The following is a 122239-nucleotide window of genomic DNA, read 5'->3' as shown; positions in this document are numbered from 1 at the left end:
GATGTTAATAAAAACATGTACGCGCTTCATAACCACAATGGGTCTCGCCCACTGATAGCCAAATCATGAAGTCAACTTTAAGCACGCTTTACCTTTACAAACAGATATATGAATGGTAAGAGACTACTGGTGACTATAATTACAAACACACTACATGACCAAGGGTATGTGGACACCTGCTCGTCGAACATCTCATTCCAATATCATGGGCATTAATATGGAGCTGGTCCCCCCTTGCTGCTATAACAGCCTCCACACTTCTGGGAAGGCTTTCCACTAGATGTTGGAACATTGTTGCGGGGACTTTCTTCCATTCAGCCACAAGAGAATTAGTGAGTTCGTGCACTGATGTTGGGCAATTAGACCTGGCTCGTAGTCGGCATTCCAATTCATCCCAAAGGTGATCGGTGGGGTTGAGGTCAGGGCTCTGTGTAGGCCAGTCAATTTCTTAGATACCGATCTCGACAAAGCATTTCTGTAAGGACCTTGCTTTGTGCACGGGGGCATTGGCATGCTAAAACATGAAGGGCCTACTCCAAACTGTTGCCACAAATTTAGAAGCACAGGATTGTCTACAATATCATTATATGCTGTAGTGTTAGGCTTTCCCTTCACTGGAACTAAGGGGCCTACTGTAGCCCGAACCATGAAAAACAGACCCAGACTATTATGCATTGGGGCAGGTAGCATTCTCCTGGCATCCGCCAGGTGTGGTTGAAATAGCCAAATCCACTCATTGGAAGGGATGTCCACATACTTTTGTGTGTATAGTGTATCTTGGCAGGGGCATTTCTAGACAATAAATCTTTGATAGAAACGTGGATGGCTCATGTATATTTCAATACAGCCATGATGATGATGATACTGATGAAGAATAAATCTTGAAATCGAAAGTATCGACAATAGTGATGAGGTAGTAGTCAGCAGGACGCTGCATGCTGTACTTTATTTTGAACTGCTGTAACTCGGCAACCTACTGTATACTGTCCAGTAACCATTGGCTTCGATATACTGTATATATATATATATATATATACATACAGTATATATACACAGTATATATACACCTTATACTGTATAGACCCAGTTTGAATGTAAGACTTGTTACTTACATTCTAGAGGAGCCTAAATACAACTGAAAGCATTGAAGGGAGGTGCCTGGAGTTTATGTTGCATTGTATTGGATGTGAATTTTGGATCACTACAAAAAGCTTGTTGTAAAGTTTTTCTGCTAAACTGTCTGATCTGTTTCATCTGTACTTGTCCATACAAACGCTTGTATTTTACAGTAGAGCAATGAAAATATAGTTCTGATAGTTATTTTTGATAAGAATCATTTTTAATAATATTGAAATATTAATCCAAATGTCCAAAATCTTGGTAAAAGCATGCTTACAGCATGGTTTCAGTCAGAATTGGTCCCCGTTGCATTGCACAACAGTAAAATAGTTCAAGTTACATGGTCACCCCCTAAAGTGGAGCCTGTTAAGTAGACAGCGGCTAGTTCAAATTGGGATTATTAGGTGTTGGGGTGTGTAGTCATCCTCCATTAAGTGACCAATCAGGCTGCAGTAAAATAGGGTGCTGCAGGATTAACACTGGTCAATGATATCACAAGCAGAGTAGCAACCATCCCGTCTACAATGTCAGGGATTCCTTTGATCACAGTTTCATATTGTGACAGCACCAACATGTATCACATCACATTAATCACATCAGTAGTATAATCATCCCCCTCCCATCACATTCTCTCCCATGCAGAACAAGAACAGCATGAGTCTACAGTACTGAACTACAGGGCCCAGCATGCACCATGGAGGTCGACCTACCTACACACTGGGAGCATGGAGGCCCTCTCGTCACTTTCCCACCGAGATCACACCTTGTTCAGACACACCATGGGACTGGTGCTACCCTTTGAAACATGCTGACACTTTGTAGCCTGCATGGCTTCTCACAAGAGGAGCACCTTGGGGAGTGATTTGCTGTCTTTAAGAATGCCTGTCTGTCTCCTGGTCTGTTGAGAGGTGTTACACCACAGCTACTGTGTCAACATGGGGTCAAGCAGCGTTCCACATGTCTACTGTACTCCTGGAGGGAGGCAGAGCAGCACAGCAGAGAGCAGGCAGGCAGCTACAGCAATAACCTCCTTCTGGGTTACAAATACCCCCAGTCAGCGTGAAGCGCTAGCTACCAACACATCATTGCACCTGCCATTCACATCAGTTTGGCTGTAGCTCCATAAAGACAGTCCCAGCTATAAAAAGACAGGCAGCTTCTAAAATGCTGCTAGCAGATGCTGGACACCTTGCTCCTGTGTGGGAGGACTCTGCCACGGTCTTAAAGGACCCAAAATAGAGCATTTGACACATGGGCCTCTGATTGTTTGAACATGGAATCTTCTGGACTTCTGCCACTCGGCAGTAATCCTTTGATACCCCCGCCCCCAAACCCACTCATCATCTTTCACCCTGCCCAGATGAGGTCATTCACTCAGTTGCCAAGAGGCAATTTCCATTGGCTTGAACAATCACCAAATGTGGGGTTTACAGAGGAGAAACACTACAGTGCAACAGGTGAGTGGTGCGTCCATTGCCAGGACACACACTCACACACAAATGGGAGGGCATGGTCTTCTAGCGACAGACAGACAGACTGACAGACAGACAGACAGACAGACAGACAGACAGACAGACAGACAGCAGCGTAGTGAAGCAGATGATATAGGAGGTTTAACATGACTTGTCCACGGCACGGCTCCCTTTATTGCTGAGTTACTACAGAATAAGACGACTGACTACCTGGCTACTCTAGTTTGGTTAAACATGTCATGTGACCAGTTTATCTTCTTCCTGTCTGAGACCAATCCACATCACACAGCTCACTGCTCCGAAGAGGTATATTCAAGGACATTTAGATCAGTAAAGCTCACATTTAGGTAACACTTTCTGTTCTTTCCATTTTTTTTCAAAGAAGGAGAAAGAGAGAAAAATGGCCGTCGGCTTCACCAGACATAACTGTACACTCAGTCAATCATTATTAATAAATATATACATGTCCTGGTCAAGTCCAGGAGGTGAAACAACTGTCTAACAAGTGAGTCATAGTGGTTGACTCAACTGTATATTCTGACTAGAAATAAAACCATGTTAATTAAGAGCCTGCAATTATTCCTTCTGAAGATATAGAGAGGGGGAGATCCTTCACATACAGTATGACCACAGACCATAAACAAAACAAAATTATTACTGTACATAGTATTTCTAATATATTTTAAATTAATCTGCATCATTTTACATTTATACTTTTAACCAAGTTTTGCATTTGTTCTTCTTTATTTTTGTATTTTGTTTTTTAAATGTCTTGGGTTCGGGGGGGGGCAAAGCACGAGAGGTCAGTCACAGTCACAGGTCAGTCACAGTCTCCTGTCACAGTCAGCAGGGTGTTCCTCTCCTGTCCTGAGTCCCCTCTCTCCATGTCCTTCTGTCTGCATCACCTGCTCCTCCATCAGACCTTGGCTTCCAGCATCTCCAGGAAGAGTTTGTGCATGGGCACCTTGCCCTGAACCTTGATGCTGTAAAAGTGCTGCACGGCCTTGGTGGCAGTCTGACGCAGCAGGGGCAGGGTCATGAGCAGCTTGCCTGCCCGCCGGGGGTCCTCCTGATGCTGGCTGCTCTCATAGTCCTGCAGGGCCTCATGGAGCGCATCCTGGAGCTTCTGCACTGCCTCCACGTCCTCTATATGCATGGAGTCTGGAGAGGAGAGGGAAAGAAACGGTCAGTGAGAGGGGGCTCTTCAACATGAGTCATGTTAACATCTTCAGGGATACAATGACAACACAAACCAGTGCTTGATTTAATGCAATGTAAAATAGTTCTGTAAATAGTAACACATCAAAAAATTTGCAGAATACAGTGCACATTTCCAATGCAATGAGAGCTGAACGAGGCTGATGAACACAGCACGAATTCCATTTTTGCTAAAGTAAAACATGGCTGGGTGTGTACTAGTGATCTAGTGATCAGCTATTAGACACGTTATCGGCATAATTCACACTGCGACAAGATAAACAATAGAACGTAAAGAAAAACACAAAAGCTTAATGTATTTTTTTTGCCAGGTGGCCTTGGTTTGATTTTCGTATGGCCTTTGACCAATGAGACTGAAAATCCATATAATGCAGCAGTCTCCTGCAGCACACAATGGAATGAATAGCAGCCAACCCCCAGTGAATGAATACATATTAAACACCTCACTGTTCCAAAAGACAGCTCTGGAATAGATTGTTTTCTTATAAACACTCCATCAGGGAATTGGATGGTGTAAACTAGCTTCAATAAAGAAATAATACTTCCTTCACATTTTCATTCATTTCCTCCCTCTTCTCTCACAGACACATGTGGTACAACAAATGAGTGGAATGAAAGTAAACACTATTGTACATTTGATTAAATAATCAATGGAATGTTAGTGCTTTAGCTTGCTGGAAAACATATTTTGACTGATGATTGATCAAACTAAACAAATTATATTAACTCCAATTGAACTAATGTAACTACATGTATGTACTGTAGGTCTACTGTAACAGTGTAAATACATGCATGTACTGTAGGTCTACTGTAACAGTGTAAATACATGTATGTACTGTAGGTCTACTGTAACAGTGTAACTACATGTATGTACTGTAGGTCTACTGTAACAGTGTAAATACATGTATGTACTGTAGGTCTACTGTAACAGTGTAAATACATGTATGCACTGTAGGTCTACTGTAACAGTGTAAATACATGTATGTACTGTAGGTCTACTGTAACAGTGTAACTACATGTATGTACTGTAGGTCTACTGTAACAGTGTAAATACATGTATGCACTGTAGGTCTACTGTAACAGTGTAAATACATGTATGTACTGTAGGTTTACTGTAACAGTGTAAATACATGGATGTACTGTAGGTCTACTGTAACAGTGTAACTACATGTATGTACTGTAGGTCTACTGTAACAGTGTAACTACATGTATGCACTGTAGGTCTACTGTAACAGTGTAAATACCTGTATGCACTGTAGGTCTACTGTAAGAGTGTAACTACATGTATGCACTGTAGGTCTACTGTAACAGTGTAAATACATGTATGTACTGTAGGTCTACTGTAACAGTGTAAATACATGTATGTACTGTAGGTCTACTGTAACAGTGTAAATACATGTATGTACTGTAGGTCTACTGTAACAGTGTAACTACATGTATGTACTGTAGGTCTACTGTAACAGTGTAACTACATGTATGTACTGTAGGTCTACTGTAACAGTGTAACTACATGTATGTACTCTAGGTCTACTGTAACAGTGTAAATACATGTATGTACTGTAGGTCTACTGTAACAGTGTAAATACATGTATGTACTGTAGGTCTACTGTAACAGTGTAACTACATGTATGTACTGTAGGTCTACTGTAACAGTGTAAATACATGTATGTACTGTAGGTCTACTGTAACAGTGAAACTACATCAACAACAACCATGTGTACAGTATCATACTGACTCTGTAGCCCATATCCTCCCTGACCTTTCAGTCTCAGAAGAGGGTTCTCTCTCTGACTCATTGCAGTCTCTCCCTGTCTGATGTGCTGTGGTGTATTGCATTGTTCAAGGATACTCTTACGGTATGTACAGAATGCTGTAACACTCCCTTTTCACCTTTTCATTCTCTCTCTCTCTCTCTCTCTCTCTCTCTCTCTCTCTCTCTCTCTCTCTCTCTCTCTCTCTCTCTCTCTCTCTCTGTCTCTCTCTCTCTCTCTCTCTTTCTCTCTCTCTCTCTCTCTCTCTCTCAAGGATGCACTGGGCTTGTGGTTAACCAGTGTCTGGCACTTATGAGACGGTGTGTCATTGCTTGACTCATATCACCTTGGCAGTGCATATTTCACCACGCGGGACAATAAAAGGCAAAACAGATTTCAGACTTCGTCCCAAATTCATTGACTGGAACAACTATATTCCCAAGACCTTGAGACATTTCTCACCCTGACGCTTTCCAATCCACAGCGGTAAAATGAAGTAGGTCGTTTTGGAAAGTGAATGAGCAGTTGAGCAGGGGAGGTGGGGGGATATGAGCAGATGGGGGGGGGGGGGGGGGCAGTATAGAAGAACAAAAGGGAAATTCACCAGGAAGTCAGAGAGTATCGTATCTCCTCTTTGCTTCATACAGGATTAGTCAATGATAAAGAGCATATTAGGTAATATGTACAAGTCAATGCCCAGACAAATTATTAGCAATTAAATGCATTTTAATTACTGTGATAAAATAATACAACCACTAAACGTATCAAAAACATAAGTGAGTATATGTGTGTGGGTACATGTGTGCTTCAGCACATGCATGACATTTTTGCCATTAAACTCATCTAATGCCAAGAATGAGTGAGCAGTGGACAAAGGTCTCGGGGTGAAGTGCAGGCAAGAAGGAAGGAATGAAAGAAAGAGCTAGAGACCAGATGAGAAAGAAAAGAGAGCAATAGACAAAGAGAGAGATGGAGATATGGAGAGAGAGACAGAGAGGGAGAAGGAGATGGAGATATGGAGCGAGAGAGACAGATAGGGAGAAGGAGATGGAGATATGGAGCAAGAGAGACAGATAGGGAGAAGGAGATGGAGATATGGAGAGAGAGAGACAGAGAGAGGGAGATATGGAGCGAGAGAGACAGAGAGGGAGAAGAAGATGGAGATATGGAGAGCGAGAGACAGAGAGAGGGAGATATGGAGCGAGAGAGATAGAGAGGGAGAAGGAGATATGGAGAGCGAGAGAGAGAGAGAGAAGGAGATGGAGATATGGAGAGAGAGACAGAGAGGGAGAAGGAGATGGAGATATGGAGAGAGAGAGACAGAGAGGGAGAAGGAGATGGAGATATGGAGAGAGAGAGACAGAGAGAGGGAGATATGGAGCGAGAGAGACAGAGAGGGAGAAGGAGATGGAGATATGGAGAGCGAGAGACAGAGAGAGGGAGATATGGAGCGAGAGAGATAGAGAGGGAGAAGGAGATATGGAGAGCGAGAGAGAGAGAGAAGGAGATGGAGATATGGAGAGAGAGACAGAGAGGGAGAAGGAGATGGAGATATGGAGCGAGAGAGACAGAGAGGGAGAAGGAGATGGAGATATGGAGAGAGAGAGACAGAGAGAGGGAGAAGGAGATGGAGATATGGAGAGAGAGAGACAGAGAGAGGGAGATATGGAGCGAGAGAGACAGAGAGGGAGAAGGAGATGGAGATATGGAGAGCGAGAGACAGAGAGAGGGAGATATGGAGCGAGAGAGATAGAGAGGGAGAAGGAGATATGGAGAGCGAGAGAGAGAGAGAGAAGGAGATGGAGATATGGAGAGAGAGACAGAGAGGGAGAAGGAGATGGAGATATGGAGCGAGAGAGAGAGAGGGAGAAGGAGATGGAGATATGGAGAGAGAGACAGAGAGGGAGAAGGAGATGGAGATATGGAGCGAGAGAGACAGAGAGGGAGAAGGAGATGGAGATATGGAGCGAGAGAGACAGAGAGAGGGAGATATGGAGCGAGAGAGACAGAGAGAGGGAGACGGAGATACAGAGAGAGACAGAGAGAGGGAGATATGGAGCGAGAGAGACAGAGGGGGAGATGGAGATACAGAGAGAGACAGAGAGAGGGAGATATGGAGCGAGAGAGACAGAGAGAGGGAGACGGAGATACAGAGAGAGACAGAGAGAGGGAGATATGGAGCGAGAGAGACAGAGAGAGGGAGATATGGAGCGAGAGAGACAGAGAGAGGGAGATATGGAGCGAGAGAGACAGAGAGGGAGAAGGAGATGGAGATATGGAGCGAGAGAGACAGAGAGGGAGATGGAGATATGGAGCGAGAGAGACAGAGAGAGGGAGATATGGAGCGAGAGAGACAGAGAGAGGGAGACGGAGATACAGAGAGAGACAGAGAGAGGGAGATATGGAGCGAGAGAGACAGAGGGGGAGATGGAGATACAGAGAGAGAGCGAGATGGAGATATGGAGAGAGAAAGAGCGAGGGAGAGCATGCAGCATGTAGGCTCTGGAGGAGGGGATAGGCTTAAAAAAACTACTTTGAAGAAACAATTTCCTTGCAATCCATCAGAGAGCCCAAGTCGATCCGATTGATAAACTGCTAATTACAAAATCAATCGCTATGAATTTTCACAGCTGTCAGACAGAGGGGCTCCCGGGAGAGTGATCTCACAGAGACCTTGTTCAAACGTTCCGGACGCCTCCTCCCTACCCCGACACCCGGCCTCCTTCCCTCCCTCCCTCACCCGCACCCACCCCCCAACAAAGCTCTGTTGTCTGAAAGCAAAGCAAAGCAAAGCCCACCGTCAGCGTTTTCATTTTTCAGCCAGACAAAAGAAGAGAAAGCGTGCCCGTGGCCCAGCCAGGCATTGATCAGAGAGGGACAGGCCCTGCCTACTCAAAAGCAGCCTGTCGATAGAGTACCGTCTTCGCATTGGAACAAACAAGCCCCATCACTCCCTGATACTCATTCCATTCGACTTAACACATTGTATTGACAGGCCCTGTGCTCCTAATGAAATGCTACATTTATCTCCCATGGTTGGCGTGCCCTGCAGCTACTGTTATGGAGACTTAACCAACATAAATTATGAACAATTGTTATTATGAATAAGATAATATAAATGGAAAATGTTTTGGTTTTGGCAAATTAATGAGTGTTTAAAAATATTCCAAACAAATTTGATACAGTATATGACAGTTTTTGAGATTAATGAAATGTGTCCTAAAATGTATAAATACTACCTTTATTCATAAAATTACAACGAAAAGTTAAAAAGTCCCAAAAGTATTATTTCTGTCCACATGGATATATTGCTTGTGATTGCCCATTTTACAATATCATATTGTCCATAAAATATTGAAAAATCAGACTCTGATCTTCAAAACATACATTTTCAGCAAAAAAACAATATTACCTTAAATAATACATTGTTGTTCTCATCATATTGCATAAATAAAAAATAAAAAAAATATCCAAATATTCATGTATTATCCCTGACTGCCAACTTATTTATGCTTCATACGGAGTAGGTGTATATTGTCCTACCTGAGTTGGCGAGAGCGATGGCCTTGAGGGTGACAAACTCCTCCTTCTCCACCTTCAGCTTCTTGTACTTGCGTACGAGCTGCAGGATGGACACGTAGAGGTCGAGCAGGCCCGTGAGCCGCGAGTGCTCTTCGTCCATGATGTAGTCCTCTGCATACACCAGCTCGTCCTCGTAGGGCAGCGAGCGGAACACAATGCTAAGGATCAGGATCTCCATCCAGGCGCTCTGCAGTAGACTCATCTGGTCTCCCAGCGACAGCGTGGAGAAGCCTGGGGAGACAGAGGAAAACACTCGGAGAATCTCTCACCTGCAGTTATCTGCACTACAATGCAGACACTTCAAATATATTTGTTTGGTTGTGTGTGTGTGTGTGTGTGTGAGTGTGGGTGTTTCCAGCTCATGCTCTGCCCTCAAGATGAAATAGAAAACAGTGAAAATACTCTAATAGGCTCTTTATATTTTCTCTTTGTTGATGATCAATGCAATTATCATCGGTAAATTATTAAAATGGGGTGAACTAGTTAAGGGTGAACAATTAAATGAACATTACCACCCTGATTGTTTTAATGAAAACACTATGAAGCCAAACATGCACTGTCCACCTTCAAGGTCTTTCTCATGGACAGATCTGATCAGTAACCCAAACATGAGTTCAAAGTCTCAACCCCGACTGACTAGAGTACATGCCACGGTATGTTAGCAGCAGAGGTGTTTAATTTGAAATGCACTCTGGAAGGTCCTCTCTGAAACGGTTGTCACAGCACTCCAGTGGGCTTTACTGTAAGTGAAGACAGTAAATCGGTGCAAAGGTCTTTGAGACACAAAGCCGTCTGGTCAGCCCTTGTTTCCTGTCACACTGCTATTGGTGGGATTAGCACTGAGACAGATCCTCATTGGAGGGGTCGAGGACGTGACACACACTCAGTACCACGCTGGGTGAGTTGTTAAAAACACACACACAACGCACTCATGCATGCTAGCACGCAGGCATGCATACACACTCACACTAACAGACACACACGAGTGTGCGCACACACTCACACAGCGAGGGGTCGCGTGGGTCAACACAGCCCTAAAGGCTTAAATCCTGTCCCCGTTCCTGACAAACAGCAACTGGATGAGCTGAAATGGTCTGGGTCATATAAAACTATTGTAATTTCCCCCTTCAAACACACAGGCTGCTACTTGTACATATGGATAGAATTAAACCTTTTAAAAACAACCATCCCCACAAATCCTCTGAAGATGAGGTGAGAGAATTCAGACAACTGAAAAGGAGGAAAGGGAATCTGGTGAGAAGGAACAGATCGCCATATCACCCCCCTTTCTCCGTACTACCCTTTCCCCCGTACTACCCTTTCCCCCGTACTACCCTTTCCCCCGTACCACCCTTTCCCCCGTACCACCCTTTCCCCCGTACCACCCTTTCCCCCGTACCACCCTTTCCCCCGTACCACCCTTCCCCCGTACCACCCTTTCCCCCGTACTACCCTTTCCCCCTACTACCCTTTCCCCGTACTACCCTTTCCCCCTACTACCCTTTCCCCCTACTACCCTTTCCCCGTACTACCCTTTCCCCTACTACCCTTTCCCCCTACTACCCTTTCCCCCGTACTACCCTTTCCCCATACTACCCTTTCCCCCTACTACCCTTTCCCCTGTACTACCCTTTCCCCCTACTACCCTTTCCCCCGTACTACCCTTTCCCCATACTACCCTTTCCCCCTACTACCCTTTCCCCTGTACTACCCTTTCCCCCTACTACCCTTTCCCCCTACTACCCTTTCCCCGTACTACCCTTTCCCCGTACTACCCTTTCCCCGTACTACCCTTTCCCCGTACTACCCTTTCCCCGTACTACCTTTTCCCCTACTACTTGGAGCATCCCTCTCCTTACCTCCTGTCCTGGTCTAGCGTTCCCACGGGCGCCCCCATTCTGACAGCATATTAGCCCGTCGCCTGATTAAAATGATTGCTTTTACAAGTTTGCTGTTGCAATACTATCTGCTCCCAGGTTATTAGGAGGCGATAGATTACAGTATTGACACACACACAGAGAGAGAGAGAGATACACTGAAGGGGGTAGAAACAGAAAGAAAAAGGTAGCGAGGGAAAGAGAGAGAAAAGGGGGTAGCGGAGAGTTTCATTTCCCTTATCGTAGTGATGACCACAGGAGGGAAGAGCTGGAGGATACATTCATTAACAGATTGCGATCGGAATGTGAGGGCCTTCACAATGTGAAGGGGAATCAATAGTCAGTCGAATGGAGGGTCTGATCAAACAGAGACAGAGACAGGTGCAGGGCCCAGGACAGGCAGGGCAGGCCCACCCCACCCGGGTGGCCAGGGGGTCTGTGAACCACAGACAGGACCAGCACAATACAGACACTAACCAAAACTGCTAGGAGGCACATACTAATATAATTGTAGGAGGAAGCCATGAGTGCCTTAGTGCAGGTGCCTGTGCTACTATACATCAAAATGCATTTTAAATCCTTTTTAAAGCTCTGACGAAGGCCTTCAGGCCGATACGTAAAGCTAAATAAAGAGCAGTGTGCCGGTTTCTTAATTTTTCTCATCTATTCAATTGTTACCATTCACCTGCAACAAAGATAGCTCAGATGAGCGAGTGCCTTTTGAATTTTAAATCCTTTGCTGTGAAATGTCCCTGTCAGCACTGGAAAAGCCGTACCTTGCCATTAGCGAGATAATCTGGACTGGCCGCAAGGAAATTGTCATGCAAGTGTAGACAAGGTACAGCCTGATTTCTGTGTCAGGTTGGCATGCAATCACAGCCTAGGCTTTGTGCACCCTTTTAATGCCAAGGAGCACTCAACCGGAACACCTTGCCCTCAATGTGACAGCACATAGAAAGCACTTGTTCTAGATTTGTACAAGAGAATGCAAAATCCCTCTGTTATACCAGACACCTCTCAGCAATATGCACACACTGAACACAGCAGCCTGCAATTACGTTTGACGCTAAAAGTCCTTGAATTGAATCCGGTGTTGTGAGATGGAGAGGAGGGGTTTTCCCCCTGCTCTGTCTCTCTTCAGGGCCTAAATTATGGCTCCAAATGGGATCTTGTGTCGTTGACTTGCCGTTTTCCACTCAATTTAATCGAGTAATGAAGTGACTTCCAGACTCCATAGGTCACACAGCGCTCTGGCCGCCATGCTGTGAAGGCAGCCCGGTTAAGTGCTGTCGGAGTGGGTGATTTCCTCTAATGAAATATCAATATTTACATCTTAATTTCCACACCACTGCCTTGGTGGGGTTTGAGGAAACACGGCACAATATTGACCAAAACTTAGAGACCTGTCTGTGTGGTTGAAGGCCCTTTTCCACAAGGCTACCCTGGGTAAGTAGGCTCAAATAGCAGAGGGCAAGAAAAACATCTCTGAAATCTCTGTTGTTCATTTTGAATAAGCATGCTTTCATATTCGGTATTGTGATGTTAGGGGACGATTGTGTTTTAAAGGCATCTACTTTATCAATTTAAAAATGACATTACATGACAGTATATTTATTTTATCCAGTAAACACAATGGAACTTCAACACACAGTAGGTTACAGTGAATCATCTCTACTGTATCACAGTTTAACCACAATATACCTCCTCGTTACATGTGGACAAGCTGTCCTCAGGAGAAATGTCATGTTGACATAGCATACTACTGTGGTCCATACTACCACACAATCACAGCCATGCGGGGGGAGACTCTCGGCCCCTGCGATTTCAGAGGGTGACAGACAGACATGTGGTGGCTGTGGACAGGGAACCTGCTCTCTTCCTCGCCTCTTAACCAGACGCTGAAGACCATGACTGGGTTCAACAGTAGACTAATTCACTTCGTGCTTCAGCTGGTTCTCTCAATGATCCCTGTCCCTGGCTAGGCACAGTATAAAATTACACCAGTTTTGTTTGAGTTTACAATAAACATAGCCACTTGAAATGGGTTCGAAAACATTGACAAGCTTGGCTGGTCTCTCTGGTTGATAAAGGCAAATCTTGAATAGGATTTCACTGCAATATTTTGTATAATACACATATGAAAGTTATAACACAGGAATAAATGTTTTCTTTGACAGATGATTTCCCTCAGCTTTTCCTGCTCTGCTCCCTGACTTACCTATACTGGATTTAAATACAACAATATCCCTGTCCAAACAGCCCTGCTACACTCTTACCTCTGTCCTCTAAGGTGAGAATCCTATAGATGCACACATGTAGAAATATATTTAAGTTCATCTTCGGATTCTTAGCTTGTTATTCTGGATACAACTGTAAAAAGCCAATTGGGGAGAGCCAAAATCCCCATCCTCCTTATCTCCGACAGACCCCTTCACCGAGGGAGGGGGGTGAGATGGTGGCAGACCAGGCAGGCCTCTGGGTCCACCCCTCGTCAGTTTAATCAGGGTGCCATTTCATCTGCCAGAGCAGAGGACGGCCCAAAATGAAATGCTGGAGATTTCTGTTGAGCGGGAGTTCATATTCTATTAATTTATTATTGTTTCCCTCTCCCCGAGGGCCATTAGCACGGGTCATAAAAAGAGAAGTAATTACGAGGCATGGTGGCCCCCTCCAGCTGCAGCCCCCTCGTATTTCATCCTCAATCAGACTACGGAACAGACAGAGAGAGCGAGAGAGAGGGATAGAGAGAGAGAGATGAAGCGAGGGAGAGAGACGGAAAGAGAGAGTGAAAGGGGTGGAGGGAATGAAAGAGAGATAGGGAGAAGATAGAGGAAGTGAGAGATAAGGAGAAGAGAGAGGAAGAGAAACAGAGAGATATACAGAGATACAGGGAGAGAGAGAGAGAGAGAGAGAGAGAGAGAGAGAACGAGAGAGAGAGAGAGAGGAAGCGATAGGGGGAAAAGAGAGTCATTCTCGCTAGACAGGGGCTGCTACACTATATACAGTTGAAGTCGGAAGTTTACATACACCTTATACAAGTACATTTAAACTCAGTTTTTCACAATTCCTGACATTTCATCCTAGTAAAAATTCCCTGTCTTAGGTCAGATAGGATCACTACTTTATATTAAGAATGTGAACTGTCAGAATAATAGTAGAGAGAATGATTTATTTCAGCTTTTATTTCTTTCATCACATTCCCATTGGGTCATAAGTTTACATACACTCAAATAATATTTGGTAGCATTGCCTTTAAATTGTTTAACTTGGGTCAAACAGTTTGGGTAGCCTTCCACAAGCTTCTCACAATAAGTTGGGTGAATTTTGGCCCATTCCTCCTGACAGAGCTGGTGTAACTGAGTCAGGTTTGTAGGCCTCCTTGCCTCCACGCTTTTTCAGTTCTGCCCACAAATTGTCTATGGGATTGAGGTCAGAGCTTTGTGATGGCCACAACTTTGGAAGTATGCTTGGAGTCATTGTCCATTTGGAAGACCCATTTGCAACCAAGCTTTAACTTCCTGACTGATGTCTTGAGATGTTGCTTCAATATATCCATATAATTTTCATCCTCATGATGCAATATATTTTGTGAAGTGCACCAGTCCCTCCTGCAGCAAAGCACCCCCACAACATGATGCTGCCACCCCCATGCTTCACGGTTGGGATGGTGTCTTCGGCTTGCAAGCTTGCACTCTTTTTCCTCCAAACATAACGATGGTCATTATGGCCAAACAGTTCTATTTTTGTTTCATCAGACCAGAGGACATTTCTCCAAAAAGTATGATCTTTGTCCCCATGTGCAGTTGCAAACCACAGTCTGGCTTTTTTTATGGCGGTTGTGAAGCAGTGGCTTCTTCCTTGCTGAGTGGCCTTTCAGGTTATCTCGATATAGGACTCGATTTCCTCTTGATATAGATACTTTGTACCTGTTTCCTCCAGCATCTTCACAGGATCCTTTGCTGTTGTTCTGGGGTTGATTTGCACTTTTCGCACCAAAGTACGTTCATCTCTAGGAGACAGAATGCGTCTTCTTCCTGAGCGGTATGACGACTGCGTGGTCCCATGGTGTTTATACTTGCATACTATTGTTTGTACAGATGAACGTGGTACCTTCAAACATTTGGAAATTGCTCCCAGGGATGAACCAGACTTGCTCCCAGGGATGAACCAGAGGTCTACAATTTTCTCTGAGATCTTGGCTGATTTCTTTTGATTTTCCCATGATGTCAAGCAAAGAGGCACTTAAGGTATGCCTTGAAATACATCCACAAGTACACCTCCAATTTAGTCATATGATGTCAATTAGCCAAACAGAAGCTTCTAAAGCCATGACATAATTTTATGGAATTTTCCAAGCTTAAGGGCACAGTCAAATTAGTGTATGTAAACCTCTGACCCACTGGAATTGAGATACAGTGAATTATAAGTGAAATAATCTGACTGTAAACAATTGTTGGAAAAATTACTTTGATGTCCTAACTGACTTGTTAAAACTATAGTTTATTAACAAGATATTTGTGGAGTGGTTGAAAAACGAGTTTTAATGACTCCAACCTAAGTGTATGTAAACTTCCGACTTCAACTGTATATGAAGGTATGTGGACACCCATTCAAATTAGTGGATTTGGCTATTTCTGCCACACCTGTTGCTGACAGGTGTATAAAATCGAGCACACAGCCATGCAATATCCATAAATAAACATTGGCAGTAGAATGGCCTTATTGAAGAGCTCAGTGACTTTCAACGTGGCACCGTCATAGGAGCAACAACGGCTCAACCGTGAGTGCTGAAGCGCTTAGGCCATAAAGAACGTCTGTCCTCAGTTGCACCACTCCCTACCGAGTTCCAAACTGCCTCTGGAAGCATCGTCGGCACAGTAACTGTTCGTCAGGAGCTTCATGAAATGGGTTTCCATGGCCGAGCAGCCGCACACAAGCCTAAGATCACCATGCACAATGCCAAAAGTCGGCTGGAGTGGTGTAAAGCTCGCCACCATTGGTCTCTGGAGCAGTGTAAAAGTGTTCTCTGTGGTGATGAATCACGCTTCACACAGACAAATCTGGATTTGGCATATGCCAGGACAACACTACCTGCTCCAATGCATAGTGCCAACTGTAAAGTTTGGTGGAGGAGGAATTATGGTCTGGGGCTGTTTTTCATCAGTTGGGCTAGGCCCCTTAGTTACAGTGAAGGGAAATCTTAACTCTACAGCATACAATGACATTCTAGACAATTCTTTGCTTCCAACTTTGTGGCAACAGTTTGGGGAAGATCCTTTTCTGTTTCAACATACCAATGCCCCCGTGCACAAAGCAAGGTCCATACAGAAATGGATTGTCGAGATCGGTGTGGAAGAACTTGACTGGCCTACACAGAGCCCTGACCTCAACCCCATCAAACAACTTTGGGATGAATTGGAACGCCGACTGTAAGCCAGGCGCTCCCAACAGCAGTGCCCGACGTCACTAATGCGCTTGTGGCTGAATGGAAGCAAGTCCCCGCTGCAATGTTCCAACCTTTAGTGGAAAGTCTTCCCAGAAGAGTGGAGGCTGTTAAGCAGCAAAGGGGGACCAACTCCACATTAATGCCCATGATTTTGGAATGAGATGCTCGACTAGCAGGTGTCCACATACTTTTGGTCATGTAGTGTACAGTATATCATGGCTGGCTATCAGAAGGACAAGCGAGCCCTGAATAATTTTGCCCAACGGCATTCTCACCTCAGCCAGTCAAGTGCCTGCCATCTACTTTTAGCAATACTGCCCTTAAAAGAGACCCAGAGGTTCAGCTCATCTTATTCTGCACCTGTACATAGCCCACCTATATTTTAGCCCAAACAACTACCTCTTTCCCTACTGTATTTAATTAATTAATTAATTATGCTCCTTTGCACCCCATTATTTTTATTTCTAATTTGCACATTCTTCCATTGTAAATCTACCATTCCAGTGTTTTACTTGCTATATTGTATTTACTTTGCCACCATGGCCTTTTTTGCCTTTACCTCCCTTATCTCACCTCATTTGCTCACACCGTATATAGACTTGTTTATACTGTATTATGGACTGTATGTTTGTTTTACTCCATGTGTAACTCTGTGTCGTTGTATGTGTCGAACTGCTTTGCTTTATCCTGGCCAGGTCGCAATTGTAAATGAGAACTTGTTCTCAACTTGCCTACCTGGTTAAATAAAGGTGAAATAAAATAAAATAAATAAAAAATTCAGCTCGGTACTAAACTGACTGCTCATCTACCTAAATCAAAGCTTTTATTTCAAAAACATTTCTCTTTTAAAACATCCCCAAATCTACTACTTTTATTTCAGAGACAGATACATTCTTATTTTTTTAAACCACATTTAGTGTTTATTACAAGAAGCTGTAATGTGTATGATATGTGCTCCTGATCAGTTATACAGTACTGTTTTAAGGTTGATTAAATACATCTGTTTGATACAAACAGACTGGAGCAGATGCAATGCTGTCTGATCATTTTGGTTGGAATGTGCGTGTGCAAGCTTGTGTGTGTGTGTGTGTCCCAGTGTGTGTGCCCGTGTGTTTTGTGCCTGGCCATGTGTGTTTGTGCGTGTTTCTGCGTGTGTGTGTGAGTAAGCTGCAGCTGCCGGCCATGATTCTTCCTGAATTTACATGAAAGCGTCAGGAGGACCCAATCAATAGCTTCTTGGTAATAAATTGCTGTGCTTGACATCAATCATTTGACCTGAACCTCAGCCACACGTACAGCATACAGCTCAAGTCAGGCCGCCACAAGCCTTCACTTGTAACATATTACATAACACATTACCCAAACTACCCTGTCATAAACGCTTTTACAGATACAATTCAGTACACCTTCAATTTCAGTGATATATCCATTTCAGTACATCTTGAATTTCAACAGTGGAAAATCTATTATTTTTTAGATACTACTGCATTGTTAGATACCTCTGCACCATTGGAGCTAGGTACACAAGCATTTCGCTATACCCGCAATAACACCTGCTAAATATGTGTATGTGACCAATACCATTTGATTTGATAGTCACATATAGCTAGATGATAGATAATTAATAGATTTCATCCTGTTTTGTTACTAAATGGTTCAGTAATCCTCTTTTCAGGAGTGCCAGCTATCTCTACTTTTAAAATGAACACCAGACCATTGTCCAATCATAAGTAGCTGGGAATGGGTGATTTGACCAGCGGCCTGTGAAAGTTATGAGGTTGTATAACGTTAAATACAGTAATCCCCTTGTCTTAATCTGCACCCCCCCCGACCCTGTGACCCCAGCTCGGGAGTATTTAGCCGTCTCAAGGGTCCCACAGCCCTCGTTTGGTGTTATATATATCTCTGTTTAGCCCAAAGACCAGGAGGATTCTGACTTTAATCATTCACATAATTACACATCATTTATCTCTGCTGCCAACCAGCAACACGCCTTAATGAGGGAGGGACAGCTATTGTGCGGTTGACAATGTCTAAAGGCAAATCTCTCAGCTCTCTGAAAGACTTCCTCACTGCAAATTAGTAATACTATTGAAACCGTGCTGATGTTGAGCCTTTTGTACGTCATCTTACATCAAAATGTAAAATGCATTCAGACAGATTTGATGCCTGGCTTGCTGGTAACTGCTTATTTAAAATTGTAACAATTTGTAGCATTGTAACAAAACCAAATACTCCCCCTTCTCTGTTCCTGGCAGATGCCCCTTTCCTAACCATCTCCCTCCCTGCTCCTCTCCCGCTGTCTCTCTCCCTGCTTGCCTCCCTGCCTCTCTCCCAGTCTCCCTGTCTCTGTCCCAGTCTCACTGCCTGCCTCCTTGCCTGCCTCTCTCCCTACCTGCCTCTCTCTATCCCTGCCTCTCTCTCTCCCTCCCTGCCCTCTCTCTCCCTCCCTCCCTGCCTTGCTCTTTCCCTCCCTGCCTCATGCACTCACCCTCCCTGTGTCTCCCTCTCTCTTTCCCTCCCTGCTTCTCTATCTCTCTCCCTCCCTGCCTCTCCCTCTCTCCCTCCCTGCCTCTCCCTCTCACCCTTCCTGCCTCTCTCTCTCCCTCCCTGCCTCTCTCTCTCTCCCCCCCTGCCTCTCTCTCTCTCCCTCCCTGCCTTTCTCTCTCTCCCTGCCTCTCTCCCTCCCTGCCTCTCTCTCTCTCTCCCTCCCTGCCTCTCTCTCTCTCCATCCCTGCCTTTCTTTCTCTCCCTACCTGCCTCTCTCTATCCCTGCCTCTCTCTCTCCCTCCCTGCCCTCTCTCTCCCTCCCTCCCTGCCTTGCTCTTTCCCTCCCTGCCTCATGCACTCTCACCCTCCCTGTGTCTCCCTCTCTCTTTCCCTCCCTGCTTCTCTATCTCTCTCCCTCCCTGCCTCTCCCTCCCTGCCTCTCTCTCTCACCCTTCCTGCCCCTCTCTCTCTCCCTCCCTGCCTCTCTCTCTCTCCCCCTGCCTCTCTCTCTCTCCCTCCCTGCCTTTCTCTCTCTCCCTGCCTCTCTCCCTCCCTCTCTCTCTCCCTCCCTGCCTCTCTCTCTCTCCATCCCTGCCTTTCTTTCTCTCCCTGCCTGCCTCTCTCCCTCCCTGCCACTCTCCCTAACCATGTCTCTCTCTCCCTCCCTGCCTCTCTCTCTCCCTCCCTGCCCTTCTCTCTCCCTCCCTGCCCTTCTCTCTCTCTCTCCCTCCCTGCCTCTCTCTATCCCTGCCTCCCTCCCTCCCTGCCTCTCTCCCTACCTATGTCTCTCTATCCCTGCCTCTCTCTCTCCCTCCCTGCCTTTCTCTCTCTCTCTCCCTCCCTGCCTCTCTCTCTCCCTGCCTGCCTGCCTGCCTGCCTGCCTCCCTCCCTACCGGTGTCTCGCTATCCCTACCTCTCTCTACCTCCCTGCCTCTCTCTCCCTCCCTGCCTCTCTCTCTCTGTCTCCCTCCTGCCTCCTGTCTCCCTCCTCTTCATCCCTGCCTGGCCATCTGATACTCCCCGCATCTCAATCTCCCAGAAACCCACTCTGCCTGCCTGTCTGCCTCCCTGGGTTCAGCATCCACCTGATTGCTCAATCTATCTTTATCTGGTGTGTTGAAGTCTACGTCAGAGCGTAAAGTGAATATACTAAGCGCTGTCTGTTGGTGTCTATATTTAATAAAGTACACTGATGAGGTGCTGATGAATTGCCCGGCAGTATTCGCACTCTATTACAAGGATATTAAGCAGCTTGAGTGGGATCAGCCCGACAACACAGTAAGTAGATTTCACAATTTAATGACAAAAAGAAAACAGGAACCCGAAGGGGGCTGTGGGAAGGAGGGGGGTGTAGGGAGCTGACACAGATACGACAACATACAAGAGGCGTGATCTCTCCTAAACATCACCGCCTTGTTCCCCGCTAACAACTAAACATAAGCTTAATGACCAACGTAGTCTGTACACTGAGCTAACAGGCTGCAATTAAATCAAGTAGATCACTAATAAATAACAACAAGAATAAGGACAATTCATTAGGTTGGTTGGGTCGAACTGCAATGCTAGACTTTGCTATTTCAAAAACTAAATCAGCCATTCTGGGTTTTATCAATTTGGAGAAAAAAATATATTGTACCATGAAATGTCTTACAAAACATACGAGGATATGTAGTGTGTTTCACCTATTGAAATACACTATCAATCATAGCAGAGCAGGTTTAGGTCTGTGGACTAGAAACAAACAGCAGGAGGAGAACATCCAGCACTCAGTGAACCCACAGAATCATGCCACAGAATTCCCGTCAGAAAACATTCCGACCCTGGAAGCAGAATGGGAGGTCTGACAGCAGGTGACAAACGTCTGCCTCCTCTAACAATGAGACCCTCTTATAAAAGCGGCATGCATGGCAGATTCCACGTTGGGGCACATGACGTTCACACTGTGCCTGGGTTAAGTGCTGAGGGGGTAGTTTTGGAGGGGTTGGGGGTTCAGCAGCGCACCCGCCCTCTGTGACCATCACCACTCTAATGAAGGGGAACACACAGGTTATAGCCATGTGGAGACTGGCAGTATACTGAGTTTGATCCTAAACCGCGTGGACAGTGAAATGCAGCTGGGGTGGGTGGGTGCATTTCACTGGGGGGGGGGGGGCAGTGGGCAGCTATGTGTGTCAAAGTTTGTTAGCACCTTACGAGCAACAAGCCATCTGTCATCGTCCCCCTAACACTGACCTTAATGACCGGGGCCCCAGCCCCAGTCCCAGTTAGCCCACAGCCATATTAGTCTCCTCCCTCTGGCTCTATCTGGAGCATAGAGAGATGCTGGTATTCAAAGCTTCATCACGATTACTAATTAATCAAAAGTAAAGGCTGTCATTAGAGAACCTTATACTCAGAGATGGGAACAGCAACACCAACTTACTTCCTGATACGTAAACTCAATGTACTGACTGTACTGTCTGATTACAGTGTGTGGACTATTGACTAACAATTATTATGTCTATCTAGCTATTGTGTTAGTTAGTCCTGTGGTTGAGATCACAGGAGCCTGGTGAGGGGAGGACGACTCATAGTAATGGCTGGAATGGAGTGAATGGAACGCTATTGTCACCCCTTGATCTGTTTCACCTGTCTTTGAGCTTGTCTCCACCCCCCTCCAGGTGTCGCCCATCTTACCCATTATCCCCTGTGTATTTATACCTGTGTTCTCTGTTTGTCTGTTGCCAGTTCGTTTTGTTTGTGACACCTACCAGCATTTGTTCCCCTGCTCCTGCCTGTATCTTGCTCCTGTTTTCTAGTCCTTCCCGATTTTGGCCGTTCTGCCTTCCCTGACCCTGAGACTGCCTGCCGTTCTGTACTTTACCCCACCTTACTGGATTATTGACCCTTGACACTGACCCTGAGACTGCCTGCCGTTCTGTACTTTACCCCACCTTACTGGATTATTGACCCTTGACACTGACCCTGAGACTGCCTGCCGTTCTGTACTTTACCCCACCTTACTGGATTATTGACCCCTGACACTGACCCTGAGACTGCCTGCCGTTCTGTACTTTGCCACACCTTACTGGATTATTGACCCCTGACACGGACCCTGAGACTGCCTGCCGTTCCGTACCTTACTGGATTATTGACCCCTGACACTGACCCTGAGACTGCCTGCCGTTCTGTACTTTACCCCACCTTACTGGATTATTGACCCTTGACACTGACCCTGAGACTGCCTGCCGTTCTGTACTTTACCCCACCTTACTGGATTATTGACCCCTGACACTGACCCTGAAACTGCCTGCCGTTCTGTACTTTGCCCCACCTTACTGGATTATTGACCCCTGACACTGACCCTGAGACTGCCTGCCGTTCCGTACCTTACTGGATTATTGACCCCTGACACTGACCCTGAGACTGCCTGCCGTTCCATACCTTACTGGATTATTGACCCCTGACACTGACCCTGAGACTGCCTGCTGTTCCGTACCTTACTGGATTATTGACCCCTGCCTGCTCTGACCCTGAGACTGCCTGCCGTTCTGTACCTTACTGGATTATTGACCCCTGCCTGCTCTGACCCTGCGACTGCCTGCCGTTCTGTACCTTACTGGATTATTGACCCCTGCCTGCCCTGACCCTGAGACTGCCTGCCGTTCCGTACCTTACTGGATTATTGACCCCTGCCTGCCCTGACCCTGAGACTGCCTGCCGTTCCGTACCTTACTGGATTATTGACCCCTGACACTGACCCTGAGACTGCCTGCTGTTCCGTACCTTACTGGATTATTGACCCCTGACACTGACCCTGAGACTGCCTGCTGTTCCGTACCTTACTGGATTATTGACCCCTGCCTGCCCTGACCCTGAGACTGCCTGCCGTTCTGTACCTTACTGGATTATTGACCCCTGCCTGCCCTGACCCTGAGACTGCCTGCCGTTCTGTACCTTACTGGATTATTGACCCCTGACACTGACCCTGAGACTGCCTGCTGTTCCGTACCTTACTGGATTATTGACCTCTGCCTGCCCTGACCCTGAGATTGCCTGATGTTCTGTACCTTACTGGATTATTGACCCCTGCCTGCCCTGACCCTGAGACTGCCTGCCGTTCCGTACCTTACTGGATTATTGACCCCTGACACTGACCCTGAGACTGCCTGCCGTTCCATACCTTACTGGATTATTGACCCCTGACACTGACCCTGAGACTGCCTGCTGTTCCGTACCTTACTGGATTATTGACCTCTGCCTGCCCTGACCCTGAGATTGCCTGACGTTCTGTACCTTACTGGATTATTGACCCCTGCCTGCCCTGACCCTGAGACTGCCTGCCGTTCCGTACCTTACTGGATTATTGACCCCTGCCTGCCCTGACCCTGAGACTGCCTGCCGTTCTGTACCTTACTGGATTATTGACCCCTGACACTGACCCTGAGACTGCCTGCTGTTCCGTACCTTACTGGATTATTGACCTCTGCCTGCCCTGACCCTGAGATTGCCTGATGTTCTGTACCTTACTGGATTATTGACCCCTGCCTGCCCTGACCCTGAGACTGCCTGCCGTTCCGTACCTTACTGGATTATTGACCCCTGACACTGACCCTGAGACTGCCTGCCGTTCCATACCTTACTGGATTATTGACCCCTGACACTGACCCTGAGACTGCCTGCTGTTCCGTACCTTACTGGATTATTGACCTCTGCCTGCCCTGACCCTGAGATTGCCTGACGTTCTGTACCTTACTGGATTATTGACCCCTGCCTGCCCTGACCCTGAGACTGCCTGCCGTTCCGTACCTTACTGGATTATTGACCCCTGCCTGCCCTGACCCTGAGACTGCCTGCCGTTCTGTACCTTACTGGATTATTGACCCCTGACACTGACCCTGAGACTGCCTGCTGTTCCGTACCTTACTGGATTATTGACCTCTGCCTGCCCTGACCCTGAGATTGCCTGACGTTCCGTACCTTACTGGATTATTGACCCCTGACACTGACCCTGAGACTGCCTGCCGTTCCGTACCTTACTGGATTATTGACCCCTGACACTGACCCCTGAGACTGCCTGCCGTTCCATACCTTACTGGATTATTGACCCCTGACACTGACCCTGAGACTGCCTGCCGTTCTGTACCTTACTGGATTATTGACCCCTGCCTGCCCTGACCCTGAGACTGCCTGCCGTTCTGTACCTTACTGGATTATTGACCCCTGACACTGACCCTGAGACTGCCTGCTGTTCCGTACCTTACTGGATTATTGACCTCTGCCTGCCCTGACCCTGAGATTGCCGGACGTTCTGTACCTTACTGGATTATTGACCCCTGCCTGCCCTGACCCTGAGACTGCCTGCTGTTCCGTACCTTACTGGATTATTGACCCCTGCCTGCTCTGACCCTGAGACTGCCTGCCGTTCTGTACCTTACTGGATTATTGACCCCTGCCTGCCCTGACCCTGAGACTGCCTGCCGTTCCGTACCTTACTGGATTATTGACCCCTGCCTGCCCTGACCCTGAGACTGCCTGCCGTTCCGTACCTTACTGGATTATTGACCCCTGCCTGCCCTGACCCCGAGACTGCCTGCCGTTCTGTACCTTACTGGATTATTGACCCCTGACACTGACCCTGAGACTGCCTGCTGTTCCGTACCTTACTGGATTATTGACCTCTGCCTGCCCTGACCCTGAGATTGCCTGATGTTCTGTACCTTACTGGATTATTGACCCCTGCCTGCCCTGACCCTGAGATTGCCTGCCGTTCCGTACCTTACTGGATTATTGACCCCTGCCTGCCCTGACCCTGAGACTGCCTGCCGTTCCATACCTTACTGGATTATTGACCCCTGCCTGCCCTGACCCTGAGACTGCCTGCCGTTCTGTACCTTACTGGATTATTGACCCCTGCCTGCCCTGACCCTGAGACTGCCTGCCGTTCTGTACCTTACTGGATTATTGACCCCTGACACTGACCCTGAGACTGCCTGCTGTTCCGTACCTTACTGGATTATTGACCTCTGCCTGCCCTGACCCTGAGATTGCCTGATGTTCTGTACCTTACTGGATTATTGACCCCTGCCTGCCCTGACCCTGAGACTGCCTGCCGTTCCGTACCTTACTGGATTATTGACCCCTGACACTGACCCTGAGACTGCCTGCCGTTCCATACCTTACTGGATTATTGACCCCTGACACTGACCCTGAGACTGCCTGCTGTTCCGTACCTTACTGGATTATTGACCTCTGCCTGCCCTGACCCTGAGATTGCCTGACGTTCTGTACCTTACTGGATTATTGACCCCTGCCTGCCCTGACCCTGAGACTGCCTGCCGTTCCGTACCTTACTGGATTATTGACCCCTGCCTGCCCTGACCCTGAGACTGCCTGCCGTTCTGTACCTTACTGGATTATTGACCCCTGACACTGACCCTGAGACTGCCTGCTGTTCCGTACCTTACTGGATTATTGACCTCTGCCTGCCCTGACCCTGAGATTGCCTGATGTTCTGTACCTTACTGGATTATTGACCCCTGCCTGCCCTGACCCTGAGACTGCCTGCCGTTCCGTACCTTACTGGATTATTGACCCCTGACACTGACCCTGAGACTGCCTGCCGTTCCATACCTTACTGGATTATTGACCCCTGACACTGACCCTGAGACTGCCTGCTGTTCCGTACCTTACTGGATTATTGACCTCTGCCTGCCCTGACCCTGAGATTGCCTGACGTTCTGTACCTTACTGGATTATTGACCCCTGCCTGCCCTGACCCTGAGACTGCCTGCCGTTCCGTACCTTACTGGATTATTGACCCCTGCCTGCCCTGACCCTGAGACTGCCTGCCGTTCTGTACCTTACTGGATTATTGACCCCTGACACTGACCCTGAGACTGCCTGCTGTTCCGTACCTTACTGGATTATTGACCTCTGCCTGCCCTGACCCTGAGATTGCCTGACGTTCCGTACCTTACTGGATTATTGACCCCTGACACTGACCCTGAGACTGCCTGCCGTTCCGTACCTTACTGGATTATTGACCCCTGACACTGACCCCTGAGACTGCCTGCCGTTCCATACCTTACTGGATTATTGACCCCTGACACTGACCCTGAGACTGCCTGCCGTTCTGTACCTTACTGGATTATTGACCCCTGCCTGCCCTGACCCTGAGACTGCCTGCCGTTCTGTACCTTACTGGATTATTGACCCCTGACACTGACCCTGAGACTGCCTGCTGTTCCGTACCTTACTGGATTATTGACCTCTGCCTGCCCTGACCCTGAGATTGCCGGACGTTCTGTACCTTACTGGATTATTGACCCCTGCCTGCCCTGACCCTGAGACTGCCTGCTGTTCCGTACCTTACTGGATTATTGACCCCTGCCTGCTCTGACCCTGAGACTGCCTGCCGTTCTGTACCTTACTGGATTATTGACCCCTGCCTGCCCTGACCCTGAGACTGCCTGCCGTTCCGTACCTTACTGGATTATTGACCCCTGCCTGCCCTGACCCTGAGACTGCCTGCCGTTCCGTACCTTACTGGATTATTGACCCCTGCCTGCCCTGACCCTGAGACTGCCTGCCGTTCTGTACCTTACTGGATTATTGACCCCTGACACTGACCCTGAGACTGCCTGCTGTTCCGTACCTTACTGGATTATTGACCTCTGCCTGCCCTGACCCTGAGATTGCCTGATGTTCTGTACCTTACTGGATTATTGACCCCTGCCTGCCCTGACCCTGAGATTGCCTGCCGTTCCGTACCTTACTGGATTATTGACCCCTGCCTGCCCTGACCCTGAGACTGCCTGCCGTTCCATACCTTACTGGATTATTGAACCCTGACCCTGAGACTGCCTGCCGTTCTGTACCTTACTGGATTATTGACCTCTGACCCTGAGACTGCCTGCCGTTCTGGACCCTTTGCACCCACTCTGGGTTATTGACCACTGCCTGCCTTTGACTGCCGTTTGCCTGCCCCTGTTTTAAAAATACAATTTTGTTTCTTCGACACTGTCTACATCTGGGTTTTACCTGAAACGTGATAGGTATCAACCATGTGTGTGTGTCTGATACAATTCCATCCATTTCAGCCAATACTATGAGCCTGTCCTCCCCAATTCCGGTGCCACCAGCCGTCTAGGGTTGAGATCCTCAGCTACAGTATAACTGTACAATTATACTATAATGTAGTATGGTAATGTAATGTATTTCTAGCCCATAAATTAGAGAATAGATAACACACTAAATTGATATGGGATCTTGTGAGAGAATGATACCGTTTACAGAAGCTAATAGAACCGCTTTGCTGTTCCTTAATCATCCTCCAATTAGACTCGGTTAGATCTACTCCATGTCAAATTACAGCACTTTTAAAACACTTTTTCAAATGTTAGCCAAGAAAAGGGGCAATGAAAAATATATTGGGAGGACTTAAGTGCCAATTCTCTTGACGTATAAATTGTTACCTTTGGAATCTGGTCATTGCCCATCTGTCAATGTCCTAATCAATGTGGCCCACTTCATAATGAACTGTTAATCTTTTTAATTCCATTGCCAAAGGCCAAAAAAATCTATCAGAATGCAATCAGCAGTTTTCTCCCTCTCCTTTCCTCAGAGAGAGCGTGGATGGGGGGAGAAATATGGTCCTCTGTGCTCTGTGGCTGTGCTAGACTGCCCTGGGGTGCCATTGGTGCATAGAGTATTAGTGCATGGAGTCTGGGTCAGCCAGTGAACCATCTCTGATCAGGTTCAGCCATGTACAACTCAATTATGCAGCCATTTCATGGCTGGTGTAGAGGGAATGACCTGATACAGAGCTCACCACAGGGAGAACAGTGGAGCTTTGGAGTTACAGTTTCAGTCTCCCTTTTCATTCTAATTTGACCATTTTATTACCACTTTTGGGGTAGGTAAAGAATCATAAAGGTTGAAAATTAGATTATAGTCCTGACACTGTGTTATCATTTTTAGAAGTTAAAAATAGAATATTGACTCTGTAATTGAAATGTATAGCCCCTGAATGCAGTAAGTCGCTGTTGTTTATATTTACCTGACTCCTATGAGTCGTCGTGTAAATATAAACAATAGGTAAGAGATGCAAATGTTTGTGTGTGGGTATACAGGCAGATCAGAATGCTAATTCATCCTGCTGCAGCTTGTACAGTACAGCAGTAACACTATGCAAAGCCAAGCGTTTCCACACATTTACAAATGTCAGACAGTCTGGCTTCCGGTTGGATTTTGGGTTAAACCATCATTATGGAGTGATGAGCATTCTCAGGCCTTCCATGGCAAATCCAATTAAGATTAGTCAACTATCCACTGTACAATGCAGGTTATGATAAATCGGATTAACGCAGCACTTAAAAGCTTTGCCATACAGAGCATTCCAGTTAGCACACCATATTTACTGTCATGTATGTCAACACAGGAAGACAAAGGCCCTGACAACATGACAGTTTAATAGCCTATCGGTAATCAAACCAATTCAACTCTCATATACTTTTAAAGTTATTCAATCATTTGAAGAGAATTCTATAATATTCTCTGTATAATACTACAATCCTGCACATTGCCAGAGGTGAACAGTGATGTTTTCTCTGTATATTCTGGCCAGAGGTAGTGTACCTGGCTGGCTTGTTTTGGCAAGGTAAATGGGATAGGACTGTATTACTGGGTCAGTCTGATCCAGTCCTGGGTAAGCTCCTTGGTTAAACTCTCCCTCTGCTGACAATGGGCTGTACAGAACAGTCTGGTTGGGAAAGTCCTAATCTCTAGATCTGTAGCTGACAACTACACTTCTTCTCTTCTAAGATATACCGACCACCTGTCTGTCCAGGTACAGTTGTCACACCTACATGTCCTGCACACAACCAGGAGAGGCCCAGCTGAAACTACAGCAGGCGTTCTGCAGCTGATGTCAGCGCAGACACGTCTACTATGCTGATGAGAAGACGAGGGTACAGAGAGGCTATACAACAGAGGCTGGACTGAGGAACACAGTCTTTCAGTGGGTTACCTCTATGCCCAGTGTGCTATAATGTTCTAGAGTTATCAGGGTCAACCTCAAGATCAGACAGACTCTGCTCTGGTTGCTAAAAGAGTCCCTAAACAATATGTTGACTGTCAGATTCAGGAGAAAACTCTAGAAGGGAGCAGAATGTCTGCTGACATAGAATGTGGTATTCTTAATTTAACAGCATCTCATTACCTAACACCTTGTCTATCATGATGTCTATGGAGCAGAGAAGAAACATGATTATGCCTATCAATAATTCAATTGAAGTGTGTGTGTGTGTGTGTGTGTGTGTGTGTGTGTGTGTGTGAGTGAGTGAGTGAGTGAGTGAGTGAGCTGTCTTGTTTCAGAGGGAGGGTCCTGTGCTCTGCTCTAAATCTCCCCTGTGGTTATGGCATATATTGACACCGGGGCTGTAGTCCCTACCCATTCAGAGTAGGGATTTTAGCTGGACTCGATTGATTTGATTATTTTAAAGCTGTCTCCATTTTGCCCCTAGGTCCATGTGAGCTGCTGACTTTAATTATATGTGTTTGCATTTGTGCGCGTGCATGTGCGTGTGTGTGTGTGAGTGTGTGTGTGCATGCGCACCCATCGGAAGCAAAGGCCGGGAAATGGATGGTGGGATAGAGGGTTCATTAGGGTGACTTGGTGTTGAAATACTCTAAATGGAACTAACAAGGACTAATCATGATGTCAGATTCTACCAGTTGAAATGAATGGCTAGTTCTGTATCTAAACTTCTATCATGTGTTGTTTTTTCACTACACAGTATGTTACAGCTGATCATGAGTGAATGGTGTTCTATATCTTTCTATGGTGCTCAACTAGTGCAGTGGGCTGTAGATGGGTGGGCATACCTGGGATATGCTTTGCCCAGCCAATGATGACAACCAGCTCCCGGTCAGCCAGGTCACACAGCGTGGTGAGGGCCTTGATGTCACTCTCAGGCATGGTGGGGTCAGGCATGGCGTAGATCTTCTCTGGCTCGGCCACCAGCAGGTGGGACACTATCTTTGTGACTGACAAGGAAGCAGAGATGGTCAAAACAACAGTCAAAAGTCACATTACTGTGATGCAAATACAGGTACTCTCAGATACAAACGTACATGCCAGGATATACAATCATTCACTCTCTCTTTCTCCCTCTAACAAGTAAACGAATGAATGGTTTAATATGGTTGATAATAAAAATTCTCCTCACATTACTCAACATTATGTGAGAGGATATTCCTAGGACTGCTATCCCTGAGAAGCCAGTCACTGTTTAATATCGGTCATCTGCTCTGAGATTTGTCATAACTCAGCTGTTACCAGAACAATGCCTGTCTGGCCTAATATATATTCTCTAGAAGTGCTCTCCTATGGAAATACATCTATCCAGACAACAGGAGAATCTGGTCTGAATAAAATGCATTTGTCTTTAACTGAACCTGGTCTGGGGAACGCTGCGGGAAGGGGGATGGGTCGTGCGGTAACAGAGCACTACTCACGGGGTTTTTTGGCAGGAGGGGGGAGGGTGAGGCCCAGGTACGCTGTGTTCTCTGCATCCATCCTCCTCTTGTACTTCTGTCTCCCACCTCGCACGCGGTCCAGACGCACACCTGACACATGACAAGATGCAAGGAGACCTTTGAGTAGGAAATACAATTTCACCATTCTGACAAATAAAATGAATCAATCAATTCTACAACATAGGAATGTTATCAATAAAAATAACAATTTAACACAGTTTTAAGTAGTTCCACAATTAGTACATTGTTATTGGTAGAGAGTTACACAACACACATTTACGTCTAATTCCCCAATCACACACTCAGATTCACTCATCAGATTCCCAAATGATCAAAAACCAATACTAAACTATTCCTCTTGTTATATGAGGGGGCATTACGTCTGAAAGCCTGACCAAGCTGAGGTGTGTGTGTCTGCCCAGAGGAATGGCTCTGTTCTGTTGTCTGCATGGTGAGAGAGAGAGTAAAGGGAGTGCCAGTGTGTCAGAGAGACTGCCGGCTGGCTCTGCCTTCCTATATGCGGTCCATGCCTGGCTGGTCTACTGTGACACTGCCGAGCCTGACGGAGCTCTAAACATATGAATATTTAATGCAGGGTCAATGATCTCACAGACTGGTCCTCTAATTATTTCGTTTTTTTGGGGTGAGGTGGACGGCATACTAATGAACAACAAGGTACCGGTGAGCTCAGTGTCTAGAGGCCTCTGTGTCCAGCCATGTAGCTCCTGTAGGAGGAATGAACACACAACCACATCCACACACTGTCTGGTGTACAGTCTTATAGAATTATGACACAGATAGATAGAGGTTAGCTTTCCAATAAAGGCTCCTTCTTTCACCCCTCTTTCACGGGACAGGAGTGAGGTCTTATCACTCTCTGCCACTCACAGGGGACCCGCACCGATACTGTAAATGTCACCAACCTCATCGTAACATAAGTTATTTATTATTTCATTATTTGATAAGAGTGTTTCCATTTGGATTGTCCTTTCTATTCTATTATTTTTCAACGGAGTAAAAATATTTCATCTGCAGTGTTCCATTTATGTGATACAGGATGGTGTTTGGTGATTTCATTTAATCGTATGCAAAACATTTATGTGATACAGGATGATGTTTGGTGATTTCATTTAATCGTATGCAAAACATTTATGTGATACAGGATGGTGTTTGGTGATTTCATTTAATCGTATGCAAAACATTTATGTGATACAGGATGATGTTTGGTGATTTCATTTAATCGTATGCAAAACATTTATGTTTCACGTGCATCATCCTGTTGGGGCTGCACAGAGACACGGTCCTGCACAGAGACACGGTCCTGCACAGAGACACGGTCCTGCACAGAGACACGGTCCTGCACAGAGACACGGTCCTGCACAGAGACACGGTCCTGCACAGAGACACGGTCCTGCACAGGGACACGGTCCTGCACAGAGACACGGTCCTGCACAGGGACACGGTCCTGCACAGGGACACGGTCCTGCACAGAGACACGGTCCTGCACAGAGACACGGTCCTGCACAGAGACACGGTCCTGCACAGAGACACGGTCCTGCACAGAGACACGGTCCTGCACAGAGACACGGTCCTGCACAGAGACACGGTCTTGCACAGAGACACGGTCCTGCACAGAGACACGGTCCTGCACAGAGACACGGTCCTGCACAGAGACACAGTCCTGCACACTGCTGAATGTGCCTGATGGATCTTTACTCTGTATAGCAAATGTCTATCTATTTCCCCATTATGTATAACCTAAACACCCCGAAACAAATGGATGCTAAACCAGATTTGATCAGAGGTATTATCCTGTAGTGTATGTATGGTCTAGCTGGTGGAGGAGATTTATTTGTCAGCACACCAAGTGCCCTCTGCTAAAATCACTGACAGGGAGAGGACTTGCTTGATGATTTCATCACTTTATAACTACAAAGACAGTGTCATAGCTGGGTATTGTGTGACCACTGCAAATGAGGCTAATACAATTTCCCCCTCAGCCTGTACTCTCTTGGAGGATGGGTTTGGATGTCCCTATGTACAGTGATTAGAGGTCGATGGAGGGAACAGACAGTGGGGATGGATGGGGAGCAAAAAGGAGATGATTTAGTACGTAAATAATAGCCTTCATTCAATAGAAAGGACTGAAACGATGGATTATGAAAACGGTCATTTTCACCCCTTCCATTGAGTGAACCATACCCCCTTCTCCCAAACTAGACTCTATGCATGGGTAGCTATAGCAAACAGGATTATCGTGTAGGAATAGAATAAGGAGATTTTATTCGACTTATATAAATTATTTGATTCCCTAGAAACACATCTGATTAGGATTGTCTTTAAATTTCCTGACACTGTCAACCTACTAACCTAATTACACACAATTCCCAGAAGAGACCCATCCTTCTCAGCAAACACTGGGGGATCATCTGACGGCTGCCACATTAGCGAACATCACAAATTCCTCATTCCCCAATTTACATCTTTCATATGTAGCATGTAAAAATCGTGTCAAGGAATATTTGACCAGTAAATCTATTCAGGGACGAGGCCTCGAGTATGAACCCATGACAAGACGGACTCCTATGTCACAAGTTGGTGCTTGCTAGGTTTAAGTGCTTAGGAGGGTTACAATTCAGATTCATCTGGTTGTACTATAGGAGTGGAAAATACCAGCGATAATTGTGATGTCACCATATTCTAGAGTTTCTCTGGGCTCTCCTGAGGAGCTCAGATACAGCCAGGTGGTATGAATGTACCGTAGCCTATGAGCTGTCCCGTGGTGTTGGGCTGGGCTGGCTGGTGAGTCATGTGGCTGTACGTGTTAGCCAGCGTAAAGCCACAGTGACGAGGAGTCCCAGGTACATGGGTGCCTCTTGTAATTACAGCTTTCCCGGTCATAATTACCAGATGCTGACAGGAATTAAAGCTTGGCACTAACCTGTCTCATTTTACAGTCAAACAGGACCATACAGGGAGGGCGGACAGGGAGAGAATGAGACAGAGAGCAAGGGATTGTGTCAGAGAGAGAGAGAGAGAGAGAGAAGTAGACCAGTTCTTTCCATGTGTCTGACTCCTCTTGGAGAAACTCACAGAGGCCTTGGTCAAGCCTATGTGTCACTTCGGTGAGCCATGGACCAAGCTTTGGATTGTTTGTTTGTGTCCGGTGCATCGGTACTGCATGTATTTGTGTGTATGTGTCTGTGTGTATGTAAATGTGTCTGTGTGTATGTGAATGTGTGCGTGAAGAGGGGTGAGTTCTGCCTCATCACCTCCGTGTTTAATGGCCTGCACCATCACCCTGTGTTTGGGTAAAGGGAGGGTGATTGTGGCTGGTTATCTCGGGTGTCAGCTCAAAGCAGGGTGCAGGGGTAAAGGGGTAAAGGGCTTTTGGCCAAGGCGGCTGGCATTTGTGCACAGATTAGCGGCGGGCTAGGGGCGGGGGCTGGGGCCAGCTGACCTAGGGCTCCTCTTTCTCTCCAAAAACAATAATAATCCCACTCAGAGCACACTCCTACAAAAGGGCCTGTCTTCCCTCACTTTGTGTGGCCGGCCGTAGTAGGGGCCCTTATTTTGAGCCCGTCACCTGTTCTGGATGTCTCTCCGTAGGGAAAGTGTCAGGATGTCTGGGATGGTTGGCAGTGCCAAGGGGGGCTTAGGCGGACCCTATTTTAGCTGGGAAAATCAGAAGGCCACATGGCGAGGCATGGTGAACCCTGCCTTTCAAGGCAGCCACCCTGCTAAACCCCCGTCAGCACTATTTCAAAGAGCCCCTGTTGCCAGCTTTGCATGCTTGTAAGCGTGTTGCAGCATTTTTAATCACGAGTGGTGATGAGCAAGGGCAGCGGAAAAATGGTCACACGATGGCCCTCCTACCCCTATCTGCTGATTGGGCCCCCAGTCTGCTCTCATCACATGCTCTGTCCACCTGCCCATAGAGTAGTGGAACTATCTAACCCTATTGCAGTAACATCAAACTGGGTTCACTCCCCACTCAAGATGCAGGCTTCATATGAAGGCCAAGTTACACTTGGGCTGTTTGAAACATCTCACATTGCATGTTCATTCTTTTAATAGGTTCTTATGGAACCAAACAATTGAATCCCCATTTCCTGAAGCACACATTCAGTGGCTGTCTGTGTACATGTCTTACTTATATGTTGGTGTGAATCCATTTTTATGTGTATGCATGTATGTGGCTTGTGTGTACGTACTTTATGATGTAGTAAGGATGGTAGGGGTGCTCTTGTGGGATGTGGTTGTTCTGTCGCGTGTCTTCTAATCAGAGTGATATACAGGAAGGTTTATTGTGTATCAGCCTCTTTCACCCTCCTTTAAAACATGTCTGTTGTGCTCTCACCTGTCAGCCCAGGGAACATAACAAGATAGAGCCTATTACTGAGAGGTAGCACAGCGGTACTGTAGTGTGGGAGTGTGTGTCGTGTGTGTATGTGTCTGTTTGTGTGTGTGTGTCTGCATGTGTGTGTATCAGTGTGTACGGGGGCATCTGCCACTGAATTATGTCAATGTAATCTCTCAATAGTATCTGTTCCTCTTTCTCTCTCTCTCTCAGCTCTGATCCCCCTCCATTGATCAGAGGAGAAACCTGTAGCCCCTGACATTTGATTCTTCTATTGATCACTTCCTCTTTTATACAGTCGGGGGAAAGTAGAGCGATTCAACTCAAGTCTCTGGCAGATCCCCTTTAAGCAGACTGCTGATCTTTGGAGATCACTTCCCTTACACTTCCCTTAAGACGTCTACAGAGATAAACTGGAGCCTTTTCCAATGGACTAAAAACATGCACTAATTCCTTACCATGTACTCGCTTAATCAGTAGGGGAGGTAAAGCCTTGAAATCCCTTGCTTTGAAAGGTATTAACTATTAACCTTAACATGGGCACTGAGGGAAAAAAGTAATTCCTTTGCACTTCCAAGATCTCCCTGAATGTCTTGAAATGCAGTTATATCATGGCCCGCGTGGCTAAGATGTTAGAGCATGGGGCTTGCAACGCCAGGGTTCAATCCAATGGGGGACCAGCATGAAAAAGTATGACAAATGCATGTAGTCACTACTGTAAGTCACTTTGGATAAGAGCGCTAAATGACTAAAATGTGAACATTTAAAAAGAGATGTTAGGTGTGTTGTGATGCATTAAAATGTACTGTAGTTCCATAGAGTGCCTGATGTTAGGAAACTACTCTACATAGCTATAAAGTTATAATTAGTATTTTCTTTTTTCTTGAGTGAATGACCTTTCTGCAGTAATGAACTCCAGAGGGTTTGCTTTAGTCACATGAGCATTGACCATCTCCAGCCCCTGAGCCTGGACATGGCGTTGAGCCGATGGCTTCGTAGAGCTTAGACTAGCATCTCCTCCAGTCCCTAGTTCCCGTGACCAGATTCATTGGTTTCACACTCACGCACGCCGCCGTAAGACGCCTGACCTTGATCTAAGGAGAAGATAGCGTGCGGCGTGCATTAAGATGCATTTCACATCTTTCTGTTAATTTGGGAAATGTATTTACTTCTTTTGATTGTGTTTGAAAAGCGTCGCTGAAGGTGGGAGAGAGGAGGGTGACCTGATTCCTGAAGGACTTCACAGAGCCAGTGGTAATCTCTACCTCCATTCTAATATGTGGCGAAACCCACTCTGTAAAAATTAGCGTAGTTTTCAATCTGTGGATATGCTGAATATACAGAAGTATGCATTAGAACGCTGGACTAAGTCTCTCTCTGCATATTTGATCTCTACACTCTCTCTATACTATCTCCTACTTTGACCCGACACTGGCCAGGCATTTATGACCATCACTACATATTTTGTAGTCTCTTATTCCCCCAGATGATATATTGGCATTAATTTTTCATCAGATAGTAAAGCGCTGAACCTGTCTTTCTGGCCCAGTCTCTTTATCTTGCTTCATGCAGTACGGAGATTATGTTACAAACCAGAGATCTATATAGACTAATATGCCACTGGAGTTGGAGATGGGATAGGATGTACTATACATTCCATTCTCTGGTGAATTAAGGGAGAAGGGGGGTGGGGAAGCAGTTGGGTATACTGCATGTCATGTTGATCAGTAAGGATGCCAAAAACAACATGAAAATGGTTGTACTTAGTTAACAACATATTTTAAGGGATTGTAATTAGGCTACTGCTATGGAGTATAAAATGACTAATCATGTTGTGTTCTTCTGCCACTGTAATAGAGAATATCTCCCTCTGAGTCCTTTCTTCACGTCTAGCCTGTAGTACAGTGGCAGTGGAGGGATAATCATGCTTAGTCAAACATAAGCACCACTTGACCTATTCTCACCAGCGCTCGCGGAAAGTAAGACATAAAGAGCATGTTTCCTTAAAGAGCTCTTCCCAGCGGGCAGCTAAATAAATATGACAGCACCTCCCCATTCCCCAGCCACACTGCTCTCATTATTCATGTGTTGGGGCTGTTTGGAGAGACCAACAAGTGAGGAGGGGAGGGGGATAAAGTGGCAGTAATGCAAGGGAAGGGGGCCAGGTTGGTAGGGGGCTAGGGCCTCCCCTGGAAGGAGCAGCCCAGCCTGGGGTCTCAGGGGGCCTGGCAGTGGTAAGAAACCTGGCCGGAGAAATCCATCGGCAGCATTTTTAATTGTCACTGAATTCCCAGTTGGGGTGACTTTATAAAATCATCCACAAGAAGAGAGCTGAGATGTTCGGAAAACATTTAGTGGATCAATATGCTGGGGAGAGCTGAGACTGGCCGGAGTGTGTGCTCAGGGACCCAGCAGAAGCCTTTCCAGTCGGAATACTGTTACATTTCTATTACTCAGACAGCAGGATCGACCTATTCAGCATATTTCTGTCCCCAGCTCAGCTGCCCATGATTTACTGCTGTGTTGGTAGGGGGAGGACAGAACAGACCAGGGACTCAGATCAGTTGTCTGGCCACTGCTGCGAATTTTGAGATTATTTCAATTAACATAAAGAGAGTGATACCAAGACAAACAGACAGATGGACAGACAGACAGACAGACAGACAGACAGACAGACAGACACTTGCAGAGATCTCCTTACCTTCCTTGAGCATCCCCACTTTGAGACACTTCATAAAGCGGCAGGCTTGACATGACTTGCGTCTCCGTTTTGTGATCTCACACTCGTTTGTGGCGGGACAGCTGTATTCTATGTTGCCTGAGAAGGACAAGACATATGGGTCAGCCTTAACCTGATCCCTCTTTATAACGCAGTGTATCTTCCTATTGAGTTATAGGCAAAGGAAAAGCAAAAGGTTAAATGTTTTTACCTTTTTTCTCTCCTTTTTTACATGTAGAATAAAAGTAAGCATAAAAGTAAGGATACAATACACATTTTAGGACATTGTCATTTACATTGTACGATGCAGTGTGTACTCTAGGTTAAATCCCCAAAACAGTTACTGTATATCACACAGGATTCTATGGTCTATAAAAATCAGTTTGTGCAGACCAGACATTGGGCATCAGCATTTGTTAATCATCTCCTGGGCAACAATCCATTACAGTAGTGTGTCTGAGGTGAGATGAGGTGACCTCCAGGGAACAAGGTAACTTCCAGAGGTGGGGGTGAAGGAGGAGGGAGGGAGAGGAGACCTCCAGTACTCCTCATGGACCCCTTCATAAATGCACCCTTGCCCCTTGCTAAATTGTTCTCATTAATTCTGAGCATGTCTCCTTCAGGCCTCTGGAGCAGCCAACCATCCAGCCTGCATCCCGCTTCCCTTCAGAGTGGCTGGCCGCCCTGCCGCCTCAATAGCAGGGGGGAGAGCTGGACACACGGCCCCCAGCCACTTTACATAATGCTCCAGGAGCCCCAACCCTGTTGTCACCGCTGTTGCCATTGTTGACTATTTACATAGTGTACAGGCAAGACGCCTTATGCATTATTCACATCCAGTACGACAGCGTCTGATACCGGGACAACACAATGAAAAAGAGTTTAACTTCTACTCAATAAAAGAGATGTTTCTGCCTGTGCAATAGAAAGGAAGGACAGGATAAACGATGGCATTCTCCTTGTGTCCGATTCCCTACATTTTTACTGTCGTCAAGGTTTTCAATGAAGGCTTTCAAAATAATATCAAGCTACTCGAGGTCCTGAATTAGAATCATTCCTTGTCCACCATGAATGGAAGAACAGAGAAGCGCATTCTGAGGCACACTGGAGACACAATACTTGTTTTGTCATTCTTAAGCTTGGATTCTTTATTTATCTACCACAAAGCCATGTTATCTACTCAACTATTATCTATTCAATGCTGTGTACAGTTTCTTTTCCATTTAGAAGGATTAACCTTGATGACTTCAATATAGACTGACATAGGCCTATATACCGTATTATCCTGTCTAACTGCACACAGACTTGCTCCAGCAGCTCTCCTGCCTCTAGATAAACAGCCATACACAGGCACATTGGGATTCCATCTCAACACAGCCAACCTGCTTTTCTCTCCACACTGACCCTCGCTCAGAGTTTTCTAAAGAGAGAGAGAGAGTAAGAGCTGTATAACATTCCAGTGGGGTTCCCCCTTCAACCCTCCAACCCCCTTTAACAACTTATGCAATTATGTTAATGATATTGGATAGATCAAGTGGAGGGTCCCAAGATGTATTAAATAATTAGAAATTCTTCTGTATCTGGGTTAGAAATCATCATGCTAATTCCTCTCATCTCTTTGGAATTGAGGTAAATAAATGTGTGAGAAAAGGGAGATGATGCGGTATGTCTCTCTTCCTGTTGTGTCTGTTGTCACAGCACAACCATACCATAATAATAAGCCCATCTATTTCCCATCTGTTGCCAGGAGGCAATTATCAGAGTAGCCGACTCTGGAATCTGTATATAGCCTCGTTGTATATAGCCTCGTTGTATATAGCCTCGTTATATATAGCCTCGTTGTATATAGCCTCGTTATTGTTTATTCTTATTGTGTTATTTTTTATTATTACTTTTCATTTTAGTCTACTTGGTAAATACTTTCTTCTTCTTGAACTGCACTGTTGGTTAAGGGCTTGTAAGTAAGCATTTCACGGCAAAGTCTACACTTGTTGTATTTGGCACATGTGGCAAATCATTTTTGATTTGATTTGAAACAGAGACCATGCACAAACAACCATATTCATTAAACCCAAACACACACACAGGCATAGTCATTAAACCCAAACACACACACAGGCATACTCTCTCATATACACTAAAATGACAGTGTGCATAGACCAATATACACTGAGTGTACAAAGCAGTTGTACAAAGATCTTTCCATGACAGACTGACCAGGTGAATCCAGGCTATGACCCCTTATTGATGTCACTTGTTAAATCCACTTCAATCAGTGTAGATGAAGGGAAGGGGACAGGTTAAATAATTATTTTTAAGCCTTGTGAGATTGAATGGGAAGACGAAATATTTAAGTGCCTTTGAACATGGCATGGTAGTAGGTGCCAGGCACACCGGTTTGAGTGTGTCAAGAACTGCAAAGCTGCTGGGTTTTTCACCCTCAACAGTTTCCAGTGTGTATCAAGAATGGTCCACCACCCAAAGGACATCCAGCCAACTTGACACAACTGTGGGAAGCATTGGCGTCAACATGGGCCAGCATCCCTGTGGAATGCTTTCGACACCTTGTAGAGTCCCTTCTCCGACGAATTGAGGCTGTTCTGAGGGCAAAATAGGGGGTGCAACTAAATATTAGGATGTTTTGTATTTATATATAAAAATACATGATTGGTTCACCTTTATTGGCGTTTATAGCTCAAGGACTGATCCTCAGACAAATGTCTATTTATACAGCCAGTCAGTCAAGCATTGGAGGAGTTAATATATACCCTGAACTAGAATGCAGGGTTCATCTCTGGTTTCAAAGGTTACAGTATTAAACAAATAACATAAAAATCTGAGAAGGAAAGAAGAAAAAAATGATTTTCTTCTCGATATTTATCTGTCTCAATTTATTTTATGGCTTTTCAGGACCTGTGCCAGGGCAGTGAGGGAAAGTCAGGTCCTGTAAGTAAATTATAGTAAAATCGCAGGTATTTCTCATCAAAATCTAAACTGACTTTTACAGGCTTACTGTCAAGGTCTATTACTTCATATAAAAAAGAGGGCCACTGAGTTCAGTTGGTTTTCAAGCAATTTTATACTTGGGTTCAAAATGAGAGAAAAATAAGGTTCAATAAGAGATCGATGCTTTTGATTGGCAGGGCACGCGAGGTGCGGCATGGGCCTGTGATTAGGGAGCTATGAGAATAGGAGTTTGTCCGGGATGGATGGTGATCTAGGTTGACATTAATTTGGGCCTCGAGAATGACTAATGTAACTATCTCCATGTAAGAGTTCAGGGGCGCTTTTCACTGAATGACTAGGTGATAGAAGATGGATTTGCCATTCTGTCCTGTTGAAGAGGTAGGGGCAGCAGGTCTCTTTTACAGCAGTGGAACATCAGGAAGTAAAGGAGAGAAGAAGAGTTAAGAGTAGGAAATACTAAATGAATCCAGGAATCCCAAGTAGAAAAACCGAGACTTCTGGAAAATATTCAACACGGACAGTTAACCGTGTGGTCACTATCGTCTCAAATTTCATTATGTGCTAAAAATGTAATGGAAAAAAGTCCATTAGCTTTAGTGTCATTGCTTAAAAACAATGTGATGAATGTGTGTAAAAGACACATCTTCTGTGTTGTTGTCATTGAGGGACATCATCTCACACCCTCCACCCTGGATAGACAGCCTCGTTATTTCTTTAATTAATCAGGTCTCATCTACTGCAACCTCTTCTTCATCCAAGGGCTTTATGTCCCACTGTTTACTGCTCCCTCTATTCCTCCTTCAGTCATCCTGTGTGGTTTTTATTAATTCAGAAGCTTTCACCCCCTCCTCATCCCCCTCCTAAAATGTCCCATGGTCCTCGTCCCTGTCCTCTTCTGCCTGGACTGGTACCCCTGTCTGATTATTATGCCATTAAGCTTTTCCTCTCCTCCTCTGAAAGAGCGCTCGGGTCCCTCTCCAATCTAAAGAAATCCTAGGTTTTTTTTCTCCCTCCTTTCCCTGAAATTACCCAGCGTGCGACGCGTGCCTGAGTTTCTAATTGGCCCTGCAGTCCCTGGAGACAGCCCCCTCCCTTCCTCCTAATGAAAAGCCTCGGCCTTAATTACACTTTCCAAACGCTGATTGTTATTGACAAAACTCCTGTGGCTCGGACAAACGACGGCAGATTAGTTCCATTACAGGCAGCCCTCCAAGAGGAGAAAGAGAGGAATTTCAAATCGACAATGTAAAGTGAGGGAGGGAAAAAAGGGAACTCTTTCCATTTTCCTTTTCATGTACCAGGCTATTGCTCCACTTAAGACTTCTCTTTCTTTCCAGATCTTTTCTGTTCTATTGTGTGTCACTGTCAATGGTTTGTAGCGAGGGGACAAAAGCACAGTTATGTTACTTGAGAGAAAATGATCATCTTATATCAATCGACAGGATAGCTGATGGCAACATGGGTAAACAGCAGGATTTGGCCTAATGCTTTTGTTTGACTGCAAAGATACATAGACTGTTTAAAGCTGATAGGATTTGGGGTGTTCAAAATCAACACCTACTAGACAGCCTGCACTCGATAACCTGGGCACAATAATGGCATTTTGTCGACAATTCTGTGGACAATTTGTAGACAAGGACGTAAATTGAGACATACAGACTATTATTTTTACAAAACATATTTGAGGTATAAAACAATTATACAAAATAAATTATTTATTTTATATTTAAATAAAAGTTCAAATTAATTTGTCTCCTTTGCAAGATAAATATGTTTACTTTACTGCATGCCATTACTATAGCTGAATATTTCAATATTTGCCTCCTGCATTCTTCCTTTTAATTTCTCAGATTCTTAAGTAGACTTAAGCAGGGGCAGCTGTGCATGTTCAGCAGTGATTTTCCCTGGCTCAATAATATCTCCCTCCGTATCGTAGGTCCCAATGATTAATGTAGGACAGAGCACACAGAGAGACACACAGTGGGGGGCCTGTCATTGCCTCTCTAATGGGAACCTGTGATACATCATACCATGCAGATCTGCACCACTCACACCCTATTCCCTAGGTGCACGCACACACGCACGCACGCACACACGCCAGCACGCATGCACGCACACACACACATATAGTCAATCTCCTGCTTTGGACCCCCCACAGGCATCTGGGCACACAACACAACCACTCTCCACCAAACCTGATCCCTGATGATGATGTCACCACCACTGCCCCCTACCTAGCCTGACCCCAGCTGATGATGTCATTGCGAGCGGCTCTGGCTAGTGGCCTGTCCTGTGTGTGGCTGTCCATTGTGTATGCAGCGCCCGAGAAAATGTGTTGCCTCATACTGTGCTGCATTGCATGTAATTTCCCTCACTATTAAGTTACCCTGGGTGTTTTACCAATGCTGGCGATCCATAGCAGCACAACTGGAGTCACCGGCCTTGAAAAATATACCTTTTCCCAGGGAGATAAATGGAAAATAATGTAGATGAACACAGCTCCATGCAACAACTCAGCATGTTCTGTCTAACAACAAGATAGTGGTTTAGGGCAGTAGGTGATTGTGTTAGGAGGAGGGGGGGGGTAAAACGCTGTATGGAGTGTCTGTATGTGTAGTAGGGCAGATCCCTTGTGTGTCTGCAGGGAGCGGGAGGGAAATACCTTGTATTGTCCTTTTAAAGAAGGCTTTGCAGGCCTCACAGGAGGCCACGCCATAGTGATACCCAGAGGCTATATCTCCACAGACCAGGCACAGCCTCTTGGGGATGGAGTTCAACATGTATTCACACTTAATGGGTGAGTCCTCCATGATGGTGCTGGAGCAGTCGTCGTAGCGCTTGCGGCAGGGGCCGGCGCCCAGCCCGCCGGGCGTAAACATGGGCGGAGAGTCCAGGCCGTTGGAGTGGCTGTTCATGGCACTGACATAGCCGCCGCTGGCGTCCGAGTTGCCGCTTGGGCTGTGGTGGCTGACCGTGTCGATGACTGAGGAGGGGCTGGACGGCTCCGTCTTGATGTAGGACCCGCAGCTGGAGGGAAGGTGCCGGTCATCAACAGCCATTCTATTCAGCAGCCTGGAGAAGGGGAGAGAGGGGAGGGGAGAGAGGGGAGGGGAGAGAGGTGAGAGAAACATGACCATTAGCATGGCCTTTTAGACTACAGACATTAAAAGTTTCAGCTATAGTGAGAAAACACATCTTTGCACAATTTGACTACGTGTGAAAACTCTGTAGGCTACTGTTCACACAGAGCAATTCACTTCACACTCCCACACTCCCACACTCCAAAGAGAAGGACTTCTTCCATATCAGCACACATTCAGTGACACTTCTGCTGCTCTCTTTTATTCTGATCTCTCTCTCTCCCCCTCTGTCTCATCCTCACCACGGTGTTTCCTAACCCTCATCAAGAACCAGCCAACCAGGTGGGATGATACTAAGAGCTTCATTAGCTCCACATGCCACCAGCCATGAGAGAGAGAGAACACACAGGTGAAATAAACACACTCAACACCGACCCCACTTGTTAACACAGGAACACAGTCAACGCTAACACAGGGAGGACTGCATTCCTGGGACCCATATTTTAGACTGGAGCCAGAGTACAGAGAACATACCGGGAGCAGTCTCCTTGAGTCAGCAGGCAGGCAACAAAAAAAAGAAGGATATTGACTTTGTTCACTGTCTGGTTAATAACAGCATCTCATCTGATGTATTGCCTGCCGTGACTGAAATAAATTGCAACCTCTAGCTGTGTCGATACAATGCAACTAACCCTCAAACAGCTCTTTGTCCATACAAATGTATTTCTGTCGCCACCACATTTAAAGCGGATTCTTCTAACCTGGTCTTTTCCTGGACAAACAGAGGGAATTGAGGAGATAGAGCGCTATGAGAGATGGACAACCTCTATGCTTTCTAAAGGTCGTGTGGACACAGTGACCCATCAGGGTCGTGGCAGGGTCACACACACACACCTCTGCATTAGGCACCACTGACAAGGTGAAAGGTCATCTGCACTCGCCCACATTAATGAAATTGAGCCTTGCGAGGCCTATGCAAATGCAGACATCAACGTTCATGGTTGATGGCAGCTAGACAGCCTAAGTTCTGCTTTAGTACATTAGTTATATTAATATGTTGCCAACTAATGGTAATGTTTCCATAGTTGACATGTCAGTTTCCCATCAGCAGCGCAGGAAGAGAGGGGATACTCTCTACCAGTATGTCTAACGTCACCATCAGGATCTATCCGACACATAGTCGGCCATCTCAGAATGCAGAGAGGGTGAGACAGAAACCTTTTCCATATCCCCATCGGACAGCGAGAGAAGGGCCGGGCCAGCCGGGATAGCTGTCTCTCTCTCTCTGGTTGATTTAATTGTAAGGGTGGGTGACAGTAGGGTTCAGGCCCAGAGGTCAGAGGGTCAACCTTATTTTCTCACCCTGGCTTCATGGGCCCGTGGAGATGGGGGTCAGCATGTCAAATTAAATCTAATTCCCGGGTTCCCCTCCCTCCTGTCATGTATATTCATTGGAGGTCCAGATGCCCACCACCTCTGGAAATTCACAAAAAGGTTAACTGCTAAAATAAATCATAAAAAATGCCCCCTGTTAAAACCGTTGACCTTGTAGAATAAGTCCTTCGGCTGAACACTCCAGGAATTTCTTTCACTATAGAGCGTACATAATATAAAACCCAGAACCACACTTTTTACTAGGTATCATGCGACTCTATTTACAGTATTTCTCACAGTAACTATAAAGTCAAGTTGGACAATGCCTACAAAAAACGAGGTAAAAGTAAAGCCAAAGACGTTTGAAGGTTTTTTTCTCTCCGTGTTTTAAGGAATATTTATATCTCAAACAGATGACTCTATGTACTCTTACAAAGTGAGAGCAAAACAAGAAAATAACAAGATAATGAAATAAAAAAGCTCCATTCCCTTGTTGCTTTTTAACGTAATGTCGCTGTTTAAATAACTCATGTGGATTGCATCCACATAAATGAATGAAAGGAGCCTCTACTCATCTGCTTTAAGTTCTCTGTTTTAGATAGCTCTGTGCACCTGTATAATAGGTCACATGCACTCGGCTTATTAAAGGCAATATATTTAAAATGGCAGCATGCGGGATGGTTCCATTTAGCTTTTATTTCACAAATTCAGAGTAAGCTTAACCCCAGTTCAAAGGTCACCTCCAGGGTGACACTTAGCATAATTGCATAAGTGTCTTAACTGTTTCCCCTCAAGCTCTATGTGGTCATTTATAATACATGTGCTGGCTAGAATCTCCTTAACTCATTCCGCATTGACACATTATGCTACCGCTGTGCTTATATTTTTAACAAGGCTGCTTATATTGATTAATGACATTGAATGAATACCAAACATTTGAACCTAGTGTACATTCATCAAATATTTTCTTACATTTCTATTAATATTCTATTAATCTTATTCTCAAATGGGACAAGTTCAAATTAAATCTATAAATACTATTATTAATATGGCAAATAAAATATGAACATGAATAATTTGACAGCAGGAACTGTGTTAATAAAAATACAACATATGGACCAGGTGCTAATTAGGATGTATCCCAGACAGGACATAAAATAAAAAGGTCTACGGAACTGATGAAGACCCAGGTATGTTGTGAAATCCATAGTTGTCTTCTTCTCAGGTTCAGTAAATGTCTTTCCCATTATGCTGCTTGGCTGAAAGATATCTCTCTTTCTCTCCATTTTCCTTCTCCTTTTGTTCCCTTTGTATGGATCAACATTCATGCTGAGTGGTGGGTTATGGGCCCACAAAAGCACACTGAGCAGTTTGGTTTTAATCAGATTCCAGCTGGTCCTCCTAACAGTATTTCAGATCCCTAATATCATTCCAGTGCTGCTGCCGTGACCAGGATTAGCTGCCCTAATGATCTCCTCTCCCGCTTTCTGCTCCTCTCCCGCTCTCCGCTCCTCTTCTTCAGAAGGAGAGGGAACTAAAGAGCACTCATCCCCATGTCTCAGCGCTTCCCTTCCCTGGCTGGGCCGCCAGAAGCATTCTGAACACGGCCTGAACATTCTGCACACTGTCACAGGAACACGACAGAGCCTGGAGAAACTAATTGGGCCAATTTGTAAGTATTCCTGCTGTGAGCTCTATGCTGACTTCTGTAGGGTGCTAATGCCCGTACTGAAGTGTTAAACACAGACACAGACACTCAGACATTCTCTATCTCTTATTCACATTAGCATTGACTTTGTATATGAGCACATCACACACCCTGAGTGTTTATAATAAAAATGGGGAGAGATGTAAAATGGGGAGAGATGTACAATGGGGAGAGATGTAAAATGTGGAGAGATGTAAAATGGGGAGAGATGTAAAATGGGGAGAGATGTAAAATGGGGAGAGATGTACAATGGGGAGAGATAAAATGGGGAGAGATGTACAATGGGGAGAGATGTACAATGGGGAGAGATATAAAATGTTGAGAGATGTAAAATGGGGAGATGTGTAAAATGGGGAGAGATGTACAATGTGGAGAGATGTAAAATGGGGAGAGATGTAAAATGGGGAGAGATGTAAAATGGGGAGAGATGTACAATGGGGAGAGATGTACAATGTGGAGAGATGTAAAATGGGGAGAGATGTAAAATGTGGAGAGATGTAAAATGGGGAGAGATGTAAAATGTGGAGAGATGTAAAATGGGGAGAGATGTAAAATGGGGAGAGATGTAAAATGTGGAGAGATGTAAAATGGGGAGAGATGTAAAATGGGGAGAGATGTAAAATGGGGAGAGATGTACAATGGGGAGAGATGTACAATGGGGAGAGATGTAAAATGGGGAGAGATGTAAAATGGGGAGAGATGTAAAATGGGGAGAGATATAAAATGGGGAGATGTGTCAAATGGGGAGAGATATACAATGGGGAGAGATGTACAATGGGGAGAGATATACAATGGGGAGAGATATAAAATGGTGAGAGATGTAAAATGGGGAGATGTGTCAAATGGGGAGAGATATAAAATGGGGAGAGATGTAAAATGGGGAGAGATATAAAATGGGGAGAGATATAAAATGGGGAGAGATATACAATGGGGAGAGATATAAAATGGTGAGAGATGTAAAATGGGGAGATGTGTCAAATGGGGAGAGATATAAAATGGGGAGAGATGTAAAATGGGGAGAGATATAAAATGGGGAGAGATATAAAATGGTGAGAGATATAAAATGGTGAGAGATGTAAAATGGGGAGATGTGTCAAATGGGGAGAGATATACAATGGGGAGAGATGTACAATGGGGAGAGATATAAAATGGTGAGAGATGTAAAATGGGGAGATGTGTCAAATGGGGAGAGATATAAAATGGGGAGAGATGTAAAATGGGGAGATATAAAATGGGGAGAGATGTAAAATGGGGAGATATAAAATGGGGAGAGATGTAAAATGGGGAGAGATGTAAAATGTGGAGAGATATAAAATGGGGAGAGATGTAAAATGGGGAGAGATGTAAAATGGGGAGAGATGTAAAATGGGGCGAGATGAAAAATGGGGAGTGATTTAAAATGTGTACTCAAATGATTCTTCCTTTGACAGAGTTTTACAATGGCATGAGATCATTTTAGAATGTACTGTTCACTCTCTGGCTGTGGGCTGTGGGATGCCAAAATCATGGTTTGATAGCGTTGGCTAACCTCACCCCAGCCCCCCTCTCTGCTCCTACTGGGGGGGTGGGGGGTGACATCTCCACAGGCGGGGTGATGGTGATATCAGATGCCCCAGTAGGGGCAGATCTGCCTGGAGGCCCCTTGGCGATGTCCCTGATAAGCCACTGGCCCAGAGTCAGCGCAGGAGGAGGAACTCAATTAGCTCCTGACAGACCATCTCAGTCTCGCTCAGCCTCCCGCCACCTCCAGAGCCCACTGGCAGCTGCCATGGTGACCTCACCTCCAGGGGCCACCGTCACCTCTTACTTCTCGGCTGCATGGAGGACGACTCATTGAGGGAGAGAGGCCTGACTGACTGGAACCAGGACCAGGCTGACTGGCTACAATCACTGGAATACTTACTACAAAGGAGACGTTTCCTTAGGAGACGTTTCTGGAGGGTGTCTGTATTCACATGGGGCCATGTAAATGAAATGAGATGGGGGGGATCAGAGCTTGGGGGGAGGATGTTTTGCTATATAACTGGGTCCAGGTTAATGAAATGAGATGGGGGGATCAGAGCTTGGGGGGAGGATGTTTTGCTATATAACTGGGTCCAGGTTAATGAAATGAGATGGGGGGATCAGAGCTTGGGGGGAGGATGTTTTGCTATATAACTGGGTCCAGGTTAATGAAATGAGATGAGGGGGATCAGAGCTTGGGGGAGGATGTTTTGCTATATAACTGGGTCCAGGTTAATGAAATGAGATGGGGGGGGATCAGAGCTTGGGGGGAGGATGTTTTGCTATATAACTGGGTCCAGGTTAATGAAATGAGATGGGGGGGGATCAGAGCTTGGGGGAGGATGTTTTGCTATATAACTGGGTCCAGGTTAATGAAATGAGATGGGGGGATCAGAGCTTGGGGGGAGGATGTTTTGCTATATAACTGGGTCCAGGTTAATGAAATGAGATGGGGGGATCAGAGCTTGGGGGAGGATGTTTTGCTATATAACTGGGTCCAGGTTAATGAAATGAGATGGGGGGATCAGAGCTTGGGGGAGGATGTTTTGCTATATAACTGGGTCCAGGTTAATGAAATGAGATGGGGGGATCAGAGCTTGGGGGAGGATGTTTTGCTATATAACTGGGTGCAGGTTAATGAAATGAGATGGGGGGATCAGAGCTTGGGGGGAGGATGTTTTGCTATATAACTGGGTCCAGGTTAATGAAATGAGATGGGGGGATCAGAGCTTGGGGGAGGATGTTTTGCTATATAACTGGGTCCAGGTTAATGAAATGAGATGGGGGGATCAGAGCTTGGGGGGAGGATGTTTTGCTATATAACTGGGTCCAGGTTAATGAAATGAGATGGGGGGATCAGAGCTTGGTGGGAGGATGTTTTGCTATATAACTGGGTCCAGGTTAATGAAATGAGATGGGGGGATCAGAGCTTGGGGGAGGATGTTTTGCTATATAACTGGGTCCAGGTTAATGAAATGAGATGGGGGGGGATCAGAGCTTGGGGGGAGGATGTTTTGCTATGTAACTGGGTCCAGGTTAATGAAATGAGATGGGGGGATCAGAGCTTGGGGGAGGATGTTTTGCTATATAACTGGGTCCAGGTTAATGAAATGAGATGGGGGGATCAGAGCTTGGGGGGAGGATGTTTTGCTATATAACTGGGTCCAGGTTAATGAAATGAGATGGGGGGATCAGAGCTTGGGGGAGGATGTTTTGCTATATAACTGGGTCCAGGTTAATGAAATGAGATGGGGGGATCAGAGCTTGGGGGAGGATGTTTTGCTATATAACTGGGTCCAGGTTAATGAAATGAGATGGGGGATCAGAGCTTGGGGGAGGATGTTTTGCTATATAACTGGGTCCAGGTTAATGAAATGAGATGGGGGGATCAGAGCTTGGGGGAGGATGTTTTGCTATATAACTGGGTCCAGGTTAATGAAATGAGATGGGGGGATCAGAGCTTGGGGGAGGATGTTTTGCTATATAACTGGGTCCAGGTTAATGAAATGAGATGGGGGATCAGAGCTTGGGGGAGGATGTTTTGCTATATAACTGGGTCCAGGTTAATGAAATGAGATGGGGGGGATCAGAGCTTGGGGGGAGGATGTTTTTCTATATAACTGGGTCCAGGTTAATGAAATGAGATGGGGGGATCAGAGCTTGGGGGGAGGATGTTTTGCTATATAACTGGGTCCAGGTTAATGAAATGAGATGGGGGGATCAGAGCATGGGGGGAGGATGTTTTGCTATATAACTGGGTCCAGGTTAATGAAATGAGATGGGGGGATCAGAGCTTGGGGGAGGATGTTTTGCTATATAACTGGGTCCAGGTTAATGAAATGAGATGGGGGGATCAGAGCTTGGGGGGAGGATGTTTTGCTATATAACTGGGTCCAGGTTAATGAAATGAGATGGGGGGGATCAGAGCTTTGGGGGAGGATGTTTTGCTATATAACTGGGTCCAGGTTAATGAAATGAGATGGGGGGGATCAGAGCTTGGGGGGAGGATGTTTTGCTATATAACTGGGTCCAGGTTAATGAAATGAGATGGGGGGGATCAGAGCTTGGGGGGAGGATGTTTTGCTATGTAACTGGGTCCAGGTTAATGAAATGAGATGGGGGGGATCAGAGCTTGGGATGAGGATGTTTTGCTATATAACTGGGTCCAGGTTAATGACCATCAGGGGAATGGGGAGGTGTGTGTGTAAGTAGGGAGGAGGAGACGCATCGTAGTAAATGTTAAAGGAGGCAGTGGTTGGTATAGAGGTAGAGGCACTCCCTGCACCCAATAGAGACCCATTTTATTCTTAGTTTGGGAAAACCTCCTAATTTGGGATTTTCTCATTCATTAGGCCTGCTCTAAACAGATAGAGGAAGGGGAAGGGTATGTGTAAAGGGGGTGGGATGGGTGGGCCCTCTTTGTTAACGGACACGTCAGCTGACAGATATGTATAATGAGCTGATCTATAGAACAACACAATAGAGGAGTAAGAGAGACAGACAAACAGAAAGCAAAAAAGAGGGTGTGATAGAGAGAGAGAGAGAGAGAGAGAGAGAGAGCGGAAGGGAGACAGGGCTGTTTATGCGTGCTTATGGAGAGCGGCGTGGGCCCCAAATCAATAGTCCGTAGGCCAGGGGATGGGGCTGGATGGAGCTGGGTGGTGCAGGGTTACCACTGCGGGGACCATGCAGCTCCGTGGCCCCGGCCAATTCAGTTTTTCAGTCTCCAACAGAGGATTAAATTTAGCTGCTCCACAGCGATGTCACTGTAGTCTTTATAAAGCCATGAGCTCACCCACTACGACAACATGAGCCCCATGCTCCACCAGGCCAGCCACAAGACAGTGCTGGCTGCCCAGACACAGATCACATCTATTGATCCCCCCTCTGTTCTTCCTGTTGAAACGATGCTGGCAGGAAAAACAGGCCCTCTTATGATACAGGCACTGCTGTTTGTCTGACGTAAACTGTCTGAGTGACACTGGAGTGATCCTATTCTGAAAAGGGCTAAGAATCCTCGGAAAACAAATGACGGTAGGAAAGATCAGATGAAGATGCCAGAACTCTGTTAGGGAGTGGGTTACCAGTTCAGACATGGTTCTACGGCAATAAAAGAGTGAGCATACTACTCTGCATACACAGCAGATATGCTCCCTGTAGAGTAGAATAGCTCAGGGAGCTATTCTGTATCATCACAGCTCACTATAGGAAGAAAGTCTAATGGTGCTCTTTCAGCAAAATAATTAGCCACCATTAAATGTGTCATCGAGAGCATTAATTGTTGGCAGTGGATGCCTAATGCCTAATCATAAATAGTCTTGTGTAATTCAGATCCCATACACTTCACCATGTCTAACCGAAGACGTGGATGTCGATTATGGCAGCCCCCTGCACCTCTCTGAGTCAGAGGGGTTGGGTTAAATGCAGAAGACACATTTCAGTTGAACGCATTCAGTCGTACAACTGACTAGGTATCCCCCTTTCCCTTTCCTATCTGAGCCTTACCAGCCGTTCTATTCCCTGGCCTAAACCACAAGCACAGAGATCTGGCTCCAGCTGTATACCACACGACACTGTTCTGGAAGCAGAACAGACACAACCCTGTGAACCAAGGAGAACTAGTGTATAACCAGCAAGGGAAAACTATACATGTATGTCAAATCTAACTAGAACACACATATATATCTTGAAATATGGATCATACACAGAGGGTGTGTAGTCATTGCATGCACTCTGCAGTGTGTGCGTACAACCAGAGGAAATATTATTGTAAAGGGTTAAGCCTATTTAAGGCAGACCAATGTAAATCACAGGTTGAGACACAGTGACTCCGAGTACAGGGGGACAGAGGCAAGGAGCCATGCATGAAATTACTTCATTAATCTTCCTCTGATAGGCTGTCCTTGTTTAGGGGGGAACTCTACCTGCTTTAAACAAAGAGCCCGTCCTGCCACTACCATAAATTACCCTCTTCATCAGAGGAAGGGCCAAACACACACACACACAATATATATACACACACACACAAGGCAAGACTAACAGGTTTATCAGGTGTCCAGAATAATTTAACTGCAATCAAATGTGTCAATGTTTACACAGGCTCACACATAAACATAGCACATGGATGAGTTCCACATTTTGTTGTGGAATATGGAACACTGAAATAATGTTCAATGTTGAACATACAGTATGCTGATAAAAATGTGAGGACAAAATTAATTAGATTTTGTTTGTTTGTTTTCATCATCTTTGAGGCGATAACACAATCTCTTTTGATGCAGACGACACCAATGATCTCTAGTTATTCCACTGTATGGAACCGTGCCCCAGGCCTTTATTTCACGGCTATGGGGTGGTGTGTTAAAGCCCTTCAAATCGCCCCAGAGACACTCAGGGCCCCTCCCCTAGTCTCTCCCTGGTCTCTCCCTAGTCTCTCCCTGGTCTCTCCCTGGTCTCTCCCTGGTCTCTCCCAGGTCTCTCCCTGGTCTCTCCCTGGTCTCTCCCTAGTCTCTCCCTAGTCTCTCCCTGGTCTCTCCCTAGTCTCCCCCTAGTCTCTCCCTGGTCTCTCCCTGGTCTCTCCCTAGTCTCTCCCTAGTCTCTCCCTGGTCCCCAGCTCTTTACAGGCTCATGTCCCAGACCCTCCCCTCACTCCCCATAAATAGTGGTGATTATAAAAAAGTGGGTGGGGTGGATGATTTATATGCTGACATCCAACACCATGCCATTCAGGAATAATTACACTTTGGGGATATTTTTTGAATTAATGAGTCTCCTTCAGGGGGCAATCTAAACATACATCTCAGCAGCCGACACCGTCTGGTGTCATAGCAGTGTTAGTGAAAGAGGAATCCTACCTGCCAGTTTATACTACTCAGCTCAACTAAACCATTTCACTGTGTTTTGTGTGCATTTGGGGGTACAGGGTATACAAATATGAAATGATAAAAAGGTCAAACACAAACATGTAAAAACACAACATGACTAGCTTCCACCTTCCATAACACATGCAGTTCCCCCTGCCAAGCCTCAATGTACCCTCTACGGCATCATGTATGTCCATGCCCCTGCTATGACATTCCAGAAATGAAAGCCGAGAGGCTTCTCTCAGGCAGAGAGAATGATGAATAAAGATTGACATTGTAATGCAGTCTGGTTTACTGAGACAGCCACGGGTCAGCACAGCACTGAGAGAGGGACTAAACGGACGTCTAATCGACTTTGATTTACGCAGAGAAGATAGAACTTTGACATTGAATTAAAACAAGAAATGAAATGGACGTTGTAACCTTCCTAAAAGACAAACCCCAGAAAAAGATCACAGCGGACGACTGTCAGTGACACATTTCTAACTCACGGGTGAACCCCCCAGAAATCTGTCATTGACCCGCTAATATTCAAAAAATATTCAAACATTTTCAATTTACCGAAAACCCCAAACAACAAGATTCCCATCCATTTTGTAATGTGACTACAAACCCTATTGACAAGGTCCCTAGGAAATAAACACATTAATAAATATTCCCAGTCACCACTGTGAAACTAGCCCTGCACACTGAGGCAGAGGGTGGGTAGCAGTTAGCCTGCATACTAGGATGTTAATGGTTGGTGATTCAGAAGTTCTGGCCCCAGGGCAGGCAAACCTAACCAGGAGAACGTGCTCATGTTCTCCCTCTCTGGGAGAGACACATGCACACAACAACAGCGAGGGTCCAATGAGTATGTACACACCCGACAATATCACAACCTTTACATCAAGACTGGGTTGCATTAACTCCAGTATTAATGTAAACTCTTGAACTTGTAGCTTTAGTGTCGATTCTTATCCAAGCTCATCAATGCTGTCATTCAGACTGTCCTACAATATGTCTTCAGAACCTCCTAGAATGCTCCATGCCATCAGTCTGCCTGGGTGGCCAGGACAGAACAGGACAGAGTAGAGCAGTGTAGGGCAGGGCAGAGCAAGGAGGCAAATGGCTCTCAGGCTAACAGCTGTTATGGCTGGGAGGCCTGGAAGGGCTGCAGAGGCTGTGTACAGTCAGTCCATCCGTACTTAAGCTGTCAGTAAGAATCAGAGCTGCTATTGTGACGGACGGTTTCAATATTGATTTCATAAATAAACAGAGCTAACCATCGATCCTAATGTTATTTTGCATTTCAATTACTGCTCAGAAACATAACCTTCAAACGACTGGCCGCTCAATACCAATAACATTCACTGATAAACGCCCGCATCGTCCACTCCACGTCACGCTTTTTACCAAGTGTAAATTAGCGGACTTAGCATGTTCCCTCCATTACATTTACGACAGAGCGTATCTAAAAGCTGCAGAATTATCATTCAGTCTGGCGTCTATCGGGCGGCAAAGCAGACGCAAATACAGACAGAGAGAGGAATGAATGAAAACAAACCGATGACGAGATGAGTAACACACCAAACCAAAGAAAGATCTTCAATGATTAAACTATAACTGGATAATCACACTCTAACCACATATTCACTGTGCAGTGAATATTAGTAATACATATGTAATTACAGCTGTTTGTCCCAATGTGTTAGAAAAACAAATCTTGGACTCTGAAATCGTATATTCTCATGATAATACCTCATGACTAATAATGTATTATAATATTCAGAATGCAGTTATTATGTTTTTACACAACTTCTCTGACAGTCATCCATTTGAGCCTCCTTATGTGTGTGTGTGTGCGCGCGTGTGTGAATCAAGGGGAGCCTTTCAGTGTTGGAGCAACAGAAAGAAGTGCTGACGCACCGTGTCAGTGATAGCACTTCGCTGCCACAAGGGCGTGAAAGTAGCCCACGTAGCCAGGCTAGCATTATCCTCCTTGACTAATGGACCTGGTTATTTTTAAACACATTCGCACACTGCAGTAAAGGTGTCCAAGGTTACCGTGGTCAAAATCAGGAGGGACGACTGGTGAAGTTTGGTGGTTTCAGTGCGGTTGGATGTCGTGAAATGGTCAAAGTGACGTGGCTCATCACAGAAAAGACTAGAAAGACCAAACACTGCATGAGCTCGTATGAGTCATGGTATCCAAAATAAATCTGTCATTTTAGAGTGTTAACAATGGGTGTTACAAACAATTATCGAGGTCTTCTGAGATAAACTATATCAGTGCACACACTTCACATAAACAGTCTGTAATCAAAAGCAAAATGATCAAAGAAACATCAAACAAACAGAAGTTGAAGTCCACCTAGTTCAGTAAAAACTATGCTCTATACCATATGTCTAGGAATGTATCATCTTTATTATGTATTCTACAAGAAATAAGTAAGCATCTCAATGAGGCCCTAGTTAAATGGGACCCCGGGATGCTATGTTCAGGGAAGGTGAAGTAGATGTGTGCAGTTTGAATCTCAATACTCTGTCCTTATATTCTGTCCTGCCTAGTTAACTGGGGGATAAGGATGCATGAAGGGCCAGAGTGGGGAAGAGTGGAGGGTAACACTGTATGTGACGGTGTACGTGAAGTGCTGTGAAGAGCTTCCCTTAAATAGCAGATGCAAGTAGCCAACAATTACAAACACACAAAAATGGAGAGCAGGGAGGGTCAATCCACTCTGCATCCCTTAACGCCCTGGGGACCGGGGACAGCACCCCCCCCCCCCCCGAACAGCCTGGTCTGAGTGACATGTTTTCAGTGAAAGAAATGATACTTATTATACTTATATGCAGGGCTTACCAGAAATGTGAGGGCTCCAGTGTGGCCAGTGGACTGAGTAATCGCCCTAATGAATTGGACAACGAAGCCCTGTTGGTACAAGGAGATGCATTTAGAATTGGGTGACAAATTGAATTTCAAACATTAGGTTTTTCTTAAAAGGCACGTATCCCGACACCTCCCCTTAAGTGCAGAGGGAGAGAAGCAAGAGGAGGGTTGGAATGGGCCGGGGAACAGCGGTGGTCACCTGGGCCGGCTGGAGCTGGCTGTCTGCAGTGGCCACAGCGACCACAGACTCCTAGCTCTTAGCGGGGTGGCCGTTCTCGGCCAGGAGCCTCTTCTGGTAATGTATTCTGAAACCAAATTACCGTAAGCTGATCCCATCTGGATGGTGTCTGTGCAGGACTGCTTTGGTTACCCGCCACTACCTGTACCCTGCGATAGCATCTCCATGAAGACAGCAAAAATCAGATTAACCCAATAACACTGAAACACTTGGTCAAAGAGCAAAGAGCTTTTAACTTAAGATACACTAATGTAATTCCCTCGCCTTGTTCTCTGAAACCTAATAAGAATAAAGAGAGAAGGGACAAGAATGTTAGAAATGGGCATTTTACAGAGCCTAATGCAGCAACCTGGAAATGAAGTCAAACAAATTGAAATGTAATTCATTGCTGTGTTCTAACTACTACTTTTTTATGAAAATGCATCAGAAAGCATTTACTAAATGGAAAATTGACATGTAGAGTATGGCTGGGAGGAGCAGTGAGGGTGTTGATGGAACATTTAGGGAGGGAGAGGAGTCCCGTCTCAATCAGCTGCCTGCCGCTCAGCGTGTGTTTGCTCGAGAGCCCAGATGAACTCAAACTGACAATCCTCAGCACTGGTTGATTTCTGAGTTGCGCTGAAACAGCCGGAGCAATAGGAGAGAAACAATAAGCCTGTCTGACTGCCATATGTTACCTGCTGCTGCCTGAAACAAGAGTGACTTCAACTTAAACAAATCAAGTTCTGTGAATTTCAGCTTACTATCCATCCCAATCTTACAATACGTAGCTTACTATCACCACAATCTTACAATACGTAGCTTACTATCCATCCCAATCTTACAATACGTAGCTTACTATCCATCCCAATCTTACAATACGTAGCTTACTATCCACCCCAATCTTACAATACGTAGCTTACTATCCATCCCAATCTTACAATACGTAGCTTACTATCCATCCCAATCTTACTATACGTAGCTTACTATCCACCCCAATCTTACAATACGTAGCTTACTATCCACCCCAATCTTACTATACGTAGCTTACTATCCACCCCAATCTTACTATACGTAGCTTACTATCCACCCCAATCTTACAATACGTAGCTTACTATCCACCCCAATCTTACTATACGTAGTTTACTATCCATCCCAATCTTACAATACGTAGCTTACTATCCACCCCAATCTTACAATACGTAGCTTACTATCCATCCCAATCTTACAATACGTAGCTTACTATCCATCATCCCAATCTTTCTATACGTAGCTTACTATCCACCCCAATCTTACAATACGTAGCTTACTATCCACCCCAATCTTACTATACGTAGCTTACTATCCATCCCAATCTTACAATACCTAGCTTACTATCCATCCCAATCTTACAATACGTAGCTTACTATCCATCATCCCAATCTTTCTATACGTAGCTTACTATCCACCCCAATCTTACTATATGTAGCTTACTATCCACCCCAATCTTACAATACGTAGCTTACTATCCACCCCAATCTTACAATACGTAGCTTACTATCCACCCCAATCTTACAATACGTAGCTTACTATACACCCCAATCTTACAATACGTAGCTTACTATCCACCCCAATCTTACTATACGTAGCTTACTATCCACCCCAATCTTAAAATACGTAGCTTACTATCCACCCCAATCTTACAATACGTAGCTTATTATCATCCCAATCTTACTATACGTAGCTTACTATCCACCCCAATCTTACTATACGTAGCTTACTATCCACCCCAATCTTACTATACGTAGCTACTATCCATCCCAATCTTACTATACGTAGCTTACTATCCACCCCAATCTTACAATACGTAGCTTACTATCCACCCCAATCTTACAATATGTAGCTTACTAACCACCCCAATCTTACTATACGTAGCTTACTATCCATCATCCCAATCTTACAATACGTAGCTTACTATCCACCCCAATCTTACAATACGTAGCCTACTATCCATCCCAATCTTACTATACGTAGCTTACTATCCATCATCCCAATCTTACTATACGTAGCTTACTATCCATCATCCCAATCTTTCTATACGTAGCTTACTATCCACCCCAATCTTACAATACGTAGCTTACTATCCATCCCAATCTTACAATACATAGCTTACTATCCACCCCAATCTTACAATACGTAGCCTACTATCCACCCCAATCTTACAATACGTAGCTTACTATCCCATCATCCCAATCTTACTATACGTAGCTTACTATCCATCCCAATCTTACAATACGTAGCTTACTATCCACCCCAATCTTACAATACGTAGCCTACTATCCACCCCAATCTTACAATACGTAGCTTACTATCCCATCATCCCAATCTTACTATACGTAGCTTACTATCCATCCCAATCTTACAATACGTAGCTTACTATCCACCCCAATCTTACAATACGTAGCTTACTATCCCATCATCCCAACCTTACTATACGTAGCTTACTATCCATCCCAATCGAGAAGGGAGAATAAATATAGAGCAAGCTTGAAGCTGTGGAGAGAGACATGCCACTTCATACCTACTATTGCTCTTTTTTAGGGCAAATGTATTTGAGTGATCAGTTCAAACAAGCAGTAATAGGCTATACATACCTCTCCATATTGTCTGAAATAAAAAACGATTTCTGATTCAATCTGATTCCTACAGTCGTTGGCAGTGTCACTCAGGCCCCCAGGTCAATCTATAGAGCAACATACTACACAGCTTCTACATCACTGCTCTGCTAATTACATGGTGTACATACGTCCCAGTAATCCCAGCAACTAAGCACCGGAGACACACACCACCACACAACACCGAGGGGCTGGAAATACTGCTGTCCACGGACCAAGCAGAGGGACTAGACACTGTAAACTCAACGCAAACGAACAACACTGCATTAGCTGGAAGTAAAGACTTGAATTTGTTGTCCAATGTTATTTTCATTATAAAGTATTTAATCCTTTGCGTAATGATTTTACTTTTGGATGAACTGCTTTGTAAAGATTTTTATATTTTTTTTTTATAGTTGGACATTTTATTTTAAATCAATTCAAATACATCTTAAGTGTATACTAGAGTGTTACTGTACATAAATATCTAAACTATTTCAATGCAATTTATGAAAAGATCACAGCTGATCTTAAACTGATTTATGTTTGAGATATTGCCAGCCATTGCATGTCAAAACATCTACTGTATGTAATTCCTGCTATCCATGGCTAAAGCAGTAATAAGTGTTCAATTGACTCATTTCATTTTACATGCACAAACATCTAATACCTATATCATAGAACACCACAATTATGTCAAACCTATATTTAATATGGCGTTATATGTTACATTTACAGATATGATCTGTTCTATATCACAGAAGAGAAGGAAATGCACGCTGTCTCCACATCGTATGTGATAGAAAATAAAACATGTAAAACACAGTATTTTGAGTGCCAACCACCCCTTGTAGTTGTATTTTTTTGTATTAGAATTGCTTGTCTTATAAATGTTACATGAATGGGGTGAAACACAACATTGGGACACAAAATGATTTGTATCTAATAATCGTATTCCACTGCATGATATATATGTTATATTAAATGATGCAAAATAAAATAAATAAATCATTCTGCATCACCTAGTGTACATGTATCATTAAAGCCACCAAAGAAAAGCTTTGCTTAATTTAACACAAACATTATTAGTATTGTGCACTGTGCCCACCTTTCCAATGAAATCCAAAATCATTATATTGCACATTTCTGTTGAAACACTTCCCTATCGGAAATATAATGTCAGTCAATCTAAAATAAAAACCGGTTTTATAGACTGCAATTTAATGATTTAATTTATGCACCCCATATTGGCTAGAGTGTTTACAGTGAATAACCACCAAAGTAGGTTAGAATGTTGTTAACAACATTGCACCAAAAAACATGATTTGGAGGAAAATCATAAACATGAATACATGAGTCACATTGAGGTGGAAGATTGCATTTGAAAGGTTTGAGCGTTAAAAACAATGTTCTCCTCATAAATCAGTATACTATGTAAACGTTAATACTATTAAAGGTATCTTAAATATGCCTCAGTAGTTATTGTATAGTTATTGGATATTATGATGAGCAAGTTTGTTATTTTGACCCTTTACCACTGAAGTGTATCTAAAAGGCAGAGTTGTATAGAACCTCTGTAAAACAAAGGAGATTATAACAGTCCGTCTAAGGAGTAACGAGTCCACTAGGTTGTCTTCTCTCTCTGAGCGGGATATGGTTCCTGCCCAAACTAGAGTTCCTGAAAACAAGTGAGTGAATCCTTAGGCTGTCAGAACAATTCAACCCGTTCCCTCTTTTGCATGACATCCCATTGAGAATTCCTCTGGTTGTATTGCTTTCAAACACTATACATGAAAATCTATTCTGCTCAACTACTTTCATTTATTATTTTCTATCATATCATAGGACGGCGGGTAGCTTAGTGGTTAAGAATGTTGGGCCAGTAACTGAAAGGCCGCTGGTTTGAATCCAAAAAGCCGACTAGGTGAACAATCTGTTGATGTGCCCTTAAGCAAGGCACTTATCCCTAATTGCTCCAGTAAGTTGCTCTGGATAAGAGCATCTGCTAAATGACAAAAATAAATAAATATATCTCAATCTTTCAGCAGATATGCCTTTTAATCATAATCCAGCTACAACGACAGACAGACACATTTGGCTGATTAGATTTTTGCGTGGAAAGAGTTATGGGTTGAAATAATGACTATCTGGAATACTACATGAGGATGTGACAGCAAGAATAAAGAATTTCATCAAAAGCACATGATAATACTTACAGACCCTGCAAATTAAAAGATTGTCACTGCTGAGTGGAATATTGGGCCTAAAATATATAGCTGTACTGTAAAATGTTTTTAAAACATACATGTATAGATATCTAGCTGTTGTATTTTTAGAACACTTTCTAAAGTAGATTACTAAAATAGGATTGGAGATACTTTTCCAATTTTATTCAAGCAATCATACAAGTCTGCTATAAAATAAAAAATACATCTCCTACATGCCAACAAGATATGAATGTATAAAAGCAGAAGTGCATATACAATTACCAGGTAACTTTAAGCAAGCCCACAGTTAGCGAGGGCTTCTCAGACAGGCAGCCTGGCTGATGTGCTACTAGCTGGGATGGATCTGACTGACCACTGGGATTACACAGTTCTTTCATACGTCTATCCCCAGACATACAAATATTGCAGCGTGCAATTCATCCTCCCCAATTCCATGAATTCAATCTATCTAATTTAATCTAATCTTTTTAAATGTATTTTGATTCTGTCAGGGTGGCAGTCCGGCCAGGACACAAACAGAGAACAAAGCCATCCCAGAACAAGCTCCTAACCCAACAGGACACATTCCCTCTATTCTTTAGGAAAAACACACTTGCACGTTGCAATGAGCTACTCCTAATTGATCGGCCATGCTCTTAATGAAATGTGCACAGTGACACACATGGCTGACAATGTGCTAAAGGGCTAAGGATCCTCTCTCCCTATTGAACACAACCAAAGACACACCACAGTACACCTCTCTTGTTGCTTTTAGGGTATCACTGGCAGCAGACAGTCCTGTATGAATTAACAGCCCTCCATAACATATATAGAGAGAAAGAGTCAGATAGTGCACGTGTGTGTGTGTGTGTGTGGGTGTGTGTGTGTTTGTGTGTGTGTGAGAGAGAGAGAGAGCAAGAGAGCCAGGAAAAGCACAGTGCACCATAACAATAGCAGTAAAAAGTTCAGCGTCGAGATCGGCAGGTCCTTTGTCAAGGAAACAAATGCAAGCACTTCTACAAGAAAACATGAAGAGAAAGGAGAGAGGAGGAAAAATAAAGAAAGATTGCAAGAGGGGAACAAAGCTATATCCAACATCACAAAAGACGGGTATGTTAAAAGAAAGGTTGAAAGAAAGACGTGCACCTACTGGTTATGATAGCTGAGAGGGTCTGGCAGACAAAGTTCTGAAATGTCCATCAGTCCAGTTTTAGCATTCCAGGAATGAGAAGAGGAAGAGGAAATAGGAAACAATTGAGACCCGCTTCTCCCCCAAAATGACAGCAGAGCACCCTCAGAAAGAACGGTGAAAAGCCCCTCCAGAACTGCTTCCCCCAGCCTGCACAGGTATGCTGTATCTGACTGTGTTCGAGAGTGTGTGCGCAAGAGAGTTGAAGAGTGTTTGTGTCTGTTTCTATGGTTGTGGGTGTATGTGTGTGTCTGTGTGTATATGAGAGATCGAGAGAGGGGAGTGGGAGAGAGAGAGAGGTAAAGGGGGGGCGAGAGACAGTGCGATCGAGATGAGCGCAGGCAGCGGCGGATGAGCGCTAAGATGCAGAGAGCTTGAGAGAGCGAGAGAGAGGAATGACTCTTTCCATGGTCAGGATAGGGCTCTTTAAGACTCAGTGGCTTGATGAATATGGAACAGCTGCTGTTGTCTCCGAGGGGTAGGACTTAAAGGGACAGAGCACGGAGGAGGAGGGAACCAAACACTCAATAGAGCTCTCTGCTGCACAGAAATACACACACACATACACAACGCCGCAGTCATTAGAACAGACAGATGCATATACTTTACAACATGCCCTTAAAAGAGTTCACACGACACACTAAAACATGTTGAAAAGCACACAAATAAAAATATGACAGCTAAAAACTCACATGCAGCCATTCACACTGCTAATTTCCAATATGAATACATGCACGAGTTGCTGGACATGTATGCCCTATTGATGTTGAAAGAAAGCACAAATCTATAAAAAATAAAATAATATGATTTCCCACTTGAGACCACTTAATCACAATTAGTCCGGGAAAACAGGAAAACATTTATAGTAAAACAATATTATTAATTCAATTCAAGCTTTATTTTCAGATTCACAAAAATAAAGCTTTTATACCAATTGAAATAGCACAAGGAATATTTATATATATAAAAAAAGTTTTTTTACACAACATACTGTAGTGTGTACAAGAATAACAACAGTTCATTACAAAAACAAGTATTTGTTTCAGCAGGTTATGACAGACAACCACAACAAAGCAATGTAACCAAGCAATGCTTTACTGTTGATCCTTCAAATGAGCTTAATTTAAAACTGCTAACAGCAGTAGTGGTTTTTCAGTACCCCAGAGACATTTCAGCCTGTCTGACTGTCCCGTCAATAAATCTTTCAGATCTATGCAGATCTATGCAGAAACAGAGTGCTCCATTTTTCTAGATAGTCACCCGTTGAAGTCATGGGGTAAGGAATGTTTCTGGGATTTCTGCTGAAGTAACAACAAATCTGACATGTCAGGATTCAGAACAAGTCAAAAAGCGCAGAAAACTGAAACCCAACAACACAGAGACAACTGGGAACACACATTTACTTGCAAAAGACAACAACTTTGCATCCGTTGAGGAAAGTAAATCCATGTATTGAGTTGTGCGTGGCCATTTGCGCTTGGTGATACATGTGAAGGACTATTGTGGACCTTTCACCAGCTGTGAGAGATGATCTAAAGCCATAACTCAAACTCTGGGAGCCCATCAGCTTCTAAAGCAGCGGAAAATCCAGCCCTGTCTTCTCTGACCTCGGTTTAAAACCGCCTGTGTTTCACTGTTGATCAAGCCTAGGAAGCATGTGGAGAACGCAGATAGCATTTCACAGTCAATGAGGGGCTCCATGTTACTGTATCCCTATATTATAAGAACACAGCTTAACATGGCATCTTAAAGTAGAAAAGAGCAGTCGAACAATGGCTGACAATTCTGGGATAAGTCAAATAGCATGACTTTACTGTTTTTTTATCTAATTAGCTCTACTTGAATAAAGCAAGTTCAGAGATGGTGGCTAGTGGCTTACTTTTCATAGTTGATTTAATCATTTCATAATTGAAGAGTCGACAACTTGGGGAACTGAATACAATGTCTTCCAATAATAGGAGGTTGGCAAATTGTCCCTCCTTACTGTAATACAGTAACAGTATGTCTCTGGTAAAATAGGACTGCCCCATAACTGCATGTTGGTATTCCAGTTGAAAAAATAATCCAGGTATTAATCAGCTCACGTTTCCATAATCGACACAAAACCATCACTCAATCCCTCTTGATCATCACAGGCCTATTGATGTCCAGCAACATCCCCATCAGAGCTGCTTTAAAGTAGCTCACATTAAAACATCTAGTCCTTCTTAAAAAATACAAAAAATGACTTACAGTACACCAAAGAACTATATTTCCACATCTAAGCCATTGATTGACATGGCTGCTACTGTATATAAAACACAATATACAATCCAAAATCAAACTAGTGTGAATCAATTATAAAATCTTAAACATCTGTTATAATAACCCTGACTGAATATTCCAATGAAATAATGAGAAATAGCCAGACAAAATCCATGACAAATCAAGACTGTGTGTTTTCTTAAAAACAAAGTGCTACCCAATTTCCTTGACCTAGATACAACCCTAAAGACACGTGGTGGAGATTTCAGGCAACGCTGACAAGGGATTTCATGAATCAGCATACAGTATGAATAAAACTACTATCAACCTGCTGTAGAATACAACAGACAGTGACCTGCGACCTCACGGCATAGGGCTTTGGCATGTGCCAAAGGCACATATAAAATAGATGATTGATGTCTGAAGATATTTTGGAACAGACTGTAATTTCATTGAAAAACAATGGATTAAAGGTCGTTCATTCTAATTTGTAATCCATCTGACTTGGTTAAGGGGATGGGTGCAATCCCTTTGGAATGCTTATCAAGAAGGCTCGTTCACTGCTGGAATCCTCCATTGAAAAAATCCTGTCTCATTCATTATGCAGCTACAGTACATAACTATACACGCACGCACACACACACACACACACACACACACACACAGGTTTTTATATAGCGAATTAGATTACTTACAGGGTTACATATTCAAGTTCGTATTTGGATGCGATGTCTCTTTCAGCAAATTTGCTAAATTCATCCTTGTCCTTTATGAGCCTACCAGAGTTGATACTGCCCCACATTTACAACCTGCCTGAATATCAGAGAATGAGATGACGGAATATCATTTAGAAATATTACACTTCACTTCTGGTGCTTACTAGATGACATTGGCCAGATTGTTGTAGCGTGACATTGGCCAGATTGTTGTAGCGTAGGCTCAGTTCTGAAAAAAGTGATGTTGTTTATAATGCCCTCGTATCAGGTGTGTTATGAAATCTTCCCTTACCACTATAGTGTAAAATGATTTGACAGGGAGAAATTGGGTACAAGACAAGAGACTGCTCTATGCATTGAACACTATTGATCACTATTTGGTGAGCAAATGTGGAAGCAGGGTTATGACAGAAAGTAATACAGCACGCACAATTCATGTCATATAAGAATGTGGACTAATTGTTGGATTCACAGACCTCCCTTATTTCATAGCACATAGATAACTAAAAATACATTTGCACCCTGCAGATCTGATATGGAGGCTTCAATTTAGACAATAGACACAACACATATTCTATACGAATAGCAACATGTTGAAGCAGTGAGTGTGTGTCACCACAATATTATGAAGTACTAAAACATGCATTCCTGTGTCTTAATTTCCTGTTAGACAAATACAGCACTAATACTCCCGAGTTCCATTACACCCCACATGACCTGTTTTTGATCCAAGAAGTAGGCTAGGCTGCTGGTTGCGAAGTGGCTAGAATTTGGGGTTCTCAACGACTTCAGTTGTCTCAAAATGATAACAAATGTCTGTCACGCACTTTCAGTTTCTTACAGGGACTGTTATGCGAATTAACAATAGGCCAAATTGCACAGGCCCAATTGTTTTTCGAACAGGCAATAGCAATAGTAGGCCCCAGTCTCTGGCGTTAGAAGCCCCGACTCGAAGTCCTATTAGACAGCGCTGCAAGTGTTACAACGTCAAAATACGTTTGTTACTCTGCAAATGTGGAGTTTCGCTGAGCAACTATCTTCCCGTTATGTACTTCCTCAAAATGTCTAAATAAAAACCTCTACTGTATTGAGCTATTGTCGACTTCCGACCTGTGCGTGGCAGTAATGAGTGATTGGAGGTGCCGAATCACAATTTAACTCACTCAAACTCTGAAGGTAAAATAACACATGAATACGACGTGGGCTGGCAATTGTGTTGACCGTTTGGCTTTAGGGGATGTCCTCCTCTTTCGCTCCCTCTAATCATGTTCTTGTTTTTCATTATGCCCACGACGCAGTTCAAGTTGATTTAAATTTCAGCTCCATTGATTAACAGTCCTTCATAAAAATCATGACTCTGATTCAGCGCCACAATCAATACAAAAATAAAATCAGAAAGAAAAAAAAGAAACTGAAAAAAGAGTGCACACTGTCCAGTTATAAAACATTGAATAGCTGGGTTATTAAAAATGTGCACTGTTTCAGGGTACTGTTTCACAAGTTGGTAGGCTAGGTAGCCTACATGCATATGAGCTGCCAATGGGGTCAACAGTAGGCTATAGCGTTATCATTATTAACAGCAGGCAACATTAAATATTAACTTTTAAAAAGTTGCATGAAATGAAAAGTAAAGTTGCTAAAAATAAGTTGCTAATAAATGAAGTGATAGTGGACGTGCCAACAACTTGTAAGTAGCCTTCAGAAAAGTAGTCCAATGATAATAAATGGAAGAGAAAAGTAAGGTGGAGAATACTCTACCTTTACAGACAGGTTATATCAAATCCCTCAGGTGCTACTGTGTAGGGTTGGTGTCTTCAGGTTGTAGGAGCGGCTACCTATGTGATTGTGAATGCGCCGTTTTAGTCATACGACAGTAGGCTACATCTATCAACTCCTCCTCCAGCCTTCGCCCTTTTACAGTATATTCTCCATCCCCTGCGGCGACACCAAACATCCGTCGCAGAGATCAAGATGCCTATGCAGCTGAGAAGCCATTACTGACCTTTACTGTTATAGTTACTGAGAAAAAGTCCGAGATAATTTGGATAACTGCCACTGAATATTCGCTCTCTTTCCCCTCCCTCTCGGGGTCCATAACAGCAACGTGTGCCTGGATTAGTGTAAATCTTCACCAAGAAAACAACAGTGACAGTTGACATGCGGTACAAATCTTAAATACCACGGCAGTTCTCGAAAAGGTCGGTTGGATTCCACTGTTGATAAATAGATAACAAGACAATAGTAGCGTCGCGTCTGTAAGCAGAGTGAGATCAGGGCGTTGCAAAAGTATCACATAGCTAACATTGTGACAGATCCCCAGGAAGTTTTGAGACGGAGAGAGTGGGGTCCAGATGTGTATGCAAATGGTTAGAAACCCCTTTCTTCATTACGGATGACCTCATTTCAGTTATTGTCTGAAAACTTGTAATTAGTTGTTCCTCTTGGAAATATCCCACTGCGCAGAAACCGGTTGATCCAATGTTGTTTCACGTAATTTCAACAAAAACAATCAATGTGACGCGTTGAAGCAACGTGGAAAACTGATTGGATTTGCAAAAAGTCATCAACATAAGCGAATTTCGTATGAACCACCCAACCTTTAACCCAAATCCAATGACCTTTTTTTTTATTTCGAATGTAATTCACGTTAGTTGACAACACAACCGAATGTAAATAAACAGTTGAACTGACTGACATCTGTGCCCAGTGGGATGCACCAGGAGTTGCTGAAATTAGTCTAAACTATGGACAGTAAGCCACTGTTGGTGTGTCAGCATTGAATTTAATCAACATAAAAGTAATTTTCAATGTTTGATATGCTTGTTATCAAATCTATTGTTTCATAGGTTTCGTAGGCAATTGTGTAAAATAAAAATACATTAAAAAAATGTAATGAGTTGGCTAACATAAAATAGCCTACATTTAAAGACAACAGTATGGGATGATCATGAAATCTTCCATTTGATGCTGGCCTTAAACTGAGAAAACCCCTAATTCCTGAATACACCTTCCTTGAAGGCTTGTAGGTTATAGTTGAGGGACTACCAGGCACGTCATCTTCTCCGCTAGAGGGAGTGGTATTTCACCAGACCACCTAGGACGGGGGAGGCACTTTTATTTATTTATAACACATTGCAATTCATGAACTGAAGGAATGACAGGAACCTGCCAGCAACAAAATGCAATTTGTTTCTATAATTTGCCCACTCTAGATCAATAAAAACATAAACCTTTCTATTATGGAAATCATGAAGTAATCATTATTATAAATGAATACATTAAAACGCTAAAGATAAAAGACTGGGGTCCATATTGATAGGCTAGTGATAAAGTCATTTGAAAGAGAACATTAGGCTAAGTTACATTAAAATGATAATATAGTCACTTTTAAAATATCAATATATTTAAATGCAATTAAGTGCATGTGAAAATGTATTCCAATTGAGGTGCACCAGGGGTTTCAGAAGATCACTTGATGTTTGAGTTTCATGGTAGAAATATAAATTAAAAGATCAGATTATCCCTTCAAAGGGAAAATCTATAAATGCAATTTGTTAAACGCACAGAATCCATCAGGCTGGAGAAATTACAACAGTGGCTTGTTTAGTTCACAATAAAAAAATGCTTCCTTAGGTGGTTACATTTCAAGGTGATTATTGGCTCAGCTTTCAGCAACTCACTCACTTACTAGGCAGGTCAATGAAACCAGTGAGTTTCCATCCTGCATGGAGTTATTATCAGTGCCTTGGTGGGAGCAGTGGTGTCAGAGATTCCAGCCACCCAAGCCCCATGGCAAGCGGTACCAATGCACCAAGTCTGGAACCAACAGGATCCTGAACAGCTTTTACATCCAAGCTATGAGACTGCTAAATAACGAATAAAATGGTTACCCGAACTATCTACCTTGACCATTTTTTGAAGTAATTCTACCCACACACTCACACATACTAACAATGACATCAAACAAACACACACACACACACACACACACACACACACACACACACACACACACACACACACACACACACACACACACACACACACACACACATACTAAACATACGCTGCTGCTAATGTCTATTATCTATCCTGTTGCCTAGTCACTTTAACCCTACGTATATGTACAGAGCTACCTGAAGGACCTTGTACCCCTGCACATCAACTTGGTACTGTATAGCCATGTTATTTGTACTTGTTGTTCGTTATTCGCTGTGCATTTATTCCTTGTGTCACAATTTGTTTTAAATAGAAGTTTATTTTTTTAGAGTTTTCTTTAACTGCATTGTTGGAAAATTACCCGTAAGTAAGCATTTCACTGTTAGTCTGCACCTGCTATTTACGAAGCATGTGACAAATAACATTTGATTTTATTTGATGAATGAATGAATAGACTGATTTCTTTTCAAACTACTGTGCACTCGTGCTTTTCCGTGTAGGCCACTATTATAATTGTCTTATTTACTTAATATTGTGTATTTTTTCTCCTATTTCTATAGGTCTGTAGGAGAGAGCTGGATAGAGACTATAAGGTAAGCTCCGTGCATGGTTGCTTTCCTCTACACTTTATACTAACTTAATCATGATGATGTTGTAAACCCAGTGAAGTAACTCCCATGTCAAACAGGCAGAGAGGAGCTAAGAAACATCAACCATCAGACAGAATCACCATTAGTGATGTCCCGGGATCAAACAAACCAGGCATTAATCTCAACTCCCTCTCAAAATATTTGCATAATTCAAAAAAAGACATTTTTCTTTCCATGGTTCGAACCAAATCAGAGTGCAGCTTCTCTCCCAACAACTGCTGTCAGCTCGCCTCTATCCCCCATCCCCTAAATTTCATTTGGAAGACATCTCCCCTCTCTTCCCCTTTCTATGAATTCAGTGCACCTCATCCCTTAGATTTACTTGCTTAACAAATATGGACAGGAGACCTAAGTGGTTTTTGAAATCTTTGAATGGACTTTGGAGTGCCTGTGTTGTGCTGTGCTGGGTGGCTGCAGGGATGTTTTTTTCTGCTCCCCCAGACTCCCTGGCTGGGAGATGGCAGTGCTGGGTGGAGAGGCAGTCTGGAAATGAGATAAGGATGTCTGATTCATAGGATCTGACAGGAAATCTATACTCTGCAATGTTTATAATCCAGCCATTACTACACGGCCAAATGAAAGAACAATAATCCAATCATTTACTCCATATTTACCTGAGGCAGATTCTCGGCTTTAAAAGTGAAGTGCTCACTGTGGCGGTGCGGTGGGGGCTGTAAAGCGGCTGATGGAGAGTTGACAGACATGCTCCAGACTAGCAGAGAGTAGCAGAGCATGGACCTCCATGATGGAGAGCAGAGGGGGTCCAGAGAGCAGCAGAGCATGGACCTCCATGATGGAGGGCAGAGAGGCTCCAGAGAGCAGCAGAGCATGGACCTCCATGATGGAGAGCAGACAGGCTCCAGAGAGCAGCTGAGCATGGACCTCCATGCTCCCCAGACTGCAGTGGTGTGGACTGTCCTCTGGGGGCAGCGTTCTGAGCAGTGGGGGTCACAGTGCCTGATGATCTACCTGTATGCTCCTCAGGGTCAGAGGTCAGGGGTCAGTCACCACTGGTTATTAAGATACCATATATGTGACTTGTTTCTGGAAACTAGACATATGTCGCAGGTCACTACTTCACAGGAGACACATTTGAACGTAAACGTTTTTTTTGGCAGAAATGCCTTTTGGAAAATGTGAACTTTAATGTGCCTTAAATCAGACCTGTATGCCATCTGTAAATACAAATAAACATGTTAAATTATGAGCCTAGTTGGTTTAGCCACAGAAAAAGACAGCAACCTTACCGCTAGCCATGATTGGCTGAGATAATGAGTGGTCTGACATGCTGAGAGATGAGTTTGGATTGGTCTGCCATATACTGTAGCAGATTTCTGTCTATTTGAGCAGGTCAGTATGTGTAGGAAATCTTGTCTAACGTGGCTTTAAAAGAATATATAGAGTAGAACAAGGGCATAAGTGTTGCTCTCCGCTTTCTGAAGGACCAAGTTTTGAAATCAGTGGAATTAGAGTACGATAGCTAAGGAGATGGAGAAAACACCTGTCTCCACATTACATCTTCAAACTAAGGGCAACCATGACATCTGTGACAGGGAGGGGCATCCATCCATAATGTATACTGGTAAGATACTCCAGCTAGCTACATTTTCAGATATTACACATTTCTAATTTTGACAGAAATCATTTTCATTTCAAATTAAAGTGTACTGTTAGCTAGCTATCTAACGTTAGCTGGCTGGCTCGCAAGCTAACGTTATGTGTATGATCTTATTATTTGTATCTAAGAGCCATTTGCTTTGCTATTTATAGCCTAATGTTAGCTAGCGAACATTGAACCTGGTTGGTTAACTACCTGCAGATTCATGCAGGGCAGTAACGTCATGTGTTGTGATTATGTTTCATTGTTTAGCTAGCTAGCTACATGTCTTAACAAAAGACCACTATGCAGGTAACCATTTCAATAGAATGTCACTGCGACAACTGTTGATAGAAGAAGCTGGTAAATTAGCTGGAAAACTACTCCGATTTCAGAGCACTCTTGTCTGAGTGTGCCAGAGTGCAGAATAACTGACAAATTTACGAATGCTCAACACCCATTGAATATGGTCATTGTCAGTAAACATTGTCAAAAAAGCGTACATTTTTGCCAGCAGCCCAGTTGCAGTCACCAACTCTCTGGATAACATAAAAGCATCCTAACCAGCTCAGTTAGTGAGCTGTTCCTGAATTTGTGTCTGGAAGTAGCTAGCCAACGTTAGCCAGTTAGCTTGGGTGCTTGACTGTTGTTGTTAGGACAGGATGCTCGGATCAACCCTTAAAGAGATGGGTGGGGCTAAAGCTTAAGAGGGTGTGAACGATGCTGAATGGGTGTAGACAAAGAAGAGCTCTTCACCAGATACCAAAATGTTCAAAGGCCATTTTCTCAAAAGTGAGGTTACAAGTTTATTAACTTTCAAAGCAGAATTACTTTCCCATTGTTCCTCAAATGCAGTGTATGATATACCATGTTGTAGATCTGTGTCTCTGCTTTTATGCGATGTAAAAAACACAATTTCAAATAAGACAGAATCAAGGCGGTCAGTCACATATTAAGGTGGAACTGACAGCAGAACTATAGAAGACACTTGAAATAATGTACCAACACTGGCAACACTTGAACATAATGTTAGGAGAGATTAATGGTTGCCCAAATAAAGACCTGTCTCGTTTGTCTTCACTGTGTTGTCCAATTATGTGTAAAATTACTGGTCCTAATTCAGATTCCTGTTGTTTCTGGATACATGAGATGGAATGTCTTCAGCTCCATAGATAACTTGACAAAGAATACCATATAATACTTGGGGGATTACCTGTCTCCATAAGCATACATTGATTCCTAAGTGGAGAATTACTTATAATAAAGTATTTCATGGACAGTTGGAGCAGGGCCTCTTTGTGTTAGGGGTGGGGTGGAGGAGGTTTATCTTATTTGGGAAAGTGAAGGGGGCCTGGCCTTATCTGTCAATAAACAGTAATTAGATTTTGTGGCCGATAGCGTCGATTGGTTTCTAATCTAGCTGTCGCTCTGGATGTGTGTAATTAAAATCTTGATTGATAAAGGGGCAGAAACCCGCCCACGCCACCACTTACCTGACCCTACCCCCGACCCCTCCCCAGCACACACAGGGGGAGAGATATGAAGGAAGGCCTGGGGAAAAAATGGCACTTCTTATTGATCAGCCCTATCTACTTTCCTATCAATGCCCTCTTCTCACAGTAGAGGGGACAGTACAAAGGTTTCATTTGCACATGTCATACGTGGAACTTCATAGCTTATCTTAAACTAAGAGATTTATCTTACAAGCAAAAATATAGCTACTCTATGTGATTTGGTCAGCTAAATCTAATCATAACCCCTTTTTATCTTCCATGTCTATTGTGACTTAAGTCTAAGACAAAATATGGACATGTGTAGCCTACAAAACTACCCTACAAAACACACTAGATCCTTTGTTGTAATTGTGTGTGTGTTTGAGTGCCTGCCTGCGTGTGTGTGCGTGTGCATGTGTGTGTCCATTTGTGTGTGTGTGCGTGCATGCAGAGAGGTGTCTAGCCTCAGATCAACCAAGTGAAATAAGGAGTTAAAACATGGTTGCCACTAATGAGGGGAAGGTTGCTGTGAATGTAATGCAATCAACGGAAGACACCCCTGAGGCCGTGGAGAGGATGAAACAAGAGCCATACACCTTCATCTAGTCCACCGACAGGCCTGTGAACCTGTGAAAACCGTCTGGACACACACACACACACACACCCAGATACACTTATACACCTACACATTCACTCTCACCTACACACGCACATTCACAAAGGCTGAATGTCTGGTGCATAACACATGAGATAAATAACAGTTACCTTAAACTCAGTGGAATCCTACAGAGAATAGCTGGCAGAGAGGCAGTTCAAAAACACAGCCTCCAGACTTCACCGTCATCAGACTCATGCAGACACACCAGTGAAGAAGAAAGGATTTGTGCCGACTAAGTTCTGGAGAGAGAGAGAGAGAGAAGAGGGGAAAGAGAGAGAAAAAGAAAGAGAGAAAACACATCAAGCTGAAAGGGATCCAACGAAGGCAGTGGTTCCCAAACTGCTGGGTGCGCCCCCCAGGAATGGAGCAAGGGGTCGGCAGTGGGGTGTCCCCCCCCCAGAAAATATATCATATAGATAGAGAGATTTATTTTAAGCAACTCAGTCCAGCTTTAAACTTACTCTTGAAAGTTGTAATAGTAGAATGCACAAAGTGTAATTTCATATATAATTGGGTAGTGCATCATCAATTCTTGTCATGTTAGTCATTGCATACCTTAGAGAGCTAGATTATTCATAATTTGTCAGAAATGTCCAGATCAACTAGCCCATTATTTTTGTTAGATTTTTTAGGCCAAAGATTTGTTGTTTTAACGTATGCTGGAAGGGGGACCGCAGTGAAAAAGTTTGGGAACTGCTGAACTAAGTCAGCATAGTGAAACCTGTACACCCAGGTGTTGCTTCTCTTGCCTCCAACCTGGCAACATGCTTTGGACGCTCAGTATGTCATGTGAGGATATGAGATGTGCATAACGTGCATATTGAGTCAAACTAACCTCACCTGTGTCTATGCTTTTCCTCATCAGTAAATAGTTAGAGAGCATAGACTGCAGGGTTGTGACCTTTCCTGTCTGACACTGGTCACCTGCCACCATAAGCTACAAGGGCAGACCCACAGCAATGAATAATAGCTGCCCCCCGACAGACAATTGTGCGCACACGCACAAAAATGCACAAACACACTCACCATTGTGATAAACCACCTCTCACTCAACATCATTCCAATTTGGGCTACCTCTACGAGAACATAATAAATAAAACATTTAAGGCATGTGCGTGCATGCTATTGTGCACATCGTGGTGGTGTTGGGGGGAGCAGTTAAAAGCCACTCTCAGAAAGCAGTGGTCCAACACTAAATTTGATTCTTAATGGAAGGCAAAATTTCCACAGGAAAACTTCCATTGAGCACAAAATGAATTTCCTTAGTTTTCAATTTGGGAGGCTGTGAGTGGGATTGAGATTGATAAATGCTGGCAGAAGCAGCCCATGCGTGCTCTACCTCATTTAGTTGAGCAACGTAATTTCCACACTAAACAATGTGATTTATATGTGATCATCTAAACAAATTAAACATAGACTGTGTAATAAATCTCACTCTAAAAAGTATTTCACTCATTGACCATAAACAAAACACTTATCTTACAAAACATCACATTTTGTATCATGACTTTATTACTTTGTAGAAATGTGTTTGAATTTAGTTCCATTCCAATTACTGTTTAGACTTAGACTTGTTTCCAACAAAGCAGTGATTCACTCTTATGTTCTGGTTGAGAATTTTTCCTCTCCCCATCTCCACCAGTGGGAGTGGCAGAGCGTCCATTAGGGCGTTAGGAGTGGTGCCCCATTTGAAACAAATACAAATCAAAAATCAAAAAATGTGTATGTATTTTTTTACAACAAAATATATATATTATAGAATTCAAGGACTATGTTTAAAATGTACATAATAGTGTGGTTAATTTGTGTACCTTTTACTGTTTCAAATATACAGTATAGTGTTCAAAACAAGCTGTTTATTTACCTACTGCTCTGCCATTAGCAGCTCCGGATGTTCGACCTGCTGCCCAGCGCTCGCAAGCTTCTACATGACTTGCTATTGGGGGGGACTGCAGCAATGAGATTGCAAGATTTCATCACATGATTTTCACAGCAGAAATGAAATGGACAGTCCTGGGGCATTGAAATGAATGCCCACGCCTTCTGGGTCTGCTCTATCAGGTACTGAACAGATGGCTCTAAATTGCAATGAACATGTGAGTAAATAATCATGACAGTCAGTGGGAGCCTGGGACATCCACATCCATCAACAGTTGAAGGATAGAGGGATGCTCTAGCTAGAACCTTCTCGCAGATCTGGTATGACAAAAAAAACATGCCTCTGTCACCAATTTGCAACACTGTTTTTTGTTTCTCCAGACGTTAGATGCTCGCTAGTGGACACTAGCTACCAGCAAGCTAGCATACCGGTAGCTTGCTAGCTCGCATACCAATCAAGTCTAACTAAAGTTGCTGGCAAGCTCATCATACTTGTGACATTAAACTAGCTAACTATCCCCAGTTAAATCATTTGTGGCAACATGGGCAGCAGGAGATTCTGTTTCTACTTGCAAAAGTGAAATAGGTGCATTTATGCTGTTGTTCAAATGCACAGACCACTTTATATATCTTCCCAAACAAACCACCGGTAATTTGAAAACTGCCACCGCCCTGGGTATTCAGCCAATCAGCGGCTGATCAGTGGTATCACACTGGCGTTTTGGGAGGCACAGTGGTAGACCCAGGGAGGGGTGATCAAGGTATCTCCCTGCCCACATGCTGCCCGCTCTGCCTACATTGCAACATTAAGAACGCCTGCAGAACCAGGGACAGGGGAAGCTCCAGGGAGATAGGCAGACCAGGGAGACGGGCAGCTCCAGGGAGACGGGCAGCTCCGGGGAGATGGGCAGTACCAGGGAGACGGGCAGTACCAGGGAGACGGGCAGCTCCAGGGAGACGGGCAGCTCCAGGGAGACGGGCAGTACCAGGGAGAGGGGCAGCTCCAGGGAGACGGGCAGTACCAGGGAGACGGGCAGCTCCAGGGAGACGGGCAGCTCCAGGGAGACGGGCAGCTCCAGGGAGAGGGGCAGCTCCAGGGAGACGGGCAGCTCCAGGGAGACGGGCAGCACTAGAGAGAGGGGCAGACCAGAGAGACAGGCAGCTCCAGGGAGACGGGCAGCTCCAGGGAGACGGGCAGCACCAGGGAGAGGGGAAGCTCCAGGGAGAGGGGCAGACCAGGGAGACGGGCAGCTCCAGGGAGACGGGCAGCTCCAGGGAGAGGGGAAGCTCCAGGGAGACGGGCAGCACCAGGGAGAGGGGAAGCTCCAGGGAGAGGGGCAGACCAGGGAGACGGTCAGCTCCAGGGAGACGGGCAGCTCCAGGGAGAGAGGCAGGCCAGTTAGAGGCGAAGCTCCAGGGACAGGGGCAGACCAGGGAGACAGGCAGCTCCAGGGAGACGGGCAGCTCCAGGGAGAGAGGCAGGCCAGGGAGAGGCCCAGCAGTCTTACTGTACGAATAGAGTAGACTGTGGCCTAGGAGCTGATGGAGCTAGGAGACAGGAGATAGAGAGCCATAGAGTGAGAGAGGCAAATCATGGCTCAGGAACAGATATCCCTCATGGAGGTAAAGAACCCAAATGGAATGTCAATTCATGATAAATTGGTAACCAAGGTTGGCTATGCCTGCAGAAATTTAAATTTGAATAGTGTGGATATGGGGACAACAATAGCATAAAAGCATGTGATATTGTAAGATCAGTACAATAATACAAAACTTTCACTCTTGCTTTTGTCCTTATCATATTGATGCCTTTATTGATATCTTTCTAAAAATGTGCACAGAAAGTGCTATATAAGTTCATTCATGTTTACTGTTATGAGAGTCCTGGACTATTCGCGGAGTGGTAAACACACAGTAATAGATGAGTGTGAAGAGAAGCCCTCGTTTCCCCCCTGTGATTAAAAATGTATGTTGCCACACGCAGGCTCTGGTGTGGAACTCCCTGGCAAAGGAGCTTGTTAATATTCCAGACCATGTCTGGCTAATGTCTTAAAGTGATGGATAGGAGGGGGAGCTGCTGTTTGATTGTTCTTCACAGGCAGTCAGGGAGCTGGCTGCGCAGTGCGTGGGGATTTAAGGTGGAGGAATCCTCTTAAAGCTCCTCATTCATTCTCTCAGAAAACTCTGGGCCATTAATTGGCCCTGTCTACATGACTTCAGTGTTCTGAGGGCCAGTGGTAGCCAGCTACAGCACTGGATGTGGACTTTTAGATATTTCAAAGAGCCCTTGTCCCGTAAAAGCCATTCAAGTGACATGAAATGACATTCATGTCAAGCCTGGGAGGCACATACACACTGCAGAAGAACGTCTTGATTCATGCACTGCCTATCTGCATTGCTGTATAAACCTCTTCTTTAGAAAAAATGTATGATTTACACTGTTCAACACGTAAGGAGGTTTATTTCGAGAAAACATGGATTGGACAAAAGCGAGTGACAAAATATACGTAGAGGAAATAAATGATTGGCTTCATTGTTTTGAGGAGACAGTATTCTCTCCGATTCAGTGGTGTAATACACCCAGGAGTAACTTTGACGATTACAGTGGATAATTAATATTTCCAAGGCATTCATATTTTGCTCCATGTAGCAGAGGATGTAATAACCCTTAGAAACATTTAGGAATATCAGTATTAATACAGCAAATGAAGAGTGAATAAACCAAGGGGCTGCATGAGTTAGCACCATATAGAACATCAAATACACTGAGTGTACAAAACATTAAGAACACCTTCCTATTATGGAGTTGCACTTCAATAGAGATCATAGCTTTCACTTGGATTCCCCAGGTCAGTCTTCAGTGCCTTCAGAAAGTATTCACAACCCTTGATTATTCCACATTTGGATAATGGATAACATAAAAAAAAACATTCTCACCCATCTGCACAAAATACCACATAATGACAAAGTGAACACGTGTTTTTAGAAAGGTTTGCAAATGTATTGTAAATTAAATAAAGAAATACCCCTGAGTCAATACTTTGTAGAAGCACCTTTGGCAGTGAATACAGCTGTGCGTCTCTCAGGGTAAGTGTCTAAGAGCTTTCCACACCTGGATTGTGCAACATTTGCCCATTATTATTATTATTATTTCAATCTATGTCAAATTGGTTGTCTTGCCATACATTGTATTATGTCAAAACTGTAACTCGACCACTCAGGAACATTCACTGTCTTCTTGGGAAGCAACTTTGGCCTTGTGTTTTAGGTTATTGCCCTGCTGAAAGGTGAATTCATCTCCCAGTGTCTGGTGGAAAGCAGTCTGAACCAGGTTTTCCTCCAAGATATTGTCTGTGCTTAGCTCCATTCCGTTTATTTTTTATCCTGACAAACTCCCCAGTCCTTAACAATTACAAGCATACCCATGACATGATACAGCCACCACTACGCTTGAAAATATGGATAGTGGTACTCAGTAATGTGTTTTATTGGATATGTCCCAAACAAAACATTTTGTATTCAGGACAAAAAGTGAATTGCTTTGCCACATTTTTTGCAGTATTACTTTAGTGCCTTGTAGAAAACAGGATGCATGTTTCGAAATATTTATATTCTCTACAGGCTTTCCTTCTTTTCCCTCAGTCAATTAGGTTAGTATTGTGGAGTAACTACAATGTTGTTGATCCTTCCTCAGTTTTCTCCTATCACAGCCATTAAACTCAGTAACGGTTTTAAAGTCACCATTGCCCTCATGGTGAAATCCATGATCGGTTACCTTCCTCTCCAGAAATTGAGTTAGGAAGGATGCCTGTTGTAACGGCAGATTTCCTCTTTGTCTGAAGAGGAGTAAGGATCGGACCAAGATGCAGCGTGGTAAGTGTTCATGACGATTTATTAAAAACGAACTGAACACTGAAATACAAAACAATAAACGATGTGATGAAAACCGAAACAGTACCGTGTGGCGACAAACACTCACACGGAAACAAAACACCCACAAACCAACAGTGAAACCCAGGCTATCTAAGTATGATTCTCAATCAGAGACAACTAACGACACCTGCCTCTGATTGAAACCATACTAGGCCGAGACAGAAACCAAACATAGAAAAACAAACATAGACTGCCCACCCCAACTCACGCCCTGACCATACTAAATAAAGACAAAACAAAGGAAATAAAGGTCAGAACGTGACACCTGTATCTTTGATAAACCATCCAAAGACTAATTCATAACTTCACCATGCTCAAAGGGATATTCAATATCTGCTTTTTCTATTTTAACCCATCTAGCAATAGGTGCCCTTCTTTACGAGGCATTGAAAAACCTCCCTGCTCTTTGTGGTTGAATCTGTGGTGGAAATTCACTGCTTCACTGAAGGACCTTACAGATAATTGCATGTGTGGGGTACAGAGATGAAGTAATCATTCATAAATCGTTTTTAACACTATTATTGCACTCCAAGTGAGTCCATGCAACTTATTGTGTGACTTGTTAAGCACATTTTGTCTCCTTAACTTATTTAGGCTTGCCATAACAAAAGGGTTTACTCAATACATACTGTACACTTCAGCTTTTCATTTAATACGTTTTTACACATTTCTAATAACTTAATTCCACTTTGACATTATGGGGTATTGTGTGTAGCCCAGTGACAAAATATCTCAATTTAATCCATTTTAAATTCAGGTTGTAAAACAACAAAATTGGTCAAAAGTCATGGGGTGTGTGTGTAACGTAGACGCAGGGAGTCAGGAAGCAAGTGCAGTTAGTGAGTTTAATGATAACAAACAAGGAACGATACAAAACAAGAGAAGCGTCTGCCATGGAAACACAAACAATTCTACCTGATGACTGACAAAACAGAGTGCTAGATAAATGGTAATTCATGAAGGTAGTAATGAAGTCCAGGTGTGACTAATAATAGGGCGCAGGTGTGCATAATGATGGTTGCCAGGTGTGCGTAAAGATGCGTTGCCAGGACCGGTGGTTAGTAGACCTGTGACGTTGAGTGCTGGAGCGGGAAAGAGGGAGTAGACGTAACAGTACCCCCCCCGACGAGCGACTCCAGCCCCAGGACCACCTCTGTCCAACAGAGGTGGAGGGGTGTCGTGGGGAACGGCATCAGCCAGGGGACCAGGAACCACTGGCCTGTGGGAAACATGAAAAGATGGTGAGATCCGGTAGTTAGTGGGGAGTTGTAATCTGTAAGTTACCTCGTTGACCCTCCGGAGGACCTTGAATGGCCCCACAAACCGGGGACTCAGCTTCTTACAGGGCAGGCAGAGCAGAAGGTTCCTGGTGGAGAGCCAGACGTGATCACCAGGATGGAACACTGGGGCCTCACTGCGGTGGCGATCCGCCTGCTCTTTCAAATTAAAATAAAATCTATTTTTATTAGTCACATGCGTCGAATACAACAGGTATAGACTTTACAGTGAAATGCTTACTTACGAGCCCCTAACAGACAGTGCAGTCTTAAGAAATATGGATAAGAACAAGAGATAAAAGCAACAAGTAATTAAAGAGCATTGGTATAAAATAACAATATATACAGGGGGGTTCTGGTATAGAGTCAATGTGCGGGGGCAGCGGTTAGTTGAGGTAGTATGTACATGTAGGTAGAGTTATTAAAGTGACTATGCCTCTGACAATAGAGAGTGGCGGTGGTGTGGAGAGGGGAGGGGGGAGGGCAATGCGAATAGTCTGGGTATCCATTTGGCTAGATGTTCAAGAGTCTTATGGCTTAGGGGTAGAAGCTGTTTAGAAGCCTCTTGGATCTAGACTTGGCGCTCTGGTACCGCTTTCCGTGTGGTAGCAGAGAGAACAGTCTATGACTAGGGTGGCTGGAGTCTTTGACAATTTTTAGGGCCTTCCTCTGACTGGTGTAGAGGTCCTGGATGGCAGGAAGCTTGGCCACGGTGATGTAGTGAGCTGTTCGCACCAGTCTCTGTAGTGCCTGGCAGTTGAGCAGTTGCCATACCAGGCAACGATGCTCTTGATGGTGCAACTGTAGAACCTTTTGATGATCTGAGGACCCATGCAAAATCTTTTCAGTCTCCTGAGGGGGAATAGGTTTTGTCGTGCCCGCTTCACAACTGTCATGGTGTGTTTGGACCATGTTAGTTTGTTGGTGATGTGGACGCCAAGGAACTTGAAGCTCTCAACCTGCTCCACTGTAGACCCGTCGATGAGAATGGGAGTGTGCTCGGTCCTCCTTTTCCTGTAGTCCACAATCATCTCCTTTGTCTTGAGAGAGGTTGTTGTCCTGGCACCACACGGCCAGGTCTCTGACTACAAAATATCTAATAAGTTACCTGTAATCTTTGTCCAAACATTTCAAACAACTTTCCTAACACAACTTTAGGTATTTTTTAACGTAAATAATCGATAAAATTTAAACCGGGATAAACTGCGTTCAATACCTGATAAAAACAAAGTGGAGCGAGCTTTCAGGTCATGCTCCCCAACCACAACAGTACACTAGACTCGACCCTCGTTCTGAACAGCCCTACTTCTTCATTACACAAAGGAAAAACATCAACCAATTTCTAAAGACTGTTGGAATCTAGTGAAAGCGATATGAACTGCAAGCAAGTGCCTTAGAAATCTAGATCCACATAGAAAACCAATTGAAAAGAGAGCAACCTCAAAATAAATGTCCTGGATTGTTTGTCCTCGGGTTTCGCCTGCCAAATAAGTTTTGTTTTACTCACAGACATCATTCAAACAGTTTCAGAAACTTCAGAGTGTTTTCTATCCAAATCTACTAATAACATGCATGTCCTAGCTTCTGGGCCTGAGTAGCAGGCAGTTTATCTTGGGAACACTTTTCATCTGGACGTGAAAATACCGCCCCCTAGCCTAGAGAGGTTAACGTGACCCCCAGCTTCTCCATGAGGGCCTTCCATATAGGTTCCGGAAGGCCAGCTGGAACAGTGCCTTAGTGACCTGTATAGCCGTATGGAGACCAGAGAGCGGGATTAAAAAGCATTATTTAGAGATTCTGTCCACTATCACAAAAATGGTGGTAAAAACATCAGAAGAGTGGAGTTCAGTGACAAAATCAATGGAAATATGAGACAAAGGATACTGAGGCACTGGAAAGGGAAGGAGTTTCCCTGATGGAACATTCCAGGGTAATTTGGATTGGGCACAAGAAACAGGAGTTGACATAAGGAGTGATGTCCTGTCCCAAGGTGGACCACTCTACTCTCCAGAGAAAAACAGTTTTGCTTCCGGGTTGGAGCGAGCGGTCGCATCTACACTTCGGTCCGCAGGTAGTATAACTTTTCATTACATTTCATTATAGTACAACGGTTTGATTTGTCTAATCTTAGCAATTTCTTCTTAGCTAGCTACATAGCCGTCTTTGTATCAAAGATAATTGCGTAATTATCGTATTTCGTCGTCCTAACGTAGTCTACACTGCTATCTGCCCAGCAGCTAGCTAACGTCCACCGTCTACCGAATACCAGCACTGTAGAAACTATTACACTCAACTGAACGACTTGATTAGTGTAGTGTTAGCTAGCTACATAGTTGTCTTTGCTGTCTTCGTATCCAAGATAATTGTGTAGTTTAGAGTGTGTAGACTTAGAGTGATTATCTTAATTTACCGAGGTTAGCTAGCCAGCTATTTGTCGTCCTTAACGTAGGAGATACTGCTAGCTAGCTAGCCAACAGCTAGCCAACGTCTACCGAATAGAACTTCAACAACCCGGTCAACATTCCACTTCGCTCCACAGGTAGTATCACATTTTCATTTCACTTCATTACAGTACAACGGTTTGATTTGTTTGATCGTAGCTAGCTAGCTACATAGCCGTCTTTGTATCAAAGACAATTGTGTAGTCTAGAGCGATTTTCTAGGTTAGCTAGCCAGCTATTGTCGTTCTTTTAACGTAACGTAACGTAATCAACACTGCTAGCTAGCCAGCTAGCCCCCGAATAGCAGCACTGTAGAAACTATTACACTCAATGGAACGACTTGATTAGTGTAGTGTCAACAACGCAGCCACTGCCAGCTAGCCTACAAAGTCAACAACGCAGCCACTGCCAGCTAGCCTACTCCAGCAGTACTGTATCATTTCAATCATTTTAGTCAATAAGATTCTTGCTACGTAAGCTTAACTTTCTGAACATTCGAGACGTGTAGTCCACTTGTCATTCCAATCTCCTCTGCATTAGCGTAGCCTCTTCTGTAGCCTGTCAACTATGTGTCTATCTATCCCTGTTCTCTCCTCTCTGCACAGACCATACAAACGCTCCACACCGCGTGGCCGCCGCCACCCTAATCTGGTGGTCCCAGCGCGCACGACCCACGTGGAGTTTCAGGTCTCCGGTAGCCTCTGGAACTGCCGATCTGCGGCCAACAAGGCAGAGTTCATCTCAGCCTATGCCTCCCTCCAGTCCCTCGACTTCTTGGCACTGACGGAAACATGGATCACCACAGATAACACTGCTACTCCTACTGCTCTCTCTTCGTCCGCCCACGTGTTCTCGCACACCCCGAGAGCTTCTGGTCAGCGGGGTGGTGGCACCGGGATCCTCATCTCTCCCAAGTGGTCATTCTCTCTTTCTCCCCTTACCCATCTGTCTATCGCCTCCTTTGAATTCCATGCTGTCACAGTTACCAGCCCTTTCAAGCTTAACATCCTTATCATTTATCGCCCTCCAGGTTCCCTCGGAGAGTTCATCAATGAGCTTGATGCCTTGATAAGCTCCTTTCCTGAGGACGGCTCACCTCTCACAGTCCTGGGCGACTTTAACCTCCCCACGTCTACCTTTGACTCATTCCTCTCTGCCTCCTTCTTTCCACTCCTCTCCTCTTTTGACCTCACCCTCTCACCTTCCCCCCCTACTCACAAGGCAGGCAATACGCTCGACCTCATCTTTAATTGATGCTGTTCTTCCACTAACCTCATTGCAACTCCCCTCCAAGTCTCCGACCACTACCTTGTATCCTTTTCCCTCTCGCTCTCATCCAACACTTCCCACACTGCCTATACTCGGATGGTATCGCGCCGTCCCAACCTTCGCTCTCTCTCCCCCGCTACTCTCTCCTCTTCCATCCTATCATCTCTTCCCTCTGCTCAAACCTTCTCCAACCTATCTCCTGATTCTGCCTCCTCAACCCTCCTCTCTTCCCTTTCTGCATCCTTCGACTCTCTATGTCCCCTATCCTCCAGGCCGGCTCGGTCCTCCCCTCCCGCTCCGTGGCTCGACGACTCATTGCGAGCTCACAGAACAGGGCTCCGGGCAGCCGAGCGGAAATGGAGGAAAACTCGCCTCCCTGGGGACCTGGCATCCTTTCACTCCCTCCTCTCTACATTTTCCTCCTCTGTCTCTGCTGCTAAAGCCACTTTCTACCACTCCAAATTCCAAGCATCTGCCTCTAACCCTAGAAAGCTCTTTGCCACCTTCTCCTCCCTCCTGAATCCTCCTCCCCCCCCCTCCTCCCTCTCCGCAGATGACTTCGTCAACCATTTTGAAAAGAAGGTCGACGACATCCGATCCTCGTTTGCTAAGTCAAACGACACCGCTGGTTCTGCTCACACTGCCCTACCCTGTGCTCTGACCTCTTTCTCCCCTCTCTCTCCAGATGAAATCTCGCTTCTTGTGACGGCCGGCCGCCCAACAACCTGCCTGCTTGACCCTATCCCCTCCTCTCTTCTCCAGACCATTTCCGGGGACCTTCTCCCTTACCTCACCTCGCTCATCAACTCATCCCTGACCGCTGGCTACGTCCCTTCCGTCTTCAAGAGAGCGAGAGTTGCACCCCTTCTGAAAAAACCTACACTCGATCCCTCCGATGTCAACAACTACAGACCAGTATCCCTTCTTTCTTTTCTCTCCAAAACTCTTGAACGTGCCGTCCTTGGCCAGCTCTCCCGCTATCTCTCTCAGAATGACCTTCTTGATCCAAATCAGTCAGGTTTCAAGACTAGTCATTCAACTGAGACTGCTCTTCTCTGTATCACGGAGGCGCTCCGCACTGCTAAAGCTAACTCTCTCTCCTCTGCTCTCATCCTTCTAGACCTATCGGCTGCCTTCGATACTGTGAACCATCAGATCCCCCTCTCCACCCTCTCCGAGTTGGGCATCTCCGGCGCGGCCCACGCTTGGATTGCGTCCTACCTGACAGGTCGCTCCTACCAGGTGGCGTGGCGAGAATCTGTCTCCTCACCACGCGCTCTCACCACTGGTGTCCCCCAGGGCTCTGTTCTAGGCCCTCTCCTATTCTCGCTATACACCAAGTCACTTGGCTCTGTCATAACCTCACATGGTCTCTCCTATCATTGCTATGCAGACGACACACAATTAATCTTCTCCTTTCCCCCTTCTGATGACCAGGTGGCGAATCGCATCTCTGCATGTCTGGCAGACATATCAGTGTGGATGACGGATCACCACCTCAAGCTGAACCTCGGCAAGACGGAGCTGCTCTTCCTCCCGGGGAAGGACTGCCCGTTCAATGATCTCGCCATCACGGTTGACAACTCCATTGTGTCCTCCTCCCAGAGCGCTAAGAACCTTGGCGTGATCCTGGACAACACCCTGTCGTTCTCAACTAACATCAAGGCGGTTGCCCGTTCCTGTAGGTTCATGCTCTACAACATCCGCAGAGTACGACCCTGCCTCACACAGGAAGCGGCGCAGGTCCTAATCCAGGCACTTGTCATCTCCCGTCTGGATTACTGCAACTCGCTGTTGGCTGGGCTCCCTGCCTGTGCCATTAAACCCCTACAACTCATCCAGAACGCCGCAGCCCGTCTGGTGTTCAACCTTCCCAAGTTCTCTCACGTCACCCCGCTCCTCCGCTCTCTCCACTGGCTTCCAGTTGAAGCTCGCATCCGCTACAAGACCATGGTGCTTGCCTACGGAGCTGTGAGGGGAACGGCACCGCAGTACCACCAGGCTCTGATCAGGCCCTACACCCAAACAAGGGCACTGCGTTCATCCACCTCTGGCCTGCTCGCCTCCCTACCACTGAGGAAGTACAGTTCCCGCTCAGCCCAGTCAAAACTGTTCGCTGCTCTGGCCCCCCAATGGTGGAACAAACTCCCTCACGACGCCAGGACAGCGGAGTCAATCACCACCTTCCGGAGACACCTGAAACCCCACCTCTTTAAGGAATACCTAGGATAGGATAAAGCAATCCTTCTCCCCCCCCCTTAAATGATTTAGATGCACTATTGTAAAGTGGCTGTTCCACTGGATGTCATAAGGTGAATTCACCAATTTGTAAGTCGCTCTGGATAAGAGCGTCTGCCAAATGACTTAAATGTAATGTAAATGTAATGGTGCTGGTGATACCTGGATATCCAGCAACAACAGCTGTGTGTGCCATGATCAACAGCCGATCCCTTATCCCCGTGGGAATGTAGGTGCACTCAGGAGGACAGGTAGCAGGTGCGGGTTCCTTCTCCAGGGCCTGGCAAATATCCACATCTACATCCCAGAGCACGGGGGCTACGCCTCGAGACGGCGGAATTATGGGTGCACTCAAGACAGGAACCTCTCCCGAATTGTAGAGACGGGACAGGGCATCGGCTTTGATGTTTTTTTAACCTGCGTGATATGTCAGTGTGATATAGAATCTGGTGTAGGACCCACCTGGCATGTCGCGGGTTCAGTTGCCTCGCTGTTTGTATGTCCTCCAGGTTCCGATGGTCGGTAAGGATGAGAAATGGGTCCTGGGCGCCCTCCAGCCAGTGTCTCCACTCCTCTAATGCCAACTTCACAGTCAGGAGCTCCTGATCGCCAACATCGTAGTTCCTTTCTGAAGGAGAGCTTTTTAGAATAATATGCACATCAAAACAATTTCTGTGGATTGCCTTGACGTTGGGATAGGACAGCCCCCACACTTACTTCTGAAGCGTCCACCTCCACAAGGAGGGGTAGCGTAAGATCTGGATGTTTGAGCATCGGGCGAAGTTGAAACATCCCTTCAGTAGGTGGAAGGCTTTATCAGCTGCACTCCAACTTCCAGGGACCACACTTGAAGAGGAAAGTGAGAGGAGAGGCGATGGAGCTAACGTTCTTAATGAATCAGCGGTAGAAGTTGGAAAATCCCAAGAAACGTTGTAACCCCTTTATGGTGGTTGGGACTGGCCATGACCTGACAGCATCCATCTTCTTCTCCTTCATCCTGACCCGTTGCTGGCCAATCTGGTAACCCAAAAATGAGTCATCCTCCTGATGGAATTGGCTCTTCTCCGCTTTGAAGTACAGGTGGTTGGCCAGGAGGCATTCCACTGACTTCTCGGACGTGAGAGATGTGATCCTCCAAGATAGCCGAGGATACCAGGATGTCGTCGATATACACGACCACCTGGCGTCCAAGCATGTCCCGGAACACCTTGTTGACGAATTCCTGAAACATTGACGGAGCACTGACAGAGCCTTGGCTAATCCAAAAGGCATCACCAAGTACTCGTAGTGACCAGACATCGTGCTGAAGACGGTCTTCCATTCATCCCCCTTCCAGATGCGGATCAAATTGTAGCCACTCTGCAGGTCCAACTTGGTAAAAATAGTTGTTCGATCGTGGCTGGTAGAGAGTAGTGGTACTTCGTGGTGATGGAATTCAGATTTCTGTAATTGATGCATGGGCGCAACCCTGTACTCCTCCATAACCTTGGTTTCAGACACTGGCAGAGAGCCTGCAAGCAGGTCGATGACACAGTCCCATGGGTAATGAGGAAGGAAACAGGTGGCTCGGTTCTTGGAAAAAACTCCCGAAGGTCCTGGTATACATCCAAGATGTTGAGCTGAAGGTCAACCACATGACTCTCAACCGACATGGAACCACAGGGAAAGGAAAAGCCGGTATTCGGGTTTCCGGTATTCGGATGCCCATTATTATTTTCATCCTCAGCCATGAGATGGTGGTGTTATGACGTTGAAAACATGGGAGGATGATCTTTTGTATCGGTGCACTGATGATGAGGATGGGAAGGCTTTCGTGATGGTGATGTGATTGTCCCAGATCCTAATGGTTGACTATCCAGAGCTTGAACCGGACAAGGAGAGGAGAGGGCCAAGTCAATCAAATTCCCTGCGGTACCGGAGTCCACTAGAGCTGTAGAAACAAAGCATGAAGGACAGCCAGCCAGTGAAATCGAAACTAGGAAAGGTTTTGATGGAGTCCTGTCAGATTTGTCCGGGAGGGACAAACGGGCATCACTGACCAGGACGGACTGCTGGATGGGATGGGGTACTGGCTCGCTGAATCGACTTGTGGTAGAGAATCCTCTGCTGTTTGGAGAAGCCGCCCCTTAAGTAATTTTAACTCGTTGAAGAACGGGGAGGCCCTCATCCATAGCTGTTCCCAAATGAGCCAGCTGGTCATGGTGTTAGCCAACCATCTGGGAGATGTCTTGATTAACTGCTACTTCCGTTTGTGGAGGTAGTATTCTGTAAAGTAGACGCAGGGAGTCAGGAAGCAGGTGCCGTTAGTGAGTTTAATGATAACACCATGGAACGATACAAAACAAGAGAAGCGTCTGACATCTGACATGGAAACACAAACAATACTACCAGATGACTGACAAAACAGAGTAATTAATGAAGGTAGTAATGAAGTCCAGGTGTGACTGAAAGTAGGCTGTACAGATGGGTTGTCAGGAGTGATGGTTAGTAGAACGGTGACGTTGAGCGCCAGAGTGGGAGAGCGGGAGTAGACATAACAGTGGGAATACTGTGCGTCATGGAAAGAGCAGGTGTTCATAATGTTTTGTACGCTCAGTGTATTAACGACCAGTGGCGTTATCTGCATGTCTACAGTAGACCAGCAGAGTTATCTGCACAGCTACAGTAAACCAGTAGAGTTATCTGCATGTCTACAGTAGACCAGTAGAGTTATCTGCATGTCTACAGTAGACCAGTAGAGTTATCTGCACAGCTACAGTAGGCCAGTAGAGTTATCTGCATGTCTACAGTAGACCAGTAGAGTTATCTGCACAGCTACAGTAGACCAGTAGAGTTATCTGCATGTCTACAGTAGACCAGTAGAGTTATCTGCATACCTACAGTAGACCAGCAGAGTTATCTGCATAACTACAGTAGACCAGCAGAGTTATCTGCATACCTACAGTAGACCAGCAGAGTTATCTGCATACCTACAGTAGACCAGCAGAGATATCTGCATACCTACAGTAGACCAGCAGAGTTATCTGCATACCTACAGTAGACCAGCAGAGATATCTGCATACCTACAGTAGACCAGCAGAGATATCTGCATACCTACAGTAGACCAGTCGCCCAAATGTCAGTAATTTAAGAGATAACGTTTGCCTCCTTATTGGAGTTCATACAAAATCTAAATGTGGTGCAGTTTTAGCTTTGTTAGCCATCCATTTTGGCATAGTTTCCAGGTTTGACAAAATATTGCTATACTGTATAGCTATACAGGACAAGGTGAGTCCACTCTTCAAAACTTTCTGATTCCTACTGATGTGTAGTTGGAAGGGAAGCAGTAGGTGGCCAGATTTGGTTCATGGTGTCAAGCATGTGATACTTTACTATTTATAACCATTAAGATGTGTGTATACTGTTTGTCATAAAGTACAGCAGGACTCTTTTTCAGTGTTTCCATTGCCCTACTTCACTTGTCACCCATCCTTGCCCGACTTTCTCTCTTTATAAGCCAGAACTGATGGCCCACTCACCTTCAGGAGAGAAGATAGATTTAACCGAGAGAACGGAGAGGGTCTGTCCCCAATCTACACTATGAGCGTATTTGCACCATATAGCCAGCCAATAACTGAGTGTAAGGCCTGGAATAAAGGTATTCTCCTTCGTAACACCAAAATGTAAGGGAGTAGGAAAGGCCTTTGTGATATCCGTAAACATCTCAGTCCCAGTGTCAGTGTTAATGTCAGACTCAGACTGCTCCTTCACAGTGCCCGTTTTGCATCACTGGTTGCATCACTGCCTAGTACGGCAATTGCTTGGCCTCCGAACGCAAGGCACAACAGAGGGTAGTGGGTACGGCCCAGTACATCACTGGGGCTAAGCTGCCTGCCATACAGGACCTCTACACCAGGCTGTGTCAGAGGAAGGCCCTACAAATTGTTAATGACCCCAGCCACCCCATTGCCAAGTCTAGGACAAAAAGGCTTCTCAACAGTTTTTACCCCCAAGCCATAAGACTCTTGAACAGGTAATCAAATGGCTACCCGGACTATTTGCATTGTGTACCCCCCCCCCCCCCTCGTCCGTCCGTCCCGTCCCATCCCAACCCCTCTTTTACGCTGCTGCTACTCTGTTTATCATATATGCATAGTCACTTTAACTATACATTCATGTACATACTACCTCAATTGGCTCGACCAACCAGTGCCCCTGCACATTGTCTACCCGGACTATCTGCATTGTGTCCTGCCACCCACCACCCACCAACCCCTCTTTTACGCTACTGCTACTCTGTTTATCATATATGCATAGACACTTTAACCCTACCTACATGTACATACTACCTCAATCAGCCCGACTAACCGGTGCCTGTATGTAGCCTCCCTACTTTATATAGCTTTGCTACTGTTATTTTTCACTGTCCTACCTATTGTTCTTCTAATATGCACTGTTGGCTAGAGCCTGTAAGTCAGCATTTCACTGTAAGGTTTACAACATCTGTTGTATTCGGCGCGCGTGACAAATAAACTTTGATTTGACAGTATAAAGCATGTCAAGCACACAGTGGAGAGCAGGGTTGAGCTGTTAGAGGATGGCTATGTAGTCCAGGCAGGCCACACAAACACACACGCTCCCCCACAGCTCTGCCCAGCAGAGAGTACAGCCCTGGGCTCTGGCTGGGATTGGCTTGCCTCTGTTTGTTTCCACAGGGGTCTCTCATTCAAAGCTTACAATCAGGGCCACCATGGCTGTCTGCTCTCTCTCTCTCTGCTATTTTCTAGTCTGCTGTCTTTCTCTATGCTCTCTCCTAAACCCTTCCATCTTTCTTTCTTTTCTTCCTACTGTCTTCCTTAGCTAATTTCCCCCCCTGCTTTCCTCTTTCTCTCTCTCTCTCTCTCTCTCTCTCTCTCTCTCTCTCTCTCTCTCTCTATCCCCTTCTCTCTCTTCTGTACTAGTAGTGGAAGTAGTGTTGTGGCTGTGGGAAAGCTACCCGCAGCGGGAGAGATCCTAATTAACAGCCTATTCATTTACGTGGAGCGGAGGGCTCCTGCTTTCTGAGCACTTGTTTTATCGTGGCGCAGGGGAGCCCTGTCCAGGGATTTGGAGAGGGATAATTGCCTTTGCCGCAGGCTGCAGTAATCTGGTTGGCTAATTCATTATTTTAATAAGTTAGCTTCTCCTCGGGGGTGAGCTAGCTGCGTCGCTCCTCAAACCTTGGTGGTGCACCTCGTTATTGTGGCGCTCTTTTACGCAGCTGCCCGCGCGGGGTTAACAACTGTTATTAGCCTCTCTCCTCAGCCTGTAATTTCTCGTTTAACTGGGGCGATTCGAACGAAACCTTTGCGAGCGTCTAATAATCAACCTCTCCCGAACTAGGGGTAATCCCTGTGAAGGGGTCTGTATAGTGGAGAGGGGTAATGAATTCAATCACCTGAGTGCCTCTGCCTCTGCTCCATTTCATTATGGGCCCTGATGTTGTTTTGGTTGTTGTTGTTGTTTTTATTCAATGCGTCCAAATTCATTTGAGGAAATACATATTTGCCTGAAGCAGGGGAAATGGATCATATTTATATACACAAATAGGATGATCATTTGGTTTGCGTAACTAATGACTTAATTTAGAACATAATCTTCCATCTCTCTAATAGGCTGGACAGACTGTGTGTGTGTGTGTGTGTGTGTACAATTCAGTAAGACATTTTGCACATTGGCTGATTAAAAAGCCTGACATTTAAACAGGATGAGAATACAGAGAGGACTCAGCGAATAAAAGTATTCGAAAAATCCAATATTGGAGATTGGTGACTGCTGGATGTACGATTGGATCTGCAGTTAAAATCCAATTATGAATACAGCTCAAAGTGGTTAAATGGTTTTCAATGCGTCCCTTAGATACATTATTTCACTTTGTGGGAGACAAAGATATTCTAATTCTCATTTGAATCATATCAAATGAAAATACAATGTAGCAATTGTCTATCCTATAATGTCTGTCTAGATATTCCTCCTTAGCATCTGACAATGACCCTCACAGCCCGTCCCTGTGTCTGTGACTGTGAAATCCTAAATGGAATGGATATGGCTGCATTTGTCAAACAAACAAAAGGTTGTGGATGGTGTCCACCCACAGCCATAGCCTGTCTGAATGAGAATCATGTTGCCTTAGTTTGACACAAAATGCTGTATCAAGAAGAGCAGTATCAATACAAAAATAAATACAAATACTTAGACAATATGTCTTAGCATATCACAAGACAGCATATACTGAAGCAACTCAGTATAACCCCTCCATGCAGCAGGTGTAGTAGTTGCTTATACACTGACCTCCATTGAGTTGGAGAATGTAAGAGCTGGGCATTCTCAGGTTGAGCAGACTCATGTGTGGGGGTCAGATATGATCATCAGATACAGAATATGTGTTAATGATTCAGCAATCAAGGGGGCGGAAAGGTGCAGTAAAAACAGGTGAAGCACATCGACCCCAGTAGATTTTTAAGCAAGGCAGTTGGCACATCACAGGTAGTAACTTGTTTAAATGAAAACACAGATTCAATAGTAGTTGGCGAGTTTTTAAGTCAATGAAAGGCTGTGAGCAGCAAACTGACTGATCAGGGTTATTTAAACCACCAGTCATCTCAAACAGAACGTCTGTTAAGATAAAATGTTGATTAAATTCATCACTTATCTCATTTTCTTTCAGTAGTGATGCCTGTCTGACAGAACTAATTAACAGTTTTACAGAATTTAGAAGAATCACCAGCAGAGTCAGAGATAGAGCTTAAAAAGTAGCTAGATTTAGTTTTCTTAATAATCATTCTCTTAATCAAATGACCAACAGAATAATATTATGCTAATATTATGCTAAAATAGTTTTCTACTGAGAATTTCATCAATCATAGCCACAGCCATTAAGCACCTACTGCATTGCACAATGTTTATCCAAGTCTTTTAGAGTCTGTAATAAGTTATAGTCTGTAATAATATATTATTGGCAGTGATCATGTGCAATGTAAAAGTTAAACCTGCGGATACCGGCCACAGCCCATTGTGTACACAGGCAGGCTGGTGGATGTGGCCCATAAAGTTACACGTGATGCTAATGACCTGGTTCACTATTAACTACTATTACCACATAATATCATTCCTGACTGGCCACATGTGGAGAGGAGGCTCAGTGCTGGCCTCTAGGGCTGCCTGGGGCTCGTTCAGGGCGATCGCTTTTCAAACCCTACCATGCCATCTGTTAGTGCAGCCGATACCCCTTCACAGGACGGCCATTGGTGGGGCCGCGGCAGCCTGGCTTCATGCATATGGATGCTTGAATATTGGAATATCTAAATTGTTCCTGTCCATATCTGTGAGCTGAGTGCACAAGTTTCCTTATAAGTGCAGTTGGACAAGTGGACATCTCTAAAGGGGAACTACATGCATTTGAATTGTAACATAGGCCTATTGTAGCTCCATGAAATAAAATAAAATAAATGCTATTGTTCGCATACACATATTTTGCAGATGTTTTTGCTGGTGTAGCGAAATGCTTGTGTTCCTAGCTCCAACAGTGCATTAATATCGAACAATAAACAACAATGCACACTAATCTAAAAAGTAAAATAATGGATTTAAGAAATATATAAATATTAGGCCGAGCAATGTCAGAGTCCAGAGTATAAAGATGTGTGATGGGATGTATAGACAATATGGACAGTATAAGGATCAAATATGTTGTATATCTGAAGAATAGTATATGTACAGCAATAGTTAAATAGGATAGGTCTTGACTAGAATATAGTATATGCAAGGTGCGCCACAGTACGCTGCAACTTTTAAAGGATGAACCCCTGTATGAAGTGGGTAAAACTATATGTAAACATTATTAAAGTGACCAGTGTTCCATGACTATGTACATAGGGCAGCTGCCTCTAAGGTCCATGGTAGAGTAACTGGGTGGTAGCCGGCTAGTGACTACATTTCAGGGAAGGGAACTGGGTGGAGGCCGGCTAGTGGTGACTATTTAATATTCTGATAGCCTTGAGATAGAAGCTGTTTTTCAGTCTCTCGATCCCAGCTTTGATGCACCTGTACTGACCTCGCCTTCTGGATTGTAGTGGGGTGAACAGGCTGTGACTCAGTTGGCTGGGGTGCTGTGACACCAGGTGCTGTAGATGTCCTGGAGGGCAGGCAGGGTGCCCCCGGTGATGCTTTGGGCATACTGTACCAACCTCTCTAGAGCCCTGCGGTTGCGGATGGTGCAGTTGCCGTACCAGGCGGTGATACAGCCCGACAGGATGTTCTCAATGGTGCAAAGTTTGTGAGGGTCTTAGTTGTCAAGACACATTTCTTCAGCCTTCTGATGTTGAAGAGGCGCTGTTGCGCCTTCTTCACCACACTATCTGTGTGGGTGGACCATTTCAGATTGTCAGTGCCGAGAAACTTGAAACATTTCACCTCCTCAACTGCGGCCCTTTTGATGTGGATGGGGGTGTGCTCCCTTTGCTGTTTCCTGAAGTCCACGATCAGCTCCTTTGTTTTGTTGTCGCTGAGGGAGAGGTTATCCTCCTTGCACCACTCTGCCAGGGCCCTCACCTCCTCCCTGTAGGCTGTCTTGTCATTGTTGGTAATAAGCCAACCACTGTTGGGTCGTCTGTAAACTTGATGATTGAGTTGGAGACGTGCGTTGCCACGCAGTCCTGGGTGAACAGGGAGTACAGGAGGGGACTGAGCACGCACCCTTGTGTCTAATGTGTCTACATATGGTGCAAATGGTCTCTGATAGGAAAGGAGACTTCTTTATTGATTTGGCCTTTTTAAGGCATCAGATGGCTTCCAAAGAGTCCCACATATAGAGTAGCTTTCATCTCTGAAATGACTAGTGGGATTGAAACAAAGTGGTTGATCCTTCCCATCTAATGCGGGCCTAGCCCAGTTGAGCCCAGCTCAGCTTAGCCTGACTGGATGCTAATGAGTGGTCTCTCCTCTCATCACACTCTCCCCAGTCCTGCATGCTTTCATCAATTCTCATTAGGGAAAATCATTATGTGTAATGCAAACTTTTGGCCAAATATTCATCACTGTCAGCCCTGATCCACGCAGGCCCAATGGCAGATGTAGGCATTGTGAGAGGCATTGTGAGTGCCTGAGCACTGACTGAGCTCTTATATTCCCTAATCTTGTCTCTTAAAGCGGAACCCAAGCACTGCACTGCACTGCACACACTCCCTGACAGCAATTACTTTATGCAAAAAGAGTGGAGCGGAGTTCACAGAGTGGCATGAGTGAGAATAAGACGAGTGGAAACACTGGCTGTTGGCGCTGCTCTGGTCACAGCATGCCAACAATCGCCTCCCATGAGCACCACAGGGCAGAGGGGAATGTTTCCCAAAAACACTGACATCACCGTTGTGTGAGTGCCAACATGCCATTTGCTTGTTGTCTGTTTAATGTAACGTAGAGAACTGTGGCCATTACATATTTGGAGGCTCGTCCAGGAACAAGAGTGACTATAAGGGTGTGCAGGTGGACATCATCAGTAACCACTCAGTCCCCAGGTCCAGTACAGACTATGGGAGGCACACAGTACTACAAAGAGCCATGACTACATGGAACTCCATTCCACATCAGGTAACTGATGCAAGCAGTAGAATCAGATTTAATAAACGGATAAAAAGACACCTTCTGGAACAGCAGAGACTGTGAAGAGACACACACACAGGCACAGACATACATACACATACACATGCTAGCACGCGCACTCTACACACATGTACACATGGATTTTGTATTGTAGACATGTGGTAGTAGAGTAGTTGCCTGAAGGAACACACTTAATGTGTTGTGAAAAGTATTATGAAATGTAATGTAATGTCATGTAATATTTAAAATGGTATATAACTGGCTTAATGTTGCTGTATGAGATGCTGTATGTTGCTGTATGTGAGGCGTTTGTTTCTCAAACTAGACACTCTAATGTACTTGTCCTCTTGCTCAGTTGTGCACTGGGGCCTCCCATTCCTCTTTATATTCTGGTTAGAGCCAGTTTGCGCTGTACTGTGAAGGGAGTAGTACGCAGAGTTGTACGAGATCTTCAGTTTCTTGGCAATTTCTCGCATGGAATAGCCTTCATTTCTCAGAACAAAAATAGACCGATGAGTTTCAGAAGAAAGTTCTTTGCCATTTTGAGCCTGTAATCGAACCCACAAGTGCTGATGCTCCAGATACTCAACTAGTCTAAAGAAGGCCAGTTTTATTGCAGTTTTCAGCTGTGCTAACATAATTGCTAAAGGGTTTTCTGATGATCAATTATCCTTTCAAAATGATAAACTTGGGTTACATAACTCAACGTGCCCCTGGAACACAGGAGTTATGGTTGCTGATAATGGGCCTCTGTACACCTATGTAGATATTCCATAAAGAGTCTGCCGTTTCCAGCTACAATAGTTATATACAACATTAACAATGACTACACTGTATTTCTGATCAATTTGATGTTATTTTAATGGACAAAAAATGTGACCCCAAACATTTGAACGGTAGTATATGTGGACTCGACATAGGAGGGAGCCCACTTGCCCTGTAAATATGATGTAGACACTGCTTGGCATTGTCAATGAAAGGGATTTGAAATAATCCCTTTTTATTTAATTATTACTCCTAATGTTGCCGAAATGTCATCAACACACTGGCTCTCTGTCCAACAATGATATCTTCACCAGAACCAGTCAGCAAAGGATCCACTGGCATCACTGTTACATAGTGTACCTTACTTACAATGTGTGATGGATGTTCCATGGAGCCTTTATGACATGTGTTTATGCATCATTTAATAAAGTTAATATCTTCTGTAGCTACTCCTCATAGACCATGTGTCCCATCCACTTTTTGAAGAGCTTATCTACGTCACAGCCATAATGCATAGTGTGTTCCCCCATACAGAAATAGCTTGTGCGTGTCATTCTCATAAAGGCCGTGGAATCAATACCTTCATTCCCATTTGAGCTCACCTGCCCCCATCTGCCCACCCACACCCAAGAATAGACCAGCTTGCAAAACGAAGCAGCAATGTCAGCTAATCACAGCCCTATTGCTTCAGTCATCCATGCCCCACCGCCGTCTCGCGCAGGCTACATGGACCTCCAACCACGGAAAGATTTACCCAGAGGTCAATGGGATGGCTGCTCCGCCTCCCTCCTGCCAACCCGATCACAAGGAGCGTACCAACTCACCCCTTTGCAGAGAAAATGAGATCACAAGAGAACCATGGGAGGGCTACCTTTGAGGACCTTCATTCCAGGCCGGAAGATAATAGTAAAAAATAACATTTTCATCAACCAGGGAAAAATTATAATAAATCAGACTCAGTCATAAATTATCTTAATGCTTACCACTAACAGGTGCTAACAACTGACTCTCAGCTATTGTCGTTCAGCCCTCGCTACAGAGCTGTGTGAGACTTTTGTGTGTTTTTGAGTGCTTTTGCCTCTAATTGACTTCAATGAAGGCCAATTTTAGATGCAGGGAGGTTATCAAGTGGTCTGTTCTCTTTCAAGAGCGACCTATTCAGATAGCTCTTCAACAGTCAGATGCATTCTAACACACAAGTCTTGCATTTCCTGTTGATTTGTATTAACTTTTGGAGACGAAGACCTTTCCACATATTTGAATTCACTGGCTTATCACCATGTGGTGCAACACCACATTCTTAGTGGTTTACCGTGCTTGTATATGTGTCCTTCCTATGTCTTCACATACATGCAGGTGCTATCATTGTTCTACTGTATACAGTGCCTTCAGAAAGTATTCACATCCCTTGACTTTTTGCACATTTTGCTGTGTTATAGCCTGAATTTAAAATTGATTAAATTTAGATTTCTGTCACTGTCCTACACACAATATCACATAATGTCAAATTGGAATGATTTAAAAATATACATTTCTTACAAATTAATAAAACATGCCAAGCTGAAATGTCTTGGGTCAATAAGTATTCAACCCCTTTGCTTTTAGCAAGCCTAAATAAGTTCAGGAGTAAAAATGTGCTTCACAAGTCACATAATAAGTTGCATGGACTCCCTCTGTGTGCAATAATATTGTTTCCTCATCTCTGTACACCACACATACAATTATATGTAAGGTCCCTCAGTTGAGCTGTGAATTTAAAACACAGGGAGGTATTCCAAAACATGCATCATTTTTGCTATAAGGCAATAAAGTAACACTGCAATAGATGTAGCAAAGCAATTCCATTTTTGACCCAAATACAAAATGTTATGTTTGGTATAAATCCAATAAAATACATTATTGATTACTCATCTCCATATTTTCAAGCATAGTGGTGGCTGCATCATGTCGTGGGTATGCTTGTAATCCTTTTTTAGGAATAAAATAAACGGAATGTTGCTAAGCACAGGAAAATCCTAGAGGAAAACTTGGTTCAGTCTGCTTTCCACCAGACACTAGGAGATGAATTTACCTTACAACAGGACAATAACTAAAAGTTGCTGGATTGAATCCCCGAGCTGACAAGGTAAAAATCTGTCGTTCTGCCCCTGAGCAAGGCAGTTAACCCACTGTTCCCCAGTCGCTGAAGACGTGGATGTTGATTAAGGCAGCCCTCCGCACCTCTCTGACTCAGAAGGGTTGGGTTAAATGCGGAAGACACATTTCAGTTCACAAGGCCAAATAAACACTGAAGTTGCTTACAAAGAAGACAGAGACAGTTTTAACTTAAATCTGCTTGAAAATCTATGGCAAGACTTGAAAATGGTTGTCTAACACACAAGGTTGCTGAGGGGAGAATGGCTCATAATAATGTCCAGAATGGTGCAAATGGAATGGCATCAAACACCTGGAAACCATGTGTTTGATGTATTTGATACCATTCCACCTATTCCGCTTCAGTCATTACCACGACCCCGTTCGCACCAACTAAGGTACGACAAACCTCCTGTGTTGTCTAGCAATAATCAACAACCAATTTGACAGAGCTTGAAGAATTTTGATAAAAATAATGGGCAAATATTGTACAGTCCAGGTGTGCAAAGCTCTTAGAGACTTACCCAGAAAGACTCACAGCTGTAATCGCTGCCAGTGGTGATTCTAGCATGTATTGATTCATGGGTGTGAAAACGTATGTAAATTAGATATTTCTGTATTTCTTTTTCAATACATTCTAAAAACATGTTTTTTACTTTCTCATTATGGGGTATTGTGTGTAGATGGGTGAGAGAGAAACAATACATTTAATCAATTTTGAATTCAGGCTGTAACACAACTAAATGTGGAATAAGTCAAGGCGTACGAACACTTTCTGATGGCACTGTATCTACAGTCAGTTGTTCGGTAACTGCCATAAAATGATGAACTCTATTGACAATCCATCCAGTCTTATCCCCTCTGGCAGATATCATTTAACTGTGGCTGTCTTGTCATTGTGAATCATCAGGGGTATACACATACATGTAGTCTCCTGCATCTACTGAGGAGAGGCTGAGTAATGACACATCAGTGCTGAGATGAAAAGCCAGGGAGACAGGTGTATGACCCCTGAGCAGCACTCTTCCAGATAGCAGGGAGCCTCATCTCAGTATCCCCAGCCTGTTGGGATGCTGTTGTGACACACACACCACCACCACCACCACACCACACCACATAAGCTATTGGATGCAGATTGGAGAGGAGAGGGAGCTTTGAAGGGCAACATATGATGGCCTGAAGCTGTGGCTCTGTGGTAGAGGCATCCCTTACTCCCTGAAGGCTGCCACTGAAAACATAAACAAACTGAATTTCCACTCTGGGAGGATGGGAGTGCAAAGGTGCAGACTACTGCTATAGACTACAGTATGTATGCATGTCGTTATTTAACAGTGATTTAATGTATGTGAAAACACGTATGATAATCATCTAAAAAAAATAGGTGACGTGGTGAAACTCAAATCAGTTTGAAGGTGAAGGCCGGCTGGCCGTTTACATTCTTAGATCCCTGAAATATAGGGTGTGCCATTTATGAGCGGCCAGGAATGAGAAATGGGTCCAGCATAATTCTGAACAAACATTCATAAACAGAGTGAAGTATCATGGAGCAGTTTGTGGTGATCAATAAGAACTACCCAGCCTCCCAGTCCTCCTCAAACCTGAGCCTTCAGCCCAGGTGTAAGGCCTTGCAGGAACTCAGTGAGGCGACCATAAAGCGATGGGGGAATAAATCCAAAATCCCGGGATGGTGGGAGCTCAGCAGGGTTTCTCTCTCTCTTATTCACACTCTCTCCCTGTGTGGATTTCTGTAGTGGTGGCTGTTATAACACAGCCCATGACATACTCTCTCACACATGGCACATTTCCTTTGTCTCCCAGTGATATAGAGCACATAAACTTTTTCTCCGGCTGATTCATGGGGGAAGTCCCTCAGGGCCCAGTGATTAAACAGGAAGTAGAGTGCGTCAGTCCAGAGTGCCAGTTATACCATGACCCTCCCCCTTCCTCCCTCACTCACTGATCTGCTCGGATAGAGTGAGCGAAAGAGAGAGGTGTAGAGGGAAGGGAAGAAGGAGACATGGATTATCAGTTGAGTCAATATGTAGTTGAATTACGTCTAACCTCTGACCTAAGCATGGTATCTGAGTCTAACACTCATATCTCACATTACGCAATGATGCAGCAAGTGCCACTATTAGAGAGGAGCTTTGTAATTCATCTGTATTCAACAGCTGGATGATTTGATTTTATCTGGGTCCTTATCATAATCATGGATTAAATAATGTTATGATTAAAAGGGTTGAAATGCATAAAGTGCCTCTAAACTATAGGCCTACGGATGGTAGAATCATCATTTACAAGCTTCTAGAATTATTGTAATAAAGAATAAAATTGCTTTAATTAAAGTTACTTCATTCATTAAATAATTTTTAATACTTTTTTCGTAACACACAATTATAATAATCAGTGTTTCCTTGATTTAAAGTTTGAAATTGTAACACGACTAGAACATGTAGCAGAAACGCAAATTAGCTTTTTTATCAAAGGACTTTTTTTCTTTTTGCAAAATGATGATTCAAGTCACTAAGTACTTTTCAATATATACCACTATCATGTACGTACAGAACCATTTCAGAACTGGAACCCCATCTGTCTGTCTCTGAATTGACACTTTAATTCATCTTAAGCATTCCACGTTTAGCCTAGCTTCCCCACAGGGACTCTAACTCTTTCTGCTGTCTAATTTTAATCTGAGGCTTTTTTGTTAAATGTTTAACTTAAATTGGGACCCTCATAAATATTCCAAATCACTCACTCTGTTTGATGAGGAAATGAGACTCCTATCCGCTGCGATTCCCCAGGCTACACATCCCTACAACTTAACTCTTAGAACTAGACCTATGCGGCTCCCTGACAGCCTACATTAGTGCGCAGCAAATTGTTTTAACAATGCCAAGGCTGCCTTTGTGCAACCAGCGATAATGATGATATCTCATTTCTGTAGGTAATACTAAAAGCAATAGGGCTAATCATTACTGGGTCGTTTCACGAAAAGAGTCCCTTTTGATATTTTAAGTATAAATTGTGCACCAATATTGAATTTTAAAAGCCTGTTATATTAAATAAAGTCCCTTTTAATATAGACCACACAGAGAATTAAATCAATCAGATAGACTTCCGTACATCCTCTGTGACTTCTAGGAAGATGTTTACCCACTTGACCCCAACATTTCTTCAAGTTTTCACTATCATTGTAAAACATTAGTTATTTTGTTGCTTTGATAAAGTAATTTCGGAAAATGGTTATTTATTTAATGTGATTAGTGATTAATTTATGACTGTCCCACATTTTAAAGTCAACCCTGTTACGTGAACTGAACTCTCATTTTAAAGTCTATTCCTTTTTATATATTTATTTTTAAAAGAAACATTGAACATCTAATTGTCAAATCATAGTGCAAAAGCAGGTGAGCTTGTTCTACACTTTTTGGCAATTTTCTGGTGTTTTGTTATGGAAAACTAAGCGGGTCGGGCATAACACATCAACCCTGTTAACCATAAATAGACAGGCAAGAAATGTTTTAACAATTACACTTTTTTTTTTTTTTTTACCTTGCATTCAATTGCCACCCTGTTGCACACCATTCCCCCTGTCACAAGCAGATTTATGGCTGATTTAAGATGAAATCGTCAACCCTGTTACGGTCAACCCTGTTACGGTCAACCTTGTTACTTTATATGGAACTTAATAGGCACTTACTATAGTATTATTTTAGAAATGTATTTAACCTCATAACCTCATAACATATTTCAACCCCTAAAAGCACCAACAGGCATCATTTGTGACCCCAAATTGGAAATACTGACAAAATGACAAACAGTCAAACTGTCCAACAGTATATATATTTTAACATATTTATAGACACATTTGTTGTTTTGAATGTTTTAAACAGTTATTTTGATACATGTTCATGAAGAGTTGCTATGGATTAAATGTATCTGTTTTTCATTCTAAGTGGTGTGTTTCTGTGATACTTATCTGTGATAAGTGTTGTGTTTCTAGAAATGGATGATTGCGCTAATCTGGCATACCGGTACGACCTAAAATAGCCACTAATATGAATGTTATAGGCGATATCGGGGTTATAGGTGATATGGGGGCAATAGGTGATATGGATGTTGTAGGTGATATGGGTGTTATAGGTGATATGGGGGCTATAGGTGATGTGGGGGCTATAGGTGATATGGGGGCTGTAGGTGATATGGCGGCTATAGGTGATATGAGGCAACAGGTGATATGGGGGCTATAGGTGATATGGGGGCTATAGGGGATATGGGTGTTTTCTGTGATATGGGGGTTATAGGTGATATGGGGGTTATAGGTGATATGGGGGTAATAGGTGATATGGGGGCTGTAGGTGATATGGGTGTTATAGGTGATATGGGGGCTATAGTTTATATGGGTGTTATAGGTTATATGGGTGTTATAGGTGATATGGGTGTTATAGGTGATATGGGTGTTATAGGTGATATGGGTGTTGTAGGTGATATGGGGGTTATAGGTGATATGGAGGCTATAGGTGAGGTGGTATGGGGTTTATAGGTAATATGGGGACAATAGGTGATATGGGTGTTATAGGTGATATGGGTGTTATAAGTGATATGGGTGTTATAGGTGATATGGGGTTAATAGGTGATATGGGGGCTATAGGTGATATGGGTGTTATAGGTGATATGGTGGTTATAGGTGATATGGGGGTTATAGGTGATATGGGGGCTATAGGTGATATGGGGGCTATAGGTGATATGGGGGTTATAGGTGATATGGGGGCTATAGGTGATATGGGGACTATATGTGATTTGGGGGCTGTAGTTGATATGGGGGCTATAGGTGATATGGGTGTAATAGGTGATATGGGGGTTATAGGTGATATGGGGGCTATAGGTGATATGGGTGTTATAGGTGATATGGGTGTTATAAGTGATATGGGTGTTATAGGTGATATGGGTGTTATAGGTGATATGGGGTTAGTAGGTGATATGGGGGCTATAGATGATATGGGGTTTATATGTGATATGGTGGCTATAGGTGATATGGGTGTTATAGGTGATATGGGGGTTATAGGTGATATGGGGGTTATAGGTGATATGGAGGCTATAGGTGAGGTGGTATGGGGGTTATAGGTAATATGGGGACAATAGGTGATATGGGGGTTATAGGTGATATGGGGGCTATAGGTGATATGGGGACTATATGTGATATGGGGGTTATAGGTGATATGGGTGTTATAGGTGATATGGGTGTTGTAAGTGATATGGGGTTTATAGGTGATATGGGGGCTAAAGATGATATGGGGTTTATAGGTGATATGGGGGCTATAGGTGATATGGGGGCTAAAGATGATATGGGGGTTATAGGTGATATGGGGGCTATAGGTGATATGAGGGTTATAGGTGATATGGGGGCAATAGGTGATATGGGGACTATATGTGATATGGGGGCTATAGGTGATATGGGGGGTATAGGTGATGTGGGGGCTATAGGGGATATGGGTGTTTTCTGTGATATGGGGGTAATAGGCGATATGGGGGTTATAGGTGACATGGGGGTTATAGGTGATATGGGGGCTATAGATGATATGGGGGCTATAGGTGATATGGGTGTTATATTGGTGATATGGGGGTTATAGGTGATATGGGGGCAATAGGTGATATTGGGGTTGTAGGTAATATGGGGGCTATAAGTGATATGGGGGCTATAGGTGATATGGGGCCTATAGGTGATATGGGGGCTATAGGTGATATGGGGGTTATAGGTAATATGGGTGCTATATGTGAGGTGATATGAGGGTTATAGGTAATATGGGGGAAAAGGTGATATGGGGGCTATAGGTGATATGGGGGCTATAGAAATAAATAACTAAAATTAAATACAGTAGGGAAAGCTAAAATATAGGTGGGCTATGTACATGTGCAGTAATCTGTGAGCTGCTCTGACAGTTGGTGCTTAAAGCTAGTGAGGGAGATAAGTGTTTCCAGTTTCAGAGATTTTTGTAGTTTGTTCCAGTCAATGGCAGCAGAGAACTGGAAGGAGAGGCGGCCAAAGAAAGAATTGGTTTTGGGGGTGACTAGAGAGATATACCTGCTGGAGCGTGTGCTACAGGTGGGAGATGCTATGGTGACCAGCGAGCTGAGATAAGGGGGGACTTTACCTAGCAGGGTCTTGTAGATGACATGGAGCCAGTGGGTTTGGCGACGAGTAGGAAGCGAGGGCCAGCCAACGAGAGCGTACAGGTCGCAATGGTGGGTAGTATATGGGGCTTTGGTGACAAAACGGATTGCACTGTGATAGACTGCATCCAATTTGTTGAGTAGGGTATTGGAGGCTATTTTGTAAATGACATCGCCAAAGTCGAGGATTGGTAGGATGGTCAGTTTTACAAGGGTATGTTTGGCAGCATGAGTGAAGGATGCTTTGTTGCGAAATAGGAAGCCAATTCTAGATTTAACTTTGGATTGGAGATGTTTGATATGGGTCTGAAAGGAGAGTTTACAGTCTAACCAGACACCTAATTATTTGTTGTTGTCCACGTATTCTAAGTCAGAGCCGTCCAGAGTAGTGATGTTGGACAGGCGGGCAGGTGTGGGTAGCGATCGGTTGAAGAGCATGCATTTAGTTTTACTTGTATTTAAGAGCAATTGGAGGCCAAGGAAGGAGAGTTGTATGGCATTGAAGCTTGCCTGGAGGGTTGTTAACACAGTGTCCAAAGAAGGGCCAGAAGTATACAGAATGGTGTCGTCTGCGTAGAGGTGGATCAGAGACTCACCAGCAGCAAGAGCGACCTCATTGATGTATACAGAGAAGATAGTCGGTCCAAGAATTGAACCCTGTGGCACCCCCATAGAGACTGCCAAAGGTCCGGACAGCAGACCCTCCGATTTGACACACTGAACTCTATCAGAGAAGTAGTTGGTGAACCAGGCGAGGCAATAATTTGAGAAACCAAGGCTGTCGAGTCTGCCGATGAGGATGTGGTGATTGACAGAGTCGAAAGCCTTGGCCAGATCAATGAACACGGCTGCACAGTCATGTTTCTTATCGATGGCGGTTAAGATATCGTTTAGGACCTTGAGCGTGGCTGAGGTGCACCCATGACCAGCTCTGAAACCAGATTTCATAGCAGAGAAGGTATGGTGAGATTCGAAATGGTCGGTAATCTGTTTGTTGACTTGGCTTTCGAAGACCTTAGAAAGGCATGGTCGGATAGATATAGGTCTGTAGCAGTTTGGGTCAAGAGTGGCCCCCCCTTTGAAGAGGGGGATGACCGCAGCTGCTTTCCAATCTTTGGGAATCTCAGACGACACGAAAGAGAGGTTGAACAGGCTAGTTGTCACGTCTAATCAAGGTTGGTGGAATCAGGTGCAGAGAGCAGATAGCGATATAAAGTTTATTCTCCGGTGAACAAAAACAAACAACGGTCAACCCATATACAGACAGGGTGAATATATCCAACACAGGATAAAGACTAACCGGAGAATAACAAACAGCAAACATCGACAGACAAAACGAAATGACAGAATAAACAATCCCGCACAAAACAAGGGCGGGACAACTTACATTAAATACAGACACTAATTAACTAAACAACACACAGGTGAAACCAATTAGACAAAACCAACAGATACACGAAAAAGGGATCGGTAGTGGCTAATAGGACGGTGACGACGACCGCCGAGCACCGCCCGAATGGGCAGGAGAGCCAACTTCGGCGGAAGTCGTGACAGTACCCCCACCCCCTGACGCGCGGCTCCCGCAGCGCGCCGCCACCGTCCTCGAGGACGACCCGGAGGACGAGGTGCTGGGCGATCCGGGTGGAGGCGGTGGAAATCTCTCAGGAGGGAAGGGTCCAAAATATCCCTCACCGGAACCCAGCATCTCTCCTCCGGACCGTACCCCTCCCAGTCCACGAGGTACTGTAGGCCCCCCACCCGGCGTCTCGAATCTAGAATGCCTCGAACTGTATACGCCGGGGACCCCTCGATGTCCAGAGGGGGCGGAGGGACCTCAGGCACCTCACCTTCTTGCAGGGTTACCAGCCACCACCGGCCTAAGGAGAGACACATGAAACGAGGGGTTAATACGGTAATACCTAGGAAGTTGTAACCTATAACACACCTCGTTTATTCTCCTCAGGACTTTGAACGGCCCTACACACTGCGGCCCCAGCTTCCGACAGGGCAGGCGGAGAGACAGGTTTCGGGTCGAGAGCCAGACCCTGTCCCCCGGTGCAAACACGGGGGTCTCACTGCAGTGCTGGTCAGCGCTCCTCTTCTGCCGTTCTCCCGTTAACCGTAATGAGTCCTGAACGGCTTTCCAGGTGTCCATGGAGCGCTGTACCCATTCCTCCACCGCAGGAGCCTCGGTCTGACTCTGATGCCATGGAGCCAGGACCGGCTGGTAACCTAACACACACTCAAAAGGAGACAAGTTAGTAGAGGAGTGGCGTAAGGAGTTCTGGGCTAGTTCGGCCCATGGAACATACCTTGCCCACTCACCAGGCCAGTCCCGACAATAGGACCGCAGAAACCTGCCCACATCCTGGTTAACGCGCTCCACCTGCCCATTACTCTCGGGGTGAAAACCTGAGGTTAAGCTAACCGAGACCCCCAGTCTCTCCATAAACGCCCTCCACACTCTTGACGTGAATTGGGGACCCCGATCAGAGACGATATCCTCAGGCACCCCATAGTGCCGGAAGACATGGGTAAACAAAGCCTCAGCAGTCTGCAGGGCCGTAGGAAGACCGGGCAACGGAATGAGACGACAGGACTTAGAAAACCGATCCACAACGACCAGGATCGTAGTACTTCCCTGGGACGGGGGAAGGTCGGTAAGAAAATCCACCGATAAATGTGTCCACGGCCGTTGTGGAACGGGGAGAGGTTGTAATTTCCCTCTAGGCAGGTGCCAAGGAGCCTTGCTCTGAGCACACATTGAGCAGGAGGAGACATAAAATCTCACGTCTTTAGCCAGTGTGGGCCACCAGTATCTCCCTCTCAGACTCTGCACTGTCCTCTTGATACCAGGATGACCCGAGGAGGGAAGAGTATGAGCCCACCTAATCAGCTTGTCCCGGACCACCCTCGGCACGTACTTGGTCCCAACTGGACAGTTAGGAGGAGCCGGCTCTGACCGTGAGGCCCTCTCTATCTCAGCGTCCACCTCCCATATCACCGGTGCCACAAGACATGACGGTGGAATGATGGGAGTTGGCTCTACTGACCGTTCCTCGGTATCATAGAGGCGAGACAGTGCGTCAGCTTTAGTGTTTTGGGAGCCTGGCCGATATGTGAGGGTAAACTGGAACCTAGTAAAAAACATGGCCCATCTAGCCTGATGTGGATTTAGTCTCTTAGCTGCCCGGATGTACTCGAGATTACGATGGTCAGTCCAGATGAGAAAAGGGTATTTAGCCCCCTCAAGCCAATGTCTCCACACCTTCAGAGCCTTGACTACAGCTAACAACTCCCGGTCCCCCACATCATAGTTTCGCTCCGCTGGGCTGAGCTTTCTCGAAAAGAAAGCACACTAGCGGAGTTTGGATGGCACGCCCGAGCGTTGGGACAGCACGGCTCCAACCCCAGCCTCGGACGCATCCACCTCCACTATGAACGCTAAAGAGGGGTCCGGATGCGCCAACACGGGTGCATTGGTGAACAGCTCCTTCAGACGACTGAAAGCTCTGCCCGCCTCTGCTGACCAGCGCAAGCGCACCGGTCCTCCCTTCAGCAGTGAGGTGATGGGAGCAGCCACCTGACCAAAACCCCGGATAAACCTCCGGTAGTAATTGGCAAACCCTAAAAACCGCTGCACTTCTTTCACCGTGGTCGGAGTCGGCCAATTATGCACGGCTGTAACGCGATCATCCTCCATCACCACCCCGGAGGTGGAAATACGATACCCCAGGAAGGAAACGGACTGTTTGAAAAACTCACATTTCTCCGCTTTGCAATACAGGTCATGCTCCAGTAGTCGCCCAAGTACCTTACGCACCAGAGACACATGCTCCGCGCGTGGCAGAATAGATCAAAATGTCATCAATGTACACTACCACTCCCTGCCCGAGCAGGTCTCGGAGAATCTCATCCACGAAAGATTGAAAAATGGCTGGAGCATTCTTCAACCCGTATGGCATGACGCAGTACTCATAATGACCAGAAGTAGTACTAAATGCGGTTTTCCACTCATCTCCTTCCCGGATACGTACCAGATTATACGCGCTCCTCAGGTCCAGTTTTGTGAAGAATCGCGCCCCGTGAAATGATTCCATTGCCGTAGCGATACGTACCAGATTATACGCGCTCCTCAGGTCCAGTTTTGTGAAGAATCGCGCCCCGTGAAATGATTCCATTGCCGTAGCGATGAGAGGTAGTGGGAAACTAAACCCCACTGTGATGGAATTTAGACCTCTATAATCAATACACGGACGCAGACCTCCATCCTTCTTCTTCACAAAAAAGAAGCTTGAGGAGACGGGTGATATGGAGGGCTGAATGTACCCCTGTCCCAGCTATTCGGAAACATATGTTTCCATCGCAACTGTCTCCTCCTGGGACAATGGCTACACGTGACTCCTAGGAAGTGCAGCGTTTTCCAGAAGGTTTATCGCACAGTCCTCTCGACGATGAGGTGGTAATTGGGTCGCCTTCACTTTACTGAAAGCGATAGCCAAATCGGCATATTCAGATGGAATGCGCACGGTGGAAACTTGGTCTGGACTCTCCACCGTAGTCGCACCAACGGCAACTCCTATGCACCTACATGAACACTCCTCTGACCACCCCTTAAGAGCCCCCTGTCGCCAGAAAATCACCGGGTTGTGTTGAGCTAACCAGGGAACCCCCAACACCACTGGAAACGCAGGTGAATCTATAAGGAACAGGCTAATCTGCTCCTTATGATCACCCTGCGTTACCATGTCCAGCAGCACCGTAGCCTCCCTAATTACTCCTGACCCTAATGGTCGGCTATCTAAGGAGTGCACGGGGAAAGGTCGATCTAACGACACCAGGGGAATCCCTAGTCTTAACGCAAGCCACGATCCATAAAATTCCCAGCTGCGCCTGAATCGACTAGCGCCTTATGCTGTAGAGATGGGGAAAAACCAGGGAAAGAAATCAATACAAACACATGACCGACAGGAAGCTCTGAATGAGTTTGGTGCTTAATCACCTGGGGTGATCGAGCAGTGTTCCGCCTGTCCTCCCGACTCCTAGACGAGTTCCTCCAGCTCCGGTCAGACGTGTGCCCTCGTCGACAACAACTGGTGCAGGAGGACACTCCTCCTCCGGTCCCCCTTGAAGCCGTACCTCCTAATTCCATAGGGATAGGAACAGGGGGGCTGGGGATTGGAAACGACAGGACCTGATCCGAACGCCCGCGAGCAGCCAGCAGGTTGTCGAGACGGATAGCCAGATCGATAAGTCCATCCAGTGTGAATGTGGTGTCCCGACATGCCAGCTCCATGCGGACGTCCTCCCTGAGACTACATCTAAAATGATCAATCAAGGCCCTGTCGTTCCATCCTGCTCCTGCTGCCAAAGTCCTAAACTCAAGGGCAAAATCCTGTACGCTCCTCGTCTCCTGATGCAGGTGGAACAGCCGTTCACCCGCCGCCCGACCCTCGGGTGGATGGTCAAAAACAGCTCGAAATCGGAGGGTGAACTCTGGGTAATTATCCTTAGCCGAGTCCGGACCATTCCATACTGCGTTAGCCCACTCGAGGGCTCGCCCAGTCAAGCAGGAGACGAGGGCGCACACGCTCTCCTCTCCAGAGGGAGCAGGACGCACGGTAGCCAGGTATAGTTCCAGCTGAAGGAGGAAACCCTGGCACCCAGCCGCCGATCCGTCAAACTCCCGTGGGAGTGTCAGCCGAAGAGCCCCAGAGCCAGATGTGGTCGCAGAAACAGGAGGTGCTGGAGAAGGGGTTGGTAGAGATGATGTGGGGAGGCCACTCCTCTCCCATCAATCCATTCTCTCCATCATTTGGTCCATAGCAGAACCAATCCGGTGAAGCACGCTGGTATGATGGAGGACCCTCTCTTCCATCGATGGGAGAGGAGACGCTGCTGCTCCTGCTGATTCCATGGGTGGTGCGGGATTCTGTCACGTCTAATCAAGGTGGGTGGAATCAGGCGCAGAGAGCAGATAGCGATATAAAGTTTATTCTCCGGTGAACAAAAACAAACAACGGTCAACCCAAATACAGACAGGGTGAATATATCCAACACAGGATTAAGACTAACCGGAAAATAACAAACAGCAAACACCGACAGACAAAACAAAATGACAAAATAAACAATCCCGCACAAAACAAGGGCGGGACAACCTACATTAAATACAGACACTAATTAACTAAACAACACACAGGTGAAACCAATTAGACAAAACCAACAGATACACGAAAAAGGGATCGGTAGTGGCTAATAGGACGGTGACGACGACCGCCGAGCACCGCCCGAATGGGCAGGAGAGCCAACTTCGGCGGAAGTCGTGACACTAGTAATAGGGGTGGCAACAATTTCGGCAGATCATTTTAGAAAGAAAGGGTCCAGATTGTCTAGCCCGGCTGATTTGTAGGGGTCCAGATTTTGCAGCTCTTTCAGAACATCAGCTGAACGGATTTGGGAGAAGGAGAAATGGGGAAGGCTTGGGCGAGTTGCTGTGGGGGGTGCAGTGCTGTTGACCGGGGTAGGAGTAGCCAGGTGGAAAGCATGGCCAGCCGTACAAAAATGCTTATTGAAATTCTCAATTATGGTGGATTTATCAGTGGTGACAGTGTTTCCTATCTTCAGTGGAGTGGGCAGCTGGGAGGAGGTGTTCTTATTCTCCATGGACTTTACAGTGTCCCAGAACTTTTTTGAGTTAGTGTTGCAGGAAGCAAATTTCTGCTTGAAAAAGCTAGCCTTGGCTTTTCTAACTGCCTGTGTATAATGGTTTTTAGCTTCCCTGAACAGCTGCATATCACGGGGGCTGTTCGATGCTAATGCAGAACGCCATAGGATGATATAGGTGATATGAGGGTTATATGTGATGTGAGGGTTATAGGTGATATGGGGGTTATAGGTGATATGAGGGTTATAGGTGAAATCAGCGTTATAGGGGATATGGGGGTTATAGGTGATATGGGGGTTACAGGTGATATGAGGGTTATAGGTGATATGAGGGTTATATGTGATATGGGTGTTATATGTGATATGGGGGTTATAGGTGATATGGGGATTATAGGTGATATGAGGGTTATAGGTGATATGAGGGTTATAGGTGAAATGGGTGTTATAGGGGATATGGGGGTTATAGGTAGGTGATATGAGGGTTATAGGTGATATGGGTGTTATAGAGGATATGGGGGTTATAGGTGATATGAGGGTTATAGGTGAAATGGGTGTTATAGGGGATATGGGGGTTATAGGTGATATGGGGGTTACAGGTGATATGAGGGTTATAGGTGATATGGGTGTTATAGGTGATATGAGGGTTATAGGTGATATGGGTGTTATAGGTGATATGGGGGTTATAGGTGATATGGGGGTTGTAGGTGAAATGAGGGTTGTAGGTGATATGAGGGTTATAGGTGATATGGGTGTTATCGGTGATATGGGGGTTATAGGTGATATGAGAGTTATAGGTGATATGAGGGTTATAGGTGATATGGGTGTTATCGGTGATATGGGGGTTATAGGTGATATGGGGGCTATAGGTGATATGAGGGTTATAGGTGATATGAGGGTTATAGGTGATATGAGGGTTATAGGGGATATGGGTGTTATAGGTGATATGGGGGTTATAGGTGATATGGGGGTTATAGGTGATATGAGGGTTATAGGTGATATGGGTGTTATCGGTGATATGGGGGTTATAGGTGATATGGGGGCTATAGGTGATATGAGGGTTATAGGTGATATGGGGGCTATAGGTGATATGAGAGTTATAGGTGATATGAGGGTTATAGGTGATATGGGTGTTATCGGTGATATGGGGGTTATAGGTGATATGAGAGTTATAGGTGATATGAGGGTTATAGGTGATATGGGTGTTATCGGTGATATGGGGGTTACAGATGATATGGGGGTTATAGGTGATATGAGGGTTATAGGTGATATGGGGGTTATAGGTGATATGAGGGTTGTAGGTGATATGAGGGTTGTAGGTGATATGAGGGTTATAGGTGATATGGGTGTTATCGGTGATATGGGGGTTATAGGTGATATGGGGGCTATAGGTGATATGACGGTTATAGGTGATATGAGGGTTATAGGTGATATGGGGGTTATAGGTGATATGGGGGTTATAGGTGATATGGCCCCGGTGCCATCAGACATTTAGCTCTGACTTTGGAACGCTCTGGGCTATCAACTCAGTTCTATATTAACACACAAATCATTGAAAATTGTGTTTATATGTCGGTAACTAGGCTTACAAAGTCCTACAATTTCTGAAGGAATACAAAAGGGTTTTCAAAATTATGTTTTTGCCCCCGTAAAATTGACCCCTGAAGGTGCTTTTAGGGTTAAGATGGGAAAATTAGTTGAACGTGCTCTTCATGACAGAATGTTAAAATTAGGTGAAATCCAATGTTTTTTTGTGTTTTTTTTTATACCAAGTTACACTTCTCAAAAGGCACAAAATTGGTGGAATGACCATACTGTTGTTTGTTCTGTCATCACCAGCTAACAGCATATTGAATGTCGTAAAGAGATGACAGCTTGCATCAAATATGAACCTAAAATCAAACTCTAATATAGCACATGCAGTACACGCATGGTAGAAGAGTCATATATACAGTTATATTGGTGTATTTATTTTCAAAGCCTACATGTGTGTACTGTTTGTATGACAAAATTAATATGACCTGATGTGGTCACAATTATTTTCTTTGACCATTCCCAGGGTCCAGTTTCTCTGTGATACCAATGGTCCTGGGTACAGTAGACATGCCTAACCCCCATATTACCTATAACCCCCATGCAACATGGCTCCCCAAGGTGGGTCAACTGGCCTGACCTCTGGTTTAGCCAGGTAGGCCAGGGCTAGCTAGGGCCCCGATGTTCCACAGGGACTGGCGTCTTTATGGGCGAGTTGCTCTCTCCTGGCCGGCCCAGCCCCGTGGTCATTGATCTTCTACATAGGTGATGAAGACCCTGACCCCTGCTCCACTTCCTCAATTAGCAGCATGACACTGTGGAGTTAATCTAGCCAATGTTAGCTCCATCCCTCTTCAACTAGCTACCAAACCCTAGCCCCATCCCTCTTCAACTAGCTACCAAACCCTAGCCCCATCCCTCTTCAGCTTGCTACCAACTCCTATCCCCATTCCTCTTCAGCTAGCTACCAAACCCTAGACCCATCCCTCTTCAGCTAGCTACCAAACCCTAGCCCCATCCCTCTTCAGCTAGCTACCAAACCCTAGACCCACTCCTCTTCAGATAGCTATCAAACCCTAGCCCCATCCCTCTTCAGATAGCTACCAAACCCTAGCTCTACACCTCTTGGATTAACCCTGGATTGTAAACTGTCATGGTCAAAACATATTGATACAACAGTAGCTAGGATGGGGAGAAGTCTGTCCATAATAAAGTGTTGCTCTATTCTTAACAGCACTATCAACAAGGCAGGTCCTACAGGCCCTAGTTTTGTCGCACATGGACTACTGTTCAGTCGTGTGGTCAGGTGCCACAAAGAGGGATTTAGGAAAATTGCAATTGTCTCAGAACAGGGCAGCACAGGTGGCTCTTGGATGTACAGTGAGAGCTAACATTAATAATATGCATGTCAATCTCTCCTGGCTCAAAGTGGAGGAGCGACTGACTTCTTCACTACTTGTATTTGTGAGAGGTATTGACATGTTGAATGCACCAAGTTGTCTGTTTGAACTACTGGCACAAAGCTCAGACACCCCATGCATACCCCACAAGATATGCCACAAGAGGCCTCTTCACAGTCCCCAGGTCCAGAACAGACTATGGGAGGCGCACAGTACTACATAGAGCCATGACTACATGGAACTCTATTCCACATCAAGTAACCCATGCAAGCAGTAAAATTTGATTTAAAAAAAAACATATTAACACCTTATGGAACAGTGGGGAATGTGAAGCAACACAAACATAGTCATAGACACATGCATACAAACACACAATAACATACACACTATACACACACGTACACATGGCCTTTCTGCTGTAGATACAGTGGAGCAAAAAAGTATTTAGTCAGCCACCAATTGTACAAGTTCTGTCACTTAAAAACATGAGAGAGGCCTGTAATTTTCATCATAGGTACACTTCAACTAAAAAAAAATCCAGAAAATCAAATTTTTAATTTATTTGCAAATTATGGTGGAAAATAAGTATTTGGTCAATAACAAAAGTTTATCTCAATACTTTGTTATATACTCTTTGTTGGCAATGACAGAGGTCAAACGTTTTCTGTAGGTCTTCACAAGGTTTTCACACACTGTTGCTGGTATTTTGGCCCATTCCTCCATGCAGATCTCCTCTAGAGCAATGATGTTTTGGGGCTGTTGCTGGGCAACACAGACTTTCAACTCCCTCCAAAGGTTTTCTATGGGGTTGAGATCTGGAGACTGGCTAGGCTACTCCAGGACCTTGAAATGCTTCTTACGAAGCCACTCCTTTGTTGCCCGGGCGGTGTGTTTAGGATCATTGTCATGCTGAAAGACCCAGCCTCATTTCATCTTCAATGCCCTTGCTGATGGAAGGAGGTTTTCACTCAAAATCTCACAATACATGGCCCCATTCATTCTTTCCTTTACAAGGATCAGTCGTCCTCGTTCCTTTGCAGAAAAACAGCCCCAAAGCATGATGTTTCCGCCCCCATGCTTCACAGTAGATATGGAGTTCTTTGGATGCAACTCAGCATTCTTTTTTACCAAAAAGAGTTTTTACCAAAAAGTTCTATTTTGGTTTCATCTGACCATATGACATTCTCACAATCTTCTTCTGGATCATCCAAATGCTCTCTAGCAAACTTCAGATGGGCCTGGACATGTACTGGCTTAAGCAGGGTGACACGGCTGGCACTGCAGGATTTGAGTCCCTGGCGGCGTAGTGTGTTACTGATGGTATGTTTTGTTACTTTGGTCCCAGCTCTCTGCAGGTCATTTGCTAGGTCCCCCATGTGGTTCTGGGATTTTTGCTCACCGTTCTTGTGATCATTTTGACCCCACGGGGTGAGATCTTGCGTGGAGCCCCAGATCGAGCGAGATTATCAGTGGTCTTGTATGTCTTCCATTTCATAATAATTGCTCCCACAGTTGATTTCTTCAAACCAAGCTGCTTACCTATTGCAGATTCAGTCTTCCCAGCCTCGTGCAGGTCTACACTTTTGTTTCTGGGTCCTTTGACAACAGGTCTTGGCCATAGTGGAGTTTGGAGTGTGACTATTTGAGGTTGTGGACAGGTGTCTTTTATACTGATAACAAGTTCAAACAGGTGCCATTAATACAGGTAACGAGTGGAGGACAGAGGAGCCTCTTAAATAAGAAGTTACAGGTCTGTGAGAGCCAGTAATCTTGCTTGTTTGTAGGTGACCAAATACTTATTTTCCACCATAATTTGCAAATAATTTCATTAAAAATCTTACAATGTGATTTTCTGGATTTTTTTTCTAATTATGTCTGCCATAGTTGAAGTGTACCATTGATGAAAATTACAGGCCTCTCTCATCTTTTTGAGTTCAAGAACTTGCACAATTGGTGGCTGACTAAATACTTTTTTTGCCCCACTGTATGTGGTAGTAGAGTAGAGGCCTGAGGGCACACATTTAATATGTTGTGAAGTCTGTTGTGAATGTATTGTAATGTTTAAAAAAAAATGTATAACTGCCTTAAAACCTGTTTTGGATAGGGGGAAGCATTTTCACTTTTGGATGAATACCATGCGCAGAGTGAACTGCCTCCTACTCTGTCCCAGATGCTGATATATGCATATTATTATTAGTATTGGATAGAAAACACTTTGAAGTTTCTAAAACTGTTTGAATGATGTCTGTAAGTATAACAGAACACACATGGCAGGCGAAAACCCGAGAAAAATCCAACCAGGAAGTGGAATATCTGAGATTTGTAGTTTTTCAAAGCTTGGCCTACCTAATAGACATTGAGATATGGATGAGGTTACATTTACATTTAAGTCATTTGGCAGACGCTCTTATCCAGAGCGACTTACAAATTGGTGAATTCACCTTATGACATCCAGTGGAACAGCCACTTTACAATAGTGCATCTAAATCATTTAAGGGGGGGTGAGAAGGATTACTTTATCCTATCCTAGGTATTCCTTAAAGAGGTGGGGTTTCAGGTGTCTCTGGAAGGTGGTGATTGACTCCGCTGTCCTGGCGTCGTGAGGGAGTTTGTTCCACCATTGGGGGGCCAGAGCAGCGAACAGTTTTGACTGGGCTGAGCGGGAACTGTACTTCCTCAGTGGTAGGGAGGCGAGCAGGCCAGAGGTTGATGAACGCAGTGCCCTTGTTTGGGTGTAGGGCCTGATCAGAGCCTGGAGGTACTGCGGTGCCGTTCCCCTCACAGCTCCGTAGGCAAGCACCATGGTCTTGTAGCGGATGCGAGCTTCAACTGGAAGCCAGTGGAGAGAGCGGAGGAGCGGGGTGACGTGAGAGAACTTGGGAAGGTTGAACACCAGACGGGCTGCGGCGTTCTGGATGAGTTGTAGGGGTTTAATGGCACAGGCAGGGAGCCCAGCCAACAGCGAGTTGCAGTAATCCAGACGGGAGATGACAAGTGCCTGGATTAGGACCTGCGCTGCTTCCTGTGTGAGGCAGGGTCGTACTTTGCAGATGTTGTAGAGCATGAACCTACAGGAACGGGCCACCGGTTGCACTTCCTACAGCTTCCACTAGATGTCAACCGTCTTTTGAAACTTGAATGAGGATTCTACTATAAAGGAGGGGCTCATGAGACCTCTTTGAGTCAGTGGTCTTGCAGAGAGCCTTGGTCTCATGACGCGCGCTTCCGACAGAGTTACCTCACATTCCAGTGCTTTTTCTGAAGACGAAGGAATTCTCTGTTTGTAACATAATTGATGTTTTATGTTAAAAACATCCTAACGATTGATTCCATACATCATTTGACATGTTTATAAAGGACTGTAACGGAACCTTTTGAGTTTTTGTCTGGATGAAGTGCCTGCGCCTCATGAAGATGGATTACTGGGCTGAACACGCTAACAACAAGTCGCTATTTGCACATAAATGATGGAACCTTATACAACAAATCATCCATTAATTGTCAAACTGGGATTCCTGGGAGTGCCTTCTGATGAAGATCATTGAAGGTAAGTGAATATTTATGGTGTTGTTTCTAACTTTGTTGATTCCACTATGGTGGATATTCCTCTGGCTGTTTGGGCTCTGAGCGCCATTCTCAGATTATGCTTTTTGACACAGCGGTTGCATTAATGAGAAGTCTATCTATAATTCTCTGAATAACACTAGTATCTTTTATCAATGTTTATTATGAGTATTTCTGCAAAATCACAGATGTTTTGGAATCAAAACATTACTGCACGTAAGGCGCTAATGTAAACTGAGATTTTTTTATATAAATATGCACATTATCGAACAAAACATACATGTATTGTGTAACATAATGTCCTATGAGTGTCATCTGATGAAGATCATCAAAGGTTAGTGATTCATTTTATCTATATTTCTGCTTTTTGTGACTCCTATCTTTGGCTGGAAAAATGGCTGTGTGTTTTTTCGACTTGGCGGTGATCTAATATAATCATATGTTGTGCTTTAGCTGTAAAGCATTTTTGAAATCTGACATGATGGGTAGATTAACAAGATGTTTATCTTCCATTTGCTGTATTGGACTTGTTAATGTGTCAAAGTTACATATTTCTAAAAAATATTTTGCACTGCCTTTCCAGCGGAATGTTGTCGTGCGGAACCCCTGCGCTAGAAAGCTTCATTCTACTGGACCCCAGGAAGAGTAGCTGCTGTCTTGGCATGGGGATCCATAATAAATACAAATGCAAATCCCACAAACTGGCAAACCCCAACTCAACTATTCGGTCATTTTGTTCAGTGGGTTGGATGTTTAAGGTGATTTTTGCAAACATGTTAGTCTTATGATCTACTGATTTCTTTTAGAACCTAGAAAATATCCCATCATTTCCAAATGGCATACCCTGTCTTTGCAAAAATAATAAATAAATACATCTGTCAGTAATCAGTGTCACAATGATCCCAAATAATTGAAAAATAGACACATCAACCCCATTCTTAAAAAAAAATGTCAGCACCTGTTTTTTAATCTGTCTCTCCAGACAGATCTCAGACAGAGTTGTGAATCTCGCCATGTTCTGGGGTCGTGGCCTCTCGGCTGCTGCCTCCACCAGAGTATCTCAGTTTCACATGGGAGGAAGCTTTCACTCAACAGCTGGGCCGTCTCTCGCTCTCCTCTGTCCTGCTGTACAGAACACAGACAGACAGATGCTGTTATTTTACATATGTAGCATCGCTGCATCCTCTCTTCTTCACCAGCCACCATACGCCTGGGCCCAGGACCTGCAGCGCGCAGGGAAATACAAATGTCACTCAGGATGGGGAAAGGTTACGCGGAAGCTGAGAGCAAGACACAGTTAATTTGTTCCCCAGGGTTGAAGTAGTGGACTAGTAAAGTGATCTGGCTTTCCAAACTCCAAGTAGTGAGACTATACTTCCAAAAGAAAGAGCTGCACACACCTTTGTGTGAGGCAAGAAGCAAGACATACTGCATTGTAACAAGTTGATTTTAGTAGAACATCATTACATTTCTTTATTATAATGTATTGACATATTTTAATACCCTTTTCAATGTTGACTATTGCAATGAGTACAATTTAATGAATACATGATTACTGTAGTCTTCGGTTAGAAGTTTATGATGGATAAATCCTATGTTTAGTAAATGCTTATGTGCAATGTACACATATAGAAATTGGAGATATCAATTGCATGTTTAAATTATACAATCTATCAGCCATTATCCATGCACTTGCTACCTTGTTGAGAACTTCTAAATGTTACCATGGTGGAAGTCCTAGACTCTCTCTCTTTCGCTCTTTCTGTCCTCTCACTGAATCACTGACTTTCAGCGTGTGTCTCTCCCCCATCTCACAGAGGTCACCCCGTTGGTATCACAAGCACAGCAGTCACATTGTGCTTCAACGCAGACAGATTGCTTATAATAACCGTTAGGGACCTTTCATTTTTCATTGTCAGCGATTTACGGGATAATTTTGGCACCCTTTAAGGATCCAACTCTCCTAATAAGAGGATACAAATAAACAAGCTAGTTGTGAGAGCACTATATCGGGATGGCATAATCCTATTTAAGTCTGAACGCGCTCTGGGCAATGAGATCAAGCCACTGCAACACGGTTTTAGGCGGAAATTTTTACTATTTTTAAAACCAGAAAGTACTGAGCCAAAGGCCTTAGAGCGCCAGGATTACTAAATGGATAAAACATCACTTTCTAAATTTCATTAACAAAGGCCAACTAAGAAAAATGCTCAGTCAATCTATTTCATATACCCAATATTAGACACTAGTAGTATATTTACTTTGCGGTCCGGTATCGACCAGTACGTTTGATAATTGATTCATCCATAGATCTATTTTCATTTGCCATTTAAACATGTATAAACAAGTTTCAAATTCTGCAGATGTGGAAAGTATTGATTTATTAAGTAAGATGCAGAATTGCTGCCTATCTACTCTATAAGACCTCTGTATAGTACAATGTGTCTCTCCTGATTGGAAGGCTGAAGAAGGTTCTGGTTGACTCTGAGTCAGATACAAGCTTTTGTGTTCAACAACTTGTGTCTGAAAACCAGTTTCTGACAACTCTAGAGGGGTAGGTGGATATATATTATACTGCCAAATGTGAGGGTGGTAAGGGAGGGGTGAATTTTGGGGAGAATTTACAAGAAAAGTTAAGTAATGGTATGAAACGGTGAAGTCAAGAAGGAGGTAGTCAAAAGGGTGGCTAAACACAAGATGGATGTTTCAGAGGAAAGCAAGTGGAAGATATGAGGAAAAAGGGGGATAGGAGAAAAAATGGGGATAGGAGAAAAAAGGGGATAGGATAAAAAAGGGGGATAGGAGAAAAAAAGGGGATAGGATAAAAAAAGGGGATAGGAGAATAAAAGGGGATAGGATAAAAAAAGGGGATAGGAGTAAAAAGGGGGATAGGAGAAAAAAGGGGGATAGGAGAAAAAAGGAATGCAAAGTACTGTAGTAGGAGAGAGAGGAAGATGAATTGATCGAGGGAGGCTGAGGGACAGACAGGAGTTGAAGGAGCGAGTTGATTTAACAGCTTCTGTGCTGAGTGAGATAGACATTTTAAAACATAGCATTAGATCAATAAAGGAGCCAATTTCTTATGATAAAATCAAATCCATTACTGTCTTCAAACTTCAACACGATGACTTCTACCTGCTGGGTAAAACAGTTATACCTATTGCTGTATCAAACCTTCAATCCTGCTCCATTAATATGATTTATTTACAACTCAAATATGTTACCAATTCATGGATGATACCTCTTGGATGATGCCTCCACAACATTTTCAATATACCAGGTTTAAACCATTTAAATTGTTTACATAAACCTATCAAATGGTGTATTGAAAATGCTTGGCTTCACCCCGGGGCAAATAGCCAAAATGAAATATTTCCCCCTTTCCTGCACTCTTTATGGAT

At 44.6% G+C, this 122239-nt stretch overlaps 1 protein-coding gene across 2 annotated transcripts; it reads right to left on the bottom strand.

The window, feature by feature from the left end:
• Positions 1-2476: 2476 nt before the first annotated feature.
• esrrb (estrogen-related receptor beta) lies at positions 2477-68074 on the bottom strand. 2 transcript variants are annotated; one of them, XM_064928261.1, is made up of 9 exons: positions 62626-63076; positions 56618-56817; positions 56392-56460; positions 43184-43593; positions 37537-37653; positions 30455-30565; positions 29822-29983; positions 9104-9373; positions 2477-3752 (listed from the first exon to the last, which is right to left on the bottom strand). In XM_064928261.1, the coding sequence occupies exons 2-9, from the start codon at positions 56752-56754 to the stop codon at positions 3508-3510; spliced, it is 1521 nt and encodes a 506-aa protein (XP_064784333.1). In that variant the 5' UTR covers positions 56755-56817; positions 62626-63076; the 3' UTR covers positions 2477-3507. The 2 variants fall into 2 exon arrangements, with proteins under 2 accessions (XP_064784333.1, XP_064784334.1); XM_064928262.1 differs by lacking the exons at positions 56392-56460; positions 56618-56817; positions 62626-63076 and adding an exon at positions 67383-68074.
• Positions 68075-122239: the final 54165 nt, after the last annotated feature.

The sequence above is a fragment of the Oncorhynchus masou genome, chromosome 21, assembly GCF_036934945.1.
Source record: "Oncorhynchus masou masou isolate Uvic2021 chromosome 21, UVic_Omas_1.1, whole genome shotgun sequence".
Taxonomy (NCBI): Eukaryota; Metazoa; Chordata; class Actinopteri; order Salmoniformes; family Salmonidae; genus Oncorhynchus; species Oncorhynchus masou.
This window is presented reverse-complemented; position numbering and strand designations above follow the sequence as displayed.

Excerpts from the sequence above, each read along its gene's own strand:
- esrrb (XM_064928261.1), bottom strand. The coding sequence starts at position 56,754 with ATGGGATCAGCTTACGGTAATTTGGTTTCAGAATACATTACCAGAAGA. Across the intron at positions 43,594-56,391 it reads CTGGAGCCCTCACATTTCTG|GCTGCTGAATAGAATGGCTG; the intron begins GTAAGCCCTGCA and ends CCCCTTCTCCAG. Across the intron at positions 29,984-30,454 it reads CCCTCCTGCCAAAAAACCCC|TCACAAAGATAGTGTCCCAC; the intron begins GTGAGTAGTGCT and ends CTTCCTTGTCAG.